This window comes from Haliotis rubra, unplaced genomic scaffold (genome assembly GCF_003918875.1).
Source record: "Haliotis rubra isolate DU_JTF1 unplaced genomic scaffold, ASM391887v1 Scf38, whole genome shotgun sequence".
NCBI classification, from domain to species: Eukaryota; Metazoa; Mollusca; class Gastropoda; order Lepetellida; family Haliotidae; genus Haliotis; species Haliotis rubra.
The window spans coordinates 99,036-243,214 of record NW_025767057.1 but is presented as its reverse complement, the minus strand read 5'-3'; the positions used below and the strand labels follow the sequence as shown (position 1 = coordinate 243,214).

At 40.1% G+C, this 144,179-nt stretch overlaps 3 protein-coding genes and 3 long non-coding RNA genes across 6 annotated transcripts; 5 read left to right on the top strand and 1 right to left on the bottom strand.

The window, feature by feature from the left end:
* Positions 1-4,920: 4,920 nt before the first annotated feature.
* LOC124286308 (peptidylglycine alpha-hydroxylating monooxygenase-like) lies at positions 4,921-25,720 on the top strand. The gene is made up of 12 exons (XM_046722667.1): positions 4,921-5,092; positions 17,694-17,748; positions 18,299-18,386; positions 18,710-18,801; positions 20,706-20,786; positions 21,224-21,284; positions 22,679-22,743; positions 23,030-23,113; positions 23,448-23,524; positions 23,877-23,927; positions 24,525-24,574; positions 25,222-25,720. Exons 1-12 carry the CDS (start codon positions 4,973-4,975, stop codon positions 25,409-25,411), a joined length of 1,014 nt encoding a protein of 337 aa, XP_046578623.1. The 5' UTR covers positions 4,921-4,972; the 3' UTR covers positions 25,412-25,720.
* A 2,896-nt stretch (positions 25,721-28,616) lies between these two features.
* On the top strand, positions 28,617-29,391 carry LOC124286281. The gene is made up of 3 exons (XR_006900997.1): positions 28,617-28,748; positions 29,212-29,215; positions 29,382-29,391. It is a non-coding gene; the product is annotated as an uncharacterized LOC124286281 (long non-coding RNA).
* A 9,430-nt stretch (positions 29,392-38,821) lies between these two features.
* LOC124286278 (potassium channel subfamily T member 2-like) lies at positions 38,822-118,326 on the top strand. The gene is made up of 28 exons (XM_046722636.1): positions 38,822-39,297; positions 42,118-42,183; positions 76,499-76,581; positions 77,111-77,207; positions 78,355-78,441; positions 85,885-85,993; positions 88,235-88,309; positions 90,273-90,359; positions 90,773-90,876; positions 92,169-92,355; positions 93,421-93,585; positions 99,549-99,685; positions 100,277-100,340; positions 101,090-101,198; positions 102,387-102,491; positions 102,903-103,047; positions 104,808-105,007; positions 105,659-105,950; positions 106,796-106,901; positions 108,779-108,951; positions 109,498-109,569; positions 110,318-110,452; positions 110,758-110,869; positions 111,285-111,389; positions 112,678-112,761; positions 113,258-113,395; positions 114,248-114,480; positions 115,466-118,326. The coding sequence occupies exons 1-28, from the start codon at positions 38,837-38,839 to the stop codon at positions 115,881-115,883; spliced, it is 4,149 nt and encodes a 1,382-aa protein (XP_046578592.1). The 5' UTR covers positions 38,822-38,836; the 3' UTR covers positions 115,884-118,326.
* On the bottom strand, positions 104,492-125,099 carry LOC124286280. Its single transcript, XR_006900996.1, has 3 exons — positions 125,028-125,099; positions 105,261-105,496; positions 104,492-104,961 (listed from the first exon to the last, which is right to left on the bottom strand). It is a non-coding gene; the product is annotated as an uncharacterized LOC124286280 (long non-coding RNA).
* Positions 122,343-126,211, top strand: LOC124286282. The gene is made up of 3 exons (XR_006900998.1): positions 122,343-122,418; positions 125,851-125,905; positions 126,140-126,211. It is a non-coding gene; the product is annotated as an uncharacterized LOC124286282 (long non-coding RNA).
* A 1,406-nt stretch (positions 126,212-127,617) lies between these two features.
* On the top strand, positions 127,618-129,953 carry LOC124286318. Its single transcript, XM_046722680.1, has 3 exons — positions 127,618-127,703; positions 127,937-128,008; positions 129,508-129,953. Exons 1-3 carry the CDS (start codon positions 127,625-127,627, stop codon positions 129,900-129,902), a joined length of 546 nt encoding a protein of 181 aa, XP_046578636.1. The 5' UTR covers positions 127,618-127,624; the 3' UTR covers positions 129,903-129,953.
* Positions 129,954-144,179: the final 14,226 nt, after the last annotated feature.

Sequence of the window (144,179 nt, the reverse complement as noted above, 5' to 3'; positions counted from 1 at the left end):
ACTACAACGGGATCGTCGTCTCCAGAATACACATATATAAAAATCATCGCCAAGGAACTAAGTTTAGAAGTAAAGTTTAACTTCCAATCTGGAACAACTGATTCTCAAGGAATAATTAAATGAGAAATCTGAGCGCAAAAAGAACGAAAAATGTAGTTTGTTGAGAGAAGCAAGCATTACAAAAAATGGCTCATTTGGTAGGGCTGATACCAATGGTGGTATGGCGTTAATACCATGCGGTCAATTGCAAGATTCTGCCATACAGTCCGCAAGAAGACACATAAGTATACAAAAACGAGCCTCTTGAGGTAAGAAATTACCAAAGGCACATATGGTCATCCAAATGTGGTCATCCAGATGACAGCGATGTTCCGTTGTCCATTCAGAGTTTGTCAGTAGGAAAGGATGACAACCATGTGAGAGGCACCCCAAACCGCCAATGAACACCTGTCAAACGGTTCTTGTTCCAAGATATTCGCTTGTGCAAATGCTGAGTTTCTGCGGCACCAAAACAAGAGTTCGGCGAAGACATCGACTTTCGACCGACCAAGGAACCCTTCCCCATGACGTCAAATTCCAGTGACGTCGATCTTAAATCAAAGCTAGGCGGATGAAGTCCTGAGATGTTGTCCTGAGTTTTAACCTGTTGATGTTTCTGGCCAGTCGACTTATAGTCAATGGCTGACAACCAACTGTCCTAGCATTCCGCATACCAATCACTTGCCATCTTTGAGCAGTTGGCAGTCCAGGAGGCTCATATTAGCTTTTCCAAGTTATAGAGCTGTAAGAACAGTGTACTTGCTTAATGGCGGGTAAACGTAATACAATACGTGGTGCTCTATTGATCGTGATGCGTTCATATGTAAAAACACAATGTTTTGTTCGCCTGAAGGGTAAAAATAATCATACCAATAGACGTATGATGTGTATATAAGTGGCTATATGGGAGTTACTAATCATATGTGCTGCGATACTATTTTAAATGTGTATATGTTTCAGTTCGATGTTTCACGATGCCGGGCTCTGTATTGAAGCTACATGAGAGCGTCCTGTAAATCCTCTCTAACAAATGGGTCATATTATGATCAACTTTCCTTCCAAGGGGAGCAAATCAACCAACGAAACCTGTCCACTCGATTCCCATTCTAGGCGCATGTGGCACTGGGGAATTATTCCGACCCATAATGATAGAATATTGTTGACAATCGATTTCATATCTCAATATATTGACAAAGGGTCTCAGCATTTGGCCATTAAATAACTATGGTCAGACACTACTTCCATTAGAACACTCATTTTATGACATCACTGATTAGAAAAATTCGAAATGATAGCATGAAATACACGTTTTATCACAAACGGAGGCAGTTTGGTCATTTTCCCTTGATAAAGACACTTGGAAAAACTCCGAGGATCAAAAGCACCTAGTCGAGCCACACCTGTCATGTAGAGAGGGTGTATGATCAATATGCCCTTACGATGAGAGTGTTTATTTTGATGTCTCAAATGTCCACTTACGCAGACAGACAAGGAGGATGGTAGGGCAACCGAAGATGAAACGGACATGAAAGCACGATGTTCTGCTCCGAGTCCATTGTCGTAGTAAAGTAAACAATCAGCGGGTGTATTTGGGTGCTGGTGACCCGATTAGGGTTCCTTACCGGGAACAGGTTCTAAAAGGAAGCTGATATGTAACATATGTTATATTTGGCCATTTTAGGATTACACTTTCTCAGTAAAGATTCCAGTAGCCTACTTTTGTTAGGTTCAGATCCATCCCGCGATTTGAATCCAGACTCTCAGAGTCAGGCACCTAATGGCCAGCACATAACGTCAGCGATCTAACCCACTCAGCCATCGCGGTTCAACACATTTTTGAATAGCATATGTTACATTTGACCATTTACTAAATGTCATTGTGTCCTCGAAGCTGATATGGTTTTACGCTTTCATCTGGTATTGGGGGTTATGGGTGATGTTGCTGCTACAATTAGGTTCGTGTGACTGCAATATCGGTAATGCTGAACATTGGTTCCCTTTTTTTGCGAACCCCTGGTGTGATTGCTGATTTCAAGCGATCCATTCATACAACTGTCAGCACTATTTTACTGTATTTTACTTGTCACTACTGGAGTCGGTTTCGTCAAATAGTCCAGACTGTAAGTTTTATGTTTTTTTATGTTTTTCGCGTTCCATTCTTGTGTGGAATCCAGCCTGGCTTTAAGAATCACTATCCACTCAGCTTTCCAACCGCCCCTTATCATTGTTGTAACTTGAAAGACTGCCATATATGTCAGAACACATGCAACAATGTGTATCCTATTGATGTGATAGAGTGAGTGAGTGAGTTTAGTTTTACGCCGCACTCAGAATATTCCAGCTATATGGTCTGTAAATAGTTGAGTCTGGACCAGACAATCCAGTGATCAACGGCATGAGCATCGATCAACGTCTTCTAAGAATGTATTGTAATATTAATCACTAATTTGCTTGTATTCCAAGGCCATGCTCGTCAAATGAATAGAAGACATCGTGTCCACCGTACAGATACTTCACAACATGACGCCCATGACGCCAAAGGTCATAGCATCCAGATTTGAATGATACGCGATGTCGTTACTTAAACAATAACAAGAACATTTTATTTGACTGAAAGGTTAGTCCAGTCCAATCTTTGTGTAGTGCATCTAACCCTGAGAAGGCGAACGAAAACAGAAAATCTCGAATGATTAGTTGCCAAGGCCGGCTTTTCTTCCATACATGTCCTTGAAATTTCCCTCGATACATTAATCCACTGACATGTATCCCAGCATAAGCTGTATTGAACGTGCAGGACCGAGTCAATAGTTGTGGCCTGTCGCACAACTGAGTGATACCTCTTACTTCTGTATCCGGTAATGGTATCCGAATATCGACACCATGCATTGTGTATAAATCTTGACGACAAAAGGATTGGCAGAACGTCCTTTCTGGAGTTAGTATGTGGTGAAGTGCTGGTCACAGAGTACTAAAAACATAAACATTGCTGCTTGAATTTTCAGCTTGTTCCAACAGTAACTAAGTAGCCTTTTGTCCTGCCCAGGAAACCCGTCGTGAGATAATAGTAAAAATTAGTTATTTGTATTAGTTCACTAATATTGAGTCCGTGGTAATAACTAACAATACTCCACCAGAACACAGTTTACCTATATGTCTATGTGGGGAATCGAACCCGGGCCTTTTCTGTGACGGGAGAACGCTTTAACATCCAGGCCAAAGAAACGCAGTGGCTAGGTTGGGCGGAGTGTTTGGTGTTCTATGGTGTTGTACTCCAAAATACATTACATATACATACTGAAAGTTGTTGGGTTTTCACATACGGGGTTTCCTGCTGGTATATATCTGGATACACAAGATCTGAAATATTCTTGTCTGCATCCGCGCTATCAATTCCAAAATAGACGGTAAACACCGACTCCTATTATCTAGAGTGGTCCATATATTTTTGCTTTAATTAGAAACGCCTGTCACGCCTCTGCTCTAAACTGTCCCCAGTAACTGCCATTCTCCTTAGTGGGCGCATGTATCGATCTTCTGACACAGTGGGCTGAACAAGGATGGGCACGGAGCTTAAACTACCATTGATTGTCTTCATTCTAGGACAATAATTAGGACACAACTCTACCGAAAACAATATAATTCATATTGTACATTATATGAGGTGATGTTTTTACCTAGTGAATGTGACAAGTGAATGTTGTTAAGTCAGCAGAGCCATCCCAATTAAATACTGGGGTTCTCGTAACGCCGACAGAGTGACGTCCGTCACTGGAATAATAGTATGTTAGAGAGTACAAGACGTGTTGTGCTTCCATTTCTGTGATGTCAGTAAATGATGAAGATAGCAACCAAACATTTTACTCCATTAAAGTTTTTCCCAAATCGATCATCTCCGTAGGAACCTGTAGAAATATGATGAAAATATATACACATGACTTACATGAACGACTGTGTTGGAATATGATATTGATTGCATGTGTTCGATTGATTTAACCGTAAATGATTTCCTGAAAAGATACCCCGACGAAAGGATGTGAACTTGTAAATGGGAGATCAAATTGATATTCAATTATGCCAATATGCAGCTGAATGCAATATCCAATGGTCAGATCCACCTGAAGGTCTAACCCCTGTTGTGTATGTGAATCGTTTACTTCCCTGTGACTGATGGTACATATTTGTTTTACTGTCATTTCATCAAATGAACTCCAATCTCCCCTGTTACTCTGCCCGACTTTCCTTACTCTCCAAACTCTACCATGTGTATCGGATTTTCGAAATCATCAATATGATTTTGAACATATATTTGAAATTAATAAGAAATTAAGTCTTTTCAAAACTCGTTGATATATTGATTATTGCTTTTATGTTGCCTGCTGTTAATTGGCACCGCGACAAAGCTGATGGTACTAATTATTGATACACTTCTTAAAGGTCAGCTCTTGGCGTCTTCAGAGCCAATGACTCCATTGTCTGAGATCGCTACCTGAGAAATTGTTAATGTCCAACTTGATTTACGATTCATGGTAAATTACGCCTAACACGGGAAGTGTAGCTCTAGGAACAGCCCGTAACCAAAGGCAACACGAATTTCTGATAGGAAATACCCGGGTTGCTGCGATTATGATCGAGGGCATAAATCTCGCAATTGACTCATTCACCTTCAGAGTAACTTTGTAAATTCCTAACTTCCGGCCTGGTTCTGAGATTCATAGCAATTCGGCTATTTACATTTGGCATGACTAACTTCATTGAACATTGGAACATGTAACTATAGCAACGTACGATTATTGCATCGATTGGTTGAAATTTTAGATGACATGATCAAAGAGCTCGTGGCGCCTTAAGATAGCTGTGGCGATAACGGGCAGAGCCAGAGAACCACGCTTCCCATTCATATCCTCGACGCTGTCAATAGAACACGCCTTGTGCGATGCTCTCGTACAGCTGCCTTCGTGTCGGCCTAATGGTGTTTATTTGGGGGATACTTTATCCTCCTTCAGATGCCAGGGGTGTGAAGACTCTGCGAGTTGCGTATGGGAACAGTTTAAAGGTAATGCAATTGTTTTATGCTGTTATGTTTGAAACGAAAGGCGCATATAGATCGTGATATTTTAACTTATTTAAATGAAGAATATTGTGAACTAGTATATTAGTTAGGTTGTACCAGATAGTATATATGTCTATATGTCTATTTATGTCTATATTAGCACGTTTACGGGTGTTTTGTGTTTTACATTTTTTTTAAATCCAGGCGTTATGAGTTGCACGAGTTTCTTTTAAATACATTATAAGCAAAATGATTTAATTTTCTCATCTTACGATTTTGTATGTTAACAACGCTCTGGTGGTCATTACAATATCAAACTCTGTGTCAGCATACAGAAAATATGTACATATGTAGTTTGAGATAATAACGACAAAACCATTTCCGAGATCTTTAGTAACTAATTATAGCAAAGTTCATTAAGATTCTGACAAAATCCTAAGCATATGTTTATGAATCAATTTGTGATGACAACAGGTGTTTGTGGAAAGTCCAGGAGACTAACATGTTTGTGGAAAGTCCAAGCAACTAACATGTACAACAGAAGGTCATTTTTCACTGTGTACAACACACTGAAACATATTGGAACAAGTCCTAACTGATAATTTAAATCTTCCTGAACCGTTTCTTGACTGGATTCAGCATCAACGGTTACTTCATTTGTTCTCTGGCATATACATAACATCATTGTCAATCATTTGTCCGTTGTTACAATGAAGAAGTTCCTGTATATTTAGACATTCAACGTTGCATTGTCATTGTCATTTATTTTCCGTTGTTACAATGAAGAAGTTTCTGTATATTTAGACATTCAACGTTGGATTGTCATTGTCATTTATTTTCCGTTGTTACAATGAAGAAGTTCCTGTTTATTTAAACATTCAACGTTGCCATGTCATTGTCATTTATTTTCCGTTGTTACAATGAAGAGGTTCCTGTATATTTACACATTCAACGTTGCTTTGTCATTGTCATTTATTTTCCGTTGTTACAATTAAGAAGTTCCTGTATATTTAGACATAGCGTATGTTATTATGAATATATAACTGGTCTGGCCAGCTAGGAGTTCATATTGTTGTCAGCACTGAGATGTTGGAGCACAGTATGGCATTCATTCACCAGCAGCACACGTTGTGAAATTTCTGACTTGATCCATTTACACTCGAGATAAAAGCCCCTCTTTGAAATTAACTGCCGTGGTTGTAGTATATTGTTATGAATGCATACACATCGTTCCTTTGACCATATTCCTAACCACACAGATAATTATCGACCAAATACTCGCGGGTTTATACACGGGCTGGGATGTCTGTCATTAAGGTGTTAACTGATACACTGTAGTGTCAGACTTGCCGGAGTACTGACAGCCCTGTCCTACAAATGGACACTATGAGTGATCCCCGCGGCCTGAACAGCAGGAAACACTATGGAGATCGCAGAGCCAGCTACATTAACACACAACGACAACGACAATGCAATATGACTAAAAGCTGAATACTCAAACATTTTGTTGTCGGGTATAAGCTGTAGGTGATGGATAGGGTACTGGAAACAGCTGCATCGTGTGTCGGCATTAGCAAGTAGATTTGAGATGTAATAGTCGGTATCTTTTGACCTCTTCTGTATCACACGCCACATATGTTGTTCATGTCAGCTTCGTCGCCGAGTTAACTGGATTACTTACAAATTAATGCCACAAAGACAAGTATTCTATTTTAAATAAAGGATTCAGAGCAAATGTATTTGTAACTTTTAACAAAGAAAACTTGGCACTAACATGGTTAGAAATCAATTTGGTCTTCGGCAACCAATGCCTGTCGTAAGAGAAGACTAATGGGATCGGGTACACAACCCTGTGCACTTAAAAGAACCCACGAATCCGTTGGTATATGACCAGATGGTGGCCACATTAATACGTGCAAACACCTAGTTGCGGGTACAACGTGCAGTAAACTTGGACAAAGTACTAGTGGCAGCAAGAGTTGTATACTCCCCATGGAGTTGAGATTGATAATACGATGTGCCGTTGAGATTGACATCCAATGATCGAGGGAAAAATACCAGCGCCTTGAACATGCACCAGTTGTGTGGATATGTGCGCAATATAAATATACTATAATAATCGGGTGGTCAGGCTCGCTGACTTGGTTGTCATCGTTTCCCAGTTGCGTAGATTAATGCTCATGCTGTTGGTCACTGGATTGACTGTCCTTGACTTGATTATTTATATATAGTTGGAATATTGCTGATTGCGGCTTTAAACACCAAACAAAAGTACTAGCATTTTGTTTCCTCAAAACACCAGTGATGCAATCGCTGTTGCTGTACTTAATACGAATAAATGAATGTTATTGGAATCAGGATTTTAGTTCATATGCTACCAAACTGTCCTTGGTGTGACCTTGTATAATTTAGTATTAACTTCTAATTGCATATTGCCCTTGCGTAGAAATGTGGTCTTCGTGAGACATCAAACAATTATCTAATAAACGTGTCCAGATAGACGGTCTCCATCAAATCATCGTTATATACCAGACTGCGTGGTGAGTAATTGCAACACGTCTCTGTGTTTGATAAAACACGTTACGTACATCATCCCACAGACTCTTCGTTGACATTTAGGCGTCAAGAAAACAGTAAATGTTTGCATTCTGAAGATCGTGGCATGAAATAAATGTACTTTAGTCTCGCCAATAAAGGTGCAAGGTCATAGTGACCTCAGTAGTGAATTTGCAACACGGCTCTTGTTCAACAGCTTGTTCAACAGTTTTAATGCGGTAAGGACATTCAGTGCCTCAGTAAAACTTTCAAATGTTTTACGGTGTCAAAATCCATTATCTACCGAACGTATGACTGAAAATCAGTGATGACACCAGGTGTTGGCTAAAAGGGTAAGTTGACAACTGAAGAACATTTCCATATGACAAAATTGTGTTCTATTAAATTCATTTCTTGAAATGAACCTGAAACATTGTTCCCGACTTTTATACGTTTTTTTCGGTGTATATATGTTTCAGGTGAACGATTAACTTCACTTTCACTGTATTTGCTACGATTTTGTCGCCTTTATCTATTTTTTTCAGAACATACCTGTAACACTAAGGCAGTATCATAAATACTTCAAGTTTTGATTTCTTCTCAAATCCAAAGAACCGCCTCCGTGGTGTAGTGGTTAGAGCGTCCGCCCGGAGAGCGGAAGGTCGTGGGTTCGATCCCCGGCCGCGTCATACCAAAACACGTTAAAATATGGTACTTGTTGGTCCCTGCCTGGCGCTCGGCATTAATGGGTGAAACAATGACTGGTCGGCTCGGAGTCAGTTTAATGTGTCTGAGTGGGGTATTCATGCTTCACTGCGGCATGGTATCTCAGTGGGCTAGCACTATAAAACCAGCTTAAGTCTGGGCTAGTACAAGCAGCCACACATACACATACACACGCATGCACGTCGTCATATGAGTGAAATATTCTCAAGTACGACGTAAAACCCAATTTCACCTCACCTCACCTCAAATCCAAAGCGGAATTGAAAAGACTAAAGTTTCACCTTTTAGGCCCAGTCACATCTACAAGTATCAGGTGCACAAGCATATTATTACATTTTGGTGGTACATGTACCTTGAATTTGGCACTGACATTAACTGAATCCAATAGTTTCCTTCTCGCCTATATGCGAACGGGAAATGTAATTAGCCGGGGACGACATCACATCTACGTGTAGAGATTGTCTTTAAGCCAACGTATGAATAGTTTCAATATATGCTACATTGTCTCTGATCCCCAATTCTCCGCGTCGTATGACTGAACTGGTGCTATTTTTCTATTACAAATCAGGAATGTCATTCCAATTTGTTTACCAGACGGTTCGGCTCTGATGGAAGCATTTGACGTCATCTATTGACATCAAAGTGGACTTTTTTCTTGAGATCCAAAATTACATTTTCAGTACATGTGGTCGTGTCTATGTTACGTGCGTATTACACATATACTTTCTTCCGGACAACACAGCTTTTAATAGAGGATCATGATAGCTTAAAGCCAGTTGGCACACAGCTTCTCGTGGCATTGGCTACAGGGATATACAAAACCAAAAACATTACATACATTAGTACACAAACACTGATTCTCAATATCAGTTAAGTCTTTGAACAGTGTTCAAAAAGTTTTTACTTTTGAATACATTCTTCCCCTATTTATCATTATAATTCATTGTCCTAAAAATACAACGTTTCACTATATTTTGTTTCAAAATTAATAGGGATCCTTGTTCACATTCCCATAAAAATTGGAACTTGGAATAGCTTTTTCCTAAAACGATGAGCTTAACCAAATTCCTTAAGCTAAGGGTATGTTTTCAACAGTTTGCAGACCAGGTTAGCTGGATGTCAAATATGACGTCATACATGATATCTTTACTTCGGGCCCATCACAAAGTTATTTGGAGCAAGCGATGAAAAAACTACTGATGAGAACAAACTACTGATGAGGTCTTACAAAGTTGTAACTGGTTTGCGAGATCGACCAACAAAAGAAACCGAAATTAGAAAAATACTATATATAATTGCTTTTGATTGTAAAACATACATTGTTCTGCAATTATGTGAAATGAAATTTAAAATATACGAGGTTATTTAACCGCTGCTCGAAAACATCATGAATAACATGTATGAAAACTGTATTATAACCTACAGACAAAATCAGTAACCGTTTTTGTACAGTACACAACCCTGTGCACTTAAGAGAACCCACGAATCCGTTGGTATATGACCAGATGGTGGCCACATGAATACGTGCAATCACCTAGTTGCAGGTACAGCAACGTGCAGTGAATTTGGACAAAGTACTGTGACTATGTCTCCAAGTCCACCCAGTTGTGAATGGGTACCTCGTACGGATGAGAAAGCCGTAATAACTCGGTGCGCCTAGTGCCTGCAAGAGTTGTATACTCCCCAGGAGTTGAGATTAATAACACGATGTGCCGTTGAGACTGACATCCAGTGATCGAGGGGAAAAATACCAGCACCTTGAGCATGCACTAGTTGCCTGGATATGTGCGCTATATAAATATCCTGTAATAATGTTATTTCACATCAGACTTAATTCAAAATCCACAAATCGTTTTTACTGCCAATAAAAATGACAAATGTAATTTTGGCCAATCACGCGATCGTTTTAGTTTGTATGCCACCGTCGCATGACAGGAATACCTTCTTGCGGTGTCAGGCAATAAACACATACCTTTCACGTACATTTAGTCTGCCTCACAGTTCCTGAACTGTATTATTTAACCTTTCTCCAATGCTAAAGCCCTAAATGAAGAATGTCTAGATTGCATTGAATTCGGGTTCGGGCTGAAAAGAGAGAATGATAAGAAGATTAAAATAATATATTTACACTAAAATACACCTGCCACAAGAACTCACTGGGACTCCTTTTCAATTCAGGAGTTATTTGTTTCTATCAAAATCATACATATTCAGAGACTAAGCACTAGTCTAACCCACATTGTGTTAGTTGAAGGTGCTCTTGAGGAGAACATGTTTACCCTTTCGGCGAACATTTGGTGTCATCACTAACTTTCACCGATCCATTTCCAACTTTCATTGCTATTTTCATAGCAAAAATCTCTGTTTCGTAGAATAATTGAAACTGCTTAATCCCTGTCGACGTTATATTCAAATGTTTTCCTCCAAATGAGTCTCACCTGCAACACATGCAGTCTTAATGATCATCGTTCTGGTACGACGGAACTAATTAAATCACTAGGACCGTTACAAACACTGGGTTACAATCACGAGCGTTTGCAGTTCATTCCGTCGATGATAGCGGATGTATTTTCTGATCAGCAGATAATAAAACGGTTTTTTTATGAGCAAGGTTTTTGAATGCAAATCCAATAAGACGCCATTTGGAAATGTCAAATGTGTATTCGTGTCACTGAAACCTCTTAGATGTCATTTGATGATTGTTCACTGGTAAAGATTTTATTTTTCTGTGAAAAAACAGGGGATTTTATATTTTATAACATCCTTGTCATGCAGAGACAAGTAACGGCAGGTTTCTATTTGGACCACTAGACGCCCTGATAGTGAGGAAAATCTTCTGAAATGTATCGTTTGAGTTACCCTTTTCGCGCCAACACTGATATTAAGCTAACAATGCAGGTATTGTTACACCATTCTTTCCTCTTTATTCTTCCATTTCTACCTATTCTACATTTCTACTGCGCGACACTCTTATTTAAAGTTCTGTGAAAATATCAACAAAATATTCCCTGTTGGCAAAACTATCATTGTTTCACTCAGATCAATAAGATTAATTTAAATTACAGCGCACATATCAGCGCAACTAGTACATGCTAAAGGCGCTGGTATTGTTTCCCTCGATCATTGGATGTCAGTCTCAACGCACCTCTTATTATCAACCTCAGCTCCCCGGGGATCATACAGCTCTTGCAGACACAAGGCGCACCGAGTTATTACGGCTTTCTCATCCGTAAGAGGTAGCCATTCACAGTTGGGTGGACTGGGACACATAGTCACAGTGCTTTGTCCAAGTTTACTGCACGTTGCTGTACCTGCAACTAGGTGTTCGCACGTATTCATGTGGCCACCATCTGGTCATATACCAATGGATTCGTGGGTTCTTTTAAGTGCACAGGGTTGTGGCCTCGATCCCGACACCCCCAAGCTCGCTGGATTTACTAGCCTGGCGCCTTAGCCAGCTCGCCCACCATGTCCCCAGCTCGCCCACCATGCCCCCAGCTCGCCCACCATGCCCCCAGCTCGCCCACCATACCACAAGTAGTGTTCCTTATCAATACTGTATTGTTCTGTAACCACACTTTAGGTTTCATCACAGCACAACGAAGAAAAGACAAATAGTAATGATATGTGGAAACATCGGAAAAATGTCTTTAGTTGAGTTAATTTATGCATTTTGACATAATGTGGCGAAGTTTCAGTCATTTTCATTCCTTGTTAAACTGTTAATGAGATAAAAAATACATTTTAGAGAAGGATATTCCATCATTCCAGAGCGTCCTAGCTCTTGCAAATACACAAATAATGCAGCCAAGGGCAAGCAGATATTTTATTAAGTTTTCCTGCGCAAAATAACCATTTTCTATCAATAATAATATGCTATTCCATACAAATGAGTTTCAACTGTCCCAAACAGCCCGCGGATAGGATGCGATAGGGTAATTAAGGAAATAGCGTTCCATCTTTCTCTTTTTTAAATTGCATTTACAATTTGGTGCAATTATCAGCTGAAAGCCTCCAGTCATCATTTTTGGTTGTCACGTTTAGAAACACATTCCGAATAAGCCACCAGTGTTACCTAAATTCTAATCTTGATTCAGATGATGCTTCAGGCAGATTGGATGTCATTTATCCGTGTGTGTGTGTGTGTGTGTGTGTGTGCGTGCGTGCGTGCGTGCGTGTGTATGGAAGTGGGTGAGGGGAACCTTTACGTATATAACTGTAATTTGTCAAAACGGGGTAACTAGGTATAATAGAAAAGTTTGCGAAATCATGTGTGCACAAGGCGTTGTCTGGTTTTATCCGCTGGATTCATAAAACATAAACGAACACTCGACTGAGCTTTATCTTGCGGGAGATTTTCAATCCACCCACCATTTCCCAAAAGGAAACACCGTAATGAGAAATGAAAAAATGCAACTGAGCATAAAATGTCGAGGTTCTTTGTCATATCGATCATAGGGATTTGTTTCACGTAATCGACAGGTGGTATTTAATATCAGGAAGTTATCACACTACCTTTTTTTAGCAGTGCGTGGGTAGATCCAGTTTTGTCAACACGTGGAACAGCGACAATGATGATCATGAGATTCGGATGATGGATAAACATCCTTAACTAGCTACAGCTACGACAGGTAATGTCTGCCCTGGAGCATGCTATATTAAACCACGTCCGTGTATCATGTTTCTGTAATTTTAGTCTCCCATCTTCTCCCATCTAACCATAAGGAAAAACATGAAAGCCTCAACGAAAGAAACGCTTTCATTTATGGACAAGTGGTTCTGAAATAGAATCATTTACTGTTTCCTAAAATCAGTTCTGGTGATCCCTTTCGTGTTACGTCTCATTTATAGATAATGGGATATCAGTAAAACAAAGGAAAATGGTATTGAATTCCGCCAGTATCCAATAAATCCAGCAATTTTGGTTTGGAACCGCTGGCGTCCTGTTTTTGTGCATCAACAAGGAAATTATTCTATTTCTGGTAACAAAAAGACATTTTGTTCATCCAACGACTCTGTTTCCACACATGAGGTCTTTTTGACATCACCTTATTGTTTCAGCCGTTCTTTATCATTATGTTGCCAGTTGCATACATGGGCTGTCATCCTTAACCCAACGTAAATAAGTTGTGTTGTAATATTTCAACCTCTGTAGCAAAAAAGGGCTTACTCAAGATCACTTTCGTGTTCTTGAGCACCAGAGGGACGAAAAGAGTTCTTTATGAAAGAAAGGACAAGGGGAAACAATGAGTCTGAGAAGAGACTAAATGTGATCTATTGGGAACCTATAGGTAGTGATTACGTCTCCGACAGTTCCTGTTATGGCCGGTATCTTCATGTCGTGTTATAGACCGATCACAATGTTCAGCAAAATCCATAACTGTTATTGTGTATACTCAGCAAAATGCGTCCGAAACACGATAATTAGTGAGTGAGTTTAGTTTTACGCCGCACTCAGCAATATTCCAGCTATATGGCGGCGGTATGTAAATAATCGAGTCTGGACCAGACAATCCAGAGATCAACAGCAAGAGAATCGATCTGCGCAATTGGGAACCGATGACATGTGTCAACCAAGTCAGCGAGCCTGACTACCCGATCCCGTTAGTCGCCTCTTACGACAAGCATAGTCGCCTTGTACGGCAAGCATGGGTTGCTGAAGACCTATTCTACCCCGAATCTTCACGGGCCACACGATAATTAAAAGCGAGTAGTTTATAGTGATCACAAAGGATAAAGAAATAGTTCCTATGCATCATCCGCGCTATGCATACCACGAAGCTAACGTCGATGGCAATGTAGCGTCATAAATGACGTTTGTTGAAACGTTGTGTCAGAAGAGTAGTTTCGAAAAGAAAACCAACCTGGATTCCGTGCTGATTCTGATGTCACCTCACAATTACTTCGTCTTAAAAGAGCCTGCACATTTCGAGGTAACATTTTTTCATCGTCAGTATTTCAAGATATTCGAGATGTACACGTTGTGTAATAATAACGTCATATGTTCACGTGTCCTTACTACATGAGACACACAAATGGAATCGGTGGGTTTGGAACAAAGATACAAGCATGTTGTTGTTGTACTTAGCCTTAAATTGAAACTTATTTAAATCTTCTGTCCAGGAATATGTTAATTAGTTATACTCACATATAGTGCACCTGTTAATATTGTTTGGTAAACCGGTTCGATTACGCGGGTGGGTTAGAGAGACGATACCCTGCCACATGTACACCTTTTTTTATATATGCATATATAAATGTGTGTGTTGTTTTACAATAAATGCATTTGACTCTCTGAAAGATAGAGAGATTTATATCACAGACAAAACTTTAGGTGATTATGACGAAAAAACAACAGGCGTTTATTTCAGATGCCAGATAATTTAATCATTGGAAAAATATAGCATATCCAATTTGGACGTCTGTGTTTTCTGTTCCCCTGACTGAGTTGGCAGGCGAGGCTGATTAGCTTCATTTGAAACTCCCACATCCGAAAGCTTCCACGCTTTCCCCAACCGCTACGTCAACAGATACGTCACATTTAAGCTGGCCCGTTATCATGTCCGCCTACACTGATGGATAGCGGCCAGTAGGATGTTGTAGAGAAGCACCTCGGCTTCACTGTAAACCTAGGATTGCGGTATCATTTACCGGTATATACAAGATTCATAGACAATGTTAGTATCGGTGTTAGTCGTACATGTACGTTACGGTATACCTGTGTTACTGTGTATCTATATTACTCTATACGTATATTGTCATATACTTATGTTACGGTATACCCATGCTACGGTGTGTGTGTGTGTGTGTGTGTGTTACCGTATACCGATGTATATATACCATATACCGATGTAACGGTTAACCTATATTACCTTATACCTATATTACCGTATGCCTATATTACCATCTACCTATGTTACGGTCTTCTAATACGATAACCATCATGCTCATTATATTCTGGAAGAGAGCCTGGAAAATATTTTCAATAGAAACCCGACAAGATATGCAGCTTCTTTGAGCTTCTTTGAGATATGCAGTGCCCACTTTTCATGACACTATTTTCTGGCTGCGCTGTTCCCGTACTGCCAACATACCGTGTTCACCTCCCGAGTATTGACGCGGATGCCTTGTGGACAAGCTTTAACGTCTGTATTGGAAATCAAAGAACGATGGACAGTAGCTGTGAACAGGAAGCAGCCAGGGAAAGATTGACAGTATTATTAATCGCTTCCGTCCCCTAAGGATCCTTGTGGTAAATCAAAAATGGTTCCCTGTTCTATTCTAGTGCATGCTGTTGACACACGTATTGTTTGTGAGTGACTGAGATGAATGGTTATGGGCACAACCATTCAGTGCCCACACACGTTTCAGAACTTCGCAGTTGTTCTCGGGGTTCTAACAAAAAAGTTGATTTAATGTTTTGTTATTTACCGAGATGCTGTTCAATTATGGTATGGACAACAAATGTGGAACTTCTACCAGACTGTGTGCAGCCAATTTTGTGTTTGTGTCGTAGTTCTAACAGTATTTAAAACTAACACAACTGTCAATGTATTCTGCAAATCGGGAAAGTAACTTGGTATTGTTATATACTCCACTTGTCCTTCTTGGTCTGACATTAGTACAGCAGAAGGGAATTGAGTCATTGTATTCATACATATCCAATACAATACCGCTATAAGGATTCGAAAAATGTTGTTTTGCAGTTGCATGTGTTACTCAACCAAAACACTTGCAAAGGCAAAGTAATTGTTCATCTGATGAAACACGTGAAACCCTACTGAAAATAGGAAATTACTCGCTGGAACAGGCACAAAATCTTTTCAGAAGTTGTTTTTTTTAAATCGAAAATACCTTACTTTGCACCATGCGCATGATTTGGACAGTAAAACTGTCAAGAAATGGTTGAAATAATGCCGACTCACTCATTCACTCTTTGAACAATAAAGAGCAAGAGAAATTAAAAACAAATTTCATACCCATAACGGATGAGTTTCAGCTTTCCGTTGATGGTTGCTTATAGCCGTTCACAAACAAAATGAAGACAAAGACTGAACTCTGCATTGTCTTTGTCGTGTTATTAGTTCAAAACGTACAAACAATATACCGCCCACCTGTCACCGATATGAACAATTCTACCTTCTCATCAATTTTGAAAGTTAACGGTTGCCTTACCTTGACATTATACATTTCCATGAGGACAAATGGACCTCGACATACCTTGCCCTTTACAAAGCGTTGGTGAAGTATGTCAGAACCAGAGAGAAGAAATGAAAGATACATTTACGTTCAAGGTGACTTTGCTTCAAATCAGTGATCTATTAAAATGACAAGGTGGGATTTTGTCAGTTACCTTCCGCACATTCATTATCTGTCAAATTCTACCTTGAGGTCGCTGACATAATGACAGACGCTGGAGAATCCTGACACGAAACAACATCCCAATTATAACATACTCTCAGGTGACAGCGATCACCAGCAGACAAGTAATGTATAGGTAGGAGACTAGATACCTCCTTTCCTCAACCAGTAAATAGGTAACAGTAGATTGCAGGTGTTGAATGTCTTGCTTCATCCTTCGTTTCTATTGATCCTAATTCTGCGACCTTGCCCTAGAGCTTAAAAATACCCATAAACTCCTTCAACTTGTCTTACTTGTTCACTATGCCTGTGAATGAGAGAAGAAGACAAAGTAAACGGAAGCTTACATGGTTACTATTCACTCATGTGTCATTATCATATGCCAACACATGGTTATATGGAAACATTTTGTCACTGCTAAGCAAATCAGTCACTGATTGTGGCGTGAAACCACAAAACAAAAAAAAAAAAAGGTTCATGGTAATCAGAAATATAAAAATAGTCACCTGTAATAATAAGAATGATTGGTTGGTTGTTTAACGCCGCACTCAACAATATTCTAGCTAAATAAACGCGGTATGTATATAATCGAGTCTGGACCAGACAATCCAGTGATCAACAGCATGAGCATCGATCTACGCAATTGGGATACGATAACAAGTGTTAACCAAATCAGCGAGCCTCTTACGACAAGCATGGGTTGGTGAAGACCATTTCACAGGATGATGATGATGATGATGATGATGATGATGATGATGATGATGATGATGATGATGATGATGATGATGATGATGATGATGATTAATACCCTGGACAATGGATCAGTGTGCACTGGAAATTCATTCTCAGCTCCCTCGCATGTGTATAACCCAAGCAGACTGTGATACCCTTGGGTGAAAAGAGGTATTTTTACGAAAGTCACTTCCTCATTGTGCCTTTGTTTCTAATGACGGCAATGTTTAATTACTGTTATTGTTTTCAGGAAGAACATACATGTACTGCGCTACCACTGGCGGAGGACAATGAAGAGTACATAGGTAAGATCGCATAATGTAAATAACATATAGATTCTGAAACGGATTTCACTTGAGAATACGTTTGTATATGAACTTAGGAACAACCTGTCCTAATGTTCCACACCACGTAATGGAATGCTGAAAGCGCCCACAATCTGATTAAGCATTATTACCCCGGATAGCCGACCAGTCCTTGGTGTGCCCAGCTGCCTGTGAGGCGCAAGAAGGTTAATAGTCACATGACTTATTCCACGGGGTAACCACCCATTTTCAATGCTGGGTGAACAGAGGCAATTTTATTAACAAACTCACTTTAATAGCCTAAGGTGCTGGACAGACATATAAACTCACCTGCCTACTACATGCTTCGCTTCGTGTGGCAGGACTGAAGTGCTAGAAACTCTCAGGAGTAAAGGTGCCAAACACGGTTACCCATCCAAGGACTCTCCGCGCCCAACGTTGCTTAACTTCAATTGTTGAGTGACCTGCGGTCTACGCACAGGGCCACACATCACGACAGTTTATATGTCTTTAAGTATATTTTAATTATTATTTTTTTGTGTTAAAACAGTAACATTTGACCCGAAGGCTGACCCATCCCGCGTCCTTCACCTCAGCGTTCAAGTGTGCGATGGCATTCCAGGTCATGAACTTTTGTGGTAAGGGAAAAGGTCTTTACGTGTTTCATTTATGGGGATAATGCATTTGATCGTGCTCAAAGCGCAGACAATAATGACAGGAGAACGTTTGGAAGCAGTACAATCCTACAAGGGTCGAAATGTGTCACGGGTGCATCACGACAATAGTTTTAAATCTTATTCTAAAGAATCAACTCGAGAATGAAAGCTCATCACAAAGCTATACTTTTAAGGGGTTTTTCTTCGCGCTATGTCATCCTTGCCATATGAGCGTCCATGCTATATGGACGCTTATGTGTTGTGTGATTGATTTATGTACAAATATCCTCGGTTGTCTCCCTTAGGTCATGTGGTGATGGAGTCCCCGGATGTATTGGAAACATCAGGCCAGTGTATGTGTGGGGTATGAACTCCACAACATGGCGACTACCACCAGGTACGTTTAAAAGTAACAAAGATTGGTTCTACTTGAGGTCCAAAATATTTTAAATACTTTTGACCTAGAAACGCAAGTAAATGTGACATACTGAATCACTTGATCTGACTGTGATGACCATTGCTCGTAATACTGTCCACTGGATTATCTGCTCACGACTCCATTATTATATAAAGGCCGAAATAGTATTGCAGGAGTTCTGCTGGATTTTGTCCAACCAACTCATTTTCCTGTAAATTGGTAGATGGGTGCGCAGGATATGTTTACGTTTCAAGATTACTGTAAGTACTGATGTTTCGATATTACACGTAAGTACTGGCGTTTTGCGTTTATACTTAAATACTGACCCTTTGATATTGCACGTTAGTACCAACATTTTCAGGTTACACGTAAGTACTGACGCTTTGGGCTTATAAATAAATACAACCGTTTTGAGTTAATATGTAAGTACTGATGCTTCGTGTTCATACGTAAGTACGTCCGTTTTTGGGTAAGTACTGACGATTTAGGTTTATGCGTATATACAGGCGTTTTGAGTTTTCATGTAAGTACTGACCTTTTAATATCACAAGTTAGTACTAACGTTTTGGGTTTTTATATAAGTACAGGCGTTTTAGATTGATGCGTACAGGCGGTTTAAGTTTATACGTAAGTACTGACGATTTGGGTTTATAGTGACACACTGTCTGGCGTTTTGAGTTAATACGTAAGTACCCACTCTTTGGGTTTACACGTAAGTACTGAAATGAGTACCTATCTAAATGATAGGTTCAAGTTCGGTTAGCACCAGCAAGAAAGCCAATATTATCGCTATTTAATGCGGGAATTCGGGTTGCTTTGACTTGTTTGACCCAGAATATCTACCAGTCCAAAGCCAATGTCGAATGAACCGTAAGCCCACGCACCCACTATGACGTCACTTGACAACAGAACTGATAGTGGCCCGTCGTTAAGGTTGAGCGGTCCAATATCATTTGCAGCGGCCCGCAAATTACTGATAATGGGAGGGCCGTTTCATGATAATTCCATGTATTTTAGCTATAAATGTAAGAGAACATGCCAAGACGATCCGGAATCGTGTGCAGATGTGGCAGATGTGTGCACGGCATCCACATCATTGGCATCAGACGCGTCAGTGATGTGGGGAACGTATGGAATAATGGACGTTGACGTACAGTTTGGGTCGATTTGAGGACGGGTACGGAATGGTGTGGCCGACTGCGTTCCGTGTTGTCCCTGGCAGAATCACGAGTCGATGTTACGGGGACAGTATCATTGCATCACTCGCTGTGTCACTTGCACAAGGGTTCCCCTTTCAAGGTGATAACACACTTTACATCGTACTGTACCAGGATTGTAATATCCATGGCATGCCGTGGCTATCGCGTACACACATCTCACCTGAAATCGGAGATGTTATTAGCAGTCGTATCCTTCAAAATCCACCCACCTGATTTAATAAACTTGGGAGCTGCTCTCACTTGTTCTCACTCTCACTGGTCTCCCGGGTTCGATTCTCCAAGTGGGTAAAATGTGTGAAGCACATTTCTGGCGTCACCCGCTGTGATATTGATGGAATGTTGCTAAGATCGGCGTAAAACCTAACTCACTCACTGACGAGAGGAAGAACACGAGTCTAGCATGCCTCGGGGGATTTGAGCTATCCTGGCCAACTCGGGTGGCTTTATGCCACAGCGCTGTCAGCAACGTCAATTTTGACCTAGTGCGCATCCATTTAATCTCAGCAACCACTAGATATGATCGCCTACGCACCTGCAGACATGATACTATCATTTCACTTTGCCCATACCATTTGGATTAGAAGATAGGGCTTGGTGATTACCACTATCCATTACTTTTTCATGACCCCGTTTCTAAGTTGGAGTTTTTCTTTTCCTCTTCAGACACGGCTATTCCTGTGGGCGGCGCTTCTGGTGGGCGCTTTATCGTGCTCCAGGCTCATATACACAACCCACATCATACAAGTATGTACCATACACAGCGATGACAATAGCTGAAGCATATGGCTCATAAAAATATTCATTGCATTTTCAAGTGTGTTATTCTTAAAATTATAATGCTTAGGTGTATTGTTGGATGTATGCTATTACAAATATTAACATAACATAAATGGCTTCAGATATTTGTGCCTGCATGTACGTTTGATGGTTCCAAAATACGTTGTATATATGCGTGGTCGGTATTCTACCTCAATAGATAATCTAGAATTTGGTGTATGTGTTCGTGGACAAAAGCAGCATGACAACGCCTGAAGCTCAGTTGTGCAAAGATATTTTCCATCACTGGTATGTCGTTTAACTGATTTCTGACTTACCTGGATAACCATATTAAGTTGCCATCCCGTGAGAACTACTGTTATTTTTTTTTTCCTATCCTAATAAGCACTATGTATGTATTACAGGTAGAACGATGTCGTCTCACCCACCGTACGCTGAGGTCAAACTCCATGTCTCCACTCGCAGGTAAAGCGTCTATATGTGATTTAACTAATATGATGTTGATTCCTACTTTTTGAGCCTCTGATAGACGGAACTCAATAATAGTGAAGTCTTTTTTCTTAAAATGGCATTGTGTAATCCTAACTCTTTTGTTGTTGATATTGCATGCTATCATGAGGGTATATGCAGAAAATATAAATGATATAAGCAAAGGTCTGCAGTCTTTGTAAAATGTGAGGTGAGGTGAGGTGAAATTGGGTTTAACGTCGTGCTTGAGAATATTTCGCTCATATGACGACGTGCATGCGTGTGTATGTGTATGTGTGGCTGCTTGTACTAGCCCAGACTTAAGCTGGTTTTATAGTGCTAACCCACTGAGATACCATGCCGCAGTGAAGCATGAATACCCCACTCAGACACATTATACTGACTCCGAGCCGACCAGTCCTTGTTGTACCCATTAATGCCGAGCGCCAGACAGGGACCAACAAGTACCATATTTTAACGTCTTTTGGTATGACGCGGTCGGGGATCGAACCCGCGACCTTCCGCTCTCCGGGCGGACGCTCTAACCACTACACCACGGAGGCGGTCCTTTGTAAAATGTACCATTAGGAGGCCTCCCATGAATATATGAGTACAACACTAGAGAAAGATGTCCCTCCCTATGCTACCGTAACGTTGTGGAGAGCAGAGTGCCAATGAATGCATTGAGGACACTCCGCGCCCTTGAGGTACTGTGAAGTCCGAAACACCGAAAAAGATCAAGAGATTCCCAATCATGGAAATGACCAACCGGCAAATGACAGCGTCATGTCGCTGGTTCAGTGGACATATTCCATGAGAGGGTACATTCCATGGTCACAGAAACATGCGCAATGATAGCAACTCCCTACCATGCATATGGCTCCAATCCAAGACCGCGAACCGTGAAGAACGCTTAAGTCGGAAGCCAACAGAAACTCGAACAATCGTGTTAGAGCAGCTATGGAGTACATTAGGACTACCAAGATGAGGACGAAACTGGCACACAGTCTTTCCAACACAGTTGGCAAAGCGTATCTATGTGGAAAGGGATTATGTTCAAATGTTATTGTTTTTGGTTTATGCACTTCTCTTTGAAAGTGGGCGGTGGGGTAGCCTAGTGGTTAAAGCGTTGGCTTGTCACGTCGAAGACCCGTGTTCGAATCCCCACATGGGTACAATGTGTGAAGCCCATTTCTGGTGTCCCCCGCCGTGATGTTGCTGGAATATTGCTAAAAGCGGCGTAAAACCAAACTCAGTCAGTCAGTCAGTCTCTTTGAAAGTCAAGCCCCTCGTCCAAATATTTTGCACAGTGTTGTGAGCACTGTTGGTTATAAGAAAAAAACATGAACGTTCGAAGTATTATTTCTATGTCATGTTTTATTTACTTTCAGGCCTCGCTTCGAAGTTGGTCTGATGATTTTGGGTAACACTGGCTTCATCCCTCCACAGCAAACGAGTGAGTTGTTCACACGTATCTTCTTGAAAGGGAAATCCCTTTAATCCAGAAACTGCAATATGGACACTGCTTATGCGGATCTATACAAAGGGATGTTTCCTCCATGTCGATAACTTGTTAGTCAGGAAGGTTGTTGATCGGAACGATTTCATTCTCCGCTGTTCCATTTTACCGGTTTCTCTGCAATAGTTCATATGTATACCATTTACTTGTGTAGTCATCACAGTTGTTGCTAAAACTATGCTCTCGAATTTATAGCTGGTATACATTTACTCAAATATTTCAGGTTTTGTTTCTGAGAGCGCATGCCCATGGAATTCTGTCCAATCAGCGTTTGTCCTCGGCTACCGTCTCCATACCCATAGGTTAGGTGAGTACCATACTGTAACAAATCATCATCATCATCATCACCATCACAATCATCTGCTTAAAGTTGAACATATACATTTGCAAACATATTCATTTCTCTCCAAGTAGAATATGTATGTAGTCTTAAAAACCACAAACTCATGGCAAACGTGTACACACGTTTACTCTCATACATACGCGCGCACGTACATAGCTATAAAAGTTTAATTATCTTTAACACGAAGTTTCACCCAATGTTACATTACTCCGCCTCACCTCACCACCATCGGTATGTATGATAGAGATTATTAAGGAATAGTGTCCTTGAATGACGATCAAACTGCATCAAATTCCAGGCCGCTGGATAGAAGGTTTCGCAGTTTCTGAAGACGGTTGGAAACTTATTGGTGAGGGAACACCACTATCACCAGAGGTAAGCTACGTTTGGGATGATGTCCCGTGGAGACAATGTGTGGTTGATGGTTGTATTTGAGGAAAAAAAACGAAAGCGTAAACATATATGAATATATTTGTGAGTGAGTGGTTTTTGCCATTTCCATCAGTATCACGGCGAGGGGCGCCAGAAATGGGCTTCACACATTGTACCTATATGGGGGATCGAACCCGGGTCTTCGCCGTGGAGAGCAAACGCTTGGACCAAAAGGCGATCCCTCCGCCCCTTAAACATAGCTATTCATGTGATCGTTAATATTAGAATTATCATTTATAATATTCATCTGCCAGATATATTTACTGATGGTATTTTTTATGGTCTTTTATTTCAGAATGTCCATCGTAGTTTTACGAAACAACTTTTAAGGAATGGAGACTTTTTGGTAAGTCATAATTCTTATACTGTGTATGTCTACCTTTACACTGAAAGGGCAAAGGGTTGGGACTCTTTTGTGTAAAAAAATAAAAGTCAAATATAACATTTGCCAAAAATGATTGACATGACTGACTACGACCTTCTCTAATATCTGCACCACATAAACTTCTGATATGAAGAACAGAGAGGCTCAAATGAGAGAATGGTTTGTTTGTCTAACCACCAGTTTGTCTGACTTCCAGCTAACCAATGGGAAATCGCTGACACAGCTGATTTGTTACCATATATTGTATGTTCTGTCTTCAGCTAAATCTCCTAAGAAAATCATCTTGCAACGAAAATTAATATGGAAATATTACAAAATTTGCTTCCTTAAATCCTCTAAAGTCTGTCCTTTCAATACATTGTTGCATTACTTGTGCATATAGCGTAAAATCAAACGCAGTACTCTTGTTATTCCAAATCCAACATTCCAAATAGCTGAAATTGACGTTTTATCGGGGTTTTATAAAATAGCAATAATCTGATATCCTTGGTTTGATGACATTAGCAGATCCTTGTTCAAAACAGTACTCCAGTATGTTACCAATGCTATCTATTTCAGGCTTCGAGATGCTACTATGAAAATCTTCAATCAAAGCCGGTGAACTTTGGGTAGGTGTTTGCAAGTTAGGTACTTGATGCAATATACGTGTAACTTCACTGCATCAAAGTTCCACAATTCACTCTGCAGAGCAGCATCCCTGAGTTGGTTCAGTTAAGATCCAGTTCGAATCCAGTGTTTGGTTTGTCAGCACCATCATTTCATACGTTTAGAACCTGTTACTTTAAGCTGCCATTTGTACTATAGCTGAATCAATGTTTACATTCGCGTTAAGCAATCTCATTGACATATAACACAATGCCATTTTAGAAAGTGGTCAAATGTAACATATGTTATATTTGGGATTACACTTTCTTAGTAAAGTACAGATTCTAGTACTTTTGGGTTGAGTCCCATCCGGGATTCGAACCCACACCCTCAGAATCAGGCACCTAATCGCCAGCACACAAAGTCAGACGCCTAGTTCGCTCAGCCACCGCGGCTTCCACTAAAATGGAAGTCGGACAACTGGTAGTCTAGGCTGCGGATTTTGTGTACCCCTCTGATAAGTGTTAATTGGCACGGCTCCCACGGCAGAAAGCTATGAAATACACAATGCCATTTTAGATTATGAAGTGTCCGCTACTGTATATAGAAATACCCCAATGAATAACAATCGTGATCTAGTTCAACAATCATGTGTACAATCTATTTTCAGATCTGAATTTCATGATGAAATGTGCAATTTCCACCTGCTGTACGTTTTCCCATATGGCTCTGCTCCAAACCTACGTTTCCGAACATGCGCACAAGACGCCCAGGCTTTTCATCTAAAAGATGCATTTTTCGCTGTTCCTGAAGTTAAAAAGTTTGTGGGGGAAAAATCGGATACCCAATTTGGATATTGACAATATGTGTGACTCAAGATGAGTAAAAACGTTATTTATCAGAAATAAGAACCACAATGAGATGACAAGTTTGATTATAGCCGTATGTGTATACTATACCTAGATCTGGGAAACTGACACATGCCATGTCTGACTGACCGAAGCTATCGACATCCTGAATATTTGAAGGTCGGAAAATGTCGTTATAAAACCGTTTCATCAAATCTGCTGTCTAAGGACTGAATATCAATATTTCAACTCAAATTCATATCTTACAGACAAATGTAATCATTATATGTAATTTGGAATAAAAATTCACATTTTGCAAAAGATATTCTTGCATCCCCATTATCCTACAGATCTCATGGGCGCGACTAAATGAAAGTCAGACTGATACAATGTTTGTGTCAGGTTTTACTAGCATGTAGTAAGTTCCCATGGGGTTATCCGAGGCATGGCGAGAGTGCAGCGTCAGGCAACACATATACATACTCAGAGGGAATCATCTTTGTTACATGGAATGTTTTCATAGGTAATGATGTGTGTGGGCTTTTGGATTTGAACCAGAGAAAGGGTGTGATAAAATGGTCAAGGAAACACAACCAAGCACCTTGTGTTCGGAATTTGCAAGAAGCGTGACATGAAGCGTGACCAGTAGTGTCCAAGACCAGACAACCAGACGCTTATCACTTCCACTCAGTGCAGTCTTGAGAAGTCAGAAACATTGTATAGTTCTGGATCATGTTCGGTATTGGAAGATTATAGATAGAGGGCTATCGGTGTGCTTCAGTCTGGTACCTCGCAGCGTGACGTTGCTCGTCGATTCAACGTGCACAGAAACAACATTTGGCACTTATGGCGAAACATTTGTCTTTCCATCTGACAACATTGCATTGGCGGCAGGAAAACTTTAACACTTTTTCTGTTTGTTGTTTGTCTGTCAAAACAACCTCTAATGCAAAGAGGAACGTACATATACTCACATGGTGGTCGTTCCAAATAGCCCAGCTGAAGGCCGAGGACTAACAAATAAAAAATATATATTCCTCGGCCTTCAGCTGGGCTATTTGGAACAACCACCATGTGAGTATGTGTACATGTACGTTCCACCATAGTATTTATATAAATAAACTTTCTTCTAAAGGTTTGACAGCCGCCATCACTCTGATTGAAACCATGCAGGGGAACTTGGACACATATCGCCTTCATTGCAGATAGTGTAAGATATAGATATATTTTCCATTGAATTAGGAAAATAGCATGTGCACTAGAGCAAATAGTGTCTGAGACCCATTGTATTGTCATAGCTAAAGAATGTTGACGTCTTTCGTCAAGTGAATGTTTGTAAGATCTCGGTCTTGTTCAATGCATATTTCCAAAGGAGAGACAAACTGATTAAGATATAGTGAATAATAACGACATTATAGCACTTGCTTGAGTGTCATACTGATGTTACCAGACAAGCGTCAGCATTCTTGCATTTTCCAAGTCAGAGCGAGTTTTATTAAATCAGTATGAGACGCATCCTCGTTAAGTAATCTCCATTTTTATCCATGGAAGTCTATTTGAAACAGACTTTACTAGATACATAAAGCCGTACGTTGCTTCTGTTGATAGATCTGGATATAACAAACTGAGGTAAAGTATTGTTAAAATGTTCTGATTTAAAGGGATTACTGATTCATTAGAGCGCGTTGTCTATATTGAATGCACACGTGCTTTTCTACAGCTGCAACAATCATAGTTAGCAACCGGTGCTAAAAGACTCCTAAAACCAAGGCTCCTAACTCGAAAACCAAATTGGCAAATGACACGATCTGATGTGGATTGGACTAGCAACAAGACTCATTTGAAACACAGTTTTAGATAGAGACAGCATCAGATTTGTTTATCGACATAATTGTAGCATATATTAATATTAAGTATAGACATTCATCATCAATGAAACGCGCACATATACTTGAAAGTGAGAAACATTCAAGCAGTATGTCTCGGCTGGGTAATATTCGAATCAGGGCCAAAGATCCCGATGATTGGCATAGAGCGCTACGATTTACACGTCTGTATATGTCTACACTATAACAACCAAATCACCGGGGATGATCCTCCGATCAATTGAGTCAATTCTACAACGAGCATAGGTTACTGCTAACCTACAATTCTAATATGACACCCCATTGGCGGTACACTCATACCGGTATATTTCAAGTATATCACTACTATACAAAATATTCCGATATGGTTATGTATATGAAATACAAATGGACAGTAACGCATCATTTGTTAAATCGGTATATTTCTTAAATTCTCTATTGAGGCAAATCGTTACAAAGCAAAATATTTTTGAATAATTGTTTGTCCAAGATCACGATAGGACGGTCAGAGTACCCAGACCGTAGTGTTTAGCCTGGTACATTAACTGCATGAAGTTAATTAAGGGCATTTAGATGTTGTACGGACATGAATACGTGACACGTTCTATGGATGACAACTTATACTTCTTTATTCTTTATACGACGTTTCAGGGCGAATTCTTGCGCCTTCATCACGTGTATATTTGCTGTATGAGGACCTTGACTTTGAGTCTTGTGTTTGCCTGATGTAGTACTTTAGTTATGGCGCTGTTGCATAGTTGGAATGAGTCAGTGAGTTGTTATTTAACGTCACATCGGCAATATTTCAGCCATATCGTGACGATGCATAGTTGGACAGGTGACTTCAAACGTAGGCCTTTTGGTATTATCTTGTTATCTCTGCAGCGTAGCAGACAGGTGATTTATCTCCTTATCGCCTCATCTCCATGTTGATGCCTAATGAAGTTCTTGAAAGGCATTGGACGAACATGAACATACGTTTTATGGATAACATTTACCTGACGAAGGCGCAAGAATTAGGTCTGAAACGTCGTATAAAGAATAAAAGGAGTTGTTATCCATAAAACGTGTCATGTATTCAAGAACTGTAAAACTGACAAAAGTAAATACAGCTTTTTCAGGTTGACCTGAGCTACTCTACGTATGCATGACCCCGGAGGTCAAATGGCACAATCGGCAGGTCGAGTTAACTTCATTAAATAGGGGAGCAGAGAATGTTATTAGTGTTGCTGGTCGCTGCTTAAAAGCCCGAATCGGAAACATTAAACCGTATGTAGCTTCTTTTTTAAGCTTAAAGAAAGTTAGGACATTGCTGACGATTCTCGACACTGAGATGTCAAACGACGACCTTGTCTCGGCTGTACGGACCTGTTTACAGTCAACTGACAAAGGTGCACCCCTTCACAATAATAGACCCAACCAGCTGTGACACGGTCACGTAATGCATTAGTAATCACTTGATCAGGTGAGCTGAACAAGCTGTAGTAACGTTTTCCGTTTACTAAAGCAACTACCCACGCGGACATGGCATCAACGTTAGGGGATGATGTTCCTCCGTTTGCCAGTGTTAGATGAGTTCAACAGGGTATGATTAACTTCAAATATGATCCATGATCATAGATTACACAGACCTGTAACTGTCATCGCTAATATGGTTAGTGATGAACAATGACTCGCCACTATTCACATAGACAATACGGAAGGCACATCTCGAAGAGATTTAAGACCATCACATTGAATCAAATAGAAATGACAAAGGTTTCAGCACGCATTGTTTCGAGGCTCCTGGAAAGGTCAAGGTTCATCATATAACGTGGGAATTTACGTCTGTTTAAAACGCACCCAGCTGATGCTACGTGCAAAAGGGATGTTCCTCCAGTTCACCACTATCAACTAAACACTCAAAACGGTGGAATCTAACAGATTATCATAGAAATATGCGTAAAGGTGTGTACGAGCTTTCCTGTTCTCCAGATTAGGCACCGTCGAATTTCCAATTCCAACCAAACAAGAGAGAACTGTATGAGGCCATTTCTGTTCATGGAGGATTTTTTACACCACCTGCAAGATGTCTTTTACAAGAGTGGGATCCAGTCGGATCCAAGAGAGATTGGGAGTAATGATGACAAACACAACCAACTCTTATGAACGCATTGCATCACATTGAGGTGAGGTGAAATTGGGTTTAACGTCGTACTTGAGAATATTTCGCTCATATGACGACGCGCATGCGTGTGTATGTGTATGTGCGGCTGCTTGTACTAGCCCAGACTGAAGCTGGTTTTATAGTGCTAACCCACTGAGATACCATGCCGCAGTCAAGCATGAATACCCCACTCAGACACATTATACTGACTCCGAGCCGACCAGTCGTTGTTGTACCCATTTATGCCGAGCGTCAGGCAGGGACCAACAAGTACCATATTTTAACGTGTTTTGGTATGACGCGGTCTGGAATCGAACCCGCGACCTTCCGCTCTCGGGGCGGACGCTCTAACCACTACACCACGGAGGCGGTCTGCATCACATTGAGGCTCATAACATGAACATAACCTCGGTGAGGAACGTTTGACGTTTTCTCATATGTAAACGTTGTATTTGGTATGATCAAGCAGTTTTTGTTGTTATTTTTGTCTCGAAAGTAAAACACACCCACTGAAAATGCATAGTTAAAAGGATACTGATATAATAGCAGCTACAAAGTCGCGGAACCATGTATCTGTAGTCAATGTGCTGATTGACGAGACTGGAACTCCAGTGGTCAACGTAGCGATTAGCCATCAAGCCGAAGAAAATTAATGGGTTCGATTCTCAACCTCGGGTGTCGAACCTAGTCTTCATAGATACATCTTCTGTGTGTCTGTGTCGAATGGTTTATAATCAGAACAAAGTAATACAAATCGTTACAAATGTATTACAATGCCAGTACGAATTAATGGACAATATAATACAAAAGCAGTGAATAATAAAAACAATGATGTATCATGTTAATCTTCAACGAAAACATTATGATGATCGAAAACGACGATACGAAATGCCAGCTGTCACAAGATGCTTCTCCTTGCTCCACTTGACCTCCTGTGTTCACAGAAATCAATCTATAGAGATAATGCTGTCGCATACTCAGTGAAAAAGTATGTTTGTGCAATGCTCTTGGCAGACTTTGACAGTTTAATTGCACGTGTGGCACTCGTCCAAACATGCCTGTGTTGTCACGTGTTTAAGGTAAAAGTTGCGATAAACAGCACGTTTGAAGCTGCAGTTGTCAAAACATATAATCGAGCCGTTGCCACAATGAGCTCATTGTCTCATTAGGTATGGTATTCGGTGTAGCGCAAATTTAAAGTGCAGCGATAGTGTCGTTGAGTATAGGTTGATCTGGTACAGCTTGTAAATATTGTGTGTAGCTATAGCGTGAAGATATTGTGTGTAGCCATAGCAAGACGATAGTGTGAGGTGAGGTGAGGTGAAATTGGGTTTAACGTCGTGCTCGAGAATATTTCGCTCATATGACGAAGTGCATGCGTGTGTATGTGTATGTGCGGCTGCTTAGAAGATAGTGTGTGTGTCCATAGAAAGAAGATAGTGTGTGTGTCCATAGCAAGAAGATAGTGTGTGTGTGTGTGTGTGTCCATAGCAAGAAGATAGTGTCTGTGGCCATAGCATGAAGATAGTGTGTGTAGCCATAGCATGAAGATAGAGTGTAGCCCGGATCTTCACAGGTCGGGTAATCGTTTAGGTAAAGTGGACAGGTATAGCCTGAAAGTGTAGTGTTAGGGTATAGTGCGTCAATATAGTGTGAGTTGATACAGTGTGTAGGTATAATGTGTGAGTAAAGGTGTGTATTTATACGTACAGTGTGTAGATACAGTGTGTTGATACATTGTGTAGATAATTAGTTGGTCCATTGTGTCTGTAGTGTTTTTGTGGTGTGTAGGTACCAATGTGTAGGTACAGCATGTACGTATATAGACTGTAGGAATGTGTATTAGTATCTTGTGTAGGTGTGGTTTGTAGGTACAGTACGGAGGTACAGTCTGTACCTACAATGTTCACAGAGAGTGTGTACATGCAGGGAGGGTGTGTAGATACATTGTGTATTGTATAGGGTGTAGATACAGCGTGTAGGTACTGTTTGTAGGTAAAGTGTCTCGATATCTTGTGTTGAATGAACATACAGATATTGTGTGTAGGCACTGCGTGTAAACAGTGTAGGCATGCTGTGTATGTATAGTGCTTAGGTATAGTTTTCCACAGTGTACTAACTGTAGTGTGTACATGTATAGTGTGAAGCCATATCACGCAGACAGTGGTATAGTTTATTGGTTCAGTCTGTAGGTAATGTCCTCAGATACAGAGAGTGGACATAGTGCCAAAGACCCGGGTTCGATTCCTCTCATGGGTACAATGTGTGAAGCCCTTTTCTGGTGTCCCCCGCCGTGATATTTTCGGAATATTGCTAAAAGCGGCGTAAAACTAATCTCACTCACTCACTACAATGTTACCTCATAAACATTATGCTATCCTTTGACAACGCCATACAATAAATAGTATCGATTATCCGTCGAAACGTTCATACGAGGTGAGGTGAGGTGAAATTGGGTTTAACGTCGTGCTTGAGAATATTGCGCTCATATGACGACGTGCATGCATGTGTATGTGTGGCTGCTTGTACTAGCCCAGACTTAAGCTGGTTTTATAGTGCTAGCCCACTGAGATACCATGCCGCAGTGAAGCATAAATACCCCACTCAGACACATTATACTGACTCCGAGCCGACCAGTCCTTGTTGTACCCATTAATGCCGAGCGGCAGGCAGGGACCAACAAGTACCATATTTTAACGTCTTTTGGCATGACGCGGCCGGGGATCGAACCCGCGACCTTCCGCTCTCCGGGCGGACGCTCTAACCACACTACACCACGGAGGCGGTCTTTGAGGCTCAGCACATGAACCATAACCTCGGTGAGGAACGTTTGAGGTTTTCTCATATGTAAACGTTGTATTTTGTAGGATCAAGCAGCTTTTGTTGTTATTTTGTCTCGATAGTAAAACACACCCACCGAAAATGCATGGTTAAAAGGATAACTGATATAATAGCAGCTACAAAGTCGCGGAACCATGTATCTGTAGTCAATGTGCTGATTGACGAGACTGGAACTCCAGGTGGTCAACGTAGCGATTAGCCATCAAGCCGAAAGAAAATTAACGGGTTCGATTCTCAACCTCGGGTGTCGAACCCTGAGTCTTCATAGATACATCTTCTGTGTGTCTGTGTCGAATGATTTATAATAATCAGAACAAAGTAATACAAATCGTTACAAATGTATAACAGTGACAGCAATGAATTAATGGACAATATAATACAAAAAGCAGTGAATAATAAAACAATGATGATGTATCATGTTAATCTTCAACAGAACTACATTATGATGTCGAAAACGACGATACGAAGAATGCCAGCTGTCACAAAATGCTTCTCCTTGCTCCACTTGACGACCTCTGTGTTCACAGAAATAAATCTATAGAGATAATGCTGTCGCATACTCAGTGAAAAAGTATGTTTGTGCAATGCTCTTGGCAGACTTTGACAGTTTAATTGCACGTGTGGCACTCGTCCAAACATGTCTGTGTTGTGACGTGTATAAGGTAAAGGTTGCGATAAACAGCACGTTTGAAGCTGCAGTTGTCAAAACATATAATCGAGCCGTTGCCACAATGAGCTCATTGTCTCATTAGGTATGGTATTCGGGGAAGGTATAGCGCAAAATTAAAGTGCAACGATAGTGTGGTTGAGTATAGGTTGATCTGGTACAGCTTGTAAATATTGTGTGTAGCTATAGCGTGAATATATTGTGTGTAGCCATAGCAAGAAGATAGTGTGTAGCCATAGCAAGAAGATAGTGTGTGTGGCCATAGCATGAAGATACAGTGTTGCCCGGATCTTCACACGTCGGGTAATCGTTTGGGTAAAGTGGACATGTATAGCCTGAAAGTGAAGTGTTTGGGTATAGTGCGTCAATATAGTGTGAGTTGATACAGTGTGTAGGTATAATGTGTGAGTAAAGGTGTGTATTTATACGTACAGTGTGTAGATACAGTGTGTTGATACATTGTGTAGATAATTAGTTGGTCCATTGTGTCTGTAGTGTTTTTGTGGTGTGTAGGTACCAATGTGTAGGTACAGCATGTACGTATATAGATTGTAGGAATGTGTATTAGTATCTTGTGTAGGTGTGGTTTGTAGGTACAGTACGGTACAGTCTGTACCTACAATGTTCACAGAGAGTGTGTACATGCAGGGAGGGTGTGTAGATACATTGTGTATTGTATAGGGTGTAGATACAGCGTGTAGGTACTGTTTGTAGGTAAAGTGTCTCGATACCTTGTGTTGAATGAACATACAGATATGTAGGCACTGCGTGTAAACAGTGTGTAGGCATGCTGTGTATGTATAGTGTTTAGGGATAGTTTTCCACAGTGTACTAACTGTGGTGTGTACATGTATAGTGTGAAGCCATATCACGCAGACAGTGGTATAGTTTATTGGTTCAGTCTGTAGGTAATGTCCTCAGATACAGAGAGTGGATATAGTGGGCTCGTAGGTATAGTGTTTATATATAAATATGCAAATGTGTGTGTGTGTGTGTGAAGTGTGTACTAATGATGTGTATGCATTGTGTATAGTTATTATGTATAAATAAACTGACGTTCAAAAGAAAGTACACACTTCTCACATTTCTATAAAACAGCATTAATATTTAAAAAGTGTTTGAATCTGCCTTGTCACAAACATTGTGCAAGTGTTTCCAAAGCACCACAGATATTGTACCCAATAACAACACTGCTAGTAACATAATTATGGTTTTAATGGGAATAGTCCCAAAACACCAAGTGTGTACTTTCTTATGTTCGTCAGTATATACGCATTCAGGCAACAACAACAAATATGTATCTACCACAGTGAATCAGCAGTTCACAAATATTCTCACACGGTAGATAGTTGGCGTTTCATTAGACATATCAAGCTGGTGACAAGATTTATATGAGTTTGTGTTTCAAGTGCAGATATATACTGGACAAAATAAGTTAGGGATATTGATATTTTTATGATTGTTATTTTATCGGTGTGTCAATGAATAAAATGGATCATTATTCATAATTTCAAAATTTACATACATCCCTAACTATTTTTGTCCAGTATGTATAGAAAATTATTGACAGGGCGTAAACAAATGAACAGGGCGGAACGTAATGCGCTGAGTCAGGAACAGCTTATTATGGCGCTGGGAACCAGACATTGTGTCTGTTTTATAGTAGTCATATTCATGTTCAAGTGGTGAGTGGCAGGTTCTGTTCCGAGCGACACGGCCTCCTCACATAAATCAGACTGTTGTTTATTGCTGGTCGAGGAAAACCCGGAAGTAATGTGTCATCTTGTCTTAAGGTCGGTGACAAAGATAATGTGGGTGCACACTGGGAAGTAGCCACGGTGTAATGTCGCGTTAAACAACATGGCAGTAAATCTAAACTTCCTTGGTGGGGTCGGGTAGGTTTCGGGGTGTAAGCCTCAAATAATGTAGGTCGTAGACACTTACTGGGTCCGAACCCATTAGCAAAGATGTGCTTCCAATAATATTGGGATCGTAGTGGAAGCGATTCTGAGATTCGAACCCGTAAACAATCGGTTCCTGGTGTGACTAATGGCATACATGTGTACAGCGAGTTGCGATACATCCAGGATACAGACCGGACTCCCATTGATGTGTAGTTCTTTTATGACGCTTCATTTATATAATTTAAAATGAACAGCGTCAACACCAGTCACAACCGTCACTCTGTTTCCTTTACAAATTACACATTAATTATTTTGATCTTTACCCATCGCCTGTAAACATTTGGGTAGATGTGTCCCTTGTGTTTACTTCAGCCATAAAAATGGGCCAACATGAACGTACTTCATCTGTCGGCGCTTTTCTCCTCAGCGGCTTTAAAATCATTTTACTAGCTTGCAAGGGTCGCAGTGGGGGAGCATCCACATTTGTATATTTAAAATTCCTTGACATAGACATGAGAGTTCATAATTGTCAGAAATTACAATGGCTTCTAAATTGAACCTGCCTAATATTTTACCCTATCGGATTTTTTTCATTCTTCCACATGAAAATCTTACGTTTTAAATATGCACTACCCTAAAACAAAGAAATGAAATCAAAGAAGTTATTAGTCATGACATTACATATAGAAACTAGCAAGAACTCATTATTACCCCACACTTGTTAACGTTATACCCTTCCTTCCTTCCTTCCTCCTCAGTAAACGCCCAAGACATTCATCACTCCAGCTTTTCTCTCACAGTCATATCATTAGGCTAACCTTCTTAATACTGAAACTCTTTAAAGAGATGGCGTTAAACTCCATCATCGCCCACTGAAACTATATGATGGTAGTCATACCCCGTATGAACAAAACCTCCTCCGTGGTGTAGTGGTTAGAGCGTCCGCCCGGAGAGCGGAAGGTCGCGGGTTCGATCCCCGGCCGCGTCATGCCAAAAGACGTTAAAATATGGTACTTGTTGGTCCCTGCCTGGCGCTCGGTATTAATGGGTACAACAAGGACTGGTCGGCTCAGAGTCAGTATAATGTGTCTGAGTGGGGTATTTATGCTTCACTGCGGCATGGTATCTCAGTGGGCTAGCACTATAAAACCAGCTTAAGTCTGGGCTAGTACAAGCAGCCACACATACACATGCTTGCACGTCGTCATATGAGCGCAATATTCTCAAGCACGACGTTAAACCCAATTTCACCTCACCTCACCTCGTATGAACAACGTTTCGACGGATAATCGATACTATTTATTGTATGGCGTTGTCAAAGGATAGCATAATGTTTAAGAGGTAACATTGTAGTGAGTGAGTGAGATTAGTTTTTTGCAATATTCCGAAAATATCACGGCGGGGGACACCAGAAAAGGGCTTCACACATTGTACCCATGAGAGGAATCGAACCCGGGTCTTTGGCGTGACGAGCGAACGCTTTAACCACTAGGCTACCGCACCGCCCCGAAAACATTGTAACCTAGCAAGGGGAATAGAGATTATTTACATGTCAGTGTGACACAGAGGTAATGATACTTGAAATAATCTTTTGACATCAAAATGTCGTTACAAATAGTATACAAAAGGAAAAACCAAGATGTCACTGTACTATGAAACACAAATATAATTGTGAAGATGTATATATTATATCATACATTACATTGATAAGCCGACCATATTTTAAACAGAAAATAAACATAAGTAATTTTATGCTTACATAACAAATACAGCAAAGCTTTCCTTTGTGTGTTTTAGATAAAGTGTTTACAAGCAAGCTGCTAAATGAGTTAACTGTTCCGTTATCTTACAGGTTTCTATGGAGCTAATGAATCCATGTAACACGACACTAATGATTATAGCTAGATTTACGCTTTAAATAGACCGAGCAGTGGAAACAAGACCTCTTTATGAGGTGCTGACTGCACCGTGAACTCCCCTAGATTCAGTTTAACCTAAAATAGGATTACTTTACTGAGGTATTCATTAGTACAATATATGAGTCTGCTGGTGTCAGATACGACAAAGAGCTCGTGGTATTAATTCGTCAACAACGCCCGTGCCTCTCCGGTTGGGAGCCATACAACAGAACCAGTGGTGCTTGTAGGAAATCAGCGGGTCTTGATTTACACACGTAGGTCTGGATATCGGATAGCTGAGGTATTATTGAGCTATAGACCCGATCATCAATGCATACTGATACACATGAATGTTCAACAGAACTACGAACCGTGTCGTATAACGGTACATACATATGGATAACGGTATATGACTGAGAGGACGGTGTACTGTGCTGTTATGTTAACATTGCTGGAATAGTAATAATGTGGAAAGAACGCAACAGGGACACGTGAACAATGAAATGACGGAATGACAACGGATTACAATACAGTATCCACAAGGGTAATATATTATTACATATCACGACAGCTCAGTACCTGCTGTAGAGTAATTACAGAGTAAAGTCAATGAAAGACAATTCTAAGTTGGAAAAACACGAACATGTGACACCCTTTCGTGGATAACAGCTTCTTATTCCTTACGACGTTTCTGAGCTACATCTTGCTAATTCATCATTCACCTGTCGTAAAGGAATAAAAGAAGTTGTTGTCCATAACAAGGTGTCGTGTATTCAATTACACAGTACCGGTTAGCTTGTGTTTCGTTAACATTTAACTTAGTGTGTTATGATTTAGGGTTTTCTAACGTACAAACTTTGTACAAAGTTATTTAGTACTCCTATGACATGTAAAGTTAAAGTATTGATTGATTGAAACATATTTTATTCAACTGAGAAACGGATTGGGCACAAGTTATCCAACTTAAATAAGCCCTCTCCACATAGTTACAAGTGTATATTACAAAAAAGTTCAACAAGAGGCAGACAAAGGGTATAGATATGTACAGACAGAGTTATTTAAATTAAAGTTAAAGTATTGTATGGCGGTTTCTACGATGTTTACATGATTACTAAAATGGAGACTAAACTGAAAGATATATATTTGACTGAAAATATGCATATACGATGATGTGGATTTCATGTTTTTTACGGACTAATCGATGTTCAGCGCACTCATTCCGTCACATCTCACCTTACCAATCTAGGTCGTTCTAACTGTTATGCATACGAAATCAGAGTAAAGTTAGAAAACTAGAAACTAGGTATTAACAATCTACGTATTTCTGTCCAGCTGAATATATAGATGCTTTATACATGTTATATTAATACGTATGAGTTTGTGGCCTTCATACGTAATGAAGAGTTGATGATCACATCAAATGCCTTCCACAACAGTTAGACATTTCAAATGGGGAGAAAATTTTACAACCAAACATTTCAACACATATTGTGCAAGGCATGTTTCGAATTTGTAATGTCACACTAGAACAGTTCAAATCTTTAAAAATGTACTTTAATTCGCTTTTTAAAAATCACAATATTACATATGTTACCACGCGTATGACGAGACTCATGACTGGATGTAGTTTGGGTTACACATTTGTAGAATAACTCTAAATAACCATGTCTCTATGCCCTTTTGTCGCACAAAAGCAATCATTTTTAAATAAGCTTATATTGATGACTGGCTATACCTACGTCGTGAAGTGTAACATTCCTACATAACCTACCTCTATAAAACTGTGTCTACATAAGAGCTGCATGATTGAAAAATCAATACTTTATGATATATCGATGCATTTAACTTCCATACCTTAACTGAACACACGAGTGGAGAGCTTGCCTTTCAGCACACAACTGGGAGAATACACGGCCCTGTTGAGTGGTCGTCATTTGGACATGCGTATACATGCTCGTGTTTTGAAATCTTTTCAATTCAGCTATATTACACAAGCAATTTACAAGTGGGTCCATACAACTCCAGGGCCACCTATCGAGGAACGCTCTGTTGTGTGATCTGTGGATCATATCATTGTCAGAGAAAATGAGTCTCAGATATTAAGGTAGATCTGACAATGGAGTTTTATTACAGATCTTCCAATGCCTGTTTTCAGGGTAAGAGAGAAAGTTATGATCAAGAAATGAAGGAAAACTTTCTGATTCCCAGGAAGCGTTTGTACTCTTGTTCAGAGGACGAGGACCGAGGACAGGACAGTGACGCAGACAGTAGTGGCCATGCTGAAGATGCAAATTCTGAAATGGATGAAGGCCAAATTAACAGAGTGTCTCGGATGTTTCTTGAAGAATTTGATCGAAGGTTTCGAGGAAAATCGGAGGACTTTGACTTCGGGGAGTCCAGAGCCCCAAGTGTGAACTCCTCTGACGTGGATAATGACAGTGATAAGCAGGATTATGATGAGGAAGATGGGAAGTGCAAGAAAAAAGGCACTGGATCAAAAACAGCCAGTGGTGAAGGGAAGAAGTTGAGCAAAGAGGCGTGGTTGCTGAGGGAAAGGATGTGGAACGCTGTAGACAGGTTAGCACTTTCTTCTTTCAGTGGCATTTAGAAGCTGGTATGATGAACAGGGACGATTCTTTATGGATAGACAACGTCTTTACTTGCAATGGATGCGACGTTTCGTTAGCCGTTAGCATCTACACCGAAACGTCGCATCCATTGCTAACACCGTTAGCACCGTTAGCATTGCAATGGATGCGACGTTTCGGTGTAGATGCTAACGTCGAATCCATTGGAATAAAGAAGTGCACTTGTACACCTATTGTACATATCAACTGATAGGTTGCATTACCGCTGCAGTGACGTAATGGCGACTGGCTAGCCCAATTGAGTGTGCGTTTAGTTGCCACTAATTGTCCATGTTCGATTTTGGGGTAATGTCATCGCGGCGGCTTGGTGGTCAAGGCATTCCTAGTCTTGCCGTAGATCCGGGTTCGACTGTCCTCAACATGAAAACAAATAGGTCTAACAAAGCACAAAGCTGTAAAAGGTGCATAGATTGATTTCATTGATCATTACCTCCATTGAGCTTCCTTGGATCTTAGCAATAACATATGCATATCAAACCTATAGTCTGTATGTATTTCACAAAAGGCATTATCCTTCAGCTACCTTTGTATATAAAGCATACAAACGGAGCTCTGAGCATGTCATGTATTTTATCATTTCTATTGTTTTAAGTTTAGTGTCTCAAATGTACAAACAGGCAGAACTAAACTCATGGGCAAAATCGAATACACTGAAAAACTGAATTGGACCAAGAAATTACAAAGACCACCCAAACTCCAAAGCATACCAGACTGGAAACATTTGCTGAAACACAGCACGTTTCAGGTCCACAACACAACCCTGATATCCGTGTCAAACACATGACCATCCAGTAACCATTCCTTCCTTGTTTCATTGTGTTAAACACGGGCGTTACAGTCAGGTCTTATATAAGAACATGACGATGTAAGTTTATCTTGACATATACACATATCCTGAAATAGCCCTAGGTACTCAGTGAAGCATGGGTATTGTGTGGGGGACGTTAACCAAAGCACCCTCGATCAAAGGCCTATATGGAGTTAGGGAGCATTTGTACAAGCCCTCTGCAACAGACACCTTTGAGCCGTTAGTTCATGTGCTAAGCGGTTTGGATAAGTGGAATTGTGTATATGATTATAAAGATCTCCTTCGATTAAATCTTTGAAAGGGAAATAGCTAATGCCATGATATGACTTGGTATTTCCCAGCATGCAATGAGACGAGTATTACAGAAGGATCTGGCCACCATTTAAGCAGTCATCAAACCCTAGCATTCACTCGTGTATCAGTTCATATAATATCATATTCACTCAATATATCAGCAACATGACCGAGGCTCCACCTAACCGAGTCTGGGCCAGTCAATGCAGTGATTGTAATTCAAACATGTCATCATAGCGTGTTTTCATCAGGGTCACTGACCTGACCACCCAATCCACATCAGGTACGGTCGCTCGGTACAGACTCGAACCAGGACTCACCAGTGGCTGTTAAGTTGTTAATACTCTGAAGAACAAAATTCCATCAAATTCGAGGGATAAAATAGCAGTTCTCCATCTCAAAATATACCACCTTCGTATTTCCTGTGGGGCCTTCCACACAAGTAAGCTGTTCTTAACATAAGTGAGTGAGTTTAGTTTTATGCCGCTTTTCGCAAAATTCCAGCAATATCAAGGCGGCGGACACCTGTTCTTACATGAACCAGAGGGAGATGGGGTAGCCCCGTGGTTAAAGGCGATATATAAACCCTGGGTTCGATCCCTCGCATCGTTAACTGACTGTTGATGTTCCGTAGCGTTGCAGAACATGGGATTACTCTCCACATTGTAATAACGTTGTATCAAATATTTTGTTTCAGATTTGATTGTTTAATATCTGATTGTTACACGAAGGGTATAAACAAGTTACAAAACTTGTCCTCAACTGCACTGATAACACATGGCGTGATATTATCTATACTACTATCTTTAGGATAAAAAAACCGTCGTTGTATTTAACCACCTATGAGCTATATTGTGTTTGAGGTATTTGTAATATTAAAATGAAGAACTGTTGTAAATCTGAACATAGGGGTGTAAGATTCTCACAAACACACACGTCCTTCTAAATTGCGAATACCGTATTTATCACAAAATATATTAGCGGTATATGAAAAATTAAACAGCGAAAGCGTTAATCGCTATCTAAAATTATTCTGATAGTTGCAAAATACATGACTGCAGAAATGGCGTCACCAATTGTTTAACAACATGAGGAATCATTTATACATCAGCATCACAGTGTTTCACAATGGCGTGGGTTTGGCGGTCTTTCTCACTGAAACTATTTGGACTCACACGGTGAGAAAACGATAGGGTGATATCTAAAAAATTACGCAAGACACGATATTTTATTATACTTGACTAAATATTTTGGGTCATTGAATTGTGATGTTGCAAATTATCCACAGTACAGATACGTGTTTTAATGTACACACGGTATGTGTATGATTTTTTTTATTGGATCGACTGACAAGCTCATTCTCAGTGTTACTTGTTTATGTAGAAATGCTGATCTAACATATATATGATACAAGTTCAGCGTCCATTAACTCTCAGAATTAAACTATATATTGTGATGCACAGAACGTTATAACTGCACGTGTTATTTTAACCTATGCTTGAATGGTAAACAGGTAAACATTTATGTGTAGATTTTTCGTGCAACGAATCGAAAAAAGGAAATATAAATGTTATTTTTAGTGTAGTTTTGAAATTCTCACAAATGTTTGCTACCCTCATTGAGGCTGTCCTTTCTGTCTTCTTGTAGGGACGAGCTATCGCCTTCGGAGACGGAGAGACTGTTGACTGGGTCCTGTACAAGCCTAAATGCTGGGTGGGGACAATACACTGCGTGCATCATGACGAGCGTGCGTGTGCGTGTGCGTGTGCGTGTGCGTGTACGTGAAAAATCATCATGCTCTATTTGTGTTCGTCTTGTTAGCTTATTAGATGCACGCGTATAGTTCGGTGTACTTCTTTTGTTTTCAAATGTTCGAGTCACTTTGCCAGTGTATTGTTAACATTTACAGAGACTACTGTGTAAAATATGTTTATAGGGATCATTTATACACGACTATGTGTAACGTTCATATTCAGAACTTATATATTACAATATGACAATCATGCTCATTTAATAGTAGAAAGAGTGTGCGGGAGTGTGGAACGGGTGAGAGCGAGTGGGGAGAAACAGGTAAGGAAAGAGAGAGTGAAAAATCACAGAGAGAGAGAAGAGAGAGAGAAAGATGAGAGCGAGTGAAAAATCACAGAGAGAGAGAGAGAGAGAGAGAGAGAGAGAGAGAGAGAGAGAGAGAGAGAGAGAGAGAGAGAGAGAGAGCATAGGCGGCTCCAGAGGGGGTGTGCAGGGGCAGGGGTGCGCACCATCACCCACCCCCCTCCTCCTTTGCCCTGTAAGTTCAATATTGACCATTGAAACTCGGATGAAAGTGAAGTGTGCAACCCTCCTTTTCTCAAAAGTGAGATTTTGCTGCATAAATATCAACAAAAACAATGGAGTTTGAATCGGGTATCGTAATATATTCTCCTTAAAGTGTTTAATTGGGAGATGAGCATACTGTGTTGGAAAATCAGGTAGATCTAAAACGAAATTATAATATATGGCGCTAAATTTTATTTAAAACCGAACGAGTAAATTAAATTTAGAGTTGTTATCATGTCGTTATATACCTCTGATTTTTCCACACCGTATGTTTATCCCCTAAATGAAAAAATCGCCCTTACCATTTAGATCATAAAAATAAAATATTCCTATCAAACCGTTTCTTTCTTTTCGGAGATTTTCAATTATTGTCAGGAGTGTTGTGTGATGCCCGTCAAAGCCATTACAAAGAGTTACCTCCCCTACTACACTGAAGGCGGGCGAAATAAAAATAAGACCCGATTTACGACGAGGTCAGGACAGGGCACTCCCTTTGTTTCCGGACATTTTCAACAAATGACGAGTTCATCTGATTCGTTCGCATCAACAGCTGATCAAGAACATGCCATCACATCGTCTTAAAATTTTGAAAGATATTACAAGGTAAGTCAGTTTCCAACAAGAAGAACGTGACGAGTATAATTTTGTGTGACAGAATGGCTTTGATGAATGTTTGAGTTGACATTCATCGAGTCAACCATAAATACTTTGTTTACTTCGTTTATTTCGTTTTATTCATAGAGTGTGTATCGTCGATCCGGCTAAAACAGGTCAAATCTGCAGTATTAATTTCGTGTTTGAAAGAAAAAAAGTATAATTAAACCCTGCATGAAGGATGAACAACTGATCAAGCGTAGATCTGTAGGCTAGTGTAGCAGTATAGACCTATAGGACAATTTAGTCTAAATCATTGTTCATCTTCAGATGATTTTGACATAAGAATATCATTAAAACGTCTCCGAAGTGCACATAAAAGAATTTGAAGCGCCATTTATGAAAAAAATGCCCTTAACTGTACGGTAGAGATGAAGATCAAATCAACAAGTCGATCAATCGACCTCAAGGCAATAGATCTAGCTAGTTTCCAAGAATGTCGGGAAAGTGGTTTGGGGGTGAATAATAGACTGTGATAATAGCTTGTGAGTGGATCAGAATCACAACATCTTGTTTTGTTTACTATTGAGCCAAACAATTAACCAAAGGAAAGGTCGCCTGAGGATGTGAATCATATACCCAGGATATTCGAGACAGTTGCTTGTGCCCAACAGTTTGTCTTTGTCTAAGACTAAGTATAACAGGCTATACTGGCTGTCGAACAGTTATCGCCATATTTTAGCGGTATTTACGAAATTACTCCGTCGTTCGTTAAGTTAAATAATTATAATACTTAATTAGCTATTCACTGATGTGGCCAGCCCGTTCATTGCCGCCGATCATGTTTTTATATAACACAGCAGAAGGGAATTATGGCAGTACAAACAGGTCTTTTCTCACAACCTACTGTAACAGTTATCACCATTTCGGAATTTCTCATGTCATTCGTGAAATAATATTATACTTATATCATGAAGTAACCTGAAATAATTGATGGTGTGACTAGTTCAGTGTTTGTTTTACAGTAGAATGATAAGGAATGAAACAATAAATGACTTTTGTGAACTTGAACTTGCTATGATATAGATCTGTGACATTCCCCCGACTTAGTTAAAAAAAATTCATAAGGTTCATAACTTATCTTTAATTCTTCTTTGATGTTTCTTGCCGTGAAGAATTTGCTTCCTCTGTTCTGTATTGTTGTCAAATGCCATGGGAAAATATACCGTAATTTTAAATGACCAGAACTGCTAACAGGCCTAACATTTCTCATAATAATTTTTTAGCAATGCTTATCTGAAAAATGTCAGCCTGTTCTTCAAGTAAACTGCTAAGAATTTCAAGTGTTTTCAATTTAACACAACCAAACACCTAAATCTATAGCTTAGTTATATGGACTTAGATAGCTCATGAACTTTAATGGGATGTATATATATATCAACTTGATTTGAAGCGAATGTTCATCCCCTTTTCTGCAGCAGTAGTCATTAAAACTTCCCAAAATGAAATAAGGAAATTCCCAATTCATGCAATATATATTGTCATGTTATCTGTATTTGGATGCTAAAGAACACCTGATGCCATGATTACTGCTCGGTTATGTTGTCTGAGTTTGTACCCCTGAGTATATTTGTCAGTGAAGTAAACTAATAGGCAGTATGACAGCACTGCACAAAGAGTTGTCAACATGACTCTGTCTCCATGCTGCAAGACACCTGTAGATGTGTGAAGGTTTGAGAGGACCTACATAATATAATAGGTATAGAGTTATGATTCAGGATGGTCATACACTATTGGAATGTGTTCTATTGTTGAATCTTCCTGCACTCATCTCCAAAACACTGTGACAGATTGTATGTTCATGCAAGCCATATACAGTCAGCTAACAGTGTCTTAAAGTTGTTTAACAGAATGACAGTTTAGTACCGTAAATCCTTCACAACTGGGCATTTATTATTTTCAGTGATACGCTCCGTCTCTGTTCATCGCAGATGTCTATTTTCTTGAAATTTTCCTGAGATTGGACATGTAATTTGAATAAAATGTGTGTTGTTTGAATTTTTGTATCATAATGTTTTCATTTCAGTATCACTTTTGTGGTACCAAAAAGAATATCTGTGTTCAGAGGTGAACATTTCAGTCTATTTGGATTAGTATTTTGCAAGTCTGCCAGTCCGGGGTGTATTGAAGGATTTACATACACGGAAAGATTTCCGCCCATAACCCCGTTTTTTAAAATTATTCTATACCTAAGAATATATGTTTTTTATCGAAAGCCTACCCAAACCCTAACCCTGACATAATGCTAAACCCTAACCCCTAGAAATAATCATAATAAATAGCATACATGTCAAGCGGGGGTTACGGTCGGAACTCTTTCCTACATACACTGGCAGTATCATATATATGATAATATCATAAGTAATTTTAGTATGAAAGTTGTTCAATCTCTCTTAATGTTCATGGGTTATTTTGTGACATTCTTGAACAAAACAAGAAGGGAACTAGTGTTTTATTATAGATGGAGTTGAACTGGCTGAATTAAGAATTGCACAGTGAACATGGTAAAAGAGGGGGTTGATATACTTTGCTTTTAGTACTCTGTAGTAAGAAATATTCAGCATGATGAAATAGATATGGTTTGCCATTCCTTTGAGAAACCAGGCATACTGTTTGTAGTACACTGTATCATATTTTCATATGATTTTTGTAAGGAATTGTGTCCAATTCAAAATCTACTTAGTGTCTTGAAACTATCCCAACCAAGAAATGGTGGGATGACATGCCCATCCTGTCCATGTTTGATGATGTAACTGTGACATGATGCTCCCGGTGTAGAAACTGTCAACACCCGATGGTCTGAGTGAACACATTGTCAACATGCTAGAGCAGTCACAGCGGATCATGCATGCAGATATGTTCCCTCCCAGTCTGATGTGTTACCATAGTTACAGGGGCTACAGGTCCCTGCCATGTCTGAAATGCCTGGGGCTGTCACACTGGATGGAATAACGTGAAAAATGAAACGGAAGACAAATAGCAACCTTTTATTAGCATGTTCTGTTTATTGTTGGTTGTTAGGCTGAGAATTTAATCATAACCCACAATATTAACTTGTAATACATAGAAAGGGAATTATTCTGAGTTCATTATTAATATTTTGTGACGGTTATGGTTTGAACATGATATATGCAGGTGCAGAGGCCCAGATAAGCTGCGTATCCGGTAAAATACGCATAGAAAATTTCCAATTACGCATTGAAAAATAACTGTTGTGTACCAATTACACATTTAAAATGTTAGATACACAAAAAGTTTAAAACAAATGCGTACGGAATATATTTATAAAAATCGCTTTCGTAATGAAAAAGACATCGATTGCTATCAAGTTGTACTGTTAGTATAGGACTAGTGTTGTACTGTCAGTATTGGATAAGTGATTTTTTTATGAAATCATTTCCATTATATTTAAGTTGGTTTTGATTAGGTATGATATAAGGCAGGACATACCTGCTTAGTAAACTTACTCAATGACATAATACTTAGGTGAGTAAAACTGAAATACGCACATATTTGAAAGCAGTGGGTAACGGAAAATGAAATACCCACTCAACATTCATAATACCCACTCCAAAAAATTACAGTGGGTACAGTACCCACATGAGCTAAATCTTATCTGGAGCTCTGCAGGTGTAACTGTAAGTGGAATTTAATAGTCAATTATTCAATTGATTGCTAACTTTTAGTTTAGCTTAGCTGCTACGTCCGTAATTTCAGCATATTATTTGATTACCTTTTGCTTTAATATGGAAGGTACAGTGAGTCATATCTATCAACATGATCAGATTAACATGAAATATCTCATGGTGAACCGTTATGATGAAATTATATCCTGCCATTTGGTTCAAAGCCAGGATTGCGCTTGCCATTCTGAAGGAGCATTTTGAAAGAGTGACCCTGATGTTTCTTTGGGTCACTTCTTTGGGAGGCATTTAGAAGTTGGATCAATAACGAAGGATGACAATATATGAACAACTTCTTTATTACAGTGAGAGCTATGTTTCAGTGTCGGTTCTAACATTGTTATCAAGCAAGTTGATGCTTCTTGAGGTTACTGCGCAAAATTATATGTTATGTTATATATATAAACCTATTTCTGTTGTCATAAGGTTGTACTCATTCCTGAATGTGATCAAGGAATAAGTGATCAGAAATTACAGGGGTGGAAATAACTTTAAAATTGCTAGTGTACTCTGCTACAGTGGCACATGTAAAATCACTTGCCCTGATAATTTTTCCACTATACGGGCCGTTTCGTGTTAATTTTGTAAATAAACAACATTATTAAGATTGGAAAGTCAACTGGACACCGGTACAGCGTGATATACAAATTTGCTTGCCCGACAGAAAAAAACACTGGACTCGGACGTGGGCAATGGGTCATTTCCACCCCTGAATTATACACCACAGTCAGCAATATGTCTGTTTTCACCTATGTCACAGCAGCTTGTGAATAATGAACTCTTCACGGTCCAACACAGGAAGCCAGGGATCATTAGTGTAAGCAGTGTTGCACAATAAGACTGGTGACACATGTGACCACTGAATCTTCTCAACCCATGGCAACCTATTATCCATCGGAATTTAACACATGATTACACTAGTGTTGCATCACAGCTGTCTGTAGCCAGCCCTGTGGCCGGACATGAACACGATGAATGACATGTTCATCTGTCGTTACTTGAGAATTCAATTAGCTTTTATAGGTCATATTCTATTGTTAGAGTCACTTGTGTATTGGGCTTGTTCATACAGGGATAAAAATGCAATTTGTGATCAATGCCAGTCGTTTAGTTGCCCTAATATTTCCACAGGGTATGTCAGAAGTGTGCTCTCAGAGACAGAAAAAGTCATCCGACTTTACTGGTTTAGAAACAGGACTTGGGGAAATCAAAGTGATCAGTCCACTTTTTTCTATGAAATAATCTTTACAATAATTCATGAGGGTGATATATTTGACAGGTTTCCAGTGTCTTTAGAAGGTGAAATGTACTTATTATAATGATGTTGCCATAACAAACACAACCATAAAACATGTCATGTCCCAATGTTTGTGAAACATGTTTGAGGTACTACAGTTGGGTGTTTGTTCAGCAAGATTGAGCTGTTAATACAAACCTGATAGATTATAATTGTTGACCTAGCTCTTAACACTATAATCCCTACACCATATCACACTTACCAAGGGTAGATCAGAATGCAATCTTACAGACACCATATCACACTATAGGAGGGGTAGATGAACTATGTTTCAATACACCATATCACACTATAGGAGGGACAGATATATGAACACTATCATATCGGCAATATATAATATTGCAGGTCAGGGACTGATAGGAACACTACAATACCGACACCATACAACACTATCGGAGGGACAGATAGGAACACTATAATACTGACACCATATAACACTATAGGAGGGACAGATAGGAACACTATGAAACTACAATACCGACACCATACAACACTATAGGAGGGACAGATAGGAACACTATAATACTGACACCATATAACACTATAGGAGGGACAGATAGGAACACTATAATACTGACACCATACAACACTATAGGAGGGACAGATAGGAACACTATAATACTGACACCAGGTTTACAACACTATAGGGGAGACTTTAAGACAATAGCATGCTACACCATACAACCCCAAACAACAAACACGAATAGGAACACTATAATACTGACACCATATACTACACTAGGAGGGATAGATAGGAACACTATAATACTGACACCATACAACACTATAGGAGGGACAGTTAGGAACACTATAATACTGACACCATACAACACTATAGGAGACTGAGTTTTATGCTCTTACTTTTTGAAGCAATTTCCACAATACCTACCTGCACCATACCCAGCACTATAGGAGGGCTTTATTGAACTCCATGTGATTGAACCCACCATATCAATATAGCACCATATAACACTATAGGCTACCCCACCGCCCAAAACAACAACACAGATAGGAACACTATAATACTGACACCATACAACACTATAGCAGGGACAGATAGGAACACTATAATACTGACACCATACAACACTATAGGAGGGATAGATAGGAACACTATAATACTGACACCATACAACACTATAGCAGGGACTGATAGGAACACTACAATACCGACACCATACAACACTATAGGAGGGACAGATAGGAACACTATAATACTGACACCATACAACACTATAGGAGGGATAGATAGGAACACTATAATACTGACACCATACAACACTATAGGAGGGATAGATAGGAACACTATAATACTGACACCATACAACACTATAGGAGGGACAGATAGGAACACTACAATACTGACACCATACAACACTATAGGAGGGATAGATAGGAACACTATAATACTGACACCATACAACACTATAGGAGGGATAGATAGGAACACTATAATACTGACACCATACAACACTATAGGAGGGATAGATAGGAACACTATAATACTGACACCATACAACACTATAGGAGGGACAGATAGGAACACTATAATACTGACACCATACAACACTATAGGAGGGATAGATAGGAACACTATAATACTGACACCATACAACACTATAGGAGGGACAGATAGGAACACTATAATACTGACACCATACAACACTATAGCAGGGACAGATAGGAACACTACAATACTGACACCATACAACACTATAGGAGGGACAGATAGGAACACTATAATACTGACACCATACAACACTATAGGAGGGACAGATAGGAACACTATAATACTGACACCATACAACACTATAGGAGGGACAGATAGGAACACTATAATACTGACACCATACAACACTATAGGAGGGACAGATAGGAACACTATAATACTGACACCATACAACACTATAGGAGGGATAGATAGGAACACTATAATACTGACACCATACAACACTATAGGAGGGATAGATAGGAACACTATAATACTGACACCATACAACACTATAGGAGGGATAGATAGGAACACTATAATACTGACACCATACAACACTATAGGAGGGATAGATAGGAACACTATAATACTGACACCATACAACACTATAGGAGGGATAGATAGGAACACTATAATACTGACACCATACAACACTATAGGAGGGACAGATAGGAACACTATAATACTGACACCATACAACACTATAGGAGGGACAGATAGGAACACTATAATACTGACACCATACAACACTATAGGAGGGATAGATAGGAACACTATAATACTGACACCATACAACACTATAGGAGGGACAGATAGGAACACTATAATACTGACACCATACAACACTATAGGAGGGACAGATAGGAACACTACAATACTGACACCATACAACACTATAGGAGGGACAGATAGGAACACTATAATACTGACACCATACAACACTATAGGAGGGATAGATAGGAACACTATAATACTGACACCATACAACACTATAGGAGGGACAGATAGGAACACTATAATACTGACACCATACAACACTATAGGAGGGATAGATAGGAACACTATAATACTGACACCATACAACACTATAGGAGGGATAGATAGGAACACTATAATACTGACACCATACAACACTATAGGAGGGATAGATAGGAACACTATAATACTGACACCATACAACACTATAGGAGGGACAGATAGGAACACTATAATACTGACACCATACAACACTATAGGAGGGATAGATAGGAACACTATAATACTGACACCATACAACACTATAGGAGGGACTGATAGGAACACTATAATACCGACACCATACAACACACCATATAGGAGGGATAGATAGGAACACTATAATACTGACACCATACAACACTATAGGAGGGACAGATAGGAACACTATAATACTGACACCATACAACACTATAGGAGGGATAGATAGGAACACTATAATACTGACACCATACAACACTATAGGAGGGATAGATAGGAACACACTATAATACTGACACCATACAACACTATAGGAGGGACAGATAGGAACACTATAATACTGACACCATACAACACTATAGGAGGGATAGATAGGAACACTATAATACTGACACCATACAACACTATAGGAGGGATAGATAGGAACACTATAATACTGACACCATACAACACTATAGGAGGGACAGATAGGAACACTATAATACTGACACCATACAACACTATAGGAGGGATAGATAGGAACACTATAATACTGACACCATACAACACTATAGGAGGGATAGATAGGAACACTATAATACTGACACCATACAACACTATAGGAGGGATAGATAGGAACACTATAATACTGACACCATACAACACTATAGGAGGGACAGATAGGAACACTATAATACTGACACCATACAACACTATAGGAGGGACAGATAGGAACACTATAATACTGACACCATACAACACTATAGGAGGGATAGATAGGAACACTATAATACTGACACCATACAACACTATAGGAGGGATAGATAGGAACACTATAATACTGACACCATACAACACTATAGGAGGGATAGATAGGAACACTATAATACTGACACCATACAACACTATAGGAGGGATAGATAGGAACACTATACTGATACTGACACCATACAACACTATAGGAGGGATAGATAGGAACACTATAATACTGACACCATACAACACTATAGGAGGGATAGATAGGAACACTATAATACTGACACCATACAACACTATAGGAGGGACAGATAGGAACACTATAATACTGACACCATACAACACTATAGGAGGGATAGATAGGAACACTATAATACTGACACCATACAACACTATAGGAGGGATAGATAGGAACACTATAATACTGACACCATACAACACTATAGGAGGGATAGATAGGAACACTATAATACTGACACCATACAACACTATAGGAGGGACAGATAGGAACACTATAATACTGACACCATACAACACTATAGGAGGGATAGATAGGAACACTATAATACTGACACCATACAACACTGTAGGAGGGATAGATAGGAACACTATAATACTGACACCATACAACACTATAGGAGGGATAGATAGGAACACTATAATACTGACACCATACAACACTATAGGAGGGATAGATAGGAACACTATAATACTGACACCATACAACACTATAGGAGGGATAGATAGGAACACTATAATACTGACACCATACAACACTATAGGAGGGATAGATAGGAACACTATAATACTGACACCATATAACACTATAGGAGGGATAGATAGGAACACTATAATACTGACACCATACAACACTATAGGAGGGATAGATAGGAACACTATAATACTGACACCATACAACACTATAGGAGGGACAGATAGGAACACTATAATACTGACACCATACAACACTATAGGAGGGATAGATAGGAACACTATAATACTGACACCATACAACACTATAGGAGGGATAGATAGGAACACTATAATACTGACACCATACAACACTATAGGAGGGATGGATAGGAGCACTATAATACTGACACCATACAACACTATAGGAGGGATAGATAGGAACACTACAATACTGACACCATACAACACTATAGGAGGGATAGATAGGAACACTATAATACTGACACCATACAACACTATAGGAGGGATAGATAGGAACACTATAATACTAACACCATACAACACTATAGGAGGGATAGATAGGAACGCTACAATACTTACACCATACAACACTATAGGAGGGATAGATAGGAACACTACAATACTGACACCATACAACACTATAGGAGGGATAGATAGGACCACTATAATACTGACACCATATAACACTATAGGAGGGATAGATAGGAACACTATAATACTAACACCATACACACTATAGGAGGGATAGATAGGAACGCTACAATACTGACACCATACAACACTATAGGAGGGATAGATAGGAATACTATAATACTGACACCATACAACACTATAGGAGGGATAGATAGGAACACTATAATACTGACACCATACAACACTATAGGAGGGATAGATAGGAACACTATAATACTGACACCATACAACACTATAGGAGGGATAGATAGGAACACTATAATACTGACACCATACAACACTATAGGAGGGATAGATAGGAACACTATAATACTGACACCATACAACACTATAGGAGGGACAGATAGGAACACTATAATACTGACACCATACAACACTATAGGAGGGATAGATAGGAACACTATAATACTGACACCATATAACACTATAGGAGGGACAGATAAGAAACACTATAATACTGACACCATACAACACTATAGGAGGGATAGATAGGAACACTACACTGTAATACCAACACCATATAACACTATAGAAGGGACATAACACTAAGGGGTAGATGAACATGGTTTTTCATACAATATATTACACTATAGGAGGGGTAGATGAACACTGTTTTCCATACAGTATATTACACTATAGGAGGGGTAGATGAACACTGTATTTTTCTACACTATATGAGACTATAGAAGGGATTTACATGGAGTCCTGTATTTGAGGGTCCCTGCAACTCATACTCTTAATTTTCAGGGGTCCTGGACAACAAAATGGGGCTCCCAGACACTAAAATATTATTATATTATTAACAGTAATAACACTGTTATTGTATTGTGTATTATGATCATCACATTGTTACAGTAATTAAATTGCAAGTGATACCATAACCCAGCTAATAGCAAACTCAGTGATAAGTTATTGTCACTTGATTGGAATTTTACAAAAGTATTTGGACTTTTTCCGAGTCCCTGTGGACACACTTAATAAATTTGGTTGCATCCATTGTGAATGTTTATGCATATAGGACGCAGGAATTCGCATCCTGTAAATTCCTGCTATAGGAATAAAAAGAAACTATTTTTCTTCTCAGTTCCACACAATATGAGTGAAAATATACGCTTTTCTCTCAACTCTTTGTGAGTGTGACTCATATGCAGTTTGAAAATAAGTGTACTACACAAACAACCCCTTAAGCAAAATATTTTAATGGTTATCCACACTTGCCCGTGAATGTGTGAGCAGAAGTGGCAAAGCAGGGATGCCACATTTTATTTGTCAACGATGATAACCTGTGATTATGTCATTTCATATTTACATCTGTGATGTCTGTCACATGTTTACCGTGCATCATAAATTGTCTGTGGGCCATTACTGAATAACAATGTTTGCACCATGTTCGTTGCATCTGTACATGACATCTTCATTACCATGATTAGCATAGATTACGCCAACAACGGTATCTGTTGCGTATTACAGTGTTTTTGATGGGCTGCATGTGTGGCATCTTGGCTTGCTGATCTTGAACTTAATGGATATTAGACATGACAGTTTCTGCTTGAGTATGAAGGTGGCTGACGTCAACCAAGTTCTTTCATTTGACACCTTACCATTTGTTTGGAAAAAAGACTCAATTTGTCAAAAATATTTATCCAACTAAATTACCTGTTAATGCATCCTCAGTTCTCTGAGACAGTTTTTATTTTGCGTAATTAGGTAATGAAATATTAATGTTACAATTTCAATACCCTGTTAGCCATGCTTACGGCCTTGATACATGTTCCAGCCATGATCAGCAGCCATTCATCTCCTTTTTCCTCCTTACCATCTCTAATGAGGTTTTCACCATCAAGCATATTCTGCTTGAATGCATGGACTTATCGTCTGCAAGGGACTCACATTATGATGCAACAAACCTAAAAGATCGGTTCTCCGCGTGAGCGCTCATCTGATAGTGAACTACCTGAGGGAAGTTGAACTGTATCATAAATTGTAACTGTGAAATGTAACTATCATAAATTGTAACTGTGAAATGTCACTAACAAATTGCCTGCCTTTAAATTTGATGCTATTACTTTTTCTGCTTTTAAATGACAATGTAATGAATATATGTTTTTTAAATAAAACTCATACCGAGTATGTACTTACAATGTTTATTAATGCAAACTTGTTCTCGTCACTATATGGCTGGAATAATGCCGATGTGACGCAAAACCCAACTCAACTCAACTCAACTCAAAGACAAACATGGGATATTCAGGGGCTCTACTCTGCTCCAGAAATTCCAATAAGAGTTTGTCCTTCAAATGAAAAGCAATAATGAACAAAAGGAAACATATGTTTTGATTTTAGCTTTGGTCAGCGTGTCCGAATACACCCCTCGTTATGCATTATGCACGTGATTTAAAAAAATCTCCTACATTTCCTGGTCAATGGGTGACAACAGCGTTAAGCAGGTCAACATTTCCATTAGAAAATATATTAATCATATCGCAGAGGGACAAAGACGTCTATATAACTCCAGCCAGGAGTTAATAATTACTAATTAGATAGATTCCATTATTGGCAACTCAACCCATTATCGGGAAGGCATTTATACAGAAGCTTATTTAGCATTCACACTTTCAGTGACAATGGAGGATTTTTCCTTGGGTTTATTGCTTTGTTTCAGTTTTGGTGTAATAAATGTTCAGACATAATAATTCTTTTGACTCTTCATGCATTTTAGAAATGGGGAATAGGAACTGCCTCATTCCCAATAAACTTGTGTGAATGATGAATGTTTCATTGCCACTGAAATTAATGTGATTCATGAGCTTTAATTGTTTCTTAAGCGTGTTCAGCGGATTATATTTTGCATCATCCTGCCTCACCCGTACTAAATAGTATATAAATCTCAGTAAAGCTCTCCCATTTTTCAGTTCAAGTCTGTCTGTTCAATGTCAAGACCTGGAATAGAGTAGGCCATTGGCCTCAGTGCTGCTCATAAACATCAACTTACCTGTCACGTGAAATGAATTGGTTGATTGCATGTTGTTGCTGTAAGCCATCATCGTGTGCTGCTCATAATGCCAGTTACTGTTTAGCTTACAGTCCGTTGGATTTCATTTGAGACCGATGATTGTTCACTAACACAAAATCCAATAATTGCAACAAAACAGAACTTTGCACAGTCACATGAAATCGACAGACCAACTCTGATGATTTGTCTCATAATTTTGGACACCTGAATAAAAAGGTTGCTTAACAAACAATCATTATTTTGTTGTCATTTTTCACTATTTTTCAACAAGCATGTGTAATGAAGTTTGCAACTCACACAACTGGCTGTTCTACCAGCAAGTGGTCCCCCCTCGTAAAAAATAGATTTTTGATTTATTAGATTTTGTGTTAGTGAGCAATTCATCGGTCTCAAATGAAAACAAACGGACTGTAGTCCAGACTTGATTGTGTACAGACCTCCATGAATGTCACTGACTAGGGACATAAATGACATAACTTCAGAGCTCAAAGACCTGACATTTTATCACAATACTAGACAATTAAATTCTTCCTATTTATTGGTCCTGTTATCTGTGACATGCAAGTTACCAATGCCAAACCTTAAAAGTAATTATACATAGTAACATAAATTTAGATATTTGAAATTCCAATTTGGGAAGTTTTAATAACATTTGCTGCAGACACTGAGTGAAATATCTGACTAAGTCCCAGAGATGACTTATCTTATTTAAAAATCTATATCTGGAAATAACAAATAAAATCCAGGTCGAGCCCAAAACAATGTTTAACTTAGATCCGAGTCTGCATTCTAATGGCCTGTGTATTTACATCCAAGGGTGCAAATATGTTCGTGAGTGAAACAATTGAATCTCTCTGACATGGCGGAGCTGCATTAACATGTTTAAGGTGTGCATCTTTGAAGGAAATATAACTATTACAGGTTTCTTGCTAAATGCACAAGCCAACTATCCACTATCACAGATAAGGAACGTTAATAGTTCCTGGTAAGTAACATTTTTAACATAGCATGTCCTTCTTCCTTTACATCAACGATTATGTAACCGCAACTTCACAGGTCAGGGAACAGTCATGACCTTTCCTCACTATAACACCAAGGAAGGGAAACACGACAAATACAATCAAAGAAAACATATAATAAAAACTGTCTCTGTATAATTGCCTGAATTTGTTACAGCGTATCATTATGATAGTATAGCTGCTGAGTCAAATGATACATGTAAACATGCCATATAATGAGGTCTTTTCTTTAACTCTGTAATGACAAGTGCTGCACAGTTTAAGTTTAAGGCTATTATGTTGGATAACAGTGATAGTTATAAATCATATTGTGTGGTTTACAATTGCAGGATGGTCATGATTATGGCCTCAGGTTGAAGAAGTGGTGTTGAGCTCCACACAAACATAGATAACAGTCGTATTTTGTTTATTGTCTGTTGACGTGTTTGGGGGATTATGTGTTTTTTCTGATTTGGATATAAGAGGTGAGAGCAGGTTCACCAAAGTCATTTCTTGAGTTGCCTGTCAGTGGGGAAGACAAGGCACTTGTATGTTTATGGGATAGCATTGCTACTGGACATGAGTGAATTGGTCAACATGCTGTCTGAAGTTGAAACATTTGGAGGGTAATTTACAAGGCTGGTCCCACATGCAGAGATAAGTCTCTTTGATGTCACTGCAACTTTTTCGGTCTTCCAACTCCCAAAATAATCTATAGTTCACAGATTATTGCTGTTAAGACACAGGGATTAAGGTTTACTTGACTTCAGTGATTTCATCATAACAGCAGAGAGTGTGTTGGACATAGGAAGGACAGTTCCTGTATTACCAGACACCATGTACACAGCGTGAGTCTGAGTTATGAGTGCACACAGTCATGCTGGCTGTGGTTCGTCTGGAGACAGGATTGCAAAAAGTGAAATCGATGGAGTGAGTGATAAAGATGAAGTAGGAACCAGTTCAGAAAACTGTACAATGGAACAGTTATTTGGAAATGGGAAAATGAAAAATACTTGTACTTCGTGTGAAAACATTTCCAGCTTTCATGAACAGGTTTGTAGTGATTGCGTTGAAAATGTTTCTGATGTAGGACACTTCTCAATACCCATTGAAAACACTGTAGAAGATGATGAAACCTTTCATACAGATGGTGAAAGCCTTGATACAGATGGTGGAAACTTTCATACAGATGTTGAAAACATTCTGAAGATTGATGAAAACAAGCCAGATGATGAGGAAGATATCTTCAAGAATGGTGAAAACTTTCAAAATGATGAGGAAAACATGCCAAAGGGCGGCGAAAACGTTACAAAGGATGGTGAAAATGTACTGAAAGATAGTGAAATCAGTCAAGTTGATGGTGAAATTCATCCAATGGATGGTGAAAATGAACCAACAAAAGAGGAACTCAGTAATGTAGATGGGGAAATATATTCACAAGACAATGACATTGTAATAACAGATGGTCAAATTTGTCTTATGGATCGTGAAAATGTACCAACAGATGGAGGTAGTTGTCATGGAGATGGTGAAATTGGTACTATAGACTCTGAAGTTACTGTAGACAGTGAAACCTGTCCAATAGATGGTCAAACTCTGCCCATAGATGGTAAAAGCAGTCCAGTAGATAGGGAAATTTGTCTGATAAATGGTGAAAAGGTAGATGATGAAATTGGAACAGCTGATGGTGAAGTCAGTACAGTAGATGGTGAAATGTGTATGGTAGACAGTGAAACTATGCCAGCAGATGGTGAAATCTGTCCAGTAGATGGAGAATTTTGTCTAGTACATGGTAAAAATGTACAAACGGGAAGTGAAAACTTAAACTCAGATAGTGATAATGTTTGCAGTGAAGCTGAACATGTTTCCACTGGCGTAAACAGTGAGCCATGTGATGAAGATGCAGCACCAAGTGGTGGCAATGACGTGTGTGAAGACACTCAGACAAACCACGGTCATGATAACTGTACTTCAACTTCTGACAATAAGCAGGAATATCCTTTGAAAGACTTCACAAATGAAAAATCGCCAACTACATGTTGTGAAAACACAACCAAGAACTCCACAGACATTGACTCAGAAAGTGCAAGTGTTAAAATGAAAAGAAAGTTTGAGACATGCGTTGGTGACGTGCCTTGTTCTGTCCGTTGTGACATCGGTAAGAAGAGGAAAATGGAGCCTGAGGAGAAACCAGGGACTGGCACGCGTAATGGGCAGGAGAGATGCAAAAAATGTTCAAAGTTCTTCGAGAAAAACAGAAAAGATGAAAGTTTTATTTGCGTCTCAGAGGGAAGAACAAGACGTCTGATAATGGTAAGAAAGTTACTAAATGCTCTCACTACTGTTAGTGGCCAGGAGGGACATTTTCAGCCAGTCTCTTCTTATTGTGATAGATCATGTATCTAAACTAGTACAAATGAAAATTAATTGCTTACTTTTACATAAGCTTCTTCTAAAATATGTTTTGTTAGTGCTGTGAACTAACCAGCTAATTTCAAGAAACTGTTGTCTGCTAAGGCTCATGAAAAATTTAATATGGATGAGAACACAGGCACAGTATTTTGTACAAGTTACACTGAAGTACAAGAGCAGAACAACTTGTTTACTGTTATATGTTGTTTAAACACAAGCATCCTGACTTAAACTGTACTGGTCTTTAGCATTAAACCTAAAATATTTACTAGAAACATGCTGAAGTTCCCTAGCTGAAACACCGCAGGAGGATCCATAAAAGATGTAGACCATACAAAGTTTTCAGAGGGCTCCCCACACATGTAGATCAATATTTGGAAAAGGTGAACAGTGATTAACAACATCCAGCTGTATCCATGTGAATTTTATTAAGCTTATAGGAAAGATTAAAAACAATGTCAGCATGAGGGGCACTTCAAGCCCAACACACTGAGAAATACATCTCATGATGATTTTGTCACACTAGTTGTGGTCCCTCTTGATGTTTCAATTTAGTTGGTAAGGGGAAGCAAAGTAATTGCAAAACTTTCTGGAGACTACTTCGGCGCCCAAAACTTTTGTGTCTGTCAACCCTGGCTCTGACATGTACATTCTGGTGTCAATAAATATTATCAGATGAGCTTACAAGACTTAACAGAATTTTACTAGGCTCAGATTTCAGACTAGTGCCTAAAATGTGAATCAGTACATGGTTATGTTGGGTTGGCATGTCATGCTTTGTGTCATGTAACACATCATGTAAATGCATGATCGATACACAAGTGGACCATGACACCCTGTAAGTGAAAACCCTGAAAGTTATAACCCTGTTGCCTTCGTTGCTGTTGAGACTACAGTCTCCAGTTTGCTGTTTCTCTGTGGGTCAACTGGGGACAACTTTAGAAACACAATTTTTCCTTATACCTCCCCCCACCCACCCCCACCCCTTCTAAATTAGTTTCAATTTCATGTGAAGTTGTACTCAATTTTACAATATCTAAGCAGGACCTTTAAATTTTAGATCAAGAATTGGTGCATTGAATATTACTGTGCTTTCCTATCGGTACAGTGCATATCTTTTCTGTGTCCTTTTTGTACATTTCTGCATACTGGACATACATTTCTGCATCGTGTAAAACCCTGACTATCAAAGCGGTGATTTGATCCATTGTGGTTGTTCTGTGTCTATTTAGCAATATAAATTTCCATTTTTGTAAGTTAAACAATGCCAATGTTTAAGCAAGACAACGACCTAGTGCTTAGTAAATGCCTCAGATTTTTCAGATATCTTTTAGATATTCTAAAATATTCGCTCAATAAGATTCAAGCATCCCCCAAATCATCATAGAATTATGCTGTGACCTCAGTGTAAGCTGCTTAACACTGAACACTGTACAGAGGAGACTAGACTTGTACAAGACTCTAACTTAATAATTAATAGTGTAAAGGACAATTTCGAAAAAATATAAATAACAAACTGGCATCCTTAAACTGTCTGCTTATCTAGACTTGCCTCATTATAGGATAGTATTACTATGTACATCAATGTACTTAGCATTCAGTTCAGCCTTGGAGGGGCGGTGGGTTAGCCTAGTGGTTAATGCGTTGGCTCGTCACGCCGAAGACCCGGGTTCGAATCTGGAACCCGGGCTGGAATATTGATAAAAGCATCGTAAAACCAAAACTCAGTCAGTCAGTCAGTCAGTTCAGCCTCGGAGCAAGGCTAAGAGGACACTTGCATCCATAAGCAGGATCTGCTGGCATAAGACCGAACGCTCAAATTCATCAATTATCAAAAAATATAAATCTTTACATGGATGCATTACCATTTTGGAAGTGTGGATAAGTGATTTGATTGGTTCATGCAGTGATCATGGTGATATGTGAAAAAAACAGTCCTTCCAGATAATAGCATGGTGTGTCCTATTCACTTAGCTAATTATTCCATTACCTTGAATAGTTTGACATTACAGTCAGGGTTGGGCGATATGGATTCACAGGCAGTAGTCTGAAAAGGCAAACATTTGTTGTAACAGCTAGCATTTTTCAAAACCATGAGGTAAGGTGAAAATACAATCTTCAACTGAATCTGACTCAGCTCTGGAGTTATCTTGATCTGCACCCTCTGGAGTTATCTAGACTTGCTCCTTCTGAAGTTATCTAGACCTGTTCCCTCTGAAGTTATCTAGACCTGCTCCCTTTGAAGTTATCTAGACATGTTCCCTCCAGAGTTACCTAGACCTGCCCCCTCCAGAATTATCTAGACCTGCTCCCTTGTGAGTTATCTAGACCTGCTCCCTTGTGAGTTATCTAGACCTTGTCCCTTGTGAGTTATCTGGACCTACTCCCTGAGGGACAACGAGTGATCACGACATGCTCCCTCTGGAGTTATCTAGTCCTGCTCCCTCATGAGTTATCTAGACCTGCTACTTCAATGAGTTATCTAGACCTGCTCCTTCAGGCGTTATCTAGACCTGCTCCCTCCAGAGTTAATATCTAGACCTGATCCCATGTGAGTTATCTAGACCTGCTCCCTGTTATGTGAGTTATCTAGACCTGCTCCCTTGAGTTATCTAGACCTGCTCCCTTGTAAGTTATCTAGACATGTTCCCTCCAGAGTTACCTAGACCTGCCCCCTCCAGAATTATCTAGACCTGCTCCCTTGTGAGTTATCTAGACCTGCTCCCTTGTGAGTTATGTAGACCTTGTCCCTTGTGAGTTATCTGACCTACTCCCTCAACGAGTGATCGAGACATGCTCCCTCTGGAGTTATCAAGTCCTGCTCCCCTGTGAGTTATCTAGACCTGCTACTTCAATGAGTTATCTAGACCTGCTCCTTCAGGCGTTATCTAGACCTGCTCCCTCCAGAGTTAATATCTAGACCTGATCCCATGTGAGTTATCTAGACATGCTCCCTAAACGAGTTATCTAGACCTGGTCCCTCGTGAGTTATCTAGACCTGCTCCCTTGTGAGTTATCTAGACCTGCTCCCTTGTGAGTTAACTAGACCTGCTCCTTCAGTGAGTTATCTAGACCTGCTCCCTTGTGAGTTATCTACACCTGCTCCAGAGCTCCAGATAAGATTTAGCTCATGTGGTAACTGTACCCACAGTATTTTTTTGGAGTGGGTATTATGAATGTTGAGTGGGTATTTCATTTTCCGTTACCCACTGCTTTCAAATATGTGTGTATTTCAGTTTACTCACCTGAGTATTATGTCATTGAGTAAGTTTACTAAGCAGGTCTGTTCTGCCTTATGTCATACCTAATCAAAACCAACTTAAATATAATGGAAATGATTTCATAAAAAATCCCTCATCCTATACTGACAGTACAACACTAGTCCTATACTAACAGTACAACTTGATAGCAATCCATGTCTTTTTCATTACACAAGCGATTTTTATAAATATATTCCGTACGCATTTGTTTTAAACTTTTTGTGTATCTAACATTTTAAATGCGTAATTGGTACGCAACAATTATTTTTCAATGCGTAATTGGAAATTTTCTACGCGTATTTTACCCGGATACGCAGCTTATCTGGGTCTCTGCTGCTCCCTTGTGAGTTATCTAGACCTGCTCCTTCAGGCGTTATCTAGACCTGCTCCCTCCAGAGTTAATATCTAGACCTGATCCCATGTGAGTTATCTAGACCTGCTCCTTCATTGAGTTATCTAATTCTGCTCCCTCAACGAGTTATCTAGACCTGCTCCCTCAGCGAGTTATCTAGACCTGCTCCCTCAGCGAGTTATCTAGACCTGCTCCCTCAATGAGTTATCTTGACCTGCTCTTTCTGAAGTTATCTAGACCTGTTCCCTCTGAAGTTATCTAGACCTGCTCCCGTTGAAGTTATCTAGACCTGCTCCCTTTGAAGTTATCTAGACATGTTCCCTCCAGAGTTACCTAGACCTGCCCCCTCCAGAATTATCTAGACCTGCTCCCTTGTGAGTTATCTAGACCTGCTCCCTTGTGAGTTATGTAGACCTTGTCCCTTGTGAGTTATCTGGACCTACTCCCTCAAGGAGTCATCGAGATATGCTCCCTCTGGAGTTATCTAGTCCTACTCCTTCGTGAGTTATCTAGACCTGCTACTTCAATGAGTTATCTAGACCTGCTCCTTCAGGCGTTATCTAGACCTGCTCCCTCCAGAGTTAATATCTAGACCTGATCCCATGTGAGTTATCTAGACATGCTCCCTCAACGAGTTATCTAGACCTGCTCCCTTGTGAGTTATCTAGACCTGCTCCCTTGTGAGTTATCTAGACCTGCTCCCTTGTGAGTTATCTAGACCTGCTCCCTTGTGAGTTATCTAGACGTGCTCCCTCAACGAGTTATCTAGACCTGCTCCTTCAGGTGTTATCTAGACCTGCTCCCTCCAGAGTTAATATCTAGACCTGATCCCATGTGAGTTATCTAGACATGCTCCCTCAACGGGTTATCTAGACCTGGTCCCTTGTGAGTTATCTAGACCTGCTCCCTTGTGAGTTATCTAGACCTGCTCCCTCGTAAGTTATCTAGACCTGCTCCTTCAGTGAGTTATCTAGACCTGCTCCCTTGTGAGTTATCTAGACATGCTCCCTTGTGAGTTATCTAGACCTGCACCTTCAGTGAGTTATCTGGACCTGATCCCATGTGAGTTATCTAGACATGATCCCTCAACGGGTTATCTAGACCTGGTCCCTTATGAGTTATCTAGACCTGGTCCCTTGTGAGTTATCTAGACCTGCTCCCTTGTGAGTTATCTAGACCTGCTCCTTCATTGAGTTATCTAGACCTGCTCCCTCGACGAGTTATCTAGACCTGCTCCCTCAACGAGTTATCTAGACCTGCTCCCTCAATGAGTTATCTAGACCTGCTCCCTTGTGAGTTATCTGGACCTACTCCCTCAACGAGTGATCGAGACATGCTCCCTCTGGAGTTATCTAGTCCTACTCCCTCGTGAGTTATCTAGACCTGCTACTTCAGTGAGTTATCTAGACCTGCTCCCTTGTGAGTTATCTATACCTGCTCCCTCAGGACTTATCTAGACCTGCTCCTTCAGGCGTTATCTAGACCTGCTCCCTCCAGAGTTAATATCTAGACCTGATCCCATGTGAGTTATCTAGACCTGCTCCCTGTTATGTGAGTTATCTAGACCTGCTCCCTTGTGAGTTATCTAGACCTGCTCCCTTGTGAGTTATCTAGACATGTTCCCTCCAGAGTTACCTAGACCTGCCCCCTCCAGAATTATCTAGACCTGCTCCCTTGTGAGTTATCTAGACCTGCTCCCTTGTGAGTTATGTAGACCTTGTGAGTTATCTGACCTACTCCCTCAACGAGTGATCGAGACATGCTCCCTCTGGAGTTATCAAGTCCTGCTCCCCTGTGAGTTATCTAGACCTGCTACTTCAATGAGTTATCTAGACCTGCTCCTTCAGGTGTTATCTAGACCTGCTCCCTCCAGAGTTAATATCTAGACATGATCCCATGTGAGTTATTTAGACATGCTCCCTAAACGAGTTATCTAGACCTGGTCCCTCGTGAGTTATCTAGACCTGCTCCCTTGTGAGTTATCTAGACCTGCTCCCTTGTGAGTTAACTAGACCTGCTCCTTCAGTGAGTTATCTAGACCTGCTCCCTTGTGAGTTATCTACACCTGCTCCAGAGCTCCAGATAAGATTTAGCTCATGTGGTAACTGTACCCACAGTATTTTTTTGGAGTGGGTATTATGAATGTTGAGTGGGTATTTCATTTTCCGTTACCCACTGCTTTCAAATATGTGTGTATTTCAGTTTACTCACCTGAGTATTATGTCATTGAGTAAGTTTACTAAGCAGGTCTGTTCTGCCTTATGTCATACCTAATCAAAACCAACTTAAATATAATGGAAATGATTTCATAAAAAATCCCTCATCCTATACTGACAGTACAACACTAGTCCTATACTAACAGTACAACTTGATAGCAATCCATGTCTTTTTCATTACACAAGCGATTTTTATAAATATATTCCGTACACATTTGTTTTAAACTTTTTGTGTATCTAACATTTTAAATGCGTAATTGGTACGCAACAATTATTTTTCAATGCGTAATTGGAAATTTTCTATGCGTATTTTACCCGGATACGCAGCTTATCTGGGTCTCTGCTGCTCCCTTGTGAGTTATCTAGACCTGCTCCTTCAGGCGTTATCTAGACCTGCTCCCTCCAGAGTTAATATCTAGACCTGATCCCATGTGAGTTATCTAGACCTGCTCCCTCAACGGGTTATCTAGACCTGGTCCCTCAGCGAGTTATCTAGACCTGCTCCCTCAGCGAGTTATCTAGACCTGCTCCCTCAATGAGTTATCTTGACCTGCTCTTTCTGAAGTTATCTAGACCTGTTCCCTCTGAAGTTATCTAGACCTGCTCCCGTTGAAGTTATCTAGACCTGCTCCCTTTGAAGTTATCTAGACATGTTCCCTCCAGAGTTACCTAGACCTGCCCCCTCCAGAATTATCTAGACCTGCTCCCTTGTGAGTTATCTAGACCTGCTCCCTTGTGAGTTATGTAGACCTCGTCCCTTGTGAGTTATCTGGACCTACTCCCTCAAGGAGTCATCGAGATATGCTCCCTCTGGAGTTATCTAGTCCTACTCCTTCGTGAGTTATCTAGACCTGCTACTTCAATGAGTTATCTAGACCTGCTCCTTCAGGCGTTATCTAGACCTGCTCCCTCCAGAGTTAATATCTAGACCTGATCCCATGTGAGTTATCTAGACATGCTCCCTCAACGAGTTATCTAGACCTGGTCCCTCGTGAGTTATCTAGACCTGCTCCCTTGTGAGTTATCTAGACCTGCTCCCTTGTGAGTTATCTAGACCTGCTCCCTTGTGAGTTATCTAGACCTTGTCCCTTGTGAGTTATCTAGACCTGCTCCTTCAGTGAGTTATCTAGAATTGCTCCTTCAGTGAGTTATCTAGACCTGCTCCCTTGTGAGTTATCTAGACCTGCTCCCTTGTGAGTTATCTAGACCTGCTCCCTCAACGAGTTATCTAGACCTGCTCCTTCAGGTGTTATCTAGACCTGCTCCCTCCAGAGTTAATATCTAGACCTGATCCCATGTGAGTTATCTAGACATGCTCCCTCAACGGGTTATCTAGACCTGGTCCCTTGTGAGTTATCTAGACCTGCTCCCTTGTGAGTTATCTAGACCTGCTCCCTCGTAAGTTATCTAGACCTGCTCCTTCAGTGAGTTATCTAGACCTGCTCCCTTGTGAGTTATCTAGACCTGCTCCCTTGTGAGTTATCTAGACCTGCACCTTCAGTGAGTTATCTAGACCTGATCCCATGTGAGTTATCTAGACATGCTCCCTCAACGGGTTATCTAGACCTGGTCCCTTGTGAGTTATCTAGACCTGGTCCCTTGTGAGTTATCTAGACCTGCTCCCTTGTGAGTTATCTAGACCTGCTCCTTCATTGAGTTATCTAGACCTGCTCCCTCGACGAGTTATCTAGACCTGCTCCCTCAACGAGTTATCTAGACCTGCTCCCTCAATAAGTTATCTAGACCTGCTCCCTTGTGAGTTATCTGGACCTACTCCCTCAACGAGTGATCGAGACATGCTCCCTCTGGAGTTATCTAGTCCTACTCCCTCGTGAGTTATCTAGACCTGCTACTTCAGTGAGTTATCTAGACCTGCTCCCTTGTGAGTTATCTATACCTGCTCCCTCAGGACTTATCTAGACCTGCTCCTTCAGTGAGTTATCTAGACCTGCTCCCTTTTAAGTTATCTAGACCTGGTCCCTTGTGAGTTATCTAGACCTACACCTTCAGTGAGTTATCTAGACCTGATCCCTTGTGAGTTATCTAGACCTGCTCCCTCAGGACTTATCTAGACGTGCTCCTTCAGTGAGTTATCTAGACCTGCTCCCTTTTAAGTTATCTAAACCTGCTCCCTTGTGAGTTATCTACACCTGCTCCCTTGTGAGTTATCTACACCTGCTCCCTTGTGAGTTATCTAGACCTGCTCCTTCGGTGAGTTATCTAGACCTGCTCCCTCAGGACTTATCTAGACCTGCTTCATCAGGTGTTATCTAGTCCTGCTTCCTCCAAAGTTGTCTAGATCGTTCCCTCAATGAGTTATCTAGACATGCTTCCTTGGTTACGCATGCAACAATAACTTGGAGTTGAAGAGTTTAACTTTGTGTGTGTGAGCAATGCAAATTTTGCATGACCTTTTGATGGAGTTGACAAATACTGCTATCATTTGTGACTGTTTTTATGACTTTTATCTCTTGACTCAGAGAGTATGTATGCTGTTATGAGTCTGCCAATAAAAACTATTTTATTACTGTTGCTTGGAGGCAGTTACTGTACTTAAAAATTTGTTGGTTTATGTTTTCCTAGAATCAGTAAATACTTTCTTTACTAGTTCTCATTGTGTGTATGTTTAGCTTGAACGAAATAAAAATATTTACCATTTACATCTTCTGGCAGTCATAATGATGTGTCATAGTTCCAATGTGTAGTAAGTGGAAGCACTGAGAAAAGGTTTAAAGTTATTAACCTCATATGCTACTAATCAGTCAGGACAATCCTACTCATGGCCAGCAGTTAAGTAAGCTCAGTCAAGCTAGTTTGGGCATATCAGTCAGTTAACTAAGGTTCTTATTCAAGATCAAGTCTGCATGGTATCAGATGTGGTAATGGGACTTCTGATGGATCAGTGTTTATTTAAAGAAATGAACTAGACCACAAAGTCCAATATTTGGCCCAAATTCTGAAGCAGGTATCAGTAAAATTCAGAAATTTTCTAATCACAAATTTCCTTATTCATTTTTCAAGTAAATAATTCTATGGGTATTTGGAAGTGACATTCAACTGACTCTTTTGAGCAAACTTACAATTTTTTCCAAAATTACCAATTCACAGGACACTTCATTCAATTGCTAAATAAACCCCTGTATGAGTGCTAGGCAATGCATTTTGAAAGGCTCATTCTATTCGGAAGCAGGTTCTGTTATAATTGAATAGTGAAACTTGTCTGGTATTTTAATAACAATATCGTCTGGTTTTAGTTGAAAACCTATTTTAAGTGATGTGATGTGTGGATAATATGACAATCACATTTTTCTCTGTATGGATTTTGACAAGATTAATGTCTGTCTTACAAGGTCACTTTGTCTTACTTTACAAGGCATTTACATTTAGCATGTTTAGTGTGGAAAAACAAAACAGCATGATGCCGACACCCGTGTCACTGTCCGTGACAGATGACATCACTCCCAGTCTCATTTACCTTTGCTTAATGTTTAACCTATGCAGGGAGGGTTGGCTCTTTCTGTTGCTGATGAGGGTTGGGCTTTTGACCCAACACACCGACTGCAAGTATCACCAGTGATCAAGATCTGATTGCTAGGTTTCTCCCGTTCAGTGTTCATGCTCCAATTTGTCCAACATCCTTATTCAGCAGTTATGAAATCTGGACTCAGTTTGTGAATGGGTTGTATTGTTGTGTGGCCACTGGTTTTTGTGAAACTGGTCTCCATTAGCAACATGTGTGTGTCTTTCTCCCAGCCAAGTGGGGATTTTAGGTGGTATGCACTGTTCCCCATCTTGTATGGGACCTGGATTGTCAGTGGACAGAAACACTCCTGACTCTGAGGATCTCACACTTTCTGAGTGGCATATACCGAATGGATGAACAAGATGAAACTGTAGAGTGATAAAACATAAGGAATATTAGTGATATTCTAAGGGGCATCTTTGTTGGATATTGCCAGAATTTCTTTATGTGATTTGGAAAATTCAGCTATGACAGTGAAAAAGCATCTGTACTGGGGTACGTACATTGTTTCAGAAATGCATGTGCATGCTTAATTTTGTGTCCTTGTGACAATTTGAAAGATACCATTTGAATAATATATTTAGCTTTTAGAAACTGTCACCTTTAATGAATATCTGTCCTGGTCATTTAATGTGCAGCAGTGTTTTTCATGATAAGTTTAACTTTACCTTTATTGTTTGAAGGTAAATAATAACATGTAAAATCCATTATCATTCTGACAGTTTTTATACGAACAGGTGTGTATGTCATTAAATTATCTCTTTTGCCAAAGAGTAAATCTCATCAACATCTGGTCGCAAATAGGCAAAACTTGTTATTCAGGATCCTGTTGTCTGAAGTAGTGGTTCAGCATATAATGTTAAACTTCAGGTGATGTCTAGAGGCAGCAGTGACACACCTTCCGCAGCTGACTACTACTGTAGGGCCTTGGGCTGTACAATATCCCTGTCACAGTGTGATATGTAACTCAGCTGCTTGGCTTGCTATGTGATAAACAAAACTTGGAAAGTGACAAACACAAGTCAGTGATGTATGGGTTGATGGAAAGACCGACCCGGCGAGTTTAGTTTTACGCCGCTTTTAGCAATATTCCAGTAATATCACTTTTGGGGACACCAGAAATGGGCTTCACACATTGTGCCCATGTGGGGAATCGAACCCGGGTTGGCGTGATGAGCCAACGCTTTAACCACTAGGCTACCCCACCTAGTTGGTTGATGGAAAGAATGATATCCATACCATCAGATTACTTTACAGTTTTTCATACCATTTCAGCACAATTAATGTACTATGTCCTTAAAAATTACTTATAAATACAATGAATATTTTTGTAGCATTAGGAGTTTACTTCAAGTGAAAGTTGTTTAATCAGGAATATGAAACTGGCCAAAGTAAAACTTTTTCAATGTAGTGTAGGTATTACCAATGGCAAGAATAGCTCGTCAGTGTTCTGTTACAAGCCAACAGGTTACATTCCAGGTGTTTTGAAAATCTCAGGTAACCCGTGAAGTTATGTCAGCTGACCCTGGAGAGGCTGACTCTATCCCAGGCCACCTGTGCCCCTGTCCATTACCTTCAGACAACATACTTAGGGTGAATAAATTACCTTGCACAATGTCAGGGCAGTGTTGCTGAAGGGACCTTTTGTTATGCTTACAGCAATAACGGTTGGGTTGAAGAGGTTAGATTTGTGTGCAGTGAGGAATTTATATCAGGAACTTTCTGATAGACCTGACAAATACTGCTATCACTTGTGGCTATATTTATGATCACCATCTCCACTTATGACTTTGTGAGTATATATGCTGATATGAATCTGTTACTTGAAAGGACTTTGTAGCCATTACTAAGGGGCAGTTGGATTGTAAGTTTTCTGGGGTGGTGATGGGGAAGGGGTATGCTGGTTGGGTTAGCAGAGAGGGGAGATTTTACTGCTCCTGTTGTATCTTTTTGAAACATATGCTAATGCCCTGGTTGTACTACATGTATGTTCCTGTGATGTCATGACTTAATTTGTAGGTAATTTCCACAAAATTCTATATTCACTGGGTGATGAACATTAAAAAATGGGTTGAAACTTCCTCAATATCTGATCTCACATTTGAAAATATATCGCTTTCATTATAATCATTACATTATTTCAGATAAAGGTTGAATATATGTCAATGTCAGAGATGCCAACTCGTTTTGTCGTATTCATTATGAAAAAACAACACAAAATACACGACTACAATAGCAGTAAAAATATATGAATTTAAAAAAAAATTACATTAAATTAAATTATTAATAGCATAAGTACCATACACAATAAATTGCAACCACATTTTATTCAGTATCAAGCAATATGTGGATACTTACTAGTGATTTAGGTGAGTACAATGTTAATAACAAGTTCTTGGAATATCTATGTATTCTGTGTTAAATATGAAAATTCTTTGGAAAGGTTAACACTAATTTTTGCCAAAATATACTAATTTTTGCATCAGTTTTTGGCCAAAATACTAATCATGCTAATTGGGCTAAATTAGGGTTGGCATCTCTGCAATGTCCATCACACAGCTTAAATTATTATCATTATTAATGATGATAATATTGTTTGTTAAATGTAGGTAGGACCCTTTTTGCCTAGAAGTCTTCCATTGCTGTTTTATGTTTCCTGTGTGTGAAATGATAAAGATGTAAATAAGAATCAATACAGATGAAGGCAGCTTAGTCACATGACCATTACCATGAAAAAGTTGATGAGGTTTCAAAACATATCAGTAAATAAAAAATATTTTCTATATTTCACCATGAGCATGTAAGTTTCTATGTTTTGGAAAATAATGAATTTCTGTTGCATAATAGTGAGTGAGTTTTGTTTTGTGCTGCGTTTAGCCATATTCCAGCAATATCACGGTGGGGGGCACCAGAAATACTTTTGGTGGGGAATGGAACCCGGGTCATTGGCGTGACGAGCAAACACTTTAACCACTAGGCTACCCCACCACCCCTACATGATAGATATTATAAGTATGTTTACAGAAGCTTTATCAAAGCCACACTGACAGAAATATCAGACTCACATCACATCTTTCAGTAAAGATAAGAATATGTGAGCTCAGTTCCAAATAACTTGCGTCCTATGTTAGACCCCCAAGGATCGAAGTTTATTTGAGGCGATTAACAGGATTGGATGGTCTGGCTTTGTGATATGGTTAATCCATATCATCTTAACCCATATGTGTAGATGTAGACAGATACTCATGATGTAAATCACTGGGTTGTTTGGTCCCATATTTACAGGTCACCTTCATACGACTGGAGACCGCCTCCGTGGTGTAGTAGTTAGAGCGTCCGCCCGGAGAGCGGAAGGTCACGGGTTCGATCCCCGGCCGCGTCATACCAAAAGACGTTAAAATATGGTACTTGTTGGTCCCTGCCTGGCGCGCTCAGCATTAATGGGTACAACAAGGACTGGTCGGCTCAGAGTCAGTATAATGTGTCTGAGTGGGGTATTCATGCTTGACTGCGGCATGGTATCTCAGTGGGCTAGCACTATAAAACCAGCTTAAGTCTGGGCTAGTACAAGCAGCCGCACATACACATACACACGCATGCACGTCGTCATATGAGCGAAATTTTCTCAAGCACGACGTTAAACCCGATTTCACCTCACCTCACCTCACCTCACCTCACCTCACCTCACCTCACCTCATACGACTGGACTATTGCTGAGTGTTGTGTGAAGCAGCAAACAAACCAAACATAGATCCCCATTGTAACTACTGAACTGATATCAGAATTATACTTCTTTGAAGAAATGAGAATATAGCACAATTGTTTGCCATTGTCATCATCAAAGGTGGAACATTCTGGAGATGTAATGATATTTCATTCTGTCCTGTAATATTATGAAACATAGAGATAAGATCTGGCTGAACTGTTTGCAATACATACTTCTGTCCCTATCCTGCAGTAGATTGTGAGGCATTTGTGACCTCATATATATGATCTGTGAGATTTCTTTTGATCCTATGTTTGGATAGTAGACAGTAGAAACATGAACATATATTACCGAGATGATTTATTCTGCCAGTGCATTTTTTCAAGGTGACGTAATATACCAGTGCATTAATCTAGATGATTTAATATGCCAGTGCATTAATCAAAATGATTTGATGTATCAGTGCATTAATCAAGACGATTTGATATACCAGTGCATTAATCAAGGTGATTTATTATGCCAGTGCATTAATCAAGGTGATTTATTATGCCAGTGCATTAATCAAGGTGATTTATTATGCCAGTGCATTTTTTCAAGGTGACTTAATATACCAGTGCAATAATTTAGATGATTTAATATGCCAGTGCATTAATCAAGATGATTTGATGTATCAGTGCATTAATCAAGATGATTTGATGTATAGGTGCATTAATCAAGGTGATTTATTATGCCAGTGCATTAATCAAGGTGATTTATTATGCCAGTGCATTAATCAAGGTGATTTGATGTATCGGTGCATTAATCAAGATGATTTAATGTACCAGTGCATTAATCAAGATGATTTAATATGCCAGTGCATTAATCAAGATGATTTAATATACCAGTGCATTAATCAAGATGATTTAATATACCAGTGCATTAATCAAGATGATTTAATATACCAGTGCATTAATCAAGATGATTTAATATACCAGTGCATTAATCAAGATGATTTAATATACCAGTGCATTAATCAAGATGATTTAATATACCAGTGCATTAATCAAGATGATGTAATATACCAGTGCATTAATCAAGATTATTTAATATGCCGGTGCATTAATCAAGATGATTTAATATACCAATGCATTAATCAAGATGATGTAATATACCAGTGCATTAATCAAGATGATTTAATATACCAGTGCATTAATCAAGATGATATGATATACCCTTGCATTAGTTAAGATGATTTAATATACCATTTTAATATACCAGTGCATTAATCAAGATTAATATACCAGTGCATTAATCAAGATGATTTAATAATTGCATTAGTCAAGATGATTTAATGTACCAGTGCATTAATCAAGATGATTTAATATGCCGGTGCATTAATCAAGATGATTTAATATACCAGTGCATTAATCAAGATGATTTAATATACCAGTGCATTATAATCTAGATGATTCAATATACCGTTGCATTAGTCAAAATGATTTAATATGCCAGTGCATTAATCAAGATGATTTAATATGCCGGTGCATTAATCAAGATGATTTAATATACCAGTGCATTAATGAAGATGATTTAATATACCAGTGCATTATAATCTAGATGATTCAATATACCGTTGCATTAGTCAAGATGATTTAATATACCAGTGCCCATTATGACTTACTGTGGTGCCCATGAGTTATGACTACAGATTTAAACAGAAAGTTGAAGATAATGTGACAAGAAATTCAAGTTTACTTACATTTTCTGCACTGAAGCATTTTGTTTCAGATATGCGTAACATAACCACCTCAAAAGTCTTTCAAGTTAAGTCAGATGTACCATTTGACAAAAACGCAGCCCTTAAATGCATTGCTTTGAAGATATACTGAGTCCGATGTTACATTTGTGGCAGTCAGGATTGATTAGATCTAACCCAGTGTTGTTCAAGGATAACTGAGAAACAAAGCAGCAATGCAACGTATCCAGGCTCCTGTTTGATATGTCAAAGGTTGCATTCAGGTGTGCTGTTTCCGATGTTAGGTAAAGTCAGTGTTCATGCTTGTTTATGATTTAAACAGACTTTCCTTTTGCTTTCCTTATATGTTATGATATAGGACGCAGTATTGTGTGTGCAGTAAAGCCAGGTCGTTGTGACTCACTGTAAGATCGCTCTGATGGATGTGACTAGTTTTCGTTAAATCAAAGTTTTTTTCTTACAGCAATGGACTTTGAGCAGATTCCTGTCTGTGAAAGAATCGACCTTGGGTGGCAGTCTGAAAGTGACGATGAAGATGACCCAAGCTTTGACCCTGATGACTGGCACAGGTTTGCTTTGATCAGTTGAATAAAACAGATACAACGTTCATGTGTGGTGTTTGGTACAGTTTGTCGTATTCTATTGGAGGCTTGTAGGACATTTAGTTATGTAAGACAAAGTTATGAAGTGTTTGCTATAATAGGTGTTCAGCTCCAATAAGTGCCCCCGGACCAAGTTCTAAACTTGTCTAAAGTAATCTTTAAATGTACCCAAAAGAAAAACAGAATATTTACATCACTGAACATATTGTCTTGGGTATGATACATTATTTTCACAGCAAGCAGCAACACAGAATTAGTACATGATAGCCTTGTCACTATTATCATAAATTCAAGTTTCACAGGAGTTTAAACTAGTTTGTACACTACGATATCTCTGAAAACAGATATAAATTGTGTGTGGTAACTGCAACTTTCCTTTGTCAATTTTCTTAGTACTCAGGGAGATTATTATTGTGAATATGGTATGGATATCAGCATGATCTGCCCCTTTCTCTGTTGTCATCAGGATACAGTCAGCCAGTTTAAATGGCCTCTGTGCATATATTATGTATGGGCTCCATTATGTTTTCAATGATATGCAGCCAGATTGAGATATTTGACTGGTATGAGCTGTTCAGGGCATGTTGTATGAGATATTTCACTGGTATGAGATGTTCAGGGCATGTTGTATGAGTGAGTGAGTGAGTTTAGTTTTACGCCTTGTTCAGCAATATTCCAGCTATATGGCTGCGGTCTGTAAATAATAGAGTCTGGACCAGACAATCCAGGGATCAACAGCATGAGCATCGATCTGTGCAATTGGGAACCGATGACATTTATCATCCAAAACTGTGTTCCACAGGAGATATCGCTTGTGTGAGATCAAACGATATCTCCTAGGAGATATCGTTTTGACAGTAGATTTTGTACAATGCCCTGACAATGCTATGACGTCATGTACTTGATGACGTCACAATGCTATGACATCGCTGCACTGCAAGTCTAATGGCAGTACCATGTTCAGAGATGTACATTTTTCATTGAAAATTAATGAAGAGTGATTTTGGATGATAAATAGAATCTCACCCTCGTGTCTTCTGATATCAAATATATCAACACTCGTTGATAAAGTAAAAATATCCTCGGCAAGCCTCGGATATTTGTAACTTTATCAACTCGTGTTGATATAATTGATATCAGAAGACACTTGGGTGAGATTCTCTATATGTCAACCAAGTCAGCAAGCCTGACCACCTGATACCATTACTCGCCTCTCACGACAAGCATGGGTTACTGAAGGTTCATTCTAACCCGGACCTTCACCAGTTGTTGTATGAGATATTTGACTGGCATGAGATGTTCAGGGCATGTTTTATGAGATAGTTGTCTCGTATCAGATGTCACAAGGTATGTCTTGATATGTTATCTGATTACCTGTCGCCTGCATTAGCTATGGTTATTATTTATTCCAGGATCGCGCCAGTCAAGTTTTTCACCCATGAGTTATCCATCAGAGGGAGGTTGCGGAGACTCCTGATCCGAAACTCTTCATCACGTAGGTGTCCGATTTGTCGTCTAGGTTGTACTGTATTTATGATTTATTAACATGGTGAAAGAGATGCATTATGTTTTGATTTTGAAAAATCAAAAGAGATACTATTGGCTATAAATATATATAGGTGCTTTAGTTGTGTAAATTTCATTCAAGATTACACTGCAAAAAGTCATTTTGTTGTTATAGAAACCACAGTTGTATATCTACTATTTCTAGACAAAGTGAGATTTGATCTCATATGTAACTTCTGCTAATGTTCTGTAGGTTTTGATGCTGAACAAAACCTAGTCCTGCACATCTTGTCCACACATTGTCCAGTGTTCACGAATGGTGTTTCAAAGTAACAGGACATTGGGTCCTGTATGCTTCAGATGTCTGCCTGACCCATTGAAAATTCACAGGACCCATAGAATAAAATTAAACACACATTTCAGATTTAACATTGCTGCACTTCACATAAGAAAAGACTTTGCTTTGCTTTGACAAGGCATCTTAGTGCTACAGATATTTATTGCTTGCTGTGTTTCAGGTCTAGCCAGTACATTCTTTGATCTGATCATCCGCTGTGTGATATGCCTCATCTACATCGTGCGGGTTCACCTGGATGACACATCGCTGTACTCATGGTAGGTAACTCAGCTGGCTCGCACAGCTTGTTTTCATGATGTTAATCACTGGATTGTCTCGTCCAGACTCGATTATTTACACACCACTTACAGTGCAGAGTGCAGCATTGGACAAAAAGCAAATAAAGAAAACTTTATAGCCCAGGAATGTGCTTTGACACATCGATATGTCATGTCAAGAGTCGAGGTCATCCTCAAGAAGGCCTAAGATATGCTTGAGAAGGATTTACTGTAGGTCAATAAAACATGGTACGTGTCTTCCTTGGGTGGGATCTTAGATCAGAAAGGGTCAATTGGATCTAAGAATGTTGATTGAGGACCAATCACAGTGACAGCAGCAGATATGATTCCACTTGTTTACATCACAGTTGGTTTTGTTTGATGGATTGCCAGTTTGAATGGTACTGAAATACTTGCAAATGGCATCTGACATCAGTTCCACTCTCAGGATCATACACACAGAGAGGATTTATGTTCACTCTGGCTCCAAAAGATTTACTTCATTTGGATGAAAATGTTACATAGCACCCTCATGGTGGCCAAGGTCACCAGGATGGCCATTGTAAATGTAGTTCTACATCTGGAAATGATCAAGGATGTTATTGGCCAAACTTTAGAAGGTCAGTGAGGTCAATAACATGGAAGTGCATTTGACTTTCCTATTAAGGTAGCATGGGACTTTTTCTTCTCATATTTATCTTGCATGGGACTTGTATTTTCCAAAGCCAGATTAGATGATATTTTATATAATATATTTTGTATGATATAGTATATATGACTTCCTCAAGCCAGGGTCTTCCTGGTTTTAATTCTGGAAGCGTAAGGTGCAGGTTTGGTTGGGTTTTTAAATCTTCTTGCACTAGACATTGTTTTTTTACCTCAAATTTTTTACCTAAGTCATTAGACTTAGAGGCAAGGTACTTTATTCTGATAAGAGGTTGTAGTAGGCATACATCTCTTCAGATTAAAGGTAGCGGTATCACACTGGAAATGTATGGTGATGTAATCAGTTTGTCAGTCTTCAGGTAATGCAAGTATTTCGAAACACTTGTATCGTTTTAAAAAGTAAATCTGAAAATACTGGATGTCACCTTACACTGTCATCATCTGTAGTGCTGTCACTATTTATGTCTTCATGTGTTCCCAGCAATGGCCGACCTGCTCCCTGTAAACAGAACAACAACACCGAGGAGGAGCAGGGGGAAATGCTGTTTTCCTCCACAAACATCAACTGGTGAGTTTCCCCTACTGGTGGTACAGCAGACAGGAACTGGCATGTAACAACATGTAAACTGAGTGTCATATAGTCCTGTCAGCATGGTAGGTGGTAGAACAGCAACACAGGAAAGTAATCATTCCATGATCCTGTTTTCATGTACTGAATCGTCCCCATCTTTCCCTTCGCATTGTCATGTCAGATATCGGTAAGGGTAAATACAAGAAAAAAATTCAGCGCCAGTCTTTGCAATGACTTTAGAGACTACCAGCCCCAACATAGTTCTTGGTTTCATTTTTATGAGATTTTAGTGAATCATTATTAGTTGAGCTTGCTAAAGTGAAGATTCTTTTTATATATATTCCTCCTTGGGGTACTTATAAGCATTTAAATGTCCATTTAAAATCCCTACTTTACAGTTGTAACAATATTTGAATAAAATATTTACAAAACAAAAACTACGCTTTGTCTTGTGAGACCACCCTTACAGGGCCCTCTGGCCCCTACAGCCAAGAGCAGGTAACTCTAGGACCGTGAACCTCGCACTCTCACTTTCCATGGTCGCTTCCTCGACAAGACGTGGGTCCGCATTAGAAAGTTTTCTTTTCCCGGGCGAGAATTATGAGTGGGTCAGAAACAGCAACTGTATGTATGGTTCTCTTTTTTTCCCTGCATGGGCGATTTGAAGGCTTGTTCTGAACCTTTTTCATTCATAATTTTAGTTGTAACTTGGTACCTGTCGCGTCGGCTCGCCCGGAGTGGCGCGCCAAGATGGCGCTGCCAGGTCCCTTCGCTTAGCATCACTGTTCATTGGTTTCCCGTGTGGTTTTTCAATGTTACAGGTGGTGTTAGTAATTTTACGTATATGTGGTTACATGTAGGGCGCTTCCACTGCTTGCATTTTCTATCTTACGATAATAAGTCGAAGTTGAAGTTATGTCAGTGCGCGATTATGGTTATTGTCAACTGTATGCTACGCTGTCGCGATTAGTTGTGTCAGCCCATGCGTGTTTTTCATATATGTCTGTGTGTATGGGGTTGATTGCTGCACAGGTTTGTTTACTTGTTGCAGTTTAAATCCTGTACTTCGTGGCCCTCGCTGCCATTCCTGTCAGGGACACACACACGAGGTGTGCTTTACGCTGCCTCACCCAAACTGAGCATGAGGAAGAGGGGTGTGTGGCATGTGCCACTTTTACGCCTCAAACGATTAGAGCCTTCGAAAGTGGATCAGCTGTTTTACAGCAACCTGATTCGGCGGGGTGATATCTGGGCACAGGATCCCCGGCCCAAGCCGCTCACACACAAAAAAGGGTCTACGGGAGCCGCCTCCCATAATGGAGCCAGCTCCCAAAAGAGCTAAAGGTTCCAAGGAGGCATCTAATACCAAACCTCAACCTGCTCCTGTCTCTACCTCTGTTGTGTCGGGCACCAGTTGTGCCCGCTTGAATCACTAACCACTTTCTTTCCAGGAACAGATGGCGCCAGTGAAATCTCTCATCGACACGGGCGCTGGATGGGTTCCGTGAAGGAGCTCACCACGCCGGTCGGGGGGTGGATCTGACGCATCTGGGGGTTGGCTGCGCCCGAAGCTTCGCTCGGGAACGCCGCCCCCTGGGCAGCTTGATCCCGCTTAGGCCGCGGGAGATAGCTGCCTCGGCACCTAGTGGCGGCCTCGCTTACGGGCGTAGGTCCGGCTTCACAGGTGGCTGGCGCCGGCGATGCAGGGTTGCCCCTGGCTTCGCCTGGTGCCCTGACTGGCAGTCGCCTCGGCACTGCCCAGCTCGGGGACACCTCGGCGCCTGGCAGCCAGTCTGGGTTGCCCGGGAGGCCTGTCGCGGCAGGTTCCTCCTCGCGCCTCGGCGACTTGGGCGAAGTTCCCTGCCCGGCTGGGCGACTTCGCTGCTTCTGGCTCTCTTGACCTTTATGGTCTTTCAGGTTCAGCCTCTGGTGTATCCTCGGCGGTCTCTCAGGAGTATGAGAGTACGGCTGCCGAGGATTATGCCGAGGTGGACATGGAGGACGATGGAGGGAGGGAGGAGTCGGAGGCGGGAGTGCCGTACTCCTTTGGCTCCGCCTCTGAGGCAGGTGCGGGAAAAATTGCCGGGCCCTGCCCCAGGTGGCCGCTCCAACACAGGCCCGACTCCCCGCGGAGTTTCGGCTCCCCGGGAGGCTTTCGCTTACCTACCAAGGTCTCCGAGGCGCCCCGCGATTCTACCATCACTGGTAGGTGAGGTGGTAAATCCTCTCTTGACTGGTTCTCGCCGAGATTTGATCTGCCCGGACGCTGGCAGGAGGTACCAGTTGGGAGAGGAGGCGCTTCGAGCCGCCAGTGGTGGACGAAAGTGTCTCTTTAAGGCCGCTACTTTGGGGATCGCCCTCGCCTTCCCCTTGGCCTCGCCAGGCAGGGCAGGCGCCTCCCCTTTTCCTACTAATTCCCTTTACGCTGAAGTCTGCGCATCGGTCCTTCGAGGAGTGCTACCGGTGCGCAGCCCAGCAATTAAAGCTGGCGGTCCACTCAGCCTACCTGTCTTGTCGGGTGGACGCCAGTGCTCAGCTGCAGCTCACGGGGTACACTCACATCTGGCTCGGGATAGCATTAGGTGCTGTGCCAGTCAGATGATGGGTGCCGTGATGGGCCTGCGCCGCCTGTGGTTGTCTGTGGCGCGGTATTCACCGGCCACGCAACAGGCGCTCCTGTCATTGCCCTATACCATGGGATCTTCCCTGTTCCCTGGGGCATTGCAGGTTGTACGGGAGGCCGCGGAGGCTGTTTCTACCTTCAAAGACTCTAAGCCTTTGTTGGAGCAACCCTCCGCTCCTCGCCACCGGCCTTCCCCGCTCGCTTCCGCTTATCCTTCTGCCCCGGCGAAGGACGCTGCAAAGTGGACTGCCCCTTTGCAGTCCAAGCGGAGCAGGCGCGCAAGAGGCAAGGGCAGGCCTGCTCAAGCTCAGCAGCCTTTTCGGGGCAAGGGGAAGCCAGCCCCGGCTTCCCACTGATCACTTCCCCAGAACCCTTATTGCCCCCCACTCACGCAAGCGGAGACTTGCCGACTGTGGGGGTGCACTGCCTCATGCCACACGTCCCTGTCGGCGGCCGGTTGTCCCTATTCCTTCGGGAGTGGGAGGCAGCCACCTCAAATCCCTGGGTCCTGTCCACGCTCAGGGATGGCCATTTGCCACAGTGGAGGTGAGATCCTCCGTCCCTTTCTCCGGGGTTCGGCACACGCCTGTGCCGCTCCTCCCCGCCGACAAGGCGGACGCCTTCTGTCCCGGGTTCAGTCCTTACTGAACAAGGCAGCCATCAAGGTGGTTCCTGTGGGTCAACAAGGAGAGGGGTTTTATTCCACCTACTTCCTAGTGACCAAAGGGACGGAGGGTTCAGACCCATTCTGAATCTCAGAGGGTTGAACCAGTTACTGGAGGTGCCGCTCTTTCAGGATGGAGACACTCAGGTCAGTGATCTCCTCCGCCGAGACAGGGGATTGGCTTATGTCAATCGATCTCAAAGACGATACCTCCATGTTCCATTGCACCCCGAAGTTCAAGAAGTACCTCCGTTCTCCTTCGACGGACGCGGTTATCAGTTTCGTGCGGCTCCCTCTCGCATCTCCACGGGCGCCAAGGGTGTTCACCAAACTTATGCTAATCCCAGCTCAGTTAGCCAGGTCTCAGGGCAGGTGTCGCCACCCGTATCTAGACGCATTGGCTTCAGGGCCTTAGGTCCTCAGTTAAGCAGAGCCTCCACACTGTGCGTGATGGATACTCTGGTGTCACTGGGCTGGATTATCAACCTCAAGAAATCAGACCTCGCTCCGGCGCAGGGATCTGATATTCCTGGGGCCAGATTCAACATGGAGCTAGGGGATTGTTTCCCTTGCTCGACCGCATCGCCAAAGTCCAGAGGACTGTTACACAGTTTCTCCAGTCGCCCAATGCGCCAGCCCTAACATGACTTCGCTGCTAGGCAACATGGCGCGCACAGTGGACGGGTTTTATGCGGCGCTGCCTGAGGATGCGACCAGTTCAGCAAGCGCCAGCTCAGCTGTGGTCCCACTCACAGAGCTACGAGATTATTCTCACAACGCCCCAGTGGTTAATTCCTCACTTGGCGCATGGTGGACCGGACGCCAGGAATTTGTCCAGGGGATCCCCCTCGACACCCCAACACCTTCCCTCTCAGTTCAGACGGACGCCTCCCTCACAGGTTTGGGGGTCCTGGGCGAGCACTCAGCCTCTGAGAACTGAGAGAGCAGTCTGCAGGGTGTTCGAGTGCTTCCGGGTTGGTGCAGGGCCGCGTGGTTCGCCTAGAAATGGACAATCAAACGGCCATGTCTTCCATTCTCAAGCAAGGCGGCACAGTGTCTCCGTCGGCCCTTCAGGAGGCGTGGCAGTTTCTACTGTGGTGCGATCAGTTCAGCATTCGGTTTTGGCCTGTTTATCTCCCGGGTAGACAACGTCCGTGCAGATGCACTCTCACGGCATATACTAGCCCACACACGAGTGGATGCTCGACCGGGAGATATTCGGGATTATCTCCCAGTTGTTCGGTCGTTCCAGGTGGATCTGTTTGCGTCTGGGGTGACGAACCAAATCCTGTGTTTTATGCTAGCCAACGCGCCTTTCAGCTCGATTGGACGGACAGGGGTACTGTATGCCCCCAATACCACTGATTCCAGGGTCCTGTCACAGCTGACCGCACAACCAGCTCGGCTACTTGTGCTTCTGGCACCCCTTTGGTCGGCACAACGCTGGTTTCCGTAATTCTCATGTTTCTGGCTCAGCTTCCTGTTCTAACACCTTTTCGACCGCCCTCCTATCCCAGAACGGAGCTTCCACCAATCCCAGGATTCAGTGGGTGGCTTGGCCGCTGTCAGGGATCGCCTCGGCGAAAGCGAATTCCTGCACCAGTTGCAGACACAATTCTGGCTGGGATTCACACCCGCTCAGTGTGTTGATAGGTGGGCTGCTGCTGGTGTGCAGATAGGGGATTTCATAATCCCTCTTCTGCGGATTTAGTTCGGATATTGGAGTTACTATAACCTCGCTTTGGTTGAGAGCCTTATGACCTCCGCCATTGCCGGGTACTCTATGGCTATTTCCACGCTTCACACCTCGCTCGATGGTGCTCTGCCTAGGCAGCATCCTCTCGCACATCGCGTCGTCAGAGCTGGCATGAACAGGGTTCGACCGCCTCGGCCGGGCGACCCAGCCCACCTTAAAATTGCCACTTATTCACAATTGGCTGTCCGGCCCTAATTTTTCAAGTATATCGTCTCTCTCTACTTCACTTATTGACGTGGAAGACGACTTTACTTGTTGTGGTGAACTCTGGTAGAAGGGTCGGGTACATCCATGCGATTCCACTGACCCGACACTGACAGTATTTTATACTGATCATGTCCGTATTCGACTCGGATACCTACCACTGTCAGTGTGATATTGCTTTCCACGTGACTGCTCATATCGCACTTCCACCCCTTTAACCAGCCTTCCGCATCCGGGACCAATCTTCGATTGCTCACCCGTGCCTGTCACTTAACGCAACGAGCGAACAACAGGGATCCGTGACGGGTACCCATGTGGGCTGTTCGGGTGGCGGAAGACTGGGGAGTCTGCTAGCAAGCGCACTTTATCTCGTTGGCTTGTTTCGTAATTGTATGGTTACAATGATAAGGTTTACCTCCCCCCGAGGGGTTGAAGGCAGACTGGGTAGGGCAGATGCCGCTTTGTTGACATTACACAGCGGCACTGCTCAATGATGAGATCGGTTCTGTCGCTCTTTGGAGCCAGCAGAACGCCTTCATTCGCCATTACCAACTTGACACGCATTCTAAGGATCGTGCTCGGTTCGGTCAGTCAGTTCTCTCCAGTGGGCATGGTTCCACCTCTCTAGCCGATTGAGCTTTCGAGGAATTATGTGAACCATTCTATGCCAAATTTTTTAACACTGGTGTTGGGTTTTAAAAATCTTGTTTACATATTCCCTTGGTGACGGGTTTTATGTGGTGATGGTTTTTATTCCCATGTCTTTTGCATTCTGCTCTAGACTTTACTGGCCTTGGAAGCTTTGCTAAATATATACATATTAAGGCATTTCGTTTCTGGCGGCTTATTGCGGGACCAGTAGATTCGAGTAGATTACGGGAAGGAGGGAGGGTGTGTCTCGTTATTTTGCTTTAGCGAGGTTTCTCGGCTAGGCAATTTACATATGTTCGACCCTGACCCTGGCTCATGCCCCCGCCTGATTGGCTATGGTGGACACGCGTGACCGGGTAAGTGTGCTTTTTCTGCTATAATTAGCTTGGGAAATTCCACTTCTTGTCGGGGGTGTTTTCTGCAGACAAAATGCCGCTCCTTAGCTCCGTCTTTAGGAGTCTGTCTTATGCTTATAAGTACCCCAAGGAGGAATATATAAAAAAGAATCGAACTAACCTGTAGAGGTTTCAGATTCTTTGAATATATTCCTCCTTGGGTACTACCACCACCTCCCCACAGTCTGTCTGATGTCGCTTCAGCATGGAAAGTGAGGTACGAGGTTACGGTCTAGAGTTACCTGCTCTTGGCTGTAGGGGCCAGAGGGCCCCTGTAAGGGTGGTCTCACAAGACAAAGCGTAGTTTTTGTTTTGTAAATATTTTTATTCAAATATTGTTACAACTGTCGGTAGGGATTTTAAATGGACATTTAAATGCTTATAAGTACCCCAAGGAGGAATATATTCAAAGAATCTGAAACCTCTACAGGTTAGTTCGAATTTTACTACACTCAGGCTTTGGACAAGTAGCTAGAGTCACAAACTGCAACACCAGTGAGTTTCTCATTACCAGCACTACTGCTCCTTTTCAATTCCAGTAGGGCGGAGGGGTAGCGTAGTCTTTACAGCGTTCGCTCGTCACGCCGAAGACCCGGGTTCAAATCCCCACATGGGTATAATGTGTGAAGCCCATTTCTGGTGTCCCCCTGCCGTTATATTGCTGGAATATTGCTAAAAACGGCGTAAAACCATACTCAGTCAGTCCGTCAGTCAATTCCAGTAAGGTATTTCATAGGTATATGTCTATGTCCAACAAAGAGGTGTCAACTTTACAACTAATTCTGCGATTTCTGTGAAATACAACCATTTCTTGACCATCTGCAAGTGCCTATTCATAGTAAGGTGTCTACTGTTGTATTAAATGGATAATAAGTAAGCTTTATCCATATCATGCAGTCACTTTATTTTGCTGTGGCATGTTTGGTAACTTGATTTTACCATTAATGCATAAGAGGTTTTTTTTCAATAAAGCATGCTCACTATCTTATTGTGTGAATATTGTTTTGTTTTTGTACTGAGTTTGATTTGTATTTTGTACTGACGTTATGTTTGACATTCCTATTGAACACCCTTCTATTTGCCCCTACCGGCATGTTGAAGTCTTTGTGTGTGACGTGCATGTATGTTGTTGTTGTGCTGCATCCAGGTACGTGTTGTTGTGGGTGCATCGGCCGCTGTGGCTGTGGATCATGCAAGTCTCTCTATCGGCAGTCACCATCTTTAAGGCCTTAATTCTAGTCTACGTCACAACAAAGGTGAGAGTTCTCACCATTTTCAGTCGCTAATTTTTCTGTACATCACAACGATGGTAAGAGTTACTGCCATGTTTGAAGCCCACATAATAAATGTATGTCAGTCTAGTTGAGATTAATTGAAGGTCTAATTCTCACATGATATATGACAGACACAATCCATGACTGACATAAGCTTCACCTGTCATGATGTACATCTTACCCATTCTACTTTTATCACAATCTACATCAGACACAATCTTCTTCTGTTGCAATCTGTGTGAAGCCCATTTCTGGTGTTTCCCACCGGATATTGATGGAATATTACTAAAACCAGCGTAAAACCATACTCACTAACTCCCTCTGTTGCAATCTACATCTGACACAATCCACAGCTGTAAATCACTGCCCAACACAATCTATGTCTGACAAAATCTACTTCTTGCACAAGCTGTGCCTGATGCTGCAATTAACATATGACACAGTCTACTTCTGACACAATTTATGTCTGAAGCAATCTACTTCTGTAACAGTCTCCTCAGGGTTTTAAATGACGCGTGATTCCTGCGTATTTGACGCAACAATTTTGTAACCGACTCTCAAAATATTATCATACGAATCAAGCTTGATGCAAGTTTCATGAGTGACCCTCAGAATTCAGTTCAATAAAATCGTTTTGATAAGCAAATCGCATGATAGCTTTCGTTATATTGCAAACTGTGTTGAAAATGCTCGGGATATTAACAGAAAGTACGGAACACCGAATGGCTAAAAATAGAGCCATGCCAGAGTGCGGTAAAAATAACCGCCAATAGCATTTGAGTATGTCATTCACAATTTTCAGACAGTAAATAGCAGTTGAATACGTCATTCGCTATGTTTAGACTATGTTTTGGTAATTTAAGCATTGTCTGTCCCAGAGACGGTGTTTTCGTAGGCTGCACCAGTTCGTAGACGCGGTGGATTCGTAGACATGTATAAATAATTGAATAATAGTATTTTGTCAACATATTAATTTTGATAATCACTTTGATTGTGTATTACGAAGTTGAATGTTTATAATGTTTTTTTCATCACTGATCATACTTACCTAATATATTTATTTTATTTCACAAAACTCGAACACTTTTTGTTTACACTAAAGTCATAATATCGATTTTCATCATCAATGATGTTGAAGTTTCCCCATTTTACTAACATCTACGAATCCACCGCTCAATCTGCCTACGAATCCACCAGATTTCCACGTCTACGATCCAGTCAGGTCTACGAATTCAATTACAGCCCTCTGTCCTGCTAAGAAACAGTGGTCGCTTGACTCATTTTTCGGTAATGAAAGCAAGAAAAACAAATCTCCTGACGTTTCTAATGATGAGCACTAAAACCAGCTGCGAAAATATGACCTGAGTTATGTGCATTCTAGCAAAAAATAAATCGAACCCCTTTGGTTGTCAAAGTATTCAGAAATCGACATGAGACATCAAACTTCTAAAGATCACATTGATGCAGTTAAAATTCACGAAATGCAACAGCATTTCAGCACATCTGTCAAAAATGTACAAAGGCAGGCTTTTTGATTCACACTAGGGCTGCAACGAATACACTATGTGGCGAATATGATACATGTCATGAATATTGGGTAACGAATACGAATAATTATTCATGAATACGATATTGTAGTTAAGTGATTGATGTACAATATGGAACACCCATGTTGACAGTTTTGATTTGTCACAGCAATAACCAGTGATCTCATGACACTCAAATTTGGTATGTAATAGTTATAGATGACAGTACCATGTGCGGCCTTGGCAAACTCACATGACTTGCGCTACTGCAAGGCTAGTACATATTCAATTCTTGCATATGTCACTTTCCAAAAGTACATAAGGGTTCCAGTAAAACATGCTCCCTTAAAACAAATCGTAAATATTCGTTAATATTCGGTTCTGGTAACCACAAATAAGAATTGAATTCATGAAGGGCTACGGTTCAATTCACCGAATATGCGAGTGAATCGTTACAGCCTTAATTCACACAAAGAAATATTACACTAAAATTTTAATGACACAATCTATTCCTAACACAATCTATGCCTAACACAATTTAAGCGTGATACAATCTATTCCTAACACAACCTATGCCTGACACAATCTACACCTGGCACAATCTATGCCTGACACAGTCTATGCCTGACACAATCTACACCTGACACAATCTATGCCTGATATAGTCTATGCCTGACACAATCTATTCCTGACACAGGGTCACAGGATGGAGCAGATCCTCACAACCAATTTCTTCCTGGAGGTGGTCTGCAGCACACCATATCTGATGACAGTAAGTACAGCTCATACAGAAATAACAACCCTTACCAGTTTGGAGGATTCATTACAATAATTACATTGCAATCATTACAGTCAATGTGATCAAGTAAAACCTTTTTTCGTAAAAAATAGAGCACCTGTCATTTGTACTGCATATATTCAATTAGAAGAACATCTAGTTCTGGAAAATATATAACTGATAGAAATAAACAACTGAACTGAACAGCAAATTGAAAAGGAAATGCTCATTTAGGGCTACACAATCACAGTATTGGCTTGATGGAAAGGGAAATTATATTTTGAAACAATGACTGTGAGGTGGTTTATATTGACTTTGCCATCTTTATCACTTACAACCAATTGCATGGTTCACACAGTTTTGAAACGACCTTAAATTGTATGGTCCCTCTTAATGTAGCTTTGATTAGCTTGCAGTTTGTATATATATGTATATATATGTGTGTAACTTAAATTCATGACTAACCTTCATTCGTGGATCACAGTTGTTATCATGCCATCTCATAAATGGAGTCACATATGACGCCACGAAGCAGTACCTTTGGTTGTACATACAATGCCACGCCTCACTGACAAAAATGTTCCGAATCTCTGCATTATACGTAAATACACTAAATCTAATTGTCAAGCACTGTGATAAATAGCCCAAGATCACAAATTTTATATTTTACAAAATGACAAGTGTAAAAGATACTGTTAGCACCAACCTTCTCACATCTCGTCGTCTGCTTTCCAAGGTGTCAATACTTACCGTAATGGGCTGTCATACATAGTGATATATTGTAACCGACTACGTAATCCACGAAACAAGGTGACGTCACATTTTGTGGGCACACAAATGGGTGACAATTGCAAATGGCTTCGGTAAACAAAAGTTTCATTCATGAGTGGAATAATAAGCAAAATCAATTTGCTGAATCAATGAATAAAATAATCAGTGAGTGTACAAAATGAAATCATGCATTTAACACATTGACTGCAGCCTCGAATATACTAGTAGTAATAATGTCCGTCCCAATTTGCCACTACGAGTATACTCGTGTAGGCAGTCAGCGTGTTAAAATATGATTTTCGCCACTCTTCCCTTATATCCACAAATCAGGGTTACGTGAGTGAGTTGAGTTAAGTTGGGTTTTACATCACATCGGCATTAAATACGTGAGTGTACAACATGACATATACAATAGTATTAAGATAGCATAAGTATTTAAGTTCAAGATACATATAATGTATTTCGTTAGTTGGAAGTGAAAATGTATGTTGTTTGAATATGTGTGATGTTCATTCTGTGTTTTAGGTATTATATAGTATGGCGGTTTGAACAAAAGATGTTATCAGATGAAGGCTAATAACCCAAATAATGTAGCCTTGAAAGTGACATTTGAAAAGTTTTCAATGGGATTGGGGAGAGGAGAAATCCTATTCAGATAGAGCAAGTTGTAAGTGGTTACATAATGAATAAGGTGGTGAGATTGGATTGTCTCGTCCAGACTCGGTTATTCATACCCCCTGAAATATAGCTCTGATGCTGAGTGCATCCTTAAAAGTCAAATATAAGATGCTTGGCAACAATGGAAATCACCTGCCTGATTATCCCCACTGTGTGTTTAGTGCGAAGCCGGGGATATAGTATTAGGCTCCGTCCGTACGAATTAGAATATCTTAAGAACCGTTGACTGGATTCTTCTCATATTTGGTACCTAGGTTCATCACAGTATAAGAAAGGTCCCAGTCAGGTTTGGTGACCTTGACCTTCATTTGAGATATCTCTCACTCACTCACTCACTCACTCACTCACACACACACACACACACACACACACACACACACACACACACACACACACACACACCAAGTATATGTGTACAAAATTGCAAAATTGACATTGACCTCCCCGGAACAAGAACAAAAAAGATTACCCCCTTGAATTATGTAATGTATTTTTTTCCACCTTTCAGTTGGCCTACCCTCCTCTTATGCAGCACCTGTTTGTGCCTGGATTCCTCAACTGCTGGTTGGCCAAACTGGCACTGGAAAGGATATTTGTAAGTGTTTAAAACTACTTGTTGCTGGTTGTTCACTTTGAGACTGAGAAGAACTGAGGTGGTACACAATGTTGCATAAATTTCAGCTACAAACAATATTTAAGGTGAATACTGATAGTTATCAATCCACTTGAGCCCCTTCTTCATGCAGAGACATGAGGCTAAAGTGCTCTGTATCCTTATAACTGCTTGTTTAACAAACATGCTGATAATAAACTACCGTTAATGGATATAACAAACATTTTGGGGTCCCTGCCATTTGCTGTAAATTTTAATAGAAACACCTACAATAAATTACCGCTACTAGAAACTATATATAACTACCTGGTCCTTTTAGTTTGTTGTAACCATATTTTACTGAATATATATATTGCATGCTCCACATAATAGCAGAAATTGTATTGTGTTTCCAGAATGACCTTCACTTGACCCGGACACGCTTCCAGACCATCTCAGTGACGTTGTCCCAGCAGATCCTGCTGTTGGTTGCCAGTCTCTTCTGTATGGTGTTCACCACGTGAGTTGGGACAGGGTTACTGTAGCGTGAATCTGTAAATCTGAGGTATCAAATCATCACAACATACCTCTGATTCAGGGGAATCACATCACTGCAATAGGCTCGATTATGAGAATTTTTTTTATTATTGGTGCTAATTTTCAAATTTGTTCCAAAACACTTGAAATACAATAAACTTTGGTGTGTTAGGGTGGCCTTGAAATATTACTAGAAAAAATTGCAAGTTTCAAAGGACTCCAAGCATCTTGCAATTTGTGACATTGTGACACGAGTCTGTTTCATTTATTGTCACTATGCTAAGGTGTCATGGCTTTGTTGTCCTGTTTAAGTGTTTGGGTTACTTCTTTCTTGTCATGAACAAGTTGGTTATTTCTATGAATATGCAACTTCTTTATTACAAATTATGCAACTTTTCGATGTAGATGCTAAGAATATTATCTTGCTTGATGACAGTGTTAGCATCTGCACCAAAGCATCGCATTTTTTGTAGTAAAGAAGTTGTATATCCATAGAACTATCCCTTGTGAATGTTTCTATGCTTGCTTCATTTCCATTTGGGTGATTTGCTTAATGTTGGCTTACAAAGTATCTGACATACAAATGCAGGTATTGGTTACCTCTCATGCATGTGTGGGGCGGTGGGGTATCCTAGTGGTTAAAGCGTTCGCTCATCACGCCGAAGACCCGGGTTCGATTCCCCACATGGGTACAATGTGTGAAGCCCATTTCTGGTGTTCCCCGCCGTGATATTGCTGGAATATTGCTAAAAAGCGGCGTAAAAACCATACTCACTCACTCACTCATGCATGTGATTGAAGTGTATTAATTAGTGGCAACTACATAAAAATATTAAAAAGCATGTCATTTCTGTGCTCTTAGTTTACAAATTCAGTTTATCTTCATCTTCAAATATATGGGCAACAGCAGTGTTCGAAATAGCCATCCTCGCAAGCACTCAAAACGGAAAAAATTACATAGACTGACAGGTTGATATTTGAACAATATCTCCAGAGTGTACACACAGGTACACAATGATGAGTTTATTTGTGAACTTGATGTGGGTCCTATATGTCAGAGGTGAACAGCTGCTCATTAAACATACCTTTTTTCTGTTCTATTTAATTAAAGATACTTTTAGACACAGTTGATTGTTGGTTTTCAGTCGGGCTGGTAGGTCATAAAAGCAATCAGCCCTGGTCTGGTGCAAGTATTGTGAAGTTGAACAGGCCAAAATGTGAATGTATATTCTATATCTTCCCTATTTGTAATGTTGGTGTGCCATTTCTTGCCAGAATCTGTGGAATCCAACACATCCAGAGAGGCAGCTCAGAGACGCCTCTGACAATGTTTGAGTCTTTATACTTTGTCATCGTGACATTCTCAACGGTCGGCTATGGAGACATATCACCGGACATCTGGCTGGGCCAGCTCTTTATGATCCTCATGATATGCATCGCGCTGGCTTTCATACCAAGACAGGTAACCATGGAAACAAAAATCAAACTTATCCACCGCCTCAGCAATAACTTCCTGAGTAAACTTAATGATCGCAAACCTCTCAACCATGCAAGCATTAAGCAAGGAAATATGTTTTTGCACAAACAAAGTTTTGTTATAAATATACTTTTGTAAAAATCTACCAACCATGATGTACCCCACCTAGTGAGATTGGATCTCAAGCAGATATTGTGTAACACGTACATTGTTGTGTGCAGCACAAGTAGATACAAGGGCAGTTTGAAGTGAATGAATGAGGGTCAGTGTCACTGTATGATTGTATAAGTCATGCAATGGAGGAAGCATTTGTCGAAGTGGTTGTAAGCTTGACTGAGTCAAGCCAGCTATACCTGCATGAGTTATGTCCCTTGGATACATTTGTGACATTAAGAATCTGAGATGATTTTGTTTTGTTTATTTGTTTGTTGATCAATATTGTAGTGGTATGATGGCTTGTAAATTATCACATCTGGACCAGACAAACCAATGACTGACATGACCATCAATGCTAGTAAATGGGACACAGTACACATGTAACAAAGTCTGGCCTTATACTATTTTAGTTCTTATATGAGTCGTTCTGAACGGAAGCCATGCCACAAATGTTGCATTTGTGTTTTAGCTATAAGATGTTAATCAAGACCTATATCAATCCATATGATATAATAATTCCAGTGTTCAAGAGGTCATTGATCATGATATTTGGTTCTCTCAGATTTACTGAACATTTTATATCACTGATTTTTCTACAAGCTATAGATATTATGAGATGTTAATGCTTTTAGAACACACTTCATGTCAATGATCCAGGGTTGTGTATGAAGTGAGTGAGTATGATTTTATACCACTTTTACCCATATTCCAGCAATATCACGGCAGGGTACACCAGAAATGGGCTTCGAACCCAGGTCTTCAGTGTGTCGAGCGGATGCTTTAGCCATTATTCTGCCCCACCACCCCTGGGTTTTGTTTGAAACATATGAGATCAAATCACTGAGTCCTAAGATTTTGAGAAATGCTGCATCTTTATAACCTTTTCTTCCACAGATTGAAGTGATAGCCTCTACATGGATCGAGCGGCAGAAGGCCGGGGGAGAGTACAGTCATCGAGCAGCGTCCAGAAACAAACACGTGGTGGTCTGCTCCAGTGTCCTCAACGTCGAGGCCATCATGGACTTCCTCAATGAGTTCTATGCCCATCCTAAGCTAGAGGTATGCATGTAAATCATTTAGATATCTGGCATTCAGTAACCCTTTATAAATAGTTGATATTAGATTTAACACTCAGCATGGGTTTCATTAACAAACTAATTCACTCTATCGGCTGTCCTGTAATCACTGAAGATTTTTCCTGGAAACTTTGATGCCTTAAGGGAGCTAACAAATGCATTATATGTTCCTGACTGGTCTACTATGTGGAATAACATGAATAACCAAACATTCCAATAAGCTTGACACCAATCTAATAGTGAGCTTTGCGTAAAATGACAATGAAATACAGTTAAGTATAAAAAGGGAATGTACTTTGCATAAAATTACAAAAATTATATGTGTCTGAAATAGAAGAATTCTTGGTCTGTCCCTCTTAGTGTTTGCACTCGATTCTTATTGATAAGGCATAACATTTTAGTTTCCTTGATTTGTGAATCCTCAGATCTAAAAAATATTGAAATTCAGAGTCAGCATGACATATTTTTCTTCATGACTGACCTTTTTGATGCAAGATGATTTTCACTATGACTATATTTGTAGAAACAGGCACAACTAGATCCACCTAACAACAAGTATAAACATTCTCGTTCTCATAATCTGAAGTTTAACCATTTATTCGAACAAGTGGAATTCTTGGAATGTTTGGATCTTGCTGAAACCAAGAAATGTCCTGTAATGAAAGACCACACAAAAAAAGAGTTGCTCTGAATTTAACTTTCTAGAAAGTATAAATGTAGTGTGTTACAGTCATGGTTCGTGTCTGTTATCTATGGATCATGTACAGTTTTAGGGATAGCAGAGTTGCTTCCCTTAGTCTGGAAGAATCCTTGGATGATCTCTTTGATACTGTGGGAAATACTGCTTCAAGCAAAGTTAAAGCCAAACTCCATCATTGTTTTCTCTTAATCAATACCTATGTTCGGAGAGTGCTCTTTGATCACTGTGCCTGCTTCACTACACGGTGTTCATGACAGTGTTTGTTTCCTGCAGCCAGGTGACTGGTATGTATAGTACAGGTGTCAGGTCACTTTTGTGGTTGAATGTCCTTGCTTGTGTCTTTTAGACAAATAATACAGTCTGTGTTGAGCTACCTTGTTGTATTGAGGCCATTCGTGAACACTGTATTTAGTTGAAGATTCAGAACTAGATTAGATATCTGATCTGGCGAACATTTGCAACCACTAGAATCCTACAATGGATCCAAGTCTTTCAGATCATGGTCCCGATCCACAAAGCATTTCTAATGTTATGATCTGTTGTAACTCTATAGTTAATCATAGGCGCATACGAATGTTGTAGCTCTATGAATGTTTTGTCATTCGCGATCCCGATAGTAGTCACTGGAAGACCAGGAAGACCTATTCTCAGGTTCAGTGTGTTACGCTGAGCGAGATAATCTCTGTGAAGATCCCAGGATTGGCTAGGTCTACACTAACGATATTCTAGCTGTAAGAGGCAACCAAGAGGGCAGTGTGTCGTTGTATACCAACAGCATGCTCATAACATCAATCACTTGATTATATGGTTCAGATTTGAATGCAGCAGCCATGATATAGCGGAAATATTGCTGTGTCAGGGACAAACATGGCCACTAGTCGATTAGTCCCAGATTCTTGAGAGGCATTTAGCAGTTGGTGAATATATAAGACAAGTATATGGATGGCAACTTCTTATTTATTGTACAACGCAAAATTTTGGCCACTGACTTGAAGAAGGGGCAAGAATTGGCCCAGCAACTTTGTGTTATACAATAAATAAGAAGTTGCCATCCATATACTTGTTTTATAGATTAATCCCATATTCCTTAGAACCCACATGGATTACTGGTCACCATAGTAAAGCACCAGCCTGAACTGACCTGAACTAAAGGCTACCATCTACTGTAATGCCAGTAAATGGGTGGAAGTGTGCATGAGTACTGTCACATGTTGCAGGAGCGTGCCTCTGCTATCCGTAGGTCAGAGGTCAGTGGGCACGTTGATGTGTAATCAAATCAGTGTAAGACCTGTTGTACTCATGTATTTTATCCACAATATTTCCCATGCATAAGAAAAATGCCTGATGATAATTTCATTGGAACACATGACTATTTGTGTATTTAATGTGTCTATCCAGTTAATGATGTTTATTTATTTTATATATGCATGACAACGTTCATGATGCATGGTTTTGTTTATGTGGTGTTTTGATGTCATATCTTGTATGGTGAATGCATGAAGTCCAAGGTGGTATCAGCTGCTCTCCAGGCGCAGAGGTTATCAACATGGGGATTCTAGGTTAGAGTAGGTCCTACACAACATGTACTGGTCTTATTTGATCAGGTAGTCTGATCACGACCTGTTTGATAGCATGTCAGCATACCCCTATGGCACATCTCCCTCTATACTACACAGCACAGTGTCTGATACAGATTATATACTGGCTGCCATCATACGGTTGAAACATTGCGGAAAAAAGTAGTCAGCAACACACACATCATTCTGAGATTACCTGTGCATGGACCGCCTCCGTGGTGTAGTGGTTAGAGCGCCTGCCCGGAGAGCGGAAGGTCGCGGGTTCGATCCCCAACTGCGTCATACCACAAGACGTTAAAATATGGTACGTGTTGGTCCCTGCCTGGCGCTCGGCATTAATGGGTACAACAAGGCCTGGTTGGCTCGGAGTCAGTTTAATGTGTCTGAGTGGGGTATTCATGCTTCACTGCGGCATGGTATCTCAGTGGGCTAGCACTTTAAAACCAGCTTCAGTCTGGGCTAGTACAAGCAGCCGCACATACATATACACATGCATGCATGCGTCGTCATATGAGCGAAATATTCTCAAGCACGACGTAAAACCCAATTTCACCTCACCTCACCTGTGCATGACTGCCAGGAACCTATGTTCGTGGGTTTGAAATTCCATATGCAAATCCGCAATGATCCAAGCTAGTCATGCACAGTCATGTTTTATTTCTAATTACAAGACTGTACAATTCCTCCTTCATTACTGCTGACGAAAATGAACTCAATCACTTGATTATTTACAGTAGTCCCATGATATTGAGATTAGTGAGTGGACCACTACCCACTGCTTGTCATGGGAGCAAACAAGAGTGAACCAAAGATGAAACATACAGCTGTATGGATGACAACTTCTTGTTTATTGCATACAGCGACATTTGGATGTAGATTCTTACACCATTATCAAGCTAAAAAGAATCTACATCAAAATGTTGCTCTATGCAATAAACAAGAAGTTGTCATCTGTACAGTTGTATGTTTCATTCTTGACTCTGGATGCTGGTCCAACAGTTAACAAAGAGTGAAGCAGCTTACATTGTCCCGGAATTTCCCGTATTTAAGCCCTTGGCTAAATAACGGAAAATCACTGTTCTAGTGATGAAATATTTTAACCATATTTAAGCCCAGGGCTTAAATTCGAAAATGCGCAATATGTTGATAAAATAAAAATAATTGTTTTTTTTAAAACTCTTTTATCAGGAAACTGGTCTTTAAATTAAAAATTGAATGACCACATGGTTCAATTTAACTGCAACTGCATGCACATAATAGGGGTTAAGATGATCAATTTCTGTCTCTAATAACTGCCCTGTAACTTGTGTCCAAAATGGTCTGTAAACGTGATAACCTCTCAGAGACACTTCTAAAATTATAAACGTCGAGGTTCGCCATGCGTTTGGAAAGGGACGTCACTCTAAACACCCAAGCATTAAATCCAAATTTAAGCCCATGGGCTTAAATACGGAAAAAATCCCTTATTTTAGCCCATTTTAAATTTTGCGTGGGAGTAAATACAGGAATTCCCGCTACGGTAATGCTTCAATATGGCTGGCTGGTACACATGCCAGTTAGGTTTCTGTTTGAAAGGTGGTACTTTTTACTCTTGATATGATTAACATTTCAAATGGACTTTCCAGACCTTTATGAATATGAAAGTACATGCTATTACTAATGTCAGAGATGATGGTGTAATTGAAACAGGACAGTCCACGTTAAGGAAATATTCCTTTTACATTTTGTTTGCTAGAAAACACCTGGACACAAGCACCTACAGGTGACATTTCTGCTCCCCTTGTGTCACAAAGTAATCCATACCCTACAGCAAAGTAATCCATACCCTACGACATGTTCTTCTTCACTTTTGACCTAGATGTGTTTTCCTCAGTGTGCATTAGCTTGTAATGATGCTATGTGATACAGGAACTGCATGCATCCTCAACCCCTCACATTCCGTCCAGTTTTGATCCACACACCCCACCCTCCACACACCTATGTAACACAGTGCCACACCTGTAACCAGGGAGAGGTTCACACCAGCAGTGAGTTGTCTGTACCTAGTTCGTTGGCTGTAAAAGAAAATTAAGAGTTCCTGTCGTTATTGTGACCATATCATCCACACTTTGTATAAAGTGGACTATCTGTGAGAGCCTTACAGTGTTTCAACTTTGCCTATTATGCGTGCACACACATTCATACATGCCTATGCACAAACATATGTGTACATCGCCCACCTATACTTGAACCAGCCACTTCCTTGTGCACCCCCAACTCCCACGTACTGAGCAACAATAAATGCAATATCTTTTCCTATTAAATGCATGAACGTCTCTTAATTATTTGTTTCTATTGTCAGCTGTCAGCTCTTTTCCCAAATGTATGCACATTTTGTATATTGTGTGCATGATTGTGTCAAAACGCATAGTTATGCTATTTCAACCATATTTGTCACTGCATATGAATGTTGGTTAATTTAGAGATTTATATTGGATTCCAAACTAATTCCAAGCAAACAGTGGAAAGTAAGGGATTAACTACAAGTTAGTTTACTCTTAAAAAAAGAGGTACTTTTGCATATAATTCAGTTATGAGCCTTCATTTATATTATTTCTATCAATAAAATTCAAGTCACCTCCAGAATGCTGCATATTGCTTTGTAACTAAGTAAACATGAATTGGGTTGTTTTTTTGTTATGCAATCAACAGAAAATCTTGTGAAAATGTGTGCACTTTTGTGTTATCTGATTTGCGTACATCGAGCCATATAAAGTAAAGTTTGTGGTAGTTCAAATTGATTTACCTCCCCAGGTATCGCTACGTGTAGCACTGCATGATTTACAGGGTTGAGCAGTATGTGTGGTTGGAATCACTGCTAGCAAGGGGAGAGCAGTATGTGTGGTTGGAGATCACTGCTAGCAGTATGTGTGGTTGGAGATCACTGCTAACAAGGGGAGAGCAGTATGTGTGGTTGGAGATCACTGCTAACAAGGGGAGAGTAGTATGTGTGGTTGGAGATCACTGCTAACAAGGGGAGAGTAGTATGTGTGGTTGGAGATGACTGCTAACAAGGGGAGAGCAGTATGTGTGGTTGGAGACCACTGCTAACAAGGGGAGAGCAGTATGTGTGGTTGGAGATGACTGCTAACAAGGGGAGAGCAGTATGTGTGGTTGGAGACCACTGCTAACAAGGGGAGAGCAGTATGTGTGGTTGGAGATCACTGCTAACAAGGGTAGAGCAGTTTGTTCAGAATGTAGACTGAGAGGCTAGACACTTCGGAGCATCATCTGTCATATGAGGGATTTATGTGAACATGACAAAATGAAATTCAGTTTTAGTTCATAATTAATGACCTGACAGCAGATCTTTTTCATTTTAAAACACATTCTATTGTGATTGTTGACACAGGTATCAGTGTATTAAACTGTAATATTTTCACTGTAGCTTCACATATGATTAAGACATTCTCCTAAAACTGTGACATCTGAATCTTTGCATGTATTTAACACTGTTGCAGATAAACTTCAGTTGCTGCAATCTTGATGTTCTTTATTTCGGGTGATATCGGAAATATTAATTAGTTGGTTTGCAGAATGATGAAGGTACAATTGTGACTATTTTGCAATTTTAGTTTTGTTTTGAATTCTTGAAGGAGTTAAACTAAGGGAGATAACTCTCTGCTACAGGAACACATGGTCATACTGCTGAGCCCGAGGGAGCTGGACAACAGCATGCAGGTTATACTGAAGGACCCCAAGTGGACCCACAGGGTCATCTACATGAGGGGCAGTCCACTCAAAGACTTGGACCTCAAGCGATGCAGGTGACAATGTCGTCAGGCTGAGGCCCTGTTGGTTGTTTTAGTTAAAACTGTTACCTAGCAACCTGTGCTGGACCTTGATGGCATGGATTGTTCCTTGTGATATCAATCACCTGGGCGTCTGGTCCAGATTTATGATGTCATCTTACCTAGATTATTGTTTGTGCAACATTAAACAATTGCCACATAATTTTGACCACTGAATTTTTACAGTTGACATAACTACAATTAATGATGACATTTTTACCAGATATTGAACATCATTCAATGGTTAAAGAATACATTTGAAAAATTATTACACACTACTGGTCTAAACAGAGCACCTATCATTAAACTTAGGTGTTATTCAAAATGCAAGTATCTTTTCAATTCTTGAAATATTTCAGTCTTTTTACAACTGGAAAAGGGGCAGTGGGGTAGCCTAGTGTTAAAGCATCCGCTCAACAAGCTGAAAACCGGGTTTAATTTCCCTCATGGGTACAATATGTGAAGCCCATTTCTGGTATATCCTCTGCTGTGATATTGCAGGAATATTGCTAAAAGCAGTGTAAAACCATACTCTCTCACTCTCTACTATTGAAAAATATATTTTAGGATCCATCAAGCTGATGCCTGTTTCTTCCTGGCTCCAAGATCTGCTGTCAACAAAGCCAAAGCAGTAAGTTGAAAATGTCAGGAAAGAACTAACAAATAATTGTTCATTAAATAGTAGTCATCCCAGGTTTTGTACATTTCCTGTGACATTGTTTCAAAGAAATTTCATTATCACCCTCACCACAACAATATGTTAGTATATATATTGAAAATATCACACAGCTGAGAAGGACTAAAGACTTTACAGTCATCATTAGTACTCAAATTATATTGATTTGGAACTGAGCATGGATTAAACATGATAAACAACATTAAACTGGAATGGTTATGGCAGGGTATGAAACTCCCAAACATTTCAGCCAGAGCACAGGGCTGGTTAGATGTAAAACTTGCCAGCTCTGACCGCAAATAATTTAGGTTTGACATACAACATAGTTTATCATCCAATTGGAATTCATCATTTATTTTTACGAGTGAATTAATAATGATTTATTATCCTGAAATATGATAAATATCTTCATATACATGTCTAAAGTTTAACCCAACCGTCGGGCAGGTGAATTTGAGAATCTGGCAGTCCGTGTTGAAAATAACCCATCCCAGGCGGTCAGGCAGGCAGGTATTTCGAATGCTGGTTATGACCTATGTCGATACATCAGTGAGTTTCAGGATCAAACGTCATTGTTATCACTTTTCCTCAGTAATGACAGTTACAATACCCTAGTTTTCAGCACTTGTTGCTTTATATGTATGAAGACATTTTGTACACAGACTACATGTTTTGTGCTCATGAAAGGTTTTGTCAACTTTCAGGATCAACACACGATTCTCCGGTCGTGGGCGGTCAAAGACTTCGCTCCCAACTGTAAGCAGTACATCCAACTTTTCAAAGCCAAGAACAAGATGCATGTCAAGTTTGCTGGTAGGTTCAGTCTTACATTGTTTGCAGCAGGCTATAGAATTTACTGGATTCTTTTGTATGCCCTAGTTATGTGGGAAATGTGGTAATAGATCATCTGTTGTTTCCTGCATTCAGTAACCATAGTAACGATATGAATAAATGTTTCAAACATTTACTGTTTAGTATATCTCAATGTGATCCTTTCCTCTCAATAGTTACAGGAATGTTTTTAAATTTGTCATTTATTATCGAAGATAGTCAGTTTTATAACAGTATAAGAATCTTTCCCAAATAGCACCATATAGATATTAAAGAAGTTGTTGTACTGCAACATTGTCATAGTCAGATTCTGATCTTGTTTGTTAATTGGGATTTCCAAACACTATAAAATGCTGTTGGAACATGCATGAAGTGTTATGTCTATGATGATGGTGACTGACTGACTGACTGAGTTTAGTTTTACGCCGCTTTTAGCAATATTCCAGCAATATCACGGCGGGGGACTCCAGAAATGGGTTTCACACATTGTGCCCATGTGGGGAATCGAACCCGGGTCTTCGCCGTGACGAGCCAACATTTTAACTACTAGGCTACCCCACCGACCCATGATGATGGTGAAGTGTTAATGAATGAATGAATGGATTACCCTTCATTTCTGAACTGGGACGTCACAGGCCAAGGGGTCTGAAGCTCAGCACCTGTCACTCAGTGTCCCATCAGATGCACTGAGATCCCATGCTGTAAACATATCCAACCCTTATCATTGTTTTAACTTTCCTCCAAAATCAAACTATCAGGCCATGGAATACCATTAACGCCCTACTGTTTAAATGGCATTATTTCTCACTCACTCATTTATTTATGAGCTGTTGGGGTATCCTGGCTCTTTGTTTGTATCAAGTCAATCTCACAGCCTAATCAGAATGGAGCTCTGCTATACTTGTCTGTATATTTAACACAACACTCAGGACTTTCCTTCAAGTTGATGATGTCCTGCAAATAATAAAGTCTGGACTTAACAGTCCAGTAATCCACTTTGTGAGCATTGATCCACAGTGTTGTGGTACCATTACACAGAGTCAACCAAGTTATGGAGCCTGATCATCCAGCCCTTTGGTCCGATTGTTTTACCAGCTTACATTACTGGGGCACCGTTTTAACCTGGTATCTCCAGGGAGCTCGGCTATATTTACTGTGGGATTGTTTCAGAGCATTTAGTGTGTGAGGATGAGTTCAAGTACGCCCTTCTAGCCAACAACTGTCTGTACCCCGGCCTGTCCACCCTGGTCTCCCTCCTGGTGCATACCTCCAGCGGCATGTAAGTCTTATACATAGCCCCACATTACACAGGGTAATTCTCTAATATTATAAGTTGCTAACTACTTAGGATTCTAAATAAAGTACCTTTTGCAAGCAACTTTGCAAATTGTCAATATTTGTTTGTTATTAGATTTGTGGATTTTATCATATTTTTTTAAAGAAAAGTGTGTGTGTGTGTGTGTGTGTGTGTGTGTGTGTGCAGATATATTTGATTGTTTTCTTTCACATTGCATTCAATGCAGAAATCTTAAACCAAGGACTAAAGCCTAGTCCTCCTGCTTGACATTAACTTCAGAATATCTTTTCGTATTTGAGGATTTTATGGAGATCTATTGTTATCTGGAGACTGAATATCAGATAGATAAATCCCTGGAAAGTTGAAGATGTTGCATATGTTGCAGTGAGGGGACATCGCCTCGGAGACGTGGCAGCAGGTGTACGGGCGTCATGCAGGAAACGAGATCTACCACATCCAGGTGCAGAAGAGCATATTCTTCAGTCAGTACAGCGGGAGTAAGTTCACCGAGGCCTCCGCTGACGCACATCAGAGGTCAGTGTCCTCCAAAGGAAATGGATTGTATATTAGTTCATGCTGCATTTACTTGTCTTCCTGTGATATAACACCACCATATAGCTGGAATATTGCTGAGTGAGGCATTTAACAACAAACCAACCAGTCCAGTGATATAACGCCACCATATAGCTGGAATATTGCTGAGTGTGGCATTTAACAACAAACCAACCAGTCCAGTGATATAACGCCACCATATAGCTGGAATATTGCTGAGTGAGGCATTTAACAACAAACCAACCAGTCCAGTGATATAACGCCACCATATAGCTGGAATATTGCTGAGTGCGGCATTTAACAACAAACCAACCAGTCCAGTGATATAACGCCACCATATAGCTGGAATATTGCTGAGTGTGGCATTTAACAACAAACCAACCAGTCCAGTGATATAACACCACCATATAGCTGGAATATTGCTGACTGCAGCGATGAACAACAAACCAACCAGTCCAGTGATATAACGCCACCATATAGCTGGAATATTGCTGAGTGTGGCGTTTAACATTTGATAACAACAAACCAACCCAGTCCAGTGATATAACACCACCATATAGCTGGAATATTGCTGAGTGCAGCGATGAACAACAAACCAACCAGTCCAGTGATATAACGCCACCATATAGCTGGAATATTGCTGAGTATAGCGGCGCTTTAACAACAAACCAACCAGTCCAGTGATATAACGCCACCATATAGCTGGAATATTGCTGAGTGAGGCATTTAACAACAAACCAACCAGTCCAGTGATATAACGCCACCATATAGCTGGAATATTGCTGAGTGAGGCATTTAACAACAAACCAACCAGTCCAGTGATATAACGCCACCATATAGCTGGAATATTGCTGAGTGAGGCATTTAACAACAAACCAACCAGTCCAGTGATATAATGGCAGGGGATACTTTGAATGTGCTTCACATTCTGTAGCCATGATGGAAATGCAACTTGATTGTTACACCACTTTGGTGCCCCTGGCAAACAGTGGAACAACATGAATTCCTCTGACCTTTGAGACAACAATGTGCTAGTTAATGCAGATGTAGTTATGTTAAGTTACCGGTTGGTTTCAAAATGATCATATCAAATTTGAAGTTTACTATGACAGATACAGCCTGTAGACAGCATGTCTGTAACTTCTTGATAAACAGTAGTATGTGAGTGAGTTTAGTTTTACGCCACATTCAGCAATATTCCAGCTATATGGCGGTCTGTAAATAATCGAGTCGGGACCAGACAATCCAGTGATCAACATCATGAGCATCGATCTACGCAATTTGGATACGATGACATGTGTCAACCAAGTCAGCAAGCCTGAACACAAGATCCCGTTTGTCGCCTCTTACGGCAAGCATGGGTTACTGATGATGAATCTAACTTATATCTTCACAGGTATTGATAAACAGTAAACAGTGGTTGTAATTAAGTGGACCAGTAATTTTAGATTGTTAAAACCACAATTCATCATTCACATATCAAGTAAGATAACAAGGGTCACGGTCCCTGAGACACACCAAAAAAGACAAAAAAAAAACAACCTTCCCTGCTACATGCCAGTCTGTTGTAAGAATGTTCATTTACACTTACTACAAGCTGTTTTGTATCAGAACACTCTACAAATTAGTAAAGTTGTGGAATTATAGCACAGACATTTTTTTAAAATACGCCATGGAAACCAGTGTCTTTTTGAGGGTATTTAACATGTCGTACTATATATAAGTTGGCCTGTCTCCCTCAGGTTTGGCGTAGCTCTGCTGGCTGTCCTGGATCCGACAGAGAAGGAGCCCAAGCTGCTGCTCAACCCTGGCCCCAAACACATCCTGAAGAAGACGGACTACTGTTTCTACATGAGTGTCACCAAAGAGGAGTACTCCCGCATCAACCCGGAGGCCCTGAAACAAGAGGTGCCCAAGTCAGAGAGAGTTGCAAAGAACCTTGGTAATTATATGTACACTTCTCAAATTGTCTTAGTGAATGTCACACAGCAGCAGCTGTAAATTAATCATCTGGACCAGGTAAAAACCAGCAGTCGATGGCATGGCTATTTGGAAACAATAGTTGGTTGCTGTGACATACAGCCAGATGAACGTTGTAACCATCCAGTTTTTAGTTGTCATCTTGTGTGTCATATGGAAGTAATTGACCCAGAATCCCCACAAAGGGAAGAATGTCAGTTTGCATATGACCCTACCTGTCTTAAAGGTGTGCTAAAGTAGTTCACAGTTCAGTAGTTCAGCCCACTTGTCTCAGGCACCACAATCCACTTTGTAAACCTGCATCCTTTAGGCAAGTGAAGATCCTGGAGTCATGGGTTTGAATCCTAGATTGCCATAAGATTCTTGGTTTGTAAGCACCATTTTAATGTTGGTGGGTTTCACCAGGGTACCAAACACTTAGGACCTGCATCCTCCCTTGAAAGCTGACATACTGTGAAAAACAAAAATACTTTTCAGAGCTGCATTTAAGAGTTACCTTTAACAAAGTCTGAAATTCTGTTGACATTCGACTCACTTGCCAGCTGTGTGAAATCATGCACCTGAACAAGCTAGGTAATCTTGAATGTTGACTATTACAATTGTCCTTCTACAGAACAAATTGCACTGGCCCTGCAGAAGTACCAGAAAGAGGAGGACGATGATGACGACGGCGAGAGTGTGTTCGACACCATCACCAGCCTCATGGGCCAGGAGATAACAAAACTCATTCAAACGAAGAATGGGAACAAGAATAACAACGAAAGCAGTGATGACTTCATTCATGTGGAAAAGGGACCGGACGTCATCAACATCAATGAAACACCACAAGACACTCTCGATGGCGTGTCCCACCGGACAGGCTCCGGCAAGGTGCTGCAGTTCTACAGCGACATGGGGCAGGAAAGGTGAAGTTGCATGGATTTGGCTGCATAGTAAAAAATATTGATTATTTTAACATAGGTGTAAAGATTTTAAAGGGAAAAGAAAAAGATATTGTGCTGACCAAGAGAGGAAGGGGCATGACATTAAATATTTTTTGGTGAAGTATGTGTTTACAGTGAGTGAGTGAGTGAGTGAGTGAGTGAGCTAATGGAGTCGATATATGCATGTGTCTGTTTTGTGTGATGTTAGAGTTCATATATACTTTGACATAAATTCCATCAATATTGTGCTCAGCTGGTATCTGGCAGATAAATGTATTTGCGTTCTTGGTTAATGTTAATATCAGAGAACTAAGACAGCATTTAGTCAGAAGCTTACCCAACTTTGTTTCCAGTTGGTAACTTTGAGAAATATTACAGGTTTAGATCAAACTGAGCATGTGAGAAATTAGACTGACTGACTGACTGACTGAGTTTGGTTTTACGCCGCTTTTACCAATATTCCAGCAACATCACGGCGGGGGACACCAGAAATGGGCTTCACACATTGTACCCATGTGGGGATTCGAACCCGGGGTCCTCGGCGTGACGAGCCAATGCTTTAACCACTAGGCTACCCCACCGCCCCAAGAAATTAGAAATTTGGTAAACATTTTAGACTCCTCCAGGGGACACTTGTCCTCAGAGTTTGCAGCTGGTCCTGCTGGAAACAGACAGTGATGGATAGTGTTGGTTACTATATTTACATGTTATGTCAGTTCCCTGTTTGTTGCAACTGGTCAGTCCATGCAAATCGAAATTCGGAGGTGGCTGCTACATTCCTTGCATATTTTGCTCACATTATTCTTACTGAATACAATCTGTTTCAGGTTTACAATAGGTGTTCCCCCCATTACTATGTACGTTGGCTCTCGGCGAACTCTGTGTCACATTGTTGAGGAGTCAAGGCCATTCTGCTGCCTCAAGTGGGGAACTGTGAGCATCTTTCATTTTCTCTACAACATAATAAGAAACCCACCTCAGTAACAAACTCACCTCTATACTGAACCTCTACAAACCCACATTACAAAAACTGTTTACAGATCATCCAACAAGGCTTGGATATTTATGATTACTGTGTTTATGTTCATTTCTGCTGCCATGACTCAAATGGACTGCAAACTGTCATGCACACGTGTCCTTCACTTGGTGATATATAGCACATGTTTATTATTCCTTGTGCAGCGATATCCTTTTATGATGAAACACTAGTTTCACATATATATCTTTGATGAGTCTAGTTATTTTACCAGAGTGTAGTGTTAAGCAATGAACAAAAAGTTGTTTTATTGTCACATTATAGCTGAAACAAATACTGCCAGTGTTCGAAATTAACGTCTGTCCTTGGGCCCGAAGCCGACTGCAACCACTCGGACCCACAGCTTTTGTTTTCTGCAGGTCCTCATGGCCAACAGCTGTTTCATCCCCAATAACTAAGTGTATTATTTTTCAGAAAATATCATTCAGTAATTTCCAGTTTTTATCTTGATCAGCAGTTGTTGTCTTTAAGTGAAACTACTATCATTTTTGAGGAAGCAGTTTAGATTATTGAGATATGATCGTTAAAGTCTTTAACTCAGTTTGTTAGTTGTCGCATTTTTGTTTGCTGAGAATTAGTTATATTGTAGCTAGAATATAGGGCCTACACATTCTGATCAGGGCCCCGTTCCACAAAGGGATCATAGCGCTGAGATGATCATAACTCCCATACTTTAACATAGACTTATGACAGTTGTAGTGCTATGATGATCGTAACTCCCATACTTTAACATAGACTTACGACAGTCGTAGCGCTAAGGTGATCGTAACTCCCATACTTTAACATAGACTTATGACAGTTGTAGTGCTAAGATGATCGTAACTCCCATACTTTAACATAGACTTATGACAGTCGTAGTGCTAAGATGATCGTAACTCCCATACTTTAACATAGACTTATGACAGTTGTTGTGCGTAGTGCTAAGATGATCGTAACTCCCATACTTTAACATAGACTTATGACAGTTGTAGTGCTAAGATGATCGTAACTCCCATACTTTAACATAGACTTATGACAGTTGTAGTGCTAAGATGATCGTAACTCCGTGCTTTAACATAGACTTATGACAGTTGTAGTGCTAAGATGATCGAACTCCCATACTTTAACATAGACTTATGACAGTTGTAGTGCTAGATGATCGTAACTCCCATACTTTAACATAGACTTATGACAGTTGTTAGTGCTATGGTGATCGTAACTCCCATACTTTAACATAGACTTATGACAGTTGTAGTGCTAAGATGATCGTAACTCCCATACTTTAACATAGACTTATGACAGTTGTAGTGCTAAGATGATCGTAACTCCCATACTTTAACATAGACTTATGACAGTAGTGCTAAGATGATCGTAACTCCCATACTTTAACATAGACTTATGACAGTCGAGTGCTAAGATGATCGTAACTCCCATACTTTAACATAGACTTATGACAGTTGTAGTGCTAAGATGATCGTAACTCCCATACTTTAACATAGACTTATGACAGTTGTAGTGCTAAGATGATCGTAACTCCCATACTTTAACATAGACTTATGACAGTTGTAGTGCTAAGATGATCGTAACTCCCATACTTTAACATAGACTTACAACAGTCGTTGTGCTATGATCGCATTGAGGAACGGGGCCCAGAACCCACAACTTTTATATGTTCTGGGTCCTTGGGGCCTACAGCATTGCAATGTTAAGATCAAATACTGCACACTGCTGATGTGACTTAAAATTCAAACTCATACATTCATTCATCAATATTTCCACCTCTGTGATGTTTCAGGCATGTGAGCACTGTAGCTACAAGACAGCCAATGATGACCGCTGGCACAACCAGCTGATCATCCTGGCTGCAGAGCAGGCCAGTAGCGGCATCTATCACTTCATTGTCCCACTACGCTCAAACTTCATCAGCATGAACGGCCTCAGCCCCATCATCCTCCTGGTGGAAGAAGAGTAAGTAGATTGCCCTCAATCTGTGAACTACAACATACCTTAGATGTAAAGAAATGCCAGTCCATTCTATTTCACAGTCAATGCTTTTTCTAATTTTTATTGTACTTTTTAGCTCACTTGACTGAAAATCAATTGAGCTTATGTTATGGCAGTTAACATGTTCTCTAAAACAACTGGATCATAGAATTTGAACACTAACACCAATGAGGTCGCCTTGTTTTGTTCAAATTTGATTTTCAAATTGACCACCTATATTGGATATCCTATTTGTAGCCATTACTCAGCCATTAAAACATACATCAACTGGAACAGAATTAGGTATATGTGTTCTCTATGAAGCCATTGATGCATGAAAATCAATAGCTCTAAATCTGGTTCTCTAGAGTGGTAAATGTCCAAAACTTTCATCACTTCAAGCTTTCCACCTCCATCAAGCTGAGACACAGTACCATAACTGAAGTAATGTTTAAAGCGGCATTAAACTCAACTCAACCACTCAAATTCATTCTGATTTAAGTATAATGTATGTGATGATGTTTGTTTCAGACCCAGCAAAATATTTCTTGAGACAATATCAAAATTCCCACTTGTGTACTGGATGAAAGGACGAATTACAAGGTGTGTATAGTTGTACGGTTTACCCTGATGTAATCAGGTCAGATCAAATATTGTACATTTTTCTAACAAGTCTTTTCGCAAATTTCAAACAAGTGCACAACTTATACTCAACACTCATTACAACATTCTGAAACTTATGATTTTGTCATTTTCATGCAAACAAGTCACTGTGTCATGTGTTTGAAAAGAGTCAAAGATATACAGTCAAATCCCGATGAGTCGAATCGCTGGGGACCAAGTAATATATTCGACTTATCGATGTATTCGAGACATAGGTATGTCTATGAGGGTAGAAAAAAGATGATTCAGTCCTAATTCCTCCTCCTAAGCATTTGTTTATCTAATGATTTCCATATCACTAATAGGGACACCTTATCAGTTCCAGTCTGATTAGCACAGACAGTGATTTCTGTAAAATCACTTATCTGCCTTTTGAACTCACCCGTTAATTGGATCAGTTTGCTACACCAATCAACTTCTCATTGACTGACTTCGGCTTATGTATACAAGATTGCTGTTGTTTGAATCTCATGCAACCAAATTTCCTTCTCAAGTTATCGTGTGTATTTATGAGACGAATTCGTATAACCGGTATTCAAATGATGACAACTATAACAGGGAATGGTTGGGACCGACAGGTACTTCGAGTTATGCATAATATTCGACTCATCGGGATTTGACTGTATGTGCAAAAGGTTCTTGGTTACTGATTTCCCATGTTTACACTTGCCTTTTGCAAATGTTTCAGTGTTGATGACTTGCTGCAAGCTGGTATCAACAAAGCTAGCCACCTGGTGGTGGTGAACAGAACTCCCAACCAGAAGGAAGGGGAGGAAACTCTGTGTGATGCACAGACTATTGTGGCTGTGCAGACCATATTCAGGTATGGAGACCTTGGACCTTGTATTCCCAAAATAGTTAATGCTGTTAATGAAAATTCTGTCATGAATTTGGGAATTTCTAGTTTCTGATTTGTCATTATGATCTTCAAATTACAATAGCCACCTTTGTTTTGAAACACCTGCTGTTATAGCAATGTGATTGTAGAAAACTATCAATTCTAAGTTCAGTTTATTTGGTTGAAACTACACAGAACCATTTACCAAGCTCTTATGTAAAACACAGTATGTTTATAGGCTGATTATATTATAGTTGTGATGATAATATGTGCTTTCCTCCCCTTTTTAGGCTATTTCCAAATGCCAACATTATTACTGAGCTTAATCAAGCCAATAATATGAGGTTCATGCAGTTCCGTGCCCATGACATATACTCCCAGAGGGTCTCACGTCTTGAACAGGTAGGTGGTGTGGTACATATTCAACTGGATGTAGGGAAGATGTAAATTATCTTGCTTATATTTCAAAAGTCAAAGGTGTTACAGAAGACAAGCATGACTGTTTAGAATAGAATAGAATAGAATAATAGAAAAGAATAATACTTTAGTGCCTTTTCAGGAATTGTGTTACATCAGCAGAGCTACTGACACATTAGAGAGACACCAAACATATTTACATAAACATATGATTGGCAATTACTGGTTGAAGTTTGTTGAGGTTTTTTGTATTGCTTCAACTGGATTTAAACACATTGCTCCAACTTCTTTGTGATCAACTGAAGAAAATGGACCAGAGTGATGCAGCTGATGTTTATGCTGTTTGATTGATATGTTTGAGAATGCTGGAATATGACCACAGCTGTTCTTGTTATTCTAGAAACTGAAGCAGACGATGGGGTCAAACATGAGCCACATCTTCCGACTGCCCTTTGCTGCTGGGCAGGTGTTCAGTGCCAGCATGTTGGACACTCTCCTGTACCAGGTATCGTCCAGCTCCTACAAGGCACTCCGGGGGTAGAATTAGTCCCACTTGTATTTAGAACTGATTACTATGGAGGTCATTTGGCAGATTCCCTGTCATCGTGTCTTAAGGGCAAGGATCTCTGCTGTTACTGGTTTCAGTGTTCATTCAAGCATTTCTAAAAAGTGAGCCCATGGCCCACCAGCCCTCAGTTATGTGGGTCATTTAGAAGATATTGTGGGTCATGTCAAATGTCAAACTTTTTAGCCATTCGCTACCAGTTACTAGTATGAGTTCACTTCCTTTTTCAAACTTGCAATCCAGGTGAAGTCAACAAGAGAAATCAAAGACGTACTTAAGTTGCATTTCAGATATACATTTATGGATCCGCCGTCACGACCCACCTGTACCCTACAGTGCCACACGTTAAATAATACTGCATGAATGGTGCAAGGGTTCTGCCTAGACTGAACACTGCTGGTTTGCCTGGTCAAGGCTTATTTCCAGGCCACTGTGTTATGGTGGACTGTTAAGACAACATTCTTTTTCTCACTTTCTCAGGTTAGACAGGGATTTGTCGAAGGATTCCAAAATACATGCCCTTGCAGAAAATTGGGAAAAAACAATGTTATATTCCAGATTGTGATTATTTTTAAAATTCTTATTTAGCTATATGTTCAGAGGCGTTGCAACATTGACAATGAATTTTATTCAATAAAATGATGTTAAACGAAAGTCATGGCCCCTGCCTCTTTATTGGTCTGATTGTCAGTGAATACAAGTCACCAACACAAAGCCTTATCATTGGTTATATCTCTAAAAGCATGAATATTTAGCATTTCATTCCAGTTTATAACGGACATTTCCTACTGACCTGGGGGTCTGACCTGGCCTAGTGATTACAGTGTTTGACCCTTGTTCAATTCCTACACACACACTCACTCACTCACTCACACACTCACTCCTCACTCACTCACTCACTCACTCACTTACTCACTCACTCCTACTGACTTGGAGACAAATATCAGCATATACACAGGTCAAAATGAATCCCTTTTAGAGGATTTTGGAAAAAAATTAAATTAAGTTCAGTTTAAGTTTTCTAAAACCACTGACTAACATATCAAACCTGCCTTCTTCCCCTTCAGCTGTCAGTTGTCTCCATTTGAGCCTGAAGTGTCATGACTACATGACAAAATATGACAAAGTGTAATTTGTTTGATAAGTGAAATATATGTCTTCTTGACGATGTTATGAAGGAAACTGTAGATCAGTTTTAGAAATATCTCATGTCTCATCCCTTTTTCAGACGTTTGTGAAAGGCTACCTGATTACATTTGTGAGACTGTTGCTGGGCATTGATGCAGAGGAGAATTCAGGACATCTCTCCAGTGTGAGTTTCAAATTCAAATATTTTCTAGTAGCATCATGTTTCTCCCATTCTCCATACATGCTATAGCATGATTTCTGAATTGTAAGTTACAGAATAAACATTTTTGAGTGTGGTGCAAGTAATAATAATAATAATAATAGTCCATTTATATTGCGCGTTTATCCATGCACATTGCATGCTCAAAGCGCTGACATATTACCCCTGGTCAACGAGTACAGAACACTCCATGTGGAGAATACAACCGGTCTTTATACCATGATATTTCTGGAATATTGCTTACAGCCATGTGAAACCACTCACTCAATGACATGTAGTTTATTGATTTAGGTCCCCAGGAATGCTAGTCCTTTATGTTTGTTCAATATCAGATGATACAACACCTTTACAATTATCAATCATGTTATTATGAAAGCATTGTAGTTACAAGGCCAGTTGTAATGGAAGTATATCCATGAAAGCTTTTTCTAATGTTTTGTTTGATAACTGATCATTTCAGATCCGGGTTCGGCACACCACTGTAGCAAGGTTTCCTACATATGGAGAATTATACCAAGGCTTGTGTACTGCCACGGGGGAAATCCCCATTGCTATTTATAGAACAGAGAGACAGAAAACAAGGGATGACATGTCGGATGTAAGTTTATAAACCTTCAGTGACATCACTCTGTTGTCTCGCCAGCTTCTCCTTTTACTGAGTAAACCTCTACAGGCAGTTTTGCAGACATTCTCCAAGAAATACCAGGGATTTTCTACAGAATTGCCCTGGTCCCGGGGATTTCATCAGAGTTGCCTGGGGATTTCCTGAAGACTTTCAAGAATAGCCCTTGACTGAATCATTTTACTTGTACAATTGTAAAATATCACATTATTGAAATCTGCCATTATATCATGCCAATGCCTGGTTTTGAACCTGCAACCCTTCCCTTGCTAGATTTGTGGTTTTATCCACTAGATTACAATGATCGCTGTCAATGATGTGATTTTTTTGTCAACATGAACCATGTGTTCCTCACAAGACGGGTAGTGCGTGCAGTGCATGTGCAGGACATGGGTAGCACGTGAAGAGCACATGTATTGCGCGGGTGCACGGCAAGGTGTCAGTTGCATCAGTCACATCCCAGTTGATTTCAACAGTAAACACCAAATATTAGAATTAAATCTAAAGTATATCTTCGGTCGGTTCATAAGTTGGATCCAAACCTCCTCGGTATTTATCCTTCACTACACAGATTCAGCTAGACACATGTTTGGACATCTAATAAAAGATTGCAGTTAATATTTTACAGTGTTGTGCTGGATATGTTGACTGTTGTATTATGTTTGCGAAACTTTCTCATTCTGTGGAAAAGGGGTCACATACAACTGTAACTGTTTAGTACCTCAACAGGGAATAGTAAGAAAGCATAACACAATCAGGAAGTGACTTTCAATTACTCTCCTTCTCATGAATACTATGTTTAATCCTGAAAATCTCTCTGTCTTCCAGACAAGCTCAAACAGCTGTACCAGAAAGTTGAGTCATTCTAGTCACAAGAATCCGTTTGTTGGATTCCAACACTCCGACCACCTGAACCTTGCCGATGTCATCAGGAATCGGTTGAAGAGTCTCGACCTCTCTCAGGATGACTACTGTGAGAGAAGCGTCAGATCCAATTCCATGATCTCCTACACGATCGCTAACCCCTCCCCGAAACGCCGCCTCAAAGTAGGGGATATAGTGTGAGTATGACCTCTTACACCATCGCTAACCCCTCCCGAAACGCTGCCTAAAGTAGGGGATATAGTGTGAGTATGACCTCTTACACCATCGCTAACCCCTCCCCGAAACACTGCCTAAAGTAGGGGATATAGTGTGAGTATGACCTCTTACACCATCGCTAACCCTCCCCGAAAACGCTGCCTAAAGTAGGGGATATAGTGTGAGTATGACCTCTTACACCATCGCTAACCCCTCCCCGAAACGCTGCCTAAAGTAGGGGATATAGTGTGAGTATGACCTCTTACACCATCGCTAACCCCTCCCCGAAACGCTGCCTAAAGTAGGGGATATAGTGTGAGTATGACCTCTTACACCATCGCTAACCCTTCCCTGAAACGCTGCCTCAAAGTAGGGGATATAGTGTGAGTATGACCTCTTACACCATCGCTAACCCCTCCCCGAAACGCTGCCTAAAGTAGGGGATATAGTGTGAGTATGACCTCTTACACCATCGCTAACCCCTCCCCGAAACGCTGCCTAAAGTAGGGGATATAGTGTGAGTATGACCTCTTACACCATCGCTAACCCCTCCCCGAAACACTGCCTAAAGTAGGGGATATAGTGTGAGTATGACCTCTTACACCATCGCTAACCCTTACACCATCGCAAACACTGCCTAAAGTAGGGGATATAGTGTGAGTGACCTCTTACACCATCTTAACACCCCCGAAACGCTGCCTAAAGTAGGGGATATAGTGTGAGTATGACCTCTTACACCATCGCTAACCCCTCGACTAGTACAAGATGACACATGCATGTGCATGTTTGTTTTGTTTGTTGTTTAACTTCTGCACACTGCACTGGACTATATGACAGTGGTCTGTAAATATCGATCATCAAAATACAAATATCTTGAATGTGACATCCCAACCAATTTCTCCTCACCTCATCTGTAATTCTGTGATATCAAAACAATATACATCTTTCATTTTCTCCCTTGCCCAGATATGTGATTCAGCCCAGTTCTATGGTAGCGATTCCCAACATACAAAAGTGGCGACCACGTGCTCACAGCTACAGCGGACCCATGCGTTCTTCAGACAAAATGGCTGACGGAAGACGAGGCTCCCTCTGTACTCCAGCAGCAGAACCTCAGTCTGCCGGCGTCGTCCTAGACAAACCAGTCATTACACCTATACTCAAATCCTCTCTGGTCACACCAGTAACCGACCCCACCAAGTTGTACAGACCTACAGTAAGGCCCTCATCACCACGGCTACCAACACGATTTGAGCCGCTGAATCGTGGTGATGACACTCCTTCACCCAAAACAAAGAACCCAAATACAAATCCCATTATTACTGTAACAACAACAGGAAATCGGAAATATGAAGTGCAGAAAGTTGCTGATGAAGACGTGTAATTGAACAAAACGAGGAGGACAACTCATGTTGGAGGGGGCATGTTGCATTTTATTAAGAAAATGAATTGAATGTTCATGTGACCATTTGAAACCAAGTTGTGTAGGTGCTGTGAATGTTATTTTCAGATCAACAAATTATTACTAGCAACATGACATTTCCCCTAAAGACTTATGTGGGACAATAACATTTCTTTTGATTATTTATATGCAGAATCAATATTTACGAGGATCAAAAGATCTCTAAATGGCTACTGTATTCTTGTCATATGAAACCACCAATAATACTCATCATTATATTCAAGTCATATTTTGCCACACATTCTGGTTTGAACAATCCCTTTTGGAGCTGGTCATTTTTGACTGGAAAATTGTGTTGTTTGTTTGCTGCTGCAGATGATTACCACATGAATAAATGTTTTATACCATTCCACGGATAGTCCGATGTAATGTGTTAGCCTGTTTGGCAGTTACTTTCTGTGTATTTTTGTTTGTGTGGAAAGTGGTTCATGTTCCTAGTGTAGCAGTTGCTGGGAGCAAAGGCTAGCAAACAGCTGAGAGTTGTTCTCTTGTTAAGACTTGTGAAGTGTTGGTACTGGTGAATGGATTCTATTTTTCTGTCCATGCTAACAAGCATCAGCATGGTCAGGTTCATCCTTAATGATGAAGCCATGTACAAACACCAAAACTTCTTTTTGTTGCTTCAAGATTTGTTGTATGAGAGTTATTCTGTTGATGTCTGAGTGGGAAAAATACCAATGTATTTACTCAATGAGCCTTTTCTTGCAAACCAACATTGTGATTTAGCTTTATGTACAACCTCTAGAACAGGTACCACAAATGTTTTGTTTGTGGTAAATACCACACTCATTGTCCAATGTCATTATTTAGTAGCCAATACTTCATTATCATGCTGCAAGTTTAATATATGCTTGGAACGCTCTTTGAATCTCAGATATTAATTAACAAAATGAGCTCCAATAAATTCCTAATTGTGTGAGTTTTGGGTGCTTTTGGCTTTCTGTCTGTTGTCATCACTGAAGAGGGATAATCAAGACTGGTGATTCCCAGTCACTGACCTGTAATGTTTCTGTGAAGACGCAGCTGCATGTGTCCCAGCTGTACCACCAGCAGGCCAATTGGATGTGTAACTCCCCTGAGCTTGCTGTGGAGGCTGCTGTTTACCTTGTTAGTACACAATTTGGTTTAAATTGTTCATTATATATCTGGAATTATGTGTGCTATCCATTATATTGATTTTATGCAAAATATTGTTCATTGTGAATTGAATTGATCAAGAAATTGCATCAAGTCGCCATTATGTACAGCAACTATCATCAGATTTATATTTTTGTAAAGTTGTGTTTCATGAATATATGCTCTGCTTCAGCCTGAACATAGCATACTGTCCAAAACTCTGTGTCATTCCTGAGATTTGCATCATAGAGATTCCAGGATCTGTTTCAGGTGTTATGTATATCCATTCCAAGGAGGTGGTGATGTTACAATATGAAGCTATTGTAGGGAATGGGTCTGCAATTTATCTGAATACAATGTAATTCTCTGGATTACCCAGTGTGAAAGAAACAATGGCAGGAAGAGAAGTTACATTGTAGTCCAATGGTACTTTGATACATTCAGACAATGTATTTATATCAGTTGTCATGTGCCAGTATTGTGATGTTAGACAAGGGAAATAACTGCAGTGGTGATTACAACATTCAAGCCCTTAGCAAAGCTATTTTACATAGTGTTTTGAAATTTGACCCCTGTCCATGACAAACATTATGTCAATTCTCTCTGTTGGTGTTTTTCAAGTTAAAACTGGACTTCCCTTTTACCAGATACTTCTCATGTAAAATATATTTTTGATGGCTTTAAAAGAGAAACAAACCAATTGACACTTAAGAAATAATAAAGCAGGATCATCCAGAGAGGAATTTGCTTTGTTGTTGACTAGCAGTCAATGAAGACACAAGATACCTTCCTATAATCTGCAGGTCCATTACCGAAGGCACATGAAGCATCCCTGTATAGGTTTGTGAAGCATAGTTTAACCTACAATATATCCATTTGCAGAATAGTCCTGTGTGTATCAGATCCTCAGTTTGTACATATTACCATATCCCAGTCAGTACCAATGACCGAAAAAATGGCCTTGTTCAACCTGATATATAACTGACCGCACCATGAACATAAGAATGTGTTGGAGTTATTCTAGAGAATCAAAGTGTTAATCTTGTCATTTGAGGTACACTGCTCAAAGCCTTGCCATTGCAACATGCATTACCTGTACTTATATGTTTGCAGCAGGTGATATTGCTTCTTCCAGTGTTTGGTATATACTGTGTTCATCGGTTGTATATAGCATACAAGCATCAGTATACGTTCCAAGAGCACATGTCAGAGAGGTGAAGATAACAATAATAAATTGCTAAATCATTTAGAAGGTGTTTTGTTGTTAATAGCGATATTGCTGTGTGAGGCAGCGTCACGAGTATTGCCATCCATATTTTCCATACATGATCATGAGTTCTCCTTGTGCCAGGAATAGACCATTCTTATTCCACGGGCGGTGGGTAGCCTAGTGGTTGAAGTGTTCGCTCGTCACGCCGAAGACCCGGGTTTGATTCCCAACATGGGTACGATTAGGCTATTAACTAGTCTCTGAAATGAACATATTTTACTGAAAAAAAGTTCATAGTAAAAAAAAGATATATAATGAAAAGGAGCCCTGAGACTTTCTTCATTTTCACAGACTAAACAAATCTGCAGAGGGATAATTTCTTGGAATTTCACAACACGTACAAAGGTTCTTATCACCCATTACTGCTTTATTTGTGTGTGACAGGAATATTTACTGCCCCTACCGTCTCCCCGTCCCACTGCCAGTGGTGTGGGCCGATTTGGGGTAATGAGTATCAATTGTCACCAAATCTATTTTGAGAGCAAGCAAGGGATACCAGCTGAGGGTAGCATCTCTTGATATTCTATGGCTGAGGAAATCTAGACTTGCCACATTTTCTAGACTTGCGTGGGCTTTCTTGGATATATTTACTTCAGGGTCTGTACGACAGACTAGGGTACGATGTGTGAAACCCATTTCTGGTGTCCCACCGCCGTGATATTGCTAAAAGCGGCGTAAAACCAAACTCATAATGTGCTCTATACAATGTCCTCATAGAGGACAACAGGATAAACAGAACCACCCTTGAAGAAGCGGTAGCATAACATTACTAAATTAATACAAGCAATAGTTTCTCTTAATGCAGAAATCTGCTTCATGGACCCTATTTCCCCGTTCTTCCAGGCGTTGCAAATATTATCAGTTTGTGCCTTGTGAGACACATTGTGAAACCAAAAACAGTAACAGGATGACATGAAACTACAGGCACACAAATCGGTGATTAGCTTGAATCAAACTTGTCCGAGCCTTAAAATTGTCTACAATTAAAGATATGTGGTCTAACGTTTGACAAGAGAGCAGTTTGAAACTTAAAAGACTCATCTGTCCATTCTCAGTCTTGGTCTTCTTTCTATTACCCACTGGTGTAGTTACACACCCATCCCGACCAAGTGGGGCGGGTGGTTAGGATCATTGAACTGGTTAATATAATGTCCTTATACTCTGACTTCATGGATCGTACTTGTGTTATTTACAGGCCGCCGTTATACAGTTTGAACATAGCTTAGTGCAGCGTTATAAACAAACTTAAATGCTGCGTGAGAAAACGAGAGTGTTGCAGGATGCCATCGTTATAAATGTGGTTTTACAAAGTTGTTAAGTGCCTAGCTACAATAAATTATCACCATGGTATAGCCTACGTAATTTTGAACCCTCAATCCCTCGAGTACACAACAGATCTTGCGCTTTAACTTTACCTTTTCAATGGTAGTCTTCTTTGATCCCCGCAACTATCATCATTTCATCACAGTTACCATAAAAATCTAGTAAAACACTCTAATACAATTTCCGACAAAAACAGCCAAACAGAATATCATCTACACCAGTATACAACTACCCTCCTACAATTATATAGATCACTAGTCCGCTCCAAACTTGATTATGGCTCCATCGTATATGGTGGAGCCTGCAACAGCAACCTAAAACTATTAGATTCTATTCACCACCAAGGACAAAGACTTTGTCTTGGGTCTTTTAGAACTTCCCCTGTTGACAGTCTCTATGTTGAGGCAGATGAGCCATCACTTAACCAACGTCGTATAAAATTATCCTTACAGTATATAACAAAACTCTATTCTAATGAGTCTAATCCTGCATTTGACTGTGTTTTCAATCCTCTTTATGAGGATCTGTACAATAAAAAGTCTTCTCTTGTTCCACCTCTAGGACTAAGAGTCAAACCTTTCCTTTCCGCTGCTGGCATTGAGCTAGAAAATATATCCCCTTACCGTCTTCTTTCTTCTCCTCCTTGGCAATTAGTGAGGCCACAAGTTGACCTAACACTGACAACGTTTAAAAAATCCGAAACTAATGAATTACAATATAAACAAGAATATAATCTACTAAAAAGTAAATGTAATGCATATAGAGCCTTATGTACAGATGGGTCCAAGGATGGTGGCGCGGTGGCTTGTGCCACTGTCATTGGATCCAAAACAATATCTTCTAGAATACCGGATAACAGCTCTATTTTTACAGCCGAAGCAAACGCCATATTCACAGCTCTTAAATATATTCAAAGACACCCTAAACATAAACAATATATAATCTTTACTGACTCTCTTTCTTGCCTTCAGGCTATAAAAAATCTTTCTTGTAAACATCCACTTTTAATAGAAATTATTGAATTATCTAATGAGCTTGCTACTGGCCAATACGACATCGTCTTTTGTTGGTTACCCAGCCATGTTGGCATTTCTTGGAATACAATGGCCGATCTTGCTGCCAAGGCAGCACTCAACAAATCTGTGACACCACTTCTTATTCCATACTCTGATTATAAAGCAGTCATCAGATGTTATATCCACGATCTGATGCAGAAGACGTGGGACACTTGAGTGGGACTTAATAAATTACATGCAATAAAACCTTATGTTGGTTATACCTACTTGGGTTGTCAGTCCAGATTTGAAGAGGTCATCATACGACGATGTCGTATTGGTCATACTAGATATACTCATGAATACCTGTTAAAAGGTGAGGATCCTCCGTTTTGCATACCTTGTGATGAAAGAATCACGATCAAGCTTGACTGTATTGAATATTCCATCACAAGGGATAACTATTTCAAATCACGAACGATGAAGGATCTTTTTACTAATATCAGTTCTCATTTAGTTATTACATTTTTAAAAGAATTCGATTTGTTGAATGAATTGTAAATGGATAAATATTTTAAAATTGGTAGTTTAGTTGAGCAGCTGAGATTGTTAGTGGCTGTATCCTCACAGGGGGTTGAAGCATTGTAAAATTATTGTAAATTTAAACATACCATTATTTTTAAGCGTAGAATATGTGTTATTCTAACTAATGGCTAAATTGTCTAAACTTGCTGACAGCTGAAGGGATGGTGTAAATCCAGCTGGGGTCCATGCAGGAACCAAATGTACTGTAAGTCCCCATGTTCCCTAGTATGGTGATCTACCTTCAGTCGTTAGTAATCAACAGCCTGTTTTTATATTGTATTGTCATTTATAGTTCCAATATTTTAGATTTAATTGCTAGTTTTAAATGGATATATGTGATACACTAGTAGTTTTACTGTTCTTCGTCAACAGGTTTTTTAATTTCTAACTTTATTCACCTTTAATATAATTATAAAATGTTCTCGTCACGATATGGCTGAAATATTGCCGATGTGACGATCAATATTAACTCACTCACTCACTCTACACCAGTATACAAGGTGACATGTCTATCAACTCCACAGATATATCGGTATAATATCTAAAATCAGCAGACTTTCAGTGCCCCCCAACATTCAACATAAGACATGTAACCAACGTTAAAATACATTCTGCAGCATCATTGATACACACGTGCCTTTGCCTTTCTACTATTCATTTACATATTGTATCACACGAGTGTTCCTACTCTAAGAGAATGACTGACAGAAACTGACGATATTTATGACCACAATCTAAATCAGGACATTATGTGTCTGCTATAACATGACCCAAATCATGTCTTTGTATATGTTTATCTTGTATATTCTACTTTTCTGAGTTTCATCCGGTAATATTATGCAATATGTGATGCCAAGGTCTTGAAAGTGGCTTGCGAGCATTATATGGTGTACATATACACATTTGTAATTATGTGACGTCAGTCTTCCTAATCTCGCACCAACGGGACAGGGCACCCACGAACCAAAATAAAGAAACATTGTGTCAAATTTCTATTTTAATTAAATTAAAAGCATATCATTTCTCGTGTGGATTAAAATTGAGAGTCATTTCAGGGTGAAGTTGTAAATGAAAAATGCATTTTGGGAAATGATCGAGTGTCGCCATTTTGTGAAGCAAGATGAACGCCCGTTACCTCCATTTCATTCTGCTGATAATGCACACAGTAGTAAGTGTTATCTAATCTCAAAAAGTAACATTTAATGCGAAAATTATCTTCCAAATCTTTAGGGTAACGCCGAAATGGTGTCAACCGTTACATACAGTGTTGCTACATGCACACGAGTGGCTATCTGCAATTGTTTCGATGTAACTGAATGACATGATGAGACATAATGCTGTTATACACCCCCCACCCCCCACCCCCCCGACTGCACTGATTACAATGTATTTATATGTCATTCATATATCCTGAAGTCGACGAACAATGGTCCCCGCCATAAAATAGTTCATACAACGAGATCGTTCACTTTTACGCAAGACGCCCTTGAAGGTATAAGCTTGTCATTGTCGCCATATTGACTGACAATATGGCGCTGAGAATTTTAACTAATTTTAACATGGGTAAATGTATGCTCTCGTCGAACAATATATTTAGAATGTTATGTCATGAAAGTAAAGGAGATAAAAAAACATTAATTTCCATAATCATAAGAATGCTTATTTCTTCTATGTCATGGACGTGTATTACTATGAAATAGTGACGACACCGGGTGGCGGATCGAACACTTTTACATAAATACAGGTTTTCAATTTGGTTCAAATAACTGTCAGTTTGTTTTTCATTCGACTGACTGAACGGGATAGAACGTGTAACTTTTGTATAAATTACAATGCTAGTTTGATCATAAACCGTTCTCAGTACGTCTGTCTCGTCTTTACCCCGTCCCCAGACAGTTGGTGTTACGTTTAGAGCGGGTAAAATTGCCCGTTTACCCCGTGTGGACAACGTTTTCAAGCAGTCCAATCCCGTCCATAGTCACTTTATATCCCTTCTGAACTAAACCTATCTCGTTCTTAATATGCACAACCCCAAAAATACCCCTGTCTCAAAGAATAAGCTGTAAAACATTAAATTACCATGCTATGACCATACAAAATGACTTGTTTTGTGCCCAAGCCATCACTCTAGGAGAAACAAGTGTCAAAACACATCAAACATATCAACTTTGGATGTAAATGGAAACATTCAGTGTTCATTTTTATGTAAATTTAAGTGCTGAGAAGGCAAAACACGACAAAACAAAATGGCGGCCAAACTGGCGGCCATTTTGATTTTTTTTTCAAAACAAAATGATGTCAAATAATTTCTACATCCTTTAGCAGTACACAGAAGTCAAACTGAAAGTGATCAGATTGATAGTAGTAAAACTATTAATGATTAACTTTGAGGTGTTGTCGGGCAGCAAACCAAATGTGACGAAAATGCTCGCAGACCCCCACCACATATAATGGCCTGTAAAAAACCCTGATACGACAATCTGAGAGTATTACAGGCCTTTTCATGAGCCCAAAACATCATACTAACTGAAAATAGTGTCAAACAAAATCAGTACTGTGGAGGCTACGATTTGATCTGGTAGATATTTTTACCCCTAACAGTAAAAATATAATAATATCTGACAGGATCTCAGTTTGAGGTGTTTACGGTATTATGATGATTATGTTAAACTACTTACGACTGGACAGTTCATGTTACGATAACCAATCACAACACGTGTACTTTCAGTTCACCTAAACTCGGTGCATTGCCTGTTAGTGCTATGTAGTTCATTGCGATGCCTACAAACAGTAGCCTGACTAACCTGATTTTGTTTGTTTTTTTATTGTTGAAAACCGGACAGGCAAGTGTCTATCCGGACTGGTAATTTTTTAAAGTTACCAGTCCGGCTGTCTAGCTTGGAATTATGGGAGTTTTAAACACTGCATGCATGCGTGCGTACCTACCTACCTACCTACCTACCTACCTACCTACCTACATACCTACCTACATACCTACATACCTACATACATACACACATACATACATACATACATACATACTTTTTTTCCTCGGTAATAAAGTACCGGAAAAAAGTCCTCAGGAAAAAAAGTCCTATTATTGTGAAAACAGATTAAATGGATGTTGACAGCAAAGTTATTGTTGAGATAAGTGATTATGTATTAAAGACAAGAATTACATAACCAAGAACAATGATATTTTAACTGGGCATTCAAATCCAGGATGCCCAATGTGGTTTTAGCTGCTTGAATCAAAGAATAATTAGTGTTCACAAAATTGTCTTAAACAAACTGGCTTGTGGAGTACTGTTTGAGTTCTGTTTGTCAAATAAAATGTGATTTTTGCAAATTTTTGCAAATTGTCAAGTTTCAGTGCAATATGAAGTGCCTATGTGAAAAAAGTATTAAAAAATTTAAAAGTCCTGCAAATGTATCACTGCAGATGCAAATTTTTATCAATTTACATTGTTGTATGTGAAAGTGCCATGTGAATAAAGTAAAAACATTAAAACGTCCTGCAAATGTATTTTTGTCAATTTACATTGTTGCATGTGAATAAAGTATTAAAAACCCGAATATCTAAGTTTTTTTCTGAACATTTGTTATAAAAAAATAAAAGTAGGACTTTTTTTCCTAGGCAAATTTAGTACTTTTTTACCTGTACTTTTTTTCCGAGGACTTTTTTTCCAAACATACATACATACATACCTACATACCTACATACATACATACATACATACATACATACATATGGTCTAAATTATACTAATTACTTACAAGGTGTATTGGTAAGTAAATCCCATCCTTCACTTGTCCCCGGTTATATTCCACCCTCGCCTATCCATGCTTCAACTACCGCTGCAAGTTGTCGCTTATCCAAGTACTGTGCAATAACCAATAGCCCTATCATAAGAGGATCATGAAAGGTTACCTGGAACCTGTTGTCACAACATTGACAAACACGCATATCAATAGGTATATTGACGAGGGTATTACGTTCCTTGTGGGGTCATCCGAGACATACTGCGCTAACAGCCTTACCACAATGTACATGCATCGATGAAAACTTTTCCCTGCAACACGTGCACTCAAATTTATGTGCACTTAAATTTTTCAATGATGCAACGTCCAAAATGCTTATTACGTTGAAATCATTGACACGATGATGTCTTTTAGCTTCCATTGCATAGCGTAAAGACGAGGCAAAAATGTATACCAGTCCAATTTCCAACTCGTTATGTAAATGCATTGTTGCACGATCCTAAATATAAATACTATTATTTGGAGCAAGTGTCTATAAAGTGAATTTCTTTGTTTGTTTGTTGGATATTAATATAGCGCACACATCCACGCAGTAGTGCATGCTGAAGGCGCTGTGCCAGCAGATCACGACCCATGGCACTTTGCTATAGTATGTACAGTACAAAGCAGAGATAGATTTGGGTTCAATTGTTGAACACTACAGCTCGTAGTTCTATATTTTATGTACGGGTAGGTCAATATTTTATATTGAGCAGTTTGTTCAAATGGCAAATACACACATAGGGGGGTCTTCTGATGGATCAACACTTGTATAATGACTGTGTTTCTCTTTTCAAAGGCCGAGAAAGGAGGACTGGCATGCGTGCAGAAACAGACAGAGGCGTGTACAATAGGTAGGCTTAATACATTATGATGAAGGGCCGGGGTTAGCCTAGTGGTTAAAGTGTTCGATCGTCCCCCACTGTGATATTGCTGGAATATTGTTAAAAGCGGCGTAAAACCAAAGCTCGCTCACTCACTCACATTTAAGCTCTTGGATCTACTGATGGGAGTCAACTGACAAAAAGGTTAGCTGAACATATATCTACTGTTAGGCAGTTCTAAATCATTCTTGTCTTCTATTTCAGAAGACTCCCCTTCCCCTGATGCATTCATAGGGGCTCATTTGTCTGGACTGCTCCGGGTGAACGAGAAGAAGGGTTTGTGTTGTTTTGAAATTTGATTGCTTTTTCTCATAGCACCATTTACTGTTACTGCATCGATTCAGGGGCACATTTGACTTGCCTGTCCATGTGTTTGGGCCGAGTGAGGAAACACCGGATGTCATCTCCATATGTTAGACAGCATGAACATACGCTCGTGATAAAGTCTGAATCGTACAATGGAGCTTTATTAATGTTATGGAAATTGTTTTGACGCTTAAAACCATACACATGGAAAAACGGACCTCAACATCCCATATTTTGCGTAGTATCAATATGATACCATTAACAATAGCAAAGGAACTTATCCAAACTTTAATTGACTTACTATCCGGATGAACAGACCCTCAAGAAATAATTGAATTGCAAATTGCAAATCTACAAGCAAAGAGAATGAAAAACTGTTTATTCGTGGACACAAACCTGGCAAACATCGACCCATTTTGTAGTGCTGATAACTATGGTAGTATGACATGCGGTCATTTTCAAGATTTTGGCGTACAAACCTCAAGAAATCACACAAGTATCAATGACCGAGGACAATGTCAATATCTGCTGAAACCTCCACAATAACACCCCTGGCCCTTCTCGCATCCCCTTGGCGTATTCTACGACACTACGTTCCCCTAACATGCTCTCTGGTATTGCGTTCTGGACTCCTGTAGGGTCAACGTAGAGTTGCTTTCGCCCCTTCACGTACGAAATCACCAACGGTAAATGAACGTTGTGGCCTAGCATTGTCGTCCATGAAGACTGGCCTTGAGCTTAGAGGATGGTCATCGAAGTATGGTACAACAACCGTCTCTGGGATGTCAGTGATGTACCGTTGTCCATTATTTTATCTAATCTTCACAAGGTCAGGTTTACAGTAGCCTTACCACAATGTACATGCATCGATGAAAACTTTCCTGCAACACGTGCACTCAAATTTATGTGCACTTAAATTTTTTCAATGATGCAACGTCCAAAATGCTTATTACGTTGAAATCATTGACACGATGATGTCTTTTAGCTTCCATTGCATAGCGTAAAGACGAGGCAAAAATGTATACCAGTCCAATTTCCAACTCGTTATGTAAATGCATTGTTGCACGATCCTAAATATAAATACTATTATTTGGAGCAAGTGTCTATAAAGTGAATTTCTTTGTTTGTTTGTTGGATATTAATATAGCGCACACATCCACGCAGTAGTGCATGCTGAAGGCGCTGTGCCAGCAGATCACGACCCATGGCACTTTGCTATAGTATGTACAGTACAAAGCAGAGATAGATTTGGGTTCAATTGTTGAACACTACAGCTCGTAGTTCTATATTTTATGTACGGGTAGGTCAATATTTTATATTGAGCAGTTTGTTCAAATGGCAAATACACACATGGGGGTCTTCTGATGGATCAACACTTGTATAATGACTGTGTTTCTCTTTTCAAAGGCCGAGAAAGGAGGACTGGCATGCGTGCAGAAACAGACAGAGGCGTGTACAATAGGTAGGCTTAATACATTATGATGAAGGGCGGGGTTAGCCTAGTGGTTAAAGTGTTCGATCGTCCCCCACTGTGATATTGCTGGAATATTGTTAAAAGCGGCGTAAAACCAAAGCTCGCTCACTCACTCACATTTAAGCTCTTGGATCTACTGATGGGAGTCAACTGACAAAAAGGTTAGCTGAACATATATCTACTGTTAGGCAGTTCTAAATCATTCTTGTCTTCTTTTTCAGAAGACTCCCCTTCCCCTGATGCATTCATAGGGGCTCATTTGTCTGGACTGCTCCGGGTGAACGAGAAGAAGGGTTTGTGTTGTTTCGAAATTTGATTGCTTTTTCTAATAGCACCATTTACTGTTACTGCGTCGATTCAGGGGCACATATGACTTGCCTGTCCATGTGTTTGGGCCGAGTGAGGAAACACCTGATGTCATCTCCATATGTTAGACAGCATGAACACACGCTCGTGATAAAGTCTGAATCGTACAATGGAGCTTTATTAATGTTATGGAAATTGTTTTGACGCTTAAAACCATACACATGGAAAAACGGACCTCAACATCCCATATTTTGCGTAGTATCAATATGATACCATTAACAATAGCAAAGGAACTTATCCAAACTTTAATTGACTTACTATCCGGATGAACAGACCCTCAAGGAATAATTGAATTGCAAATTGCAAATCTACAAGCAAAGAGAATGAAAAACATGTTTATTCGTGGAAACAAACCTGGCAAACATTGACCCATTTTGTAGTGCTGATAACTATGGTAGTCATTCGTCACACTCGCCCCTTTCCGTAACCTCGGTATTCAGCTTGTCCCGGGATAACACGAGTGGGTCACAAATGCTATGGTAGTATGACGTGTGGCCATTTCTAAGATTCTGGCATACAATCCTCAAGAAATCACACAAGTATCAATGACCGGGGACAATGTCAATATCTGCTGAAACCTCCACAATAACACCCCTGGCCCTTCTCGCATCCCCTTGGCGTATTCTACGACACTACGTTCCCCTAACTTGCTCTCTGGTATTGCGTTCTGGACTCCTGTAGGGTCAACGTAGAGTTGCTTCCGCCCCTTCACGTACGAAATCACCAACGGTAAATGAACGATGTGGCCTAGCATTGTCGTCCATGAAGACTGGCCTTGAGCTTAGAGGATGGTCATCGAAGTATGGTACAACAACCTTGTCTGGGATGTCAGTGATGTACCGTTGTCCATTATTTTATCTAATCTTCACAAGGTCAGGTTTACAGTAACTAGAGAGGCATCCCCACACCAGCAATGGACCCCCGCCAAACGGTACCTACTGCAAAATATTCCGTTGTGCATATGCAGGCTATTTTGGACCGTAATTTTAGACAAACGACGATGCGGAAGCTACTCCCTGACCGGACAATGTCTTGTGATTCTGAGAAGAGCTGTATCCTCCCTAGGAGCTGTCACTCGTGGTCACCCTCAACGCTAACGGTCCTTAACGTCATTAGTTTGCTAGTGTTTTGTGGCCAACCAGCTCTCTTGCAATTGCCTTCATTGAAATGCCAGTATTAAAACCATAGATGTTGCCATACCTTTTTCCATGTGTGTGCATTCGCTCTTTTTATTTCCTCAGGAGTCCGTGATAATATGATATAATCCTTTTCTGACTATACTCGGTATCGTCTGACCTCTCACAAATTACACCAAGAAATAAGCCAAAGCAATAATATTTGAGACAATAAAGTAACAACTATTCTTGAAAAGGAAGTAGCTTTCCTTTCATGACTAACACTTGCCAAGAAACCTCATGTGTTTCAGAAGGTGGTCCTCGCACACTCCGAGACTGGAATGCAGACCACGCCCTCAGCTTCCTACAGCACGTGGAATATGATGGTGCTGGACATCTTGTTGTATCCCGCCCAGGCATTTACCGCATCAAGAGCCACCTGGGCTACTGCTTACCACTGGGCAGTAACGGAACCCAGGCTACCCATCACATCGTCAGATTCGATGCGACATCACATACGGAGGCCATCCTGCAGTCAGCTACTGTGTCATCCTCTCCTTGTCAGTCCTTGCCATGCGATGGTTACAGCGATCTCACAGTGCAGGAGATACTCCACACAGGAGACATGGTGTACATCCAGTTCACCGATTCTCTCATTCTTGGTCCTAGGAAATCTGATTCGTATTTTGAATTAATTTCCCTCTGACGTACCTTTCAATATATTTAAAAGATAAAATAAAATCTGTCTTTTACTGCATTACTTTATTGTCATTAAAATGCTTATTATGCAAAGTGGAAATAATCTGTAACTTCCATCACTTCATTATTCCATGTACAGTTGACAGTCCGCGATATGACTGATATAGCATTATTCAGCAAAATAGCTTCGCCGCGACCATAACTTTTAATGTTGAATAACATCGTCAGTAATGGTAAAATTATCTATGAAGAAAATGTCTTACATCATAGTGAGTGAGTGAGTTTAGTTTTACGCAGCACTCAGCAATATTCCAGCTATATGGCGGCGGTCGGTAAATAATCGAGTATGGACCAGACAATCCAGTGATCAACAGCATGAGCATCGACCTGCGCAATTGGGAACCGATGACATGTGTCAACCAAGTCAGCGAGCCTGACCCCCCGATCTCGTTAGTCGCCTCTTACGACAAGCATGGATTACTCAAGGTTCTTCTAACTCGGACCTTCACGGGTCACTTACATCATGAATGTACGCATATCATATTCAGTTATACCTTGGATGGTATGAACTTATCTGTTTCACAGATCAATTTTCAAATTTCGAGTAAAGTTCAGGAACAATGAGTCAGAGTCTATACAAGTTGTATTCTACACACATGGAAACACGCGATGCATGAAGGAAACACTATACCAGAATATGATAAACCTGACCATAAGCGTTTTCTCGATTATTATGTACTTAGTATGTATTTAAATATTCATGATTGATCTCAGTCTTGATATAGATCAAACATTCCTTACAATGATGTAAACCCAAACTTTATCACTCATTCATTGCTTGAGTGTCATATAGTGATCCTAAACGTGATAAGAAACGTTGAATTAGTAGCCAAACATCGTACGTTTTATTGTTTGATCGGAAAATCAAGAATGAGATTTACAACTTTATAAATGACGACATTTTGTTTATTGCATAGAGCGACGTTTCGATGTAGATTCTTACATCGTTATCAAGTTAAAAATCACTTAAGGGTCACATTCAGCTTGATAACGATGTAAGAATCTACATCGAAACCTCGATCTGTGCAGTAAGGAAGAAGTGGTCAGCCATAAAGCTGTATGTTTCATACTGTACATTTTAAACTGTAATATCATGAAGTAAATATTTTCGTATCACCCAGAAAGGCAACACCTTAATGAATGAACACTGTTACCAAAGTAACTAAACAGGTACATTTTCCCAATGAAATTATCCCAAGAACACAGGAATATTATGTTTGGTTCCATTATCAACAGGAATACGTGTCAATGTTGAAGTTCTCTTCAATTTGGGTCTGAAAAAATTTTCAATGGGCAGCTCAAGGTTCAGGAGGGTATTAGACCTGGACAGTGTTTTCTGTTTCATGACGGTAGCCTTACGTTCAAATGTAGGACTCGTTCTTGTATATGGTGTTCCATTTTCCTCTAAATCCCTGGATATAGATGTAATGTCTTCTGATTGGGCCTTCTTTGCATTGTAAGTTGCTCTTAAGGCCATTAGAACCCGAGATAATGGGCGTATACTCTTGAACCCGCGATGCTTCTCTGAAAGTTCCACATCAGGTTCATACAGGCTTTCGTCAATTATTTTAGGGGAAACATCAATGATGCTTATGCTCTTGGAATTAGTCGAATGACCAATATCATATACACTGTCTGGTGGAGGTTTTGATATGCGGAATCTCTCTGCGAAACGTCTGAATCCGGTCTTTGGAGGACTTGGTGTCATAAGTGTTTCTTTCTTTTCTTCTTCATGGCAAGGGTGTCTTTCAGGAAAGGATATCACCTGTCGCGGACGGTCTGGCAGGTGTTTTAACAGCTCGCATGATGTGGATTGCCTCTGTAACTGGACGCTTGAGGGGGATCTTTTCTTTTGTGTTCTTATCATATCAAAACTTGTATTTCTCCTTTTCAGAATAGCCTTTTGTAAACATTTCATCTTCCGCAGTCGATCAGGTATGCCATGGACCTCTGTTATGGTAGCACTGTCACGCCTAAGAGGCTTATTATCCGATGAAGTGTCATCAAGCTGTGATTCAGTGTCAACCTTGGTTTTCATAATCACACCAGTTGCCTGACCAAACTCTCCTATGTTCTCATCAAATTCTTCTGATGTCTGAATGTGTTTATCCTTCATCTTCACAACTTGACTTTCATTAGGATGACATACTCGCGTTGCATCAGCGTCAGTACTTTCAGTGCTCATACTACTTACTGGTTCCTTTATCTTCGATTCACCAGAGGAGGTAGAGGATTCCAGAGGAGGTAGAGGATTCATGCTGAACACTATGGGCCTTATGCGACCATAATATGGACTCTTTTCACTGTAGCGCGTTGGCGGACATTCCCTTTTCACTGAACAATGCTCTCCAATTTGTATTGTGTGTTCTTTAACCTCTTTTTCAGGAACACCTTGAGTTGGTAACATGGAACAATTGTCTTCTTTCCCCATATTTTGGAAATCATTTTCGGCAGTAGGTTCCTGTTTAATTAAGGCCATAAACTCTTCAGAACACCCTCCAACAAATATGTTTATTCCAATACTACCCGATTTATTCTTCTCATCCAAATCTGGTTCATTGTCTTTCATATCTTCTCTTTCTTTGAATGGGTTTTCTGTTGTAGGGTCATCTGTGCCTGTCCTGTGCACTGGTGGATTGTACATATCTTTCTTAATATCGCCCTTAACATGGCAATGATTGTCGGGTCTAACTTGCGTTTCACCTTCTTGTAAATGTCTATTGGGTTCAATACTTAGTGTCTCCATTGTGACATCACCAGAGCCTCTCATACCAACCCCCTCGACATCCTTTACATTAATATCTTCAGTGCCAACGTCTGTTTGCTTCTCGTCCTGTGTCTTAGCGTCGTCGGCGCTTTCATTTGTTTCGTCATGGTCATTCTCAGTGTCTTTAGTGCCTTCGTCTGTCATCCCCTCATGGTCAGCTGTACCCACAAGGTCCTTCATGAGTGCAACAACAGATAACTGTTTAGCTATCATGCCACCATACGTGAACAGACTCCTCCTCTTGTGATTGGGTGGGGGCTGGTAGATGACAGACACCGGCGGTTCTGGTTCTGTGGTATCTGTAGCTGCATGTTCTTCACAATGTTCTCCACTAATCGTCTCCGGGTCCTCCACACCAAGAATGAATTTCCTAAAATCTTGAAACATATTAGGCTTAGTATTTACCCACTGGACCAAATGTGAGCTACGAGAAAATATTTTTTTTCAGGATATGGCACGAGTGGAGTGCCACTATCACCTAGATGCGTCTCTGTCAACATCTGCCGTTTTAGCATTCACAAGAGTTACCGTTCCCAAATAACAATTCAGAACCCCTTGTATAAACAACATTTTGAAGTAGTAATTTCTTTTCCTAGTATTTGAAATGGAAATGGTATCGTATCAGAACAGAAAATTATTGTCTCAGAGACTTTTATTAAAACATTTTTCAAAAGGATATTACCTTCAAATGTGATTCGGCCGTCTCCATCACTGTCAACCATCTTAAGCATGTGTACGAGTTCATCATCAGTAATCATCTCTCCTATGGCCAACATCAACTGGTATATGTCAGCAGCGGTAATGACTCCATCGCCGTCAACATCTACGATACGGTAGGCATCTTCTATCGCCTTCTCTACTTCCTCGTCCTTTGTCAAGACTCTTTTGAGAACAACCTTTTCGAAGTCGTCCGTTTCAATATCTCCTCCAGCTGAAGAAAGACCATGCAGCATATATAGATATGTTGGAGAAGTTTTCACGAAGTGTTGTTTATACAAATATTATTATAGAAAGTGCGTTTACTATTGTACATTACCACTGAAGACGCACACGGGTAAGCTGCGAGTACTGTGTACGTGGTTCTGCATCTAAACACATACTTGCAGACACATCTACGATTAAACTAACACAATTGTAAACTTAATACGTGGTCATTTATGCCTGAAGACACATGCTTGCAAACTTAATGGATGCTGGTTCATCCATTCTTTAAGACACACACTTGTAAACATATGCCTGAAGACTCCGACGGGTATGAATCAAGTAGGGATATCTACGCCTGAAGACTCCCACGGGTATGAATGAAGTGGGGATATCTACTCCTGAAGACTCCCACCAGTAGGAATCAAGCAGGGATATCTACGTCCGACGACTCCCACGGGTAGGAATCAAGCGGCGATATCTACTCCTGAAGACTCCCACGGATAGGAATCAAGCGGCGATATCTACGTCCGACGACTCCCACGGGTAGGAATTCAAGCAGGGATATCTAAGTCCGACGACTCCCACGGGTAGGAATCAAGCGGCGATATCTGCACATGCCAGGATATCTTACTGCACAACGGACTGTCACTTGGACATAGGCACCTCCAACTACAAGTCACTACGTGTTACACCTTACTATCAATGAGAGCATTCCTGATAAGGTCGAGGACGTCTTCGTCATAGGTGTTGATGTTGAGGACACTGAGGAGATGGTTGATGTTCTCGACCGTGATACGGACTTGGTCGTTGCTTACTGCTAGACACAGCCCATCCTTCACTTCTGAAATACACACATATACGCTTGAAAACGAGCTCTCAGTAATTATTTGTAAATATGTACTTCTAACAGTATGCTGGAGGTTTATTTGCTCACTGAAGTTTATGCCTTTTTATTTGTATAATTTGAATACCTCTCCAGCAAAGCAGATAACATCCGCTTACTCTTTATAATATGCTGTCTGTATAATTCGTCAGGGTCTAGTTCAGGTTCCTGAAATAGATAGAAAGTAACAGATATGAGAAGACTAAGGCTCTATGGTAAAATAATATACAATGTCATTTATAATGGGTTCAGAACAAAAACTTCAGGATAGATTGGGGGTTTTAAAACGACATTTCTTGGTACTTGGTAATAATTTTATAGTTCTTTTTCGGGTTTTTTAAAACAATGTAATTACGAAAAAAACAACCGACAAACAATAGAAATGTCGAGTTTAAGAAAGAACTTGAAATCACAAGAAAATAGTTGAAATATACAACGAGTAATTCGTCCCAAAATATATGCAGGATACCATTTGAAAAACCGTGACATTTTTAAAATGAAACTGGCGTTTAGCTGTTCAGGGATGTACATCAATCACGTGAATTAGCAAAGGTGTTCAACCAATGGTGAACATATACCCTGGCTAACCTATATGTTATAGTCCGAAGATCACAATATCGATATGACATTGCTTGAGATTTTACGCAGGCCTTTAACGCGAATGTGTTCTGACAAATTGTGTAATTCATGTTTAGATCACAGGTTAAGATCATCATGGACAGGTGTTTCATGTCTGTCAAAGGCATGTCAAGACAAACGTTACCAAGTCTATTCCACAATCCCAGTCTACTAACATCCGACTCAATGGTTATTGTTTTCAACTTTTGCTTTCTGAAGGTATTTACCAAACATTGACTCTATACCAGCACACACAAATACAAACTCCACGATTGTAAAATGGCATCCGTGAGATGTATTTAGGAAACTAAGAAAAAGATTATGGATGAAAAAACATTTTTACAGTTAGGATTGACGTTTCAGTATAGATTCTAACACTGTTATAGACAAATGTAGATGTCTCTAAAGCGTAACAAAGAAGTTGTTCATCCATATCGCTTATCCCCAATAATTAGTACAGTACATGAGTGGATTCGTTCAGCATGAGGGGTGCCCATCTGTGTATACACAGCAAATTTGACTGATATTATGATCCTGTCTGTCAAATTGTAATTTGTTTAAAGTGAGCCTATTTTAAGTTCTATTGAAATTGGGATGATACAAATTCGAAATATATATGCTTCACACGAAGTTCATATAACAGGTGTACAACAATTGGAAAAGGTGCAAAATTATGAGGTGGTACTTTTTTGCTTTTGTATTTTGTCTCCCAAATATGAATTGAAATGATTGTACAGTATCCAAGTCTGCCCTCAAAGGTGTCTGTTGAACGATGAGTCAGTCTTTGCAATCGCATATTCAGTATCAAAATTACATAGACTTTTAAGTTCTACATACGAAATAACGACATTAACGTTCGTAACCAAGCTTGCATTGAATGTACATCATAACCGAGAAGTAATATTGCATGATACCACACACTGTGCACATAACTATAGATAACCGTATAGATAAACGCTTTCCATGTGTATTGCCATTCACTCACCGTGAAGATTTTGACGGGAGCTAACGATTGTGTAGCTAGATTAGGACATGTATCAAATGCAATATGCATAATCACAACAGTGTTTACGCCCTACCTCTCGTATCCTTGTGACATCCTGGTCCATGCTGGTATTGTGTCTGCACTCGTAGCACTCAACCGACAGGTCGATGTAGTGTTACTGTAAAGAGTAAGTTGTACAAGTAATTGTTTGATCAGCATTCTAGAAGTTGGTGACTCAAAAATGAAACATACAGCTTTATGGATGACAACTTCTTATTTGTGTATAGAGCGACGTTTATACAATTAGAAGTGAACCGACACAATGAAAGCTGACAAAACGCGTATATTTACTTATGAATGAGACTGTTTGGATTGTGTAGGTACAGAATGTACCAATCTTGACGTGTCATCAATAACGACGCAACTGACGCCCGAGAATCTTAGCAACCAGTTAAGGCAGCGACACATGTTCGTCATATTTTAACATAATTCTGTGATGCATATATCCATGTGAATCTTTGGTCACTTATTCGTAACGCACCAGGAGTATGCTTGTAGTCAATGAAAGATCGGAAATCATTTCAAATTCATTCTTCTTCGTACAATTCAATCAGTCACCTAAGCAATATTTTTACTGGGGATTAAATGCAAAGTGAGACATTGACAATAAAAAGATACAGGGACACTTCCATGGTCTGAAGAGTTCGCTGTACGATTGCAACTTTATAATAAGCATGTGTTAATGAATCATTGCCAAAATAGCTCTGCTACCAGGTATTATTGAACATTTACTGTTTTCTGCAACATCGGTACGGATGTAAACAGAGAATCGTATCTGACATCACTGTGGTCAATGATGCATCAAATTTTGAAATGTATTTCACAGTTCTAACATACACCTCATACAGGCCATGAATGCAATATTCCAGTTACCTGACTGCGCTCTGTAACTATTCATCAACTGAAATCATGAGTATCCATCTACACAACTGCGATACAGTGACTTGTGTCAACCAAGTCAGCGATCCTGACCACCCGATACCGTTAGTCGCCTCCTATGACAAGCATCGATTGTCGAAGATCAATTCTAACCCGGTGTTGAATTTTGCAACTCTTATCAAACAACTTTTGAGAAACAGTTGGCTGAAGATCGTGTAATTCAAATGATAATCTTCAACTTCCAAAAAGACTATTGACTATTTGGACGAAACAGCAGAAACTGGATATTCTCACAACTAACATATCAGTGGCTCTGTCGTTTGGCCATGTTTCTCCAAGTTCAGTTCTCTAGGATGCCACTGTGCCTTCCCTTGTCAATCACTGCCAAAGGTTCATGCCTCTACGTTCATGATACAACTTCATCTGATATATATAGTCAAAATGCATATTCAAAAACAGCCTGTGGTCACCAACAGGCTTATAACACTAATTCCATGAGTCATGTGCACTTTTGCATGCTTCGTTTTACAAAGATAAACCGCATTAAGAGTTGATACGCGAAGGTGTTAAGATTATTTCCTACCTTAACAAAGTCGTCTTGGTTTAATGCTAAATACTTGTTGGTCACTCCTTTCTGGTCGATCATTGAGGACAATACGTCGTTCTCATTGGCTGGGGGCCGATCCTATCCATTCATGTGTGAGAGCTAATCTTTAATTATTTGTAACTCGTTGCTCGTACCCAATCATGTATTCTAATTATTTTCTGAAATAGTAAAGGTAAGTATATTCATTGTTCGCATATATTTTTGTTTCGTATTGTCAATGACAAAATAACATGTCTATGAGGCTTTGATTGTTGACTTGCTGATATGTAAACCGATCAAGTTTGCACACATGGTATAAACCTAAAAACCAGTGTAAACAGTTTGCGAAAATCTGCAAAGATTAAAATCAATTCTCGAACATTCATTTGAAAATCGAGCATTTCAACAGATCATCTGCAGTAACAAGACTATGGGAGATAACTCTCACTTGTTTTAATTCCTGACAACGGCAACAGGACAGTTAGTGTCTGGAAGTAGAACCAATGGTATCGCGGTGGTAGAACTGAATTATGTCGGAAATTAAGCATTCAGACATATTAATTGCTATTGGAAAGATCGGCGGTTAGCCTGGGTTGAAGGTGTGAAGCTTATGGAAATCCCCTCACGCGTAGGGAAGCAATTAACAGTTACATCATGGATAAGTTGAATGTGTTGCTATTATTAGAACCTATGCTATTTTTTATCTGAGGTAAGTTATCATGCTTAAGGAGACAAGAAACAATTTGTGGGTATGGTAGGGTGTACGGGCTCGTGTCTACCGATATCGTCAATACTGCAACCATTAGTTACTCCATGTACTAGAAATGAAGAAGAATTGCTTATGAGGATTTTGCAAAAATCTTTCTTTTAATTCTGACATTTAGTTCAAGGACTAGGGAAGTAATTACCAACACTATGATTACGCAAGCATATGTTTACCGTTCATAACTTAGGCGCTTATTACTAAACCTAGGGACAATAGAAAGTATACTGTTTGGTTTTTGAATGTTATTTAAAATCTTAAGAACTGTTGTAAATCCGGTTTACCTCAATTTAATAATATGTATGTGTAATGTAAATGTAATGTGTGTACAGTTGTTGGTGTAAAATAGATTGGTTCATTAAAATCTAGCGTCAGAAATGTTTCCAATTTGTTACAGATTTCAAAGATAAGGTGTCAAATGCAAGTTGTACCTATTCCATTTATTGTGAAACTTTTTTTCATTTAGAAAAGTATAAAATAATTTCTTTTGAAAACGATAACCACGTAGAAGTCTTCTGTAAATGCTGACTAAGTTCATTACAATATATGCTTTAGATATAAAATCGTCATATTATGATATATTCGAGTGATAATCAACCGTATGATTAAATCAACAGCGATGAGAACATAAACCAGGCTAAAATTATATATGGTCACACAATTCAGATTCAAATCTGAGCTTTGTGAAAACATTTTTATGCAAAGACAAGGTGATGTGAGTGAGATGAGGTAACGTTTTCACCTGACAAAGGTGTAGCAACACCTTGTTTCCAGATGGGCAATGTTGTTTCCCTGTGTAGTAAGTAAACGTAATGCTGCCAACAGATGCATACAATGCTTTGTGTAAAGAGTGTGGTCTTAAATTAAAAATGATGAGAATGATAACCAAGTCAGTTTTACTGCAATGATTTAATGATTAATAGTGTAAAATCAATGTCCCTTTACTGACTGACTGACTGACTGAGTTTGGTTTTACGCCGCTTTTAGCAATATTCCAGCAATATCACGGCGGGGGCACCAGAAATGGGCTTCACACATTGTACCCATGTGGGGAATCGATCCCGGGTCTTCAGCGTGACGAGCGAACGCTTTAACCATTAGGCTACCCCACCGCCCCTCCCTTTACTTGAACAGTGTGGGGATATCAGGACAGTACATGTGTTCACACACATGTGATGCATATATTCACATCCTTGGAAACCGCCTAGAGTTACCATAACTGGTGATGATGTCAGTATCGCGTGTAGCCAGAGTGACTGTTGGATGACGTCCTCTCATTGAGTGCACCAGACGCTATGTCTGTCCTTAAGCAGTTTGTTCTACACCTGATGGACAGCCTGGTCCAAATATGCAAGATTCTGTATCGGGGAAACACTCTGATGTACATGAAGAACACATATTCGCAAGGATTGAAGTCTGGGCAGGGTAGAGTTGTGATCGATTCCTATCGTAGGAAATTCATTCACGGGGCCGTGCGTTGTCATCCATATTAACCGACCTTGTGAGGACAGGATAGTTGTCCAAATGTGCCACTACAACTCTCTCCAAGATCCACCTCTGATACCTTTGGCTTCCTTCACACAATGACAGACAAGTCGCACGATAGACAATCCCACTCCACCAAATGGTATACACCCTCACACCGTTTACCGTGTTGATAGGACGGTCTACACGGGGACTGCCATCCACCAAAAATCGACCCAAACTATTTCCATTACACTATTGAGGTTATCTCAAGGATGCTAGGTTCCAGTTACGGCGTCCTCTACGCCAAGCCAAACGAGCAACTGCATAATAATTATACATCTGTTACAATTGTAGGCTCTGGCCCGATATCCTCGTATTTTCAGGAGATTTCTGACACTGCTGGGCGAATGCTACCAATGCGGTTATAAAGTCCTTTTTATCGGAGTACTTACAGCATTGCGGCGTACTAGTCTCACTAGATCCGCGTCTTCTTTTGTGCAGCTGTGTCATCAGCAGATTGTGGAGGGGTGGTGACCAACTTCAATGTCATTCTGTATGGCGTGTTTTAGAAGTAGATGATTTTTTGGGGCTATTTTCTCAGTTGTTCACATCAGTGGTGTAGTGTGATGAAATGTCTAACATGTTACAGTAAAGGATATTTCCAACTTGCATTTAAGGGTACAACAACACAGGTACACGTATTCAGCAGTGTACACGTTCAGCACGTTCAACACGAACATCCATCATGGGCAGGAATGGCTGTATAGGTACGCCGAAAATATCAGTTCTATGCTCGGTGCGTCAGGGCAGGAAACAATAATCTGTGTTGCTACAATTGATTCTGGTTTTGCGATACATTTTGTCAAATATATATTTACCACTATCCAAGTGCTGCAATGTCCAATACGTGAATGCACGGTGTGAAAAATATTATGATGCAATTACTTTGCAGCGGTAGTTTCGAGAACAAGATCGCATAGTGTGACCAAAATCATTTCTTCTGAGGAGGCCCAGTTTAGACGATGACTCAATTTTATACCTTGAATGTTATGAGTTTATATAAAATCTACTTCTTCTACTACTGCTGCTACCAGTATCGATGACGATGGTGATACCATTAAGTATATGTATTCATGTCCGTAAACATATATCTTTTGCTCTTATTCCACTTATAAGATGTTATGTTAATTGTTATAAATTCATTACGGTATATTCTGCTTCATCACATCACAATCATGACATCTTTCTACCAATAATGACGAAACCGTATGATATTATGTACCGTTAGCTTTTTACACGTATTATAGCAACAGAACAAAAACAACTGTATACTGCAGATTTAAATACATACTTTCTGTAAAGCATCACCATCGTAAAGAATGATGATGGATAAACGTTTCATACCTGAAAATATTAGTGTTTTGTGTGGGTACTCCTGGCATACAGTCCAGGCCAACCGATCCAGTTCTCAGCATTACTTGCTATTCCTTTGCTAGAATTACTGTTATAATCCTATAACAATAATGAACATGTAAGAACAGGTTCTTTGTATTCTAGACCTGCACGTTGCAGTCTATTGTAATGGAATATAACCGTAAATACATCTAGCTTCTATTTGAGCATTAGAACACTCATCAGCTGCGATAACTCTCAACCAGCGATAATAATAATTACTAATAGTATAATACAGTACTTTACTGTGCAAATCTGTTTTAAACGTTAGCTTACTTAAACATCAGTACACTGTAAATCTGAAAGCGATGTGTTTCTGAAAATGCGGATATTATAAATAAGTATCTGATCATATAATTTTTTGTGTTTGTATATATGCACGCAAAACTGATTTGTTAAGACAGAATTGTTTTACGCCGCATTAGCCAGTCGTGGGGAGGCATTATGTGGTTACTGTCGTTGCATACCCTTCGTTGTTTATCCTTCATTGTTTATAGGGGTGGTGGGGTAACCTAGTGGTTAAAGCATTCGCTCATCATATCGAAGAACCGGGTTTGATTCCTGACATGGGTACAATGTATGAAGCTCATTTCTGGTGTCCCCGTCGTGATATTGCTGGAATGTTGCTAAAAGCGGCGTAAAACTGAACTCACTCACTCACTCACTAACCAAGAGGTTTTAGATTTTCAGGCCAAAGATACAGGTTCGATTCTCCACATGGCTAGAATGTGTGACGACCATTTATGAATTCCCTGCTGTGACTTCTGGAATACTGCTGAGAGCTGCGTAGAACAATTCTCACCCATTCATTCTCAACTTTATATTTCATTATCTATATGTCTTTGCGATGTGACCCATCAACATAAAAGCTCTCATCGTAAACTATATCAGAATGAACAAACCATATTCACATAAAGTCGTTTAGACCCTCGTCGATCTCTCAAACTAGAGAAGAAAGTGCATTAACCAGCAAACGTGTATTATAAAATCTAACCTGACTATTGGAAACAGTTAACTCGACTTGCTTAATCCTGGAAAGGGCTCCAGATATTTTTATGATAATATCATCACCTGTGATACGTGCCCCACAGTGTGTGAAAAATGGGAGGAAAACTTTAATCTTGCCTCTCCAAACTGGAAAAATATATTTCTCCAGTATAGGTGTAGTACAAAAGATGTAAAACTTTTAGAATTTAAATTTAACTTTCTTCACCGCATAGTCTATAGCTACACTAAGAGGGAAATAAAGGTTATGAACCTAGTAAACAATGATATCTGCACTTTTGGAAAAACTGACCGGGAAGACTTAGCTCATGTTTTCCTTCAATGTGAATATGTAAAACATTTTTGGGTGAGTCTGGAACTATTTTTGAATACCCACATTAATATGGGTATAACTCTGGATACCAATGCAATTCTTTTTGGCTACCCAGAACAATATAAATTGCTGAATCACCTAATCCTACTGAGCAAAAAGCATATTTTTCTATGCAGTCTAAAGGGCAACACCCTATCAATGGATAAGGTTATAAATAACATCAGACAAGTTTATTCCATTGAAAGATTCATTGCTTGTAAGAACAACAAATATAATGTCTTTGAAAAAAAATGGTCTCCACTCACAAATAGTTTTCAACTTTAAGTAGATGAATTACATATAGATGTTATTTAGTATTGGCTTTCAGCCAGTTAGTATTTTGTCAAGTCACCATGGGCAGCAATGCAGGCTTCAATGCGGCTGGGTATACTACTGATCAAAGAAGTTAGAAAGTCGTTGTCCATGCTGTCCCAATATCGGACCACCTCTTCTTTCATTTCAGCAATATTTGTCAGATTTTTCTTATTGACACTTTCCTTCAAAAGTCCCCAAACATTTTCTATTGGATTTAGGTCAGGGCTATAGCTTGGCCAATCTAATAACGTCTTATATTGGGTCCGAAACCAGGCCTGTGAATGCTTTGAACGATGTTTTGGGTCGTTGTCCTGCTGGAAAATCCAAAAATTTCCTCGAGGTCAAATCGAACCTTGAAATGGCGACCTCGAAAAGGAAAGATTACTGCTGTGTGTCTTTGCGTTGGAGTGATGCCCGTAAGGATTTTACGGTATCTTTTCACCATATTCCCAAGAATAAGATCAGAAGAAGGCAGTGGTTGACGAAAATACGGAGAGACCCTGGAAAATGATTCATAGTAAGTACAAAATAATTACGGCACATGGCATAGTCTAGATCTGCCGTGAAATGTACAAACTGTTCACTATGCAAGGTTTTAATATTAGGGGTACATGTACAATGTGAATGTCACACACACACATTCAAACTAATTACAACAACTGAAATATATTTAGTGTTTAAATATCCATTTCAGGTGCTGCCAATTAAGAGTCAGAGAGCACCTCCCATAAGGAATCTACGACAGTCACCATCTCAGATACAGTAAGAATGTCAGATCGTATTAAGTTAATTTAACCAACTGACATGGTTTTCACGAATTTAATACAACTGAACTTTGACCTATATGCTATGTTATTTACATATAAAAATATTGATTGCACATACTGTCTAAAATATGAAATGATGTTAGACTCTACTCCTTGATGTATATTTGTAATTCCAGAGATATATTTATTGTTTGTGTGGTCGAAGAGATACTAGTGATGCTTTACAATGCTTATATTACAGTGGAGCAGAGAGTGATACAGCAGCCACTGACCCCCAGTCCTACATAGAACAACTCCATCAGAAATTACATGAACAGGAGAGGCAACTCAAGGAAAAGGTTGACAAAATAGAAAAATTGAACAGAAAACTTGAACTTGAAAAGTTTGGAGTTTGTAAATTC

Coding starts and splice junctions, on each gene's coding strand:
- LOC124286308 (XM_046722667.1), top strand. CDS start 4,973: ATGCTCTCGTACAGCTGCCTTCGTGTCGGCCTAATGGTGTTTATTTGG. Junction 18,802..20,705: donor AACATGGCGACTACCACCAG/GTACGTTTAAAA, acceptor TTTCCTCTTCAG/ACACGGCTATTCCTGTGGGC. Junction 23,525..23,876: donor GAACACCACTATCACCAGAG/GTAAGCTACGTT, acceptor CTTTTATTTCAG/AATGTCCATCGTAGTTTTAC.
- LOC124286278 (XM_046722636.1), top strand. CDS start 38,837: ATGGAGTTTTATTACAGATCTTCCAATGCCTGTTTTCAGGGTAAGAGA. Junction 90,360..90,772: donor TGGCACTGGAAAGGATATTT/GTAAGTGTTTAA, acceptor TTGTGTTTCCAG/AATGACCTTCACTTGACCCG. Junction 109,570..110,317: donor ATGAAAGGACGAATTACAAG/GTGTGTATAGTT, acceptor CAAATGTTTCAG/TGTTGATGACTTGCTGCAAG.
- LOC124286318 (XM_046722680.1), top strand. CDS start 127,625: ATGACTGTGTTTCTCTTTTCAAAGGCCGAGAAAGGAGGACTGGCATGC. Junction 127,704..127,936: donor GACAGAGGCGTGTACAATAG/GTAGGCTTAATA, acceptor CTTCTTTTTCAG/AAGACTCCCCTTCCCCTGAT. Junction 128,009..129,507: donor CCGGGTGAACGAGAAGAAGG/GTTTGTGTTGTT, acceptor CATGTGTTTCAG/AAGGTGGTCCTCGCACACTC.